Source organism: Nelumbo lutea, chromosome 3, assembly GCF_056320005.1.
Source record: "Nelumbo lutea isolate HS-2025 chromosome 3, American lotus-T2T, whole genome shotgun sequence".
NCBI lineage: Eukaryota > Viridiplantae > Streptophyta > Magnoliopsida > Proteales > Nelumbonaceae > Nelumbo > Nelumbo lutea.
In genome coordinates, this window is record NC_142686.1 from 75,585,880 (window position 1) to 75,730,058 (window position 144,179).

The window sequence follows — 144,179 nt, forward strand, 5'->3', positions numbered from 1 at the left end:
AGTTGGCCCTAGACGAGGTGCTGCTAGCCACCCTGAGTTGTGGACGAGGTTGCCAAGTCAGCAGAGGTAGGTTGCTAGGTTGGTGGCAGTAGGTCGCCGGGTTGGCAGAGGTAGGTTGCCAATTTGGCGGAGGCAGGTTGCTAAGTCCGCGGAGGTAGGTTGCTAGGTCGGTGAAGGCAGGTCACTAGGTTGGCGGCGGAGGCAAGTTGCCATGTCAGTGGCGGAAAGTCGCCAGATCGGCGGCGGTAAGTCACTAACTGGGACCATCATTTTGGCTAAGGCAAGTCATCACCTAGGTGGTTTTGGGGTGTCATCCAACTGTTCTGAGATGCCATGTGTCATGATGTCTGTGGAGGGCCAAATCTTCCCTCATCAATTGCCCCTCACTCCCGAGCCGAGGTTAGCTTGGCGAAGGGATTAGCTTGTTGTAGGTTTTTTGGCTTAGAGTGACTAGTTTGATGAGCTCATAAGCATCGGCCCAGGTGATTAAAGTGATTATAATTTCAGCTATCAAAATGATGCCGAGCTAGATAGATGGGGGTCAACTTGCATAGGTCGGCCTACCTGTTACTAACACATTTCGAGGTTGGCTTAGGGGGCCTTGATGTTGAAAGCAATTTGGCTTCCCCTTGTGATACATGTGTCGTTGTTGGCATATTAATAGCAAGTCAGTGCCATGGCTGCAATACGTCAGTCCTTTGAGGTGTTGGTCGTCTACTTCTACGATAAGCCACAGGGAGCTCAACCTACGGGGGCAGCTCTATTAACTACATGTTGCTAAATCGCACAGGAACCTTGAAAGGCTTGACCCACAAGGGCGACTAAAGTTCATTAGTCACTGACTCCCACGGGAGTTGCGAAGGGCTCGACCTGTAGGGGCAACCTCGCGAACAGGGCTGACGAGGCTCATCCAGGCTTAATTACTTGTGTTGCAAGTTAGCTTGTTCAGGTTGCCAAAGTGAGTCTTCGAATTTTTGACAGTCCAATTTGCTCTCAGCACCTTAGCCTACAAATACTTTGTCACCTTGGTAGGGCTGACCTACGAGGGCCACTCTACAACTTGTTGGCCATCAACTCCCATGTAAAGCATGGAGGGCTCGACCTGTGAGGCAGCCTCACAGTTTGTTGGCTATCAATTCCCATGGGAACCACAGAGGGCTCAACCTGTGGAGTTGGCCTTACAGTTAGGGAAATTTTGTCCGGGCAAGACTGCGAGAACTTGTCTGGGCTAATCATTTTGATTCTACACCTTAGGGGGTTCCTTTGGTCCAAGCATTGTTGTTGCTGCTTGAGGATGCCATTATTTGAGGCTCAGAGAACGGGTGAGAACTTAGTTTTTGTGTAGTGGTTCCCATAGACGGTTCCAATTGATGATGTGCATTTTGGCAGCTCTCGGCTGGTAGGTGACTTGGATGCCTAGCTAAACAGTTCCTAGCTGGAATGTGGCTCATACGCCTAAGGAAACAGTTTCTAATTGGAATGTGGCATATATGCCTAGATGAATAATGATGAGTTGTATAGTTTACTGGGGTGACCTACAAGGAAACAATGTCAATGTGTTCTGGTTGCTTTACTCGGGATGGGAACTCCAATGCTTAAGTTAGCGAGCTGGAGATTTTTGAGAGAGCTAAAAGCAAGAAAAATAGAGAGTTACGAGAGTTAAATTGCACATACCTTATGAGGTTGGAGGTAAGGCCCTTATATAGGCATTGTTTGGTGTGGGCCTTACGCATCGGGTCCAAGACCTCCAGGTAGACGTGGCTAACTGGTCTGAAGTCCTGGGAGGTAGTTATGCACGTAGACTAGTCTTTGCGCCTTATTCGGTTTCCTCTAGAACATTCGATGTGGGAACCAACTTCCGAGAGACCCAGGGTGACGAGATGCATGTAGAATTGGTCGGCAAGCACGTCTCGCAGATCGCCACCTGGACCTCAATTAGGTTGGCAAGCCCTCGAGGGAGGTCGCTCCTTACGACGAGGTCACTTTGGCTAGTACTGACTAGGTACCACAGGTCGGCCATGGACGAGGTGTTGCTAACCATCCTGAGTTATAGACGAGGTCGCCAAGTCGGCGGAGGTAGGTCGCCAAGTTGGCGGTGGAGGCAGGTTGCCAGGTCAGCGGTGACAGTTCGCCAAGTCGGTGGAGGTAGGTCGCCAACTGGGACTCCATCATTTTGGCTAAGGCAAGTCATTGCCTAGGTGGTGTCGGGGTGTCATCTAACTGTTCTAAGATGTTGTGTGTCATGATGTTGGTGGAGGGCCAAATCTGCCTTCATCAATAACAAAAACATTGGGAGTACAAATGACTTGTACTAAGTGTGAAGTTGGTTCCATTGAGTTAAAAATGAATAACAAATGCTAGACAAAGAAAAACATGAATGAGAAGGTATTAGGCAATTGTCATTCATGATGGGCTCAATCCAAGTGAGAGGTATTAGATAGTGTATGCATTTAACTCAAATAATATTAATGTATTCTAACATTTATTAAAATAAATTCATTATTATTTCATGTGTGTTTTGGTATATTTATATAAAAAGTAATATTTCAAATTACATTTTTTGCCTTTACAATTAGAGAGAGACCAAATTCTAGAATAGGAATATTCGATATATTTGTTAAAAAATATAGGTAGACGTTGATACTTGGATCACATGTCTAGGTGATATGTTTTTTTGCGGAATGTGGACTATTCTAACAACCTTATGAAGATATTGAGTAGGTCCAAAATATCGCAATGTATTAGTGTATATTTGACCGACATATGTCAATTTTTACGGTCACCAACATGCTAAATAACAAGAATTAGTTGTTTTTAATTATTTTAAGCACCCTCTTGATAAATTATCAGCATATTGAGAGTTTCATACTTGGATCACCGGCTTTCTGTTAAGCCCAAATTTGGTGAAAACCCAGATAAGCCCAAATTTATTGTTATTTAGATGAAAACCGGCTTTCTATTGAAGCTTCTGCGACTGGTTGGAAAGGTTTCCTTGTGGTGGCTTAGTGGTTTTGTGTGAAATGTATTTGATGATGTGTGATCTGGTTGCTCCCTCGTGTCTAATGACTGGGCTCGAACAAGGTCCCGATCTAGCAGTGTCGATCTGCACGGACGAGCTAATGTTTGTGTGTCCGAGCTGAAGAAAACTATAAAGAGAGAAGGGTGAGAGTGACCAGGTAGGTTTTACTCAAGGAGAACACTCCTGTGCTTAAGTTAGTATGGGAATCTCGTGAGAATGTGTGAGAGAGCTTAAGTATATTAGTTCACATACCTTTTCTAGGTGGATTCAGAGTCCTTTTATAGTTTATCTGGGGTTCATGTGCCTTGGGCAACGTCTCTTAGCCTTTGGCGGAGCTGTTTCCGCAATATAAGGCGTGTTAATGTGTTAGTTACTAGATTCGTGTGGTTACAAGTTGCTCACTTAACTTGTGACGCACAGTTCGGCGAGCCATTCCCATGGTCGCTATATTGGCGCCCTTGAGGGTGGGCACGCATAACGGTTTAGGCGAGCTTGCTTTGTCGGCTCTTGATCGTTCGCCCCAGCTCGGCTACCCTCTTAGTTGGTTTGTTTGAGGTGCTCCAGGCTGACCTGCTGAGCTGGTCTTCTAACGTAGCGTTGTGTTGTCGATAACGTCCACGTATCGTCATTTGTATGGGAGGACCAAAATGCCCCTCATTAGTATTTGTGCTTTTTTTTGGGATGTTAACCAAACAAAGCTTCTATCTTTTTATGGTGTCTGGAGGGCCCACCTCACCTTACAACCACGAGGCCAAAAGCCCCTGTGCGAAGGACCCTCCAAACGGTAACTTAACTTTGCCCAAAGCAAACCGGTGAAAGAAGTTCAACCAAAGCTTCAGCCCACCCATATGGGCCGAAACCATCCCGTGAGAGGACCCATGAGATCTGTTATTCGCAAAAGAGGGCGGCCATGGGTGTTTGTTAAATTGAGGGGTTGTTTTGGTAAATAAATTTATGTTTCCATAAAAGCATAGTAGTTGCTCGATTTTGTTTGGCTTTGGACTCCAAAGGACCAAGCCGGGTAATGGAGTTCTGTCTAGATCTCTATTAACAGCGGCTTCGAGTCGACCTTGTTTGATAATGCATGCGAACCAGAAGTTACAGAACAACCGTCGTTCCTTCTCTCTTAATGATCGAAAACGATTTTGCATTTTTGCTTTGTAGCTCTACGGAATAGATCTGAACGAGAAAGGAAGAAGTTTGAGAAACAAGAATGCTTCGATTGAGAGCTTTCCGTCCGTCAAGCGACAAAATCGTGAAGATTCAGCTACACCCGACGCACCCGTGGCTCGTTACTGCAGACGCGTCGGATCATGTCTCTGTCTGGAATTGGGAGCATCGACAGGTTTTGTTTCTGCCAATTTCCCTAATTATTCCCTGCTTGCTTCGCAATTTTCACTGGATCTGAGTTTTTGGATTTGTTATCCTAGGTGATCTATGAGTTAAAAGCCGGTGGCATCGATGAGAGGCGTTTGGTTGGAGCGAAGCTGGAGAAGCTCGCCGAGGGAGAATCAGGTAATGCGTCCCTCTTCCTCTCTCTCTCTCTCTCTCTCTCTCTCTCTCTCTCTCTCTCTCTCTCCCTCAAGTACGCGCAAATGTTAGAGGGCTGGATTTGTTGGTATGATATCATGATCAGCTGATTCTTTTCGAGTTACATTCACGGGGCTTGTTTTATGGGGATCGTATAAGGCCGTCTATTAATTAACCAATTATAGGTCCATATTCTTCAAATTCAGAATGTAACCATGGAATATTCTGAAGTTTAGTTGTCTTGATGCTGACTGCAGGTTCTAGTTTTCAGATTTGGGTATCTTATTAAATGTCTTTATGTTGTCAACCAGTTTAAGAAATTAATTGACTCTTTTTCTCTGACGCCAGTTAATTAATCGACTCTTTAGAGTATTGTAATATTTATCAAAAAAAAAAAAAAAACAAAGAGTATTAAAATATTTTGGTTATTCTGACGTTTGTATTATCAGTAAGTCTCTCTCTCTCTCTCTCTCTCTCTCCACATAAACGATGCTTATAATGAATAATGTAAGACTATTACATGCCCAAGATTGGTCAACTAATATACATGATCAAGAGAGAAAATTATCCAAAAAAAAAGCAAGAGAGAAAAAGGACTGTTGGCCTAGCAAGAAGAGAAAAACATGCTGAAAATGTTAAAAACTTTTGAATAGACATAACTTAAAAGTTAAAACTATAAAAAACAGTGAAATAAAAGAACATCTTGATCAAGATGCAATGAGACATAAAACTGAAAAAAAGTTGAAAAAAAGCTAGTAGTGAACTTGACAGACCAGAAAAGGATTAAAACCAAAAAGATACTGATGATTAGCAAAGAAAAAATCACCATCATCATCATCGGTGATTTAAAAGGTGCGCCTAGGTGCACAGGTGAGGCACATTTTAGGGTATGTGCCTCGCCCAGGTCCTAGGCTAAGTCCTTTCAAAAGGTACATGCTTGGTGCGACTAGGCGTGCGTCTGATGCGCCTTGCTTCTCAGCCCAGGCATGTGCCTTTTCAAAACTTTGCACTTTTTGCTTTTTTTTTGAACCTAGCAGCTGGGCCGGGGTCTCCGCCCTTGGACCCCTGACCACTCCGCTTCGGTTTGCTTGCTCATTGAAGCTCTAAGAACCCCTCTATTTGCTAATGCTGTTCATTCATTCATCCTAATAAAATATCTTCTTAAAAGGCAATTAAAATTATAAAATCATTATTTTTTATGTGAGAAATAAGAACTTAAGACCCTAACATGGACTTGTTCGGGCTTGTCCAAGGGGCGTGGTACAAAGGTGACTCATAAAATCAAGAATGCAATATGTTTTACATCACATTAGCTACTTGAAGTAATGCAATTAAGGAAAAGAGAGGTTGTGGGTTTTACATGCTTGAAAATGCTTTATAAGTTTGATTTTATTTTTAAATTTTCATTTGAATATGCTTTACAATTATGTTTATGTATTTTAATTTTAGATAATAGATTTTTTTAAACATTTATTTTAAAACTTAAGTTTATATTTTTATTAATATTATGTTTAAATTTTTTTTGAATTTTTAGCATTTTTTTTTGTATTTTTGCGCTTTGCTTCAAAAAGGCGCACACCTTGCTTTGCGCCTCAGGCACAAATTGGCCCTTGCGCTTTTAAAACACTGATCATCATCCAAGCCTTATCCCAACCATATGGGGTCAGTACATGAATCATGTTTTACCAATCTGTTTTGTTTAATGCCAATTAACAAAGAAAAAATCATCATCATCATCATCATCCAAGCCTTATCCCAACTATATGGGGTACATGAATCCTGTTTTGGCAGTTTGTTCTGTTAAATGCCAATTAGCAAAGAAAAAAGCATGAAAAGGAAAACAATAAAATGATGAAGCATTAAAGTATACAATTAGTTACGCTAATGCTGTATGTTGTCGAGTCTGAACCTAAGACAAATAACATGAATAAGGACAGTGTTTTTGAAAGAAAACAAGTGAGATGCATCTTAAAGCATGTGCCTTGTTTGAATCCAACTATCCAAGTTCAAAAGGTACATCATAGTTTTCAAGGCATTACCTAGGTTATTAGGCGCCTTTGACTAGGTGCCTTGCCTCAATGCCTTGACTTATAGCAACAAGGTGCCTGTCTAGGCAACTAGGCACCTGCCTAAGTGACTAAAGTGACAAGGCAGGTGCCTTGTTAAAATATTATTCATATTGCTACATCTTGATATGTCTTTTCATATATTCTATTATATGCTATATATCATTTATACTTTGTTTAAAAGTTTTACCATTGAAGTTTAAGAGATCCAACTTCCAAGGCTTTTGAGAAGAGAAAAAAGAAAGAATAGAAGTATAAAGAGTTTTTTTTTTTTTCTCCCGTCTCTTACATTAAATAAAGAATAGAAGTATAAAGTATATCATTTATACTTACAAGCTTTTTTTTGTTGCTAATTTGTTATAAAATTTCTTTATTAAATACTTATTATATTTGAGAATGTTAAAATTAATGCCTTAAGATATGATGATTTGCCATATTTCCAGAGGAAATTTAATATTTTTAATAAAGGTATTTTTTTTAACTTTTGTAATTACTAATTAATATAAATGATAGTTGGTATATACTATATAAAACTAGTGAATTAACCAATTTTTTTTTATTTTACAAAATTCTTGTCATCTAGGCGGCTAGGTACCTTATTGGCATATAAAACTATAATGGAAGGTGCCTTGCCTTAGGCACCTAGGTGTATGATTGGCACTGTCCAGGATCGGGTTCAAAGTATTTTCAAAGTACTTGAGCCTTGACAAGTGATATATAACTTGGGCAGGGGAGGGAAACTTTGTGAGGTGTGACCAAGGTTGTATAATTTGAGTGAAAAGAACATAACAATTTCTCAATGCTTTGTGGTGAGGCAGGGTGTGGTGGTGTAGGGGTTATTGGTTTTGACTTTTGAGGTGGGTCAGGAGGGTGAGCATGAGGAGATTGGAAGGAGGAGGGGTAACAGATAAGGGTGGGGAGTTTGAATGTGGAAATAAGAAAGACCAAGAGAGGGTGGTACAGGAGGAGGGCCGGGGGGGAGCAGCCTCAACGGTGAAGGGGTGATAAAGGGGGACTGACCAGAGATGAAAGTAAAGAGGCAAATATTTATAGCAGAAGAAGGAAGTAAGAACTTAGAAGTGAAGAGGCGAATATTTTACATTTATAACAGAGTTTGAATGTGGAAATAAGAACTTAGAAGACCAAGAGTGGGCGGTACAGGGGTGGGAGAGGGGGGGGGGGAAGCAGCCTCAACGGTGATAAAGGAACTAGAAGGTAAGGTCATAGAGTGGAACTGACCAGAGATGAAAGTGAAGAGGCAAATATTTATAACAGAAGAAGGAAGTATAGAACTAAACCTATTGAATTTGGTGGGGATAAGGAGGAAGCTTCGGGGGAAGGGGAAGAAGGTTGAGTGGTGATAATAGATGAAACACACGAAATTCAGATTTCAGAAAGAGATTGATTTAGAAGAAGTGGTAAACAATTAGGTGAAAGTAAGAAAGATCCTGGGACTGTTTTTCTAGGGAGGTGACGAGTTTGCAAAGAAGGCATTTAGAGAGTTGGAGGAGAGGGAAAGGAAACAGGATATTTTTCTCAAGGAGCCAGTAGATTTTAAGTTAGAAGCAGAGGAGTTTCAAGAAATAACAAAAATCATTTGGAGTGATGGGAGCTGTAATAGAAGAAAGTAGTGAAGAGATGGAATTTAAAATTTTTGAGAGGAATATGGTTTTGGAATTGGAAATGATCAACGCTAGTACTAAAGAGGCAGAGGTTTTGAAGAGGTTTCCTAATGCAGTAAGATGTTTCAGAAGGCACAAAAAATTGAGTTACACAAGTATTTAAAGTTTTCACTAGGCTAAGGGAGGTTTATTTGGGATTGGGCCTATCAAAGGCCAAGAAATCCAAAAATGTTGTGAAGAGAAGTTAGAGGTTATTGTATCTTGTGGTGGTTCTTTTGGCTATAAGATTATTGGGTTGTTTGGATGGTTGTAGTTTTTGTTTTGCACTTGATATTCGGACTTGGTTGTAAGGTGGGACTGGTTTATTCTTGGGTTGTTTCTTCTCTCGGGTGACTTCTGATCACCTTTCTTGTACTTTTTTTCTTTTAAAAAAAATTATTTTATTATCAAAGAAATGTTGCTGCCCAAACTACAAGAGGTAGAGATTAGCTTGGAGAGGCCAGGTGCAAGGTGGTGGAAGGAATGTAAAAATGGTAGATTTTCGGTGAAATCATTTTATAATGTTTTGGCAAGGAATCAAGTTGAAAGATACTGTGAAGGGCATGGGTAATCCTATTCCTCCAAGGGTGGAAGCTTTCGCTTGGTTGGTGGCCGTGGACGGTATTCTTACTCAAAATCATCTGAAAAGAAAGGAGTTTCAAATTGCTAGTAGATATATGTTTTGTGAATCAGCTGGGAGGAGGATGTTCTTCATTTTTTTTTGTTGCGGCTTCACAAAACTTATTTGGGGTTTCTTTTTCCGGCTTGCCAGCATGGAGAACTGGGATCCACAATTCCCTAGTGACATCTTTGCTAGTTGGCCTGTTCTACATGGAAACAGAAAAGCAAAATTTTTTTTGGTGTTTATCCCTTTTGCTGTATCTTGGTGGAGATATGGAAAGAAAGAATAGAAGGATCTTTGAAGGAAAACAAAAAACAAAGGGAAGGTTTGTTCAAGGGTATATTTCAAGCTGCTGGAATGGGTTTTGATCTTACCAGAATTTAGAGAAGTAAATAAAGAGTCATTTGTTGCAGGTGTTTGGTCTTTGTTGGAGTTGGAATGTGTTAGGGGAAGTGGGTAAAATTAATGTAATTTATGTTTGTTTATTGTGTATTTCTATTGTGGGTGATTGCTTATCACCTTTCTTAGATGTAATCTTTATCATTGTTTTCAGCTGATGTAACAGAAGAAGAGAGGAGAAGAAGAAGGGAAGAGAAGAAGAAGAGGGAGACAAAAAACAGGGCTGGTGGTGCCAGCCTTTATATTTATACTAGGGCGACCATACAACTTAAAAGGAGAAAAAGACAAAAGTTCCCTTGTGGCACACATCTAATATTACATCACTCCCCCTCAAGTTGGGGCATAGATGTCAATCATCTCCGACTTGTCTAGATCATAATGCCGCAAGGAATTCAATCCCATGGTACAAACATCTACAAATTGTTCTTCTGAGCTGATGTAAGGGGTGCAAACTTCTTCTCAAGCTTCTCCCTGATAAAATGCTTGTCAACTTCAATATGTTTGGTTCTATGATGGAGAAATGGATATGCAGCAAATCTGATAGCTGCTTTGTTATCACAATAGAGTGACATAGGATCTTTATATTGAGAACCCAATTCACCTAAAAGGTTCTTGCTCCACAGTAGCTCTGCAAGTCAATGTGACATGGCCCTATATTTTACCTTTTCACTGGACCGGGCAACCATACTTTGTTTCTTACTCCTCAAAGTAACAAGATTCCTCCTACAAAGGTGCATTAACCACTGGTTTGGCCCCAAGACCAAACCATGCAAGGCAAGGTTGGCTGAGGTGAACTTCTGGGTTGGCCCCAAGATTAAATGGTCACAAAAGGAGTTGATAATAACCTCCTTGGGATCACAACTGGGGGGCAATCCTGGAACTCATGCGAGGCAAGGTTGGCTAAGGTGAACTTCTTCTGGGTTGGCTTCTTGTTATGTTCTTGTGCTGATTTCTTGCTGAGTTTTTGTGCCCTTTTTGGTTTCCCATGCAATTCCCAACATGTTTCACGGGTGTCTGGATTTTTTGGTAGTGGGTACTCTACAATTTATCCTAATCATCGACCTTTTTCTGACTTTCCCCCTTTCTTGCTGAATTGGTGTTACCTTTCACAGCTAAAGCCATGGTCTCCCCCATGGGAGGATTCATAGCAGACCTCCTACATTCCTCAGATTGAACTAAAGCATACACCTCTATGTACCCGGATGGGCTCATACATGGAGTTAAGGTCAAGTAGGAAAGCAAACACTTGTTGCTGGGAGACCAACTATTTATAGGCCTTGGCATCTTTCTCACTCTCCCATTCAATGGTTGGTAGTAATCCAATTCCTTCCAGATTGATGTGAGGCAGAATAGTAAGCTGATAAACTCCTCTCATCCTGCTTACATGTTGAAGACTGTTTGCAATTGATAGATCCTTGCATAATGTCTCTGTTCTGAATATGTTTCCTTGGCTTGATCCCGAACTTCCTTTGCTGTCTCAGCCCACATGAAATTTTGCTTGATAGATGGCAGCTGTTAGAGTTAGCCGAATAAGGGTAGATTAATCAACTCACCTTGGTTAAGTTATGAGCTTATGTGGCAGTCTTATTAGAGGTTCTCTGTTCCATAATTAAGTAGGGTCAGTTTAGTCCTTGTACATTTAATTAGAGCCTAATCACTATTAAGAGGTCGACTGATAGGGTTTAGCTATCAGGTTCGACAGTTCTTTCATCTTCTTCTTCTTCTCCTTCTCTTTCTTCTTCTCCTTACTGGTTCGGACTACTGTAGCAACAGTAGAAACAGCAGCATTGAGGTCAAAAGCCACAGCATAATCATGCAATTTTCTTGATCCCACTTATCATAATCAGCAGTTCGAGCCTTAGGTTCCTTTGCTTTTCCATTTATATAACCAGCCTTACCCGTCTGTAGTGTACAGCTGCATCTCCTTGGACCAAACTAAATAATTTTTGCCATCCAAAGGGGTAATGGTCATCGGAGAGTTTAAGGTCTCATGACCGCCATTCATCCCACCTTGATTGGAGGTGGTTCCTGAAGTTGCAGAATCTTCGGAGTTCATGGGAATTCTATGTAGGCAGCACACACAGACTTACACAGTCCTTACTCTATTTGAGTTAACACAAAAAATACTGCTAAAACAGAGCACAGTCCTTGCTGTCACATACATTCACAGATCTGATAAACCCCTTTTTAAGGCAACAAGTACCACAAAAACATTTATAAAGTAAGCTTCTGCGCTCTGTCAGTCGAACTAGGTCACTTATGACCTACACAGGTTCCTTGTACATGAAGATTTCTGGGCCTTCATACCCACAAAGAGGGATTAACTCCCTTTATACCATTTGGTCAAGCAAGAAAGCCCAACCTGTTCTTGTTCTCGACACCTTGAACCAAATAAAAAAGAGGTTTGGCTTCTGTCCCTGTTCAGGCTGTGGGTTTCTGAGGCTTCCAACTCAGGTTTAAATAAGAAACACAAGAAAAAAGTCCACCGACCTCTCAAGGAACTTCAATCCATCATCCACTGATTCCTAGGAGCTGTATTACTCAGTTGCAGTCCAGAAACAGGAGCAGAAATACAATCAAACAGTCCTCAGATAGAGATCGCACTTGTCTCTTTCATTCACAGTCTAGAGAACCAAGGAAGGGCTTCAAATAGGAGGAGGGGATTTACAGAGCACTGTCCTGCTCTGATACCATGTTTTCAGCCGATGTAACAGATGAAGAAGAGAGGAGAAGAAGAAGAGAGAAGAGAGGAAGAAGAGATAAAGAAGTTGAGAGAGACAAAAAAACAGGGCTGGCAGCGCCAGCCTTTATATCTATACTAGGGCGACCGTACAACTTAAAAGGAAAAAAAGACAAAAGTACCATTCCGGAAAACATCTAATATTACATCAATCATTTTCATTTTAATAAATTTTATTTTTTATTTACTACCAAAAATAAGTTTTGCACTCAATTGCCTAACTCTACATCTGCTGATGGATAGGGTAAAAAAACAGGAATAGATTCTTTGAATTTTATGATGGCAAGACTAAAGAAAATAGCACGATTCAAATGGCATAGGCAATTCACTCCTAAATACTACAAAGAAAGACAAACAATTGGATCTGCTTTAGAGAGGAATATAGCATCACAGAAGTAGTAATATCAGGTTAATGTGGACAAGCGAATGAGATGAGTTTTTTAGCACTTCACTTTGTTTGAATGTAAGCTGCAATTTATGGTTGCCTTTTTGTACCATGGTGATGGCTGTTGTATCCAATCAAGGGGTCATATATGCTCTAATCCTCCCGTTACATACCCCCCCCCCCCCCCTTTTTCTTTTAGTTCTTTTGTGACTGCAAAATCATACTTAAAAACATGAAGTTATATTGAGTGTTGAAAGGACATCTCTGTTTCTATATGCTCCCTTTATTTTATGCGTAAACTCAAGTCTGAAGAGTTGTAGATTTTACTAAATTAAAACAATTGAAAACAAGGAGTATTATTATTAATCTCAAAACTTGGATACAAAATTGGGCACTGGGCATATGTGTTGAATATATGAGCATAAGGTATTGATAAAAAAGAAAAGATCAAAACAAAAATATATGTGCATAAGGTTCTTCCTTGTGGATAAAGTAGGATAGTGGGACCATTAAAAAGTCTATTTGCTTTTACATTTATTTTTAGTGCTTGAGAAGTTGGATGTGGATTTTACTAAATTAAAACAATTGAAAACAAGGAGTATTATTATTAATCTCAAAACTTGGATATGTGTTGAATATATGAGCATAAGGTATTGATAAAAAAGAAAAGATCAAAACAAAAATATATGTGCATAAGGTTCTTCCTTGTGGATAAAGTAGGATAGTGGGACCATTAAAAAGTCTATTTGCTTTTACATTTATTTTTAGTGCTTGAGAAGTTGGATGTGGACAGCTGTAACTAAAGGTATTTTAGGAAGAGAGTAAGGTCTATTTGATAGTAATTGGGAAATGATAAAACTAGACCTGTTAATTGTTCCTAATGAAGTGTACTATACACACTTGTTATCATGACCCTTTTGGACATGTGTGTATGCCATTTTAATCATGTTGCTTTCTTGAACCAAGATCATGATTATCTTGGTTAACACTGTATTTCACTATTGATGTTTTTTTTCTTTCAATGCATGCAGAGTCTAAAGCAAAACCAACGGAAGCCATGCGGGGTGGGAGGTAATGGATCAGGCTCCAACAATGTTCACTTCTGGCTTTCTTCTGCTGAACCTTAACTCACTGTGCTTGGAACATGGGTCCTTAAAGTGTTAAGCAGGTTAATTTTTATGATGACGATGTGCGATTTTGGCAACTTTGGCGTAACCGCTCTGCTGCTGCTGAGGCACCATCTCCAGTGAGCCAGCATACCTCAGCTTTTAGCTCTCCTGCCCCATCCACAAAGGGAAGACATTTTCTTGTCATTTGCTGTGAAAATAAAGCCATATTCTTGGATTTGGTCACAATGCGAGGACGTGATGTTCCAAAGCAAGACCTCGATAATAAGTCTCTCCTCTGGCAAGTTCAAACTTTATTTGATACTTTATTTGTTGAATATTTATGCTTGACTGCAGCTAGAATGTTAAATCGAAATTTATGAAATTTTTATCTGGCTCAATGCAGAAAATATTTATAACCATTTATCCAAGTAGGATAGAAACATGTGGATGCTGACATGCTGCATAATTAAGTTATACACCAAATTATTAGTATCTAACCATCAAGATATACAAAGGAATATAGTGCTGGCCAGTTAGCTTTCAGCTCTTTTTTAATGCTGTATTTTCAACATTAAAATTTATTTTAGAAGCATAGTTTTCAAGGCGCCAAGGCGAGGCTAGGTGACAGGGGGCGCCTTGTCGCCTAGTTGCCTAGGCGATGGATTTTTTATGTAGAAAACATAGATCCTAGGGTAGTTCCCTAGGTATCATAACCATATTTCCTTAAGAATTATTCATAATTTTCATAAGAAAAGTATAGAGTTCATGTTAAAGTAAAGAAAATCAACATATTCATGGGAAGAAAAAGAAGGAAAAGAAAATTCAAAAAATATAGGGGCTGAACCCTTATTTTTGTTATAGGAAAAGAAGAAAAGAAAATGTGTAGTAGTAGTAGTGGTGGTGGTGGTGGTAGTAGAAAATGTGTTGATTAGACAAAATTTTAAGTTCTTCCTTACTTATTGGTTCAGGTTTTAATGTCTTTGGGGGTTCAATACAGCATTTAGTAATGTTTATATTGATTAAACCGTAACAAATAAGAAAATAATAAAAAGAAATTAGTATATAAACACACAAAATGAATATTTTAGTTTAATAGTGCCTATTTTATAATTATAGTGTTTAAAAATAAAGAATAAAAAAGTATTTTATAATACATAGTACAAAACTGTTTGGCGATTAGGCAAGGCGAGCCTCATAGGGCGCCTTGTCGCCTAGGCGTCACCTTGACAACTATGTCCTGAAGATTGCTCTAGCAGATTTGTTTTTATTTCTTTGGGCTGGAGTAGGTAGGTTTAGCCTGCTTTATAGGCCACTGAAGAATGCATTATTCCACCATAGAATAAGAGTATTAGAGAATAAGAGATTTAATGAGCCATGAGCTGGAGAAATCTGCCTTAAGAAGACATATTGGGTTTATTTCTTTAAGTTTCTTATTGTCACTTATGCTGATCTCATTATCCATGTTTCATCTACTAATATCTTGGGAGAAGTAATGTGGCAGTCAAACATAAAATCACTTTAAATGGATTTTGGTAGTGTTTAAAAGTTTATGACTGAATGAGGTCAGTTACCAGTTTGATTAAATATAGCAAGTAAGTGGCCCTTGATCGTTCTACTTGAGTAATTCTTGTGGTTGCAAAAATTTACATACTTGTAATAGAGGGGAAAGAATGGTATGATAAAAGGCTTCAAGTTTTTTATCCCTTTTCCCTGTGGCAGGAGAGGGCCTTGTTTGCAGATTCAAGATGATTCCATTTACTTCTGCAGAACAACTTGTTTGAACTTTTCTCACTTTCAATGTGTTGTACTATGTTATGAAGCAGTTGAAGTTATGAAGATTTTATTTCTCCACAAGTGAATTCTTTGCAATTACTAGGGCCAAGTTTCGGAGTGCTTAAAGGTAAGTGCTTATTTGGGTCAGGACTACACTATTAAGCACTTATTGGCGTTTGGGAAATAAGCCCAAAATAAGTGCTCATTTTTTAAGCCCAAATTTCTAGTTTTTTTTTTGAAGTGATTAAACAATAAGCACTTGTTCCATTTTTTTCTACCAAAACTGTGCCCAATCAATATAATTCTATTAACGCCCTTCAAATGTAAAACCTAGGGTTTGGCCCATCAACTGTTCAGGCCTAACACCACTCATTAACAATTTCCAAGACAACCTCAGGTTCTCCAGTTCCTCCTCTCTAGGGGACATCCCAGGCAATCGCAATCCCTCTGGCGATACCAGCGCCTCTGCAATTGCCGCTTCCATGGGAATTAACCTCCTTATGTGGTGACACCTGACCTTCTCAACCTCTTAAAGTTACTGTATTGCATGTTGTCCTCAATGCTTCCCACTTCATCCATTTCCTTCAAAAACATCAGCAAAAAGTGTCCCAATTGCGAAACTTCAACAAAAAGCTCCCCAATGCTTCCCACGTTGCACAGTATCCTCACTCCTCAATTTGAGAATTCAGTGTTGGACTTCAGGAAGGAGATGAATGGCTTGGGTAAAGGAGGAGATTGTGCATTGTCTGCTTTGACTCGGAAAATAGTTGCAGCCTGAGCTATCTGACCAGATATTTGGATTGTGCATTGCTGCTGTAATGGTTTCTGCTTCCCACATCTGCTGCGTCTTTGTTGTGAGTTCAATGGTGGAGCCAGGCACAACGATGATGACTGTAACGATTTCTGCTGTCTCTCCTCTTTTTCGCCATTAATGAGCCCGGCCTCCCTTTTTTCTCCATCCTCCGCAATGGCTTCTGCTGCATCTCTCCTATTTTTTGCTGGGTTGAAGCTGTTGGTATCAGTAAGCTCAGAATTGCTCTCTTTCACAACTTCATTGTAGTCTTCGTATTTTGCAACCCATGGTATATTTTGAAATTTGAAAGAAACTGAAGGACAAATGAGTCACAAGTGCTTATTGGAGAAAAAGAACACCAAACGCCCAATATGAAACAAGTGATTATTTTTTAAAAGGGCAGGTGATAAGTACATGAGGAAGGGTGTCACCACTTTCCTTGAAAGGATAAACACATGAGGAGAGAGGCACTTATTTGGCCTTCTTTTTTGTAGCAAGTCACAGGTGTTAATCTTCCCAAGGAGCACTTCCCAACACAAGTTTTGTACTTTAGGAGGGATAGGTTTGCACTAGATTTCTTCTATTAGGAAATTTTCTCCCAAAGGTTCTTACAAGACAAGAAGGTTAGAATAGGAAGCACAGGAGAAAAGGCCATCAGGTGAGGGGAACCAAATTCTTTCATCTGGAGAGTTAGGGTCCAAAAAAAACAGTTTCCATCTTTGACAGTAAGAGAACAAGGTAGTCACACTCATTATCTCTCAGACCCCTCCTAAAACCTCCCATTTTAGACCAAGTTCTGAGGGTAAACCAAATTTTGAGACAGATTCGACCTGTTAGAATGTTAGAGTGATATTCGGCTGATAAGAGTTCTTATTAGCCCATTCTTATGTTTAACTTATCTTGTAACTGGGCTTGTGTTAATGGGCCTAATCCTGTTTAATGATTTAAGTCATCTGGGTGTCCCATCACTAATCAGGGGCATCCCAGTAATTTCTTGTACCTTGTACTATATTCATCTATAAATAAAGGACTGGTCGACTGGATAGTACAGTTCGACATTCTCTTCAGTTCTGTGGTTCTCTTCTCTTCCTTGCTACTTCGAGTATAGCTCTTCAGATTACATGGTATCAGAGCATTAGCTCCTTCCTGGTTTCAGCAGGCGCACTCTTTTCTCTTGCTATCTTTTCATCTTCTCTCTTCCTTTTCTGGGTTGCTGCAGTGAAGACCTAGGAGTGTAAGAGAGTAAAGCAAGTTCGAACCTAGGGTTTCTCTTGGTTGTAGGACTCAAGGGAAGTAAGACCCAGAAGTAGATGTCGTACTAGATTATCTCTAGCAAATAGTAGCTATTGGGCTACTAAGAGAGGTCTGTATAGGACAGACCTAGTTGAGGACTGATTTTAGCAGTCCTAGCACTAGCCGAAAGGGGGAGAGCTTCCTCTACAATTGCAGCTTCGTGCTCCAGCAAGACTTGCGTAGAACAAGTGGTAAAGACTTAGCCTTCTCTACAGTTGCAGCTTCGTGCCCCAGCAAGACTTGGGCAGGACTGTGGTAACTTCAGTTACAGATTCTCTTCAGGTCGGTTATCAGTCCTACTTTGTGAATTTCAGTTACTGCACTGCACAGTTACTTCAGGTTGCAGAACAAGCCCTAACTGAAGTAACTTCAATTACTAGCACTGTGAACTGGTTCAGTTACTTCGACCAGTCCTAAATAGCACTGCACAGTACCCGAACTGTGAACACTTCTACCAGCACTGTGAACACTGTGACCACTTCGGCCAGTCCTAAACAGAACCACCTACAGCACTGTGAACAACTCTTGGACTGAAGTCAGGATGTCCTTACTATCCGGTGAAGTTTCCTCTAGAGATAACAGACCTGTTACAAGGTCCTCAAACCTGGAAAACCCTAATCTGCACAGCTTGCAGATTACAAGTGTGCTGCTAGATGAGTATAACTTCAGAGAGTGGTCTATCTCAGCAATGCTGTTCATTACCTCTCGTGAGCTCACAGGCTATTTGGATGGAAACAAGAAACAACCATAAATTGGCAGTCCTGAATACACTGTGTGGCGCAAGGAGAATGCCACAGTCATGTCTTGGTTGCTGGCCTCTATGACTCCTAGGGTGGCCAGAACTGTTCATCACTTCCCCACAGCTGCTAAAATTTGGGAGAAAGTATCTAAGACATATGGCCAGAAAAAGAACAATGCTAGAATCTACAGGCTGAACCAAGACATTGCAGCCCTAAGACAAGGAGACATGTCCGTGGCAACCTACTTTGCAACACTGGAAGGCCTCTGGGAAGAGTTTGACCACCATTTGATTTTGGATTGGGAAAATGCTAATGATAAGGGGAGGCATGATAAGCAGATTGAGGAGGGCAGAGCCTTCAAGTTTCTGGTGGGTCTTGACCCTGTATATGAAGGTATAAGGTCACAGATTCTAGGGAGAGATGAATTACCTGAGCTTCACTATGTCTACTACCTGGTGAGGAATGAAGAAGGAGAAAGGAGATGCAAGTTGACTCCCAGACACAGTCAACAAAACTACCTGGAGAACATTCAGCCTTAGTCTCCACTAAGGGGAATAGATTTTCAGACAAGAAGTCCCTCAAGTGTACACATTGTGGTGGTGGGAAACACAAAAAGGAGAAATGTTGGGTCCTGTACCCTCATCTGAAGCCAGCTGCTTTGAGAAAGGACAAAAGGCAACATAAGGGCCACACAGCAAGTGGGAATCTTGCCACCAACAACAGTAGTGACAACTCATAGAGTATTCAGACAGTGTCATCTTCCACCGCAAGGCAGGCTGCCGACTCCTCTGGACCAAGTACTTTGGGCTTCACAGCTAGTGAGGTAGAGGTTCTCAGTCGGGCATTAGCCCGTCTGAAGAACAATTATTTAGCTTCCACCTCTCTTGCCAAATCAGGTACAACCTCTGCATTTAGTGCATCTAGTTCCATTAATTCTACCTCTTGGGTGATTGATTCCGGAGCCACTGACCATATGACACATATGTCCTCCTTATTCTCCACATATCATTTGTTGTCTGGCCAGGATAAGATGAGAGTAGCTGATGGGTCCCTCTCCACCATCTCTGGAAAGGGGGTGGTTGACTTAAGCAAGGATCTCTCTCTTAAATCAGTCCTACATGTTCCTAGTCTTACCTCAAATCTGTTGTCTGTTTCAAAGCTTACAAAAAACTTGAACTGCAGTATAACTTTCTTTCCTTCTCATTGTGTCTTCCAGGACAGATTGACGAGGAGAACGATTGGGAGTGGTCACGAGTATGGGGGCCTCTACTATTTTGATGAAGATGTCAGCTCAGCCTTGCAAGCTTCTACTACTAGTCCGGAAAGTGTGGAGTCAATAGCTAGGCTGCACTTGTGGCATGCTAGGCTAGGTCATTTGTCCTTTTCTTCCTTAGCAATGTTGTTTCCCGAATTATGTAAGGGCATTCCGAGTCAGAGTTTAATTTGTGATGTGTGTCAAATGTCAAAACAATGTAGATCAATGTATCCAATTTCTAGTAATGAAATTCAAGCCCCTTTTGATTTGGTTCATTCTGATGTTTGGGGTCCTTCACCCATTGTTTCCATTGATGGCTTCCGTTACTTTATCAGTTTTATTGACCATTATTCTCGGTGCACTTGGATTTATCTGTTGAAAGGACGTGAAGAAGTTCCCCGGATAATTATGATGTTTTGCAAGATGGTTGAAACACAATTTGATAAAAAGATCAAGCAATTCCGTTCAGACAATGCAGCTGAATACTTTGAAAGATCCCTGAACTCATTCATGGAAGATGCAGGCATGTTACATCAATCATCATGTGGTTACACCCCTCAGCAAAATGGGGTTGCTGAGCGCAAGAACAGGCATCTATTGGAGACAGCTCGAGCCCTTCTTTTCCAGCACAATGTGCCCAAGCAATATTGGTCTCAAGCTGTTCTCACTGCATCATACCTGATAAATCAGATGCCATCTAAGGTACTGGGTATGAAGACCCCTTTCTCAGTTTTGTGTCCCACTCTTCTAGAATTTCCTCTTCCCTCGCGGGTTTTTGGTTGTACATGCTTCATACATGTGAAAGATCCAAAGAAGACCAAGCTGGATCCTAAGGCTACTAGGGATGTAGTCTTTTTTGAGTCTCAACCCTATTTCCAGTCTTCTTAGAATCCTCTTCAGGGGGAGAGTAGTGGGTTGGAAGAGGATTCTCATTCTCCCTTCTTTTTTGTTCCCATTTCATCACCTTCCACTACTACTAGCTGTAACATTCCGGGTCAACCTAGTGAGACTTCCACTGTGCCAATTGCTTCTCTAGATTCGGCTGATGCTTCTGAAGGTTCCAGTAAACAAGAGAAAGAGATACTTACATACAGTAGAAGGAAGAAGGCCCCTCAACCTCATGATTGCAACCAGTTGAACTCAGATCAATCTGTCTCTGCAATCCAAGGTAATTCTGATTCACTCAATTCAAATTTGGATCTTCCTATTGCTCTCCGTAAGCCTGTTCGTTCTTGTACCACTCGGCATCCCATAGCCGATTATGTTTCTTACTCACACTTATCCCCTGCCTATCATTCCTTTGTGTCTGTTCTTTCCTCTGTATGTGTCCCTTCCAGGTATTCAGAGGCGACATTTGATCCAAGGTGGAAAGAAGCCATGAATGAGGAGATGAAAGCCCTAATGAAAGCAAGGACATGGGAATTGGTGGACCTGCCAGAAGGGAAAGGCACTGTTGGGTGCAAGTGGGTATTCACAGTAAAGCACAGGGAAGATGGGTCAATTGAGAGGTACAAGGCCAGACTTGTGGCAAAGGGATTTACACAAAAGGAAGGAATTGACTACAAGGAAACCTTTGCCCCAGTAGCAAAGCTCAACACAATCAGGGTTCTACTGTCACTAGCAGCAAAATTCTCTTGAGAACTTCATCAGCTGGATGTGAAGATTGCCTTCCTAAATGGTGATCTTCATGAAGAGGTATTCATGGAACCCCCACCTGGATATGATGTTGGAAAGAAAGTATGTAAACTAAGGAAAGCATTATATGGTTTGAAGCAATCTCCCCGGGCATGGTTTGAGAGACTTTGTTTGGCCATGAAGAAAGTAGGGTACACTCAGAGCAGTGCAGATCATACATTGTTTACAAGGAGACAGGATGACAAACTTACAACACTCATTGTGTATGTGGATGATATGGTGATTACTGGAAATGATGTGAAAGAGATGAAGAGGTTGAAGGAGTTCTTAGCTTCAGAATTTGAGATCAAAGACCTGAGAAATCTGAGATACTTTTTTGGAATTGAAGTTGCTAGATCAAGAGAAGGAATCTACATATGTCAAAGAAAGTATGTGCTAGATCTCCTAGAGGAAACAAACATGATGGGGTGCAGGCCAGCATACACTCCAATAGAACCAAGCCATGGATTACAAGAATCAATGGGTGAGGAATACTGTGATAAAGAAAGGTACCAAAAGTTGGTAGGAAAACTGATATACTTATCCCTTACTCGGCCAGACATTGCCTATGTAGTGCATTTTGTCAGTCAATTCATGCACTCACTAAAGACCCCTCATATGAGAGCAGTGGAAAGAATCCTCAGATACTTGAAGACTTGCCCAGGGAAAGGAATTCTATTCAGAAAAAACAACAGACTTGAAATTGAAGCCTACACTGATGCTGATTGGGCTGGGTCCGTTGGAGACAGAAAATCAACCTCAGGTTACTGTACATTCTTGGGAGGAAACCTAGTCACATGGCGTAGTAAGAAGCAGAATGTTGTGGCTAGATCAAGTGCAGAAGCAGAATACCGGGCTATGGCACACGGGGTTGCTGAACTCTTATGGCTCAGGACTCTCCTTAATGATCTTGGTATCAAGACTGAGGGTCCTCTCAAGCTGTATTGTGATAATAAAGCTGCTATCAACATTGCCAACAATCCTGTGCAGCATGACAGGACAAAACATATTGAAATTGATCGACACTTTGTCAGAGAGAGAATTATTTCAGGAGAACTTTGTGTGCCTTATACTCCATCAGAGATGCAGATTGCAGATGTATTAACTAAAGGGTTGGCATCAACGAAGTTCAGGGACATACTTGGCAAGCTAAACATGATTGATATTCATGCTTAGCTTGAGGGGGAGTGTTAGAATGTTAGAGTGATGTTCGGCTGATAAGAGTTCTTATTAGCCCATTCTTATGTTTAACTTATCTTGTAACTGGGCTTGTGTTAATGGGCCTAATCCTGTTTAATGATTTAAGTCATCTGGGTGTCCCATCACTAATCAGGGGCATCCCAGTAATTTCTTGTACCTTGTACTATATTCATCTATAAATAAAGGACTGGTCGACTGGATAGTACAGTTCGACATTCTCTTCAGTTCTGTGGTTCTCTTCTCTTCCTTGCTACTTCGAGTATAGCTCTTCAGATTACACGACCTTGTACTTGAATAAAGAGAAGAGTAAGGGAAATTGTAGTTTAAGTGGGAGATCCCCAATCCAAAGATCTTCCTAGAATAAAACTCTTTCCCCATTGCCCACATCAAATTGAGTGAGGTTGAGAAAAGATGGTAATACCTCTATTATTGCTTTCCAAGGAGATTTTAAACAAGCATGAGGTGCCAACTTTGCATCCAAGCCATTTTTTTGCTATACCGTGAATGCTTCTAATGACCTTGTGCCACAATCCATCTCTTTCTAGAGGAAGTCTCCAAAGCCGTTTTTCTAGTAGAGCAATATTTCTCTTTGTCAGATTCCCAATACCAAGTCCTCCCAATTCTTTAGGTTTGCATACCTGTTCTCATTTGATGAGATGATCTCTTTTTTCATTACCTAGTTCCTACAAGAAATCTCTCATAATTTTTTCACAAGTCTTTGCAATCTTCACCATTACTCTAAAGGTGGAAAGGAAGAAGGTAGACAAGTTGGCTAAGGGGGATTTAATCAGAGTAATTCTTCCTCCCATGGAAATGTAACTCTTCTTGCATAAATCTCACTTTTTGTGACCTTTCTACTACCGTGTAGTGAGAATGGGCCTTAGTGTCTCTATTTCTTTTAAGTTATGTTTTAAGTTTATTTTCTTTTAGTTATGGGGCTTAGTTATGGGCCTCTTTTTTTGTTTTTATTTTTACTTTAGTGTTGGGTGCCCCATTAAGGGCATCTAGGGAATTGTACTCAATTTATAATTAAGAGAACAAAAGACATCTTGGGGAGTAGAGAGAAAGGATCAAACTCTTCCCTTCTCTCTTCCCTTCTCTTCTTCCATAAACCTATGCTGAAACCATTCTTTCTTCTTCCTTGCAGGTCAGTTTCACAACTTGGTACAAAGCAGGTGCTCATTTTCAACATCATTCTCCTTTCTTAGCCCATACATAGTGTGTATGGAGAACTGGTCGGCTGATTAATCAATAGCTTATGTAGTAGCCCAATTAGGAGGGTTTTTTGGAGATTTTCATCCTTTTTTGAATCCCAAGCCAGGTTCTTAGAGATTTTTCCCAAAAACCCTAGATAACTAGAGAAAACTTGTTACAAGTCCTAGAGACTCTTTGAAGTTGGCGCTTGGGGATCAAATTGGGAACTCTTTGGTTAAGGGCGGCTTGGGTTGGATTGAGTTCTGGAACCTCTGGTAAGAGTAGTTGAAGTTTCTCTCCTTTCATCTTGTTGGGTCCTATAAAATCCTAGTTTTGGGTGGTTGAAGAATTGTTCTTTGCTTAGAATAGCAAATCTAGCTTAGTAAAACCCTAATTTGATTTTCGTTTGCATCTGTTCACTCAATGGGGCAAACTAAAGGAGAAACCAAATATCCCACCGATTTTGGGTTTTAACATGGGGGGCCAATGGAGACTTTGTTACCAATTATTTAGCTTGGCCTTAGTCAATTAAAATACATGTGTGTAGTAGATGGGGTTACATTTTATGATAAATAATATCACGTTTCATTAAGATCAAGAGGAAGATACAATCCCTTGGATAGGCATGAGATGCCGCCTCTCCAACACAAGAAACCCAAAAGCAAAATTATAAAAACTATAACAAGGAGTACATGAGTGTTACTACAAGATTACAGTTTAGCCTAGAGCAGTGTTTCCCTATTTGTCCCTTGTTTTGCCAAAGTAATAGTGAGTGCGTTTGCTGATCTTCCCATCCACTGTACTATAACAGACATGTTTCTTGTCAGTCATTTATACTTCTTTAGCTCATTCTTGTAAATTGATGCAACCTGCTCTGAATTATTTAACCACCCCACTACCATCTTAGAGTCCCTCAATCAACACCTACTCCACACCCAATTCTTTTGTGAGGAATCCTTGTATGGCGACTAACAATTCTGCCCTAACAGAATTTCCAACTCCCAAAGGGTCAGAGTAGAGAAGGATAACCTCTCCAGCCTCATTTCTTAAAACCCAACAAGATGTAATTTTTCTTCCACACCGCTAACCTCTTAAACTTCTTTATGACTGGAGTCCAGGACCTACTCTCCCTAGGGTTTGCCCCTAAAGGAAGCCCTAAGTAGGACATAGGCCAAGAGGAAGTAGAACATTCAAGGCAATGTGCAATAGCCTCAATCTCCTCATTCTCCAAATTAATCCCTACTATGCAGCTCTTTTCTAAGTTGATTTTCAAATTGGAAATTTCTTCAAAGGCCTTGATCAACTCCTTTAAGTTTCCCACCTTCTCACTAAAGCGTCCATCACAAAATATCATTAAGTCATCTGCAAACTGAAGATGGGTAACTGAAACTTGGTTTCTAACTATTCTCCAACCCCTTATGACCTCTTCCCTATCAGCCCTAGTGATAATTCAACTAAAAGCATCAGCTACCAAGGTAAAAAGAAAAGATGAAAGGGGATCCCCTTGCCTAATGCACCTACAACTGGGAAGAAGTCCCTAACCACTCCATTTACTAGGTAAAAAGAAAAGATGAAAGGTGACAGTTACTGACACAACCCATCATCCAACTGCACCACCTTTCCCTGAACCCACAATTACTTATCACCTCCAGTAGAAACTGCCAATCCACTAGATCATAGGCTCTCTAGGTCTAGCTTACAAACAAAACCTCTTTTCCTAGATCTCTTCATCTCCTCCACACACTCATTTGCAATCAAGATCTGATCAATTATGTGACATCCTCAAATGAAGGCCCCTTGGGCTTGATTGATGATGGAAGGGAGGGCTTCTTTAATCCTTAAAGAAAGGACCTTGGCCATTATCTTATAGATACTTGTCACCAAACTAATTGGCTTAAAGTCCTTAGGATGGATAGGGACTTCATTTAGGGGCCTACCTATGAAAGAGGGTTACATTATCGGGAGCAAGAAGAAATCAGCGGAGAATGATCCTAACTATGAAAGGTGGATGCAAGAAAACTAAACAATAGTGGATTGGTTAATGAATTCTATGCAACCACATATTAGTTAGCACTATCTGTGGATGAAAATTGCAAAGGAACTGTGTGATAGTATCATGGAGACCTATTCCCAAAAGCTGAATGTTGCCTAGGCCTACAAATTGAAGAATGATGTGAATAATCTAAGATAGGGGGAGAAGCCCTTAGCCATCTACTTCTCCATTCTGAAACCTCCATGTGCTTGGTTTGACATGTTTAGGGCTGCTCTTGTTCAGTTCGTTTACATTTCTTGCCGTTTATGTGGATGATATTGTTGTTATTGGAGGTTCCTCAATTCTGAATTTGAGATTAAAGACTTAGGGGAGTTGCGGTATTTTCTTGGTGATAAGGTTGCTAAGTCCAAAGAAGGTATCTTTGTTTCTCAGCGGAAGTATGTACTGGATCTTCTTATCGAGACTTGAAAACTTGGTGCTAAACTACCTCCACCCCTATTGACATGAATCATAAACTCATAGCTAATGATGGAGAAGTTTTAGCTAACAGGGGAGTGTTTCAGAGATTATTGGGGAAACTTCTTTATCTATGTATGACTCGTCCAAACATTTCATATGTTGTGAGTGTAATCAACCGGTTCATGCATGCTCCCAATGACACACATATAGCTGTTGCAGAAAGGGTACTGTTCCATCTTAAAGGAACTCCCGGGAAGGGTATTCTATTTGCTAAACATGGCCACATGAAGGTAGAAGTATATGCAGATGCTGATTGGGTGGGTAGTGTTGATGATAGGAGGTCCACATCAGCCTATTGTGCTATGGTAGTCAGTGGTTGCTAGATCTTTAGTTAAGGCCAGAGTATAGGTCTATGGCCCATGGGGTTTTTGAGTTGTTATGGCTTAGATCTCTCCTTGATGAGATGGGTGTCTCATGTGACAAGCCATTTATGTTATATTGTGATAACTAGGCTGCTATTGGCATTGCTCACCCGGTTCAGCATGATAAAACTAAGCACATTGAGGTAGATAGACGCTTTATACGGGAGAGAGTGGCTTTAGGAGAGGTGCCTTCGTTTTATTACATCAAAAGAGCAGCTAGTAGATTTTCTTACTAAGGGAGTTCCGAAACAAAGCTTCAACATTATGTAAGAAAGTTGGGCATGATTGACATCTATGCTCAACTTGAGGGGCAGTGTAGTGAGAATGGGCTGAATGGGCCTTAGTGTCTCTATTTCTTTTGAGTTCATGTTCTTTAAGTTATGGGCCTTAGTTATGGACCTCATTTGTTTTGTTTTTATTTTTTCTTTAGTGCTGGCCGCCCCATTAAGGGCATCCCGGGAATAAAAGACATCTTGGGGGGTAGAGAGAAAGGATCAAACTCTTCTTTTCTCTTTTTCCTTCTCTTCTTCTTCCACAAACCTCTATTGAAACCTTTCTTTCTTCTTCCTTTTCTTTTCTTTTTCTATATTTTCTGAATTATTGCAGGTGTGTTTCACAACTTACCAGTTTCCAAAAACTCAGACCTTGGGTTACCCCCCAAAGGCATACCAAGATACTCTAGGGGCCAACTCCTAACCTTACAACCTAGTATTTCTGCCACCACCTGAATATCTTCTTCTCCCACATTAATTCTTGTCACAAACTCTTCTCTCAATTCACTTTAACATTGATACCCTTTGAAAACCATCAACTAGATGTTTTAAGTTCCTCGCACTAGATTCATTGCAGTCCTCACAAAAGATGATTATATCGTTTGCAAATTGTAAGTGGGTGACAACAACCTCATACCAACTCTCCAACCTCTAAGCAAATTATTTAGATCAACCTCATCCCATCGGATGACTTTTTGAACCAAGCAGAAAATAGATTTTAGGTCCTTTGCTGTCTGTCTAATCTCTCTCATGTGGTTCCTATACTGCTATAATCCTTTACAATTTTATATCATCCAGCCTACCACTATCTTAGAATGACCTTATTGTTCTTCTCTAAAAATCCTTAGTAATTGCATTTCTTTGTCTTTCTTATTGTGACTTAAGGGCTCTGCCCTTTCATTTTTTCTTTCCTCTGTGATTAAAACATCTGCACGTTATTTTATTTGTCACTAGAATAGGAGCTTTTCTCATTCATATTTTCTCTTTCTTATACAATCCCATCAAGTCATTAAGGAGGTCAAAATCTACTTAATGAGTTAATGACTTATTCACTACAAAGACAAAACATAAGAAACAAGTACTTGTTTCTTTTTTAATTAATGAACTCTGTTTTTTTGCAGTGATTAAAAAGGCACACCTAGGTGCACAGGTGAGATGCATTTTAGGGTATGTGCCTCACTTAGGTCCCAAGAGCAACATTATTAAAAGGCGCATGCCTGGTGTGCTTTGCGCTTCAGCCCAGGCATGCGTCTTTTGAAAAGACACTTAAAGTTATAAAACCTTTTTTATAGGGATTAAGAATTTAAGATGCTGATATGGACTTATTTGGGCTTGCCTTGAGGGGCTTGGTACAAGGCGGCTTGTAGAATCAGGAATGCATAATGTTTAGCATCACATTAGCTATTTGAAGTAATGCAATTGGGAAAAAAAATAATGAGATTAAGAGTTTACATGCTCGAGTATGTTTTATATGATATGTTTTACATGTTATGTTTATGTATTTTAATTTGAGATAATAGATTTTTAAAGCATTTATTTTAAAATTAAAATTTATATTTTTAATTAATAATGTGTTTAATATTTTTACTATTTTGCATTTTTTTGATTTTTTTTTGCATTTTTGCACCTTTCTTCAAAAAGGCATGTGCCTCGCCTTGAGCCTCGGGCACAAAATGGCCCTTGCGCTTCTAAAAACTGGTTTTTCTGTTGCCAGTCAAGCAAAAAGAAAGACAAAGCAATAAGTCCTTCAGTTCAGCCAACTCAGCTGTTATCAAGCTGCCTGTTATTGTTAGTTTCTTTTATGTTATATAATTTCTGATGTTTTCTAGCTGCTATGCCAACTAAGGGAACTGACTAAATTCATAAGAGAATAGGTAAACAAACTAAAAGCACACAGTTTTTATATGAAAAATATATCACCTAGGTGACTCCCGGGTTGCCCAGGCACTCTTCTGTTGCTCAGCCTCGACCTAGCACAGAGTATCTTAACAACTATGACTACTTGTGAAGTGATGCTAGATTGATGCTGAAATTTAATCATAAAGTTCCCTTTGTATTTATCATACTCCTTTTCTTGAAAGAATTTCTTCTGCCATTCATAAGAAGAAAGGAATAATTAAATGACTCCACCTAGTTTTCTGAGTATTGTGGATTTATAGGATTTTAAATCCCTGATATCTTTGTTAGTTTATAGCAATGCCTAACTGATTCAAAATCTCTTTTCGCTTTTTCAGTATGGAGTTCCTCTCTACCAATCCCTGATATCTTTGTTAGTTTATAGCAATGCCTAACTGATTCAAAATCTCTTTTCGCTTTTTCAGTATGGAGTTCCTCTCTAGATCAGCAGGTGGTGATGGCCCTCTTGTTGCTTTTGGTGGATCAGATGGTGTAATTAGAGTTCTTTCAATGATAACATGGAAGGTTTGGAGGGGTTCCATGTTGGTTTTGAGCTGTCATTTTCTTTACCATTTTTAAGTTAACATGTGCTGAAATTTGTTTTTACAGCTTGTTAGAAGGTACATGGGAGGTCATAAGGGATCTATATCTTGCTTGATGACATTCATGGCTTCTTCTGGCGAGGTAGTTTTTTAGAATTTTATTAAATCAAATTACACAATGAAAAAGATGGGAAGTTCTCCTATTTTATTAGTCCATGTATTTATTGGTTTCTTTTTCTGTTTGTTGGTTACAAACTGAAACGTGCATTAAATTGAGTGGTTACTGGAGTTGATATTTTATACATACATAATGAGAGAGTTTTTTCTTCTTTCGATTCCGCTTCTAATTATTAATGAAATTCTTGTTTCTGTAAAAATAAGATTTTGACATGAATGGTATAGTTTTATAGTTTACTGATAAGAAGAAAATGAACGAATGTAGTTTGATTTATGGTAAACATGTATAGATGATTGGTGACTTGATGGATGGATGTGCACATTTATTGATTGTGTCATATGAACTTTCTTTCTTTTTTTTTTTTTGATAAAATTATGTATATGAACTTTGATAACAGATGTTGGTGTAGCACAACTTTATTGCATACTTGTAGACTTGTAACAATGGGAAGGTCCTGACAAGCACAAATGTTCTGGTATTAGACCTGTTGAGGAAGGAGAAAGGAAAGGAGTGAAAGAAAGACTAATAGAAATAAACAGATCCAATGAGAAAAAAAGATTAACCAATCTCTCCCAGTTGGTTGCTTTGTGTAGATCACATAAACTACAGAATGTTCTGCCCTTATTGAGTATGGGACAGAACCTAAAAATAATAATAGAAAACTAAAAATTACATTACTATCCTTATACTCATCTGTCTAACACTCCCTTCAAGCTGGTGAGTATATCATGTTATCCTAACTTGTTACAGATGTATTTTACTCTCACCTGGTTCGAACACCTTTGCCAAGTTGGTTAATCTGTACTACCAAGAATTTAGGCACAAACCGGTCCTCAACCTGGAAAGAACTCATTGCTACATAAAAAATTCTTCCTTTGCTGTTGTATCATCACATCAAGAGTCAATTGTTGGTACATTAACATTCTAAGATTTCTCAAATTAGCATGGTACTCCTCAGTGCTCAGGTCACCTTGCTGTAATGTAAAATACTCCTGGAATATTTGATATACCTTGTAATGTTGTCTTGACCTGAATATAAATCTCCTTGGCTCTATCAAGGAACATGAAATTGACATATTTTTTGGTTCCATGCTGTTCCACAATCATGCCACGCTTTGAGCATTCTCCTGCACTTAATCACTTTAACCACTTAACCTAGCTATGGGTTTATGATCCTTAAAATAGATTCTCTTAGCTGTTAAAAACGCCTCTACAGACCTTTCCTAAGGGGCATAGTTTTCACTATTCTGCTTTATAGATGTAATCTACACTGGAAAATAGCCCTGAGATATAAGCAGATTTGGTTTGAATCTATCACTTCCACTTCTTCAGGATGCCTTTGCTTCCTTCTTTAACACACTACACACATTAGCCTCCTAACAGCCAGGCTTGATCACAACTACCCAACCAACATACTTCACCACAACCAGTATGCCTTACCACAGTGCTGGACAGATTGTATAAGGAGAAGCAACTTCACAAATCAGCAGCTTACTTGAACACCTCACTTGTTATATGTCATACTCACCATCCAAAAAACATTAATCTGAGAAACAGCACCCCTGTTTGCATAGAATTACCATTTAGCACCAACAACTGATCACCATAGACAGCACACCACTGTTACAAATGGTGACTTGACCAATGTTAGATAAGAAAGGGGCACTCGTGGATCTGATGTGAGTGCAGACTCTAAAATGGCTTTGATGCCATGTTTTCATATTAGACCTGCTGAGAAAGGAGAAGAGAAGGAAGCAGAGAATCTTCAAAAAAAAAAAAAAGAGAAGAGAAAGAAAGAAGAATAGAAAGAAGCTGGTCTGATGGGAAAAAGATTAACTGATCTCTTCCAGTTGGCTGCCTTATATAGATAACTCAAACTCAATTACATTTACTGTTCTTCCCTTATTAATTAGGGACAGAATCTAAACATAATAATAGAAAACTAAAAGTATATGACTACTCTTATATTCATGCCGTCTAAGTTGTAAGTTCTAACAGCACATTTCAGTTGGAAGGGTTTGTTGGTTAGGTGGTGTTAATTCAATCCTTAATATTTCAAGTTTTTTTGTAAACATGTTTGGCAATAGAATCAACCAAGTATATGATGAACTGATATGAGCCAATTTCATATGTTAGAAACAATGTTTTAAAATGCGGAGGCGTGACTTGAGTTATTCCACTACCTAGAGGTGTGAATCGTAGTTCAGAACGTATGAGGCGTAAGCCTCCCGAACACAAGGAGGCGTAAACCTCCTTAAGAGGAGGGGGGATGAGGAGGAAGAAGAGGAAGGAGGATCTCATTTTTCTTTATCATTAATAAAAATCTTTTATATTAAGAAGAATGAAGATGCATAGCACTAGTTGCATTTTTTCCTTTTTTTCTTTCTTTTTTCGTCTTTTCACATGAGGCGCATGAGGCATACGCCTCTAGCATGCTTCATGAAAAAAGTGTATGAGGCATACACCTCTTGCACCTGAGGTATATGCCTTATAGGTGTCAGCGCCTCTGGCATATGCCTCAGGGCGTTTTGGGGGCGCCTCGCTGGAGGTGCGCTTCCATACGCCTCTAAACATTGGTTAGAAATAAACCAAGACTTTTTGTGGGAACCAAGAGAGGAGAAGAGGGACCATAGGATAGGTTGGGAGGTGGTAACTAGGTGTAAGAAGCTAGGTGGTCTTGGGATTGGGAATATCAGGAAGAGAAATATGGCTTTATTGGGGAAGTGGCTATGGAGGTTTCCATTGGAAAAAGGAAAAATTGTGGACAAAGATAGTGGCTAGCATTCATGGGTTAGAGGACAATGGTTAGGATCTTGGAATTCTGGCAAGGACTATAGGTTCTTCTCCATGGAAAGCCATCCATGATCTTCTTCCAGTATTCTCCCCTTGGATTAAGTATGGTTTGAATTCAGGTAACCTTATAAAAGTTTTGGGAGCAAAGTTGGGTGGGGGATTCCCCCTTGATGGACCAGTTTCCCTCTTTGTATGCCCTGTTTGATCTGAAGAATGAACCGATCTCTTCTTTCCTTGTGCCTTCAGACTCATCTTTTGGGTTTGGGTGGAACTTGGGCCTGAGAAGGGTCATTAGGGACACAAATCACAGATGTACTTTGAATTTGTTAACCATTCTTGAAAATGTATTCTTGGATCCCACTAAGGAAGACATCAAAATTTGGACCTCGTCCTCCTCTAGTACCTTCTCTTGTGCCTCTTTCTTTGAAACCTTATGTCAGCCTCCTACTTCTAGTGGTCTGTCATTCCATGTTAAAGATGTTTGGAGCACGCCCATTCCCCTCCTCGGGTTGGTAGTTTTTGTTGGGAGACATTCCTGGAAAGAATTAACACAAGTGGCCTGCTTCAAAGAAAGAGACCCAATACTTGTTTATCCCTACATAAGTGTAATCTCTGCAAAGTTGATGGGGACCGCCTACTGATTTCTTGCCTGTTTGCTAGAACTATTTGAGAGTGGGTATTTTCCCTTTTTGGGTGTAGTTGGATCCCCCCACCCCCACCCCTTGAATGCACAAAGCCTATTCGCTCCTTCTTACTTTAGCTGGCCAATGTGCCAATGTAAAGAGGGAGGTTTATGTGGAGATGTATTAGGGCAGCAGTTTGTTGGTCTTTATGGGAAGAAAAAAATTCACATATTTTCTCAGAAAAGGAGAGAATCATTGAGAGTTTAATAGAATTTATACACTTAAGGGTGGTACATTGGCTGAAATCCCTGGACCTATTCACAGGTTTCTCCATGGATGACTTGTTGAGAAATTGGAAAGAGATAGCAAACTCTACCCAGGCCTAAAGGGTTTCTAGTCCCTCTTGGACCTTTCCCCCTTCTGGTTTCATAAAACTGAATTTTGATGGCAGAAGCTTAAGGAACCCAGGGCTATCTGGTATAGGGGTGTGTGTGTTCAGGAACGAGGAAGGGCTTATTCTAGTCATGTTCTCAGGCCCTATCGGGGACGGAGATTCTCTTAGGGCTGAGATGTTTGTGGGTCTGGAAGGTGCCCAAAGAGCAAGAGAGTTGAACATTAGAAGGTTGGTTCGTTAAGGTGACTCGGAGGTGGTGGTGAGATGGATAAAGGAAGACTACAGAAATGAAAGGAAAAGATTTAAATGGCTGACTAGGGACATTGAGGTGAAATACAGTTGGGTAAAGAGAACTGCTAACTCACTGGCCAATGGGTTAGCCAAGCAAGGGGTGAATTGGGGTTATTTGTTTTGGGCTCATTTCTAATATTGTTTCCTTTGTAATTTGCTGGTGGGGGAGTTAAGACAGTTTACCTCCCCCCCTTGTAATTAAAGTTTCATAGTCCTAATAAAATTTACTGTTATTGATAAAAACAAAAGACAAAATGAAAATGAAGGGAAAGGTTGATAGAGAGAGTTTATGCATTCTACTTGATATAAGTTTGGCCAGGGGAGGTCTTTGTAGGAGTTAGGTATATAGTGGAAAACTCTCTTAGGATGGATCTTTTGAGATTTTGTATTTTTTTTCGCTATATTGATATGCCACAACTTTTCTTGCCATATGATGTTGAAAGGTTTTGTAATGACCCTTTCCTTGTGGGGTTTTTTATGTTGTGGCATAGAGCTGTTGGTGGCAACAATACAAAGATCTTTTTGGGAACATAGTCCTATTTGTGGTCTGTCAAGGTGTTTTGCTAGAGAGAAACTGAAGGATCCTTGAAGAAGAAAACAAGGGTTCTATCTCCTGTGTCTCTGGCATACTGATAAAAAAAGAGAATAAAAAGGCAGAAGGCAATGTGCTTAAGTTCTGAGTTAAACTAACTAAGGTCTGAGGTTTGGATTCTGGTAACACAGAATTTGAGGATATTGGTAAATCATCCCTTGGAGGAGAATTCTGATTTAGTTTGGAGCTAATGGGTTTGTATTAAGTTTTTTTTAATATGTTTTTTAATCTTCGTGCCAGTCTCCATATAAGAGACACCTCCTGGTGTTCGGAGGAGGTGGGTTATCTACCTTATTTTCTTGTAAATTGTTTTTTCCTCTAATATATTGTTTGCTTTACTATAAAATGGACCTTCTAAAAGGTGCTTTGATGATTGTATTTTGTACTTCTTTCTTTTTTTCTCCTATTCTTTTAACAGTAAGAACAACTTTTGAGGTTATAGGTGAAGCATTGGGAGATATGGTTGGAATTTGGGGGGCAATTCTGTTGGTTTTAGATCTGGAATTCAGAGGCTCTTCAAATTGTGGTGGGAGTTGAAGAGTAACTGCAATAAAGGGATACCTTTCTGTAGTTGGATCAGTGGTTAGAGGTGATCATTGATGGTGAGAACTCTGGGGAGAAGAATAGTGATGAGCATTTCAAAGATAAAGGATCTAATGACTACTGTTATGGGCGATAGGATTCCCTGCAAGCAAAAACTCTGCACGCACTCTGCAAGCATGGGAATGCATCTGCACATTGGGAATGTCTCCCCATGAATTCAATATACATGTACAGCAGATGTTCCCAATGTGCACAGCTGGATGCTATGTGTGCAGAGTTTTTGCTTTCAGGAGATATGGACTCCTTTTTTTATTTTGATCAATAACAAGAACTTTCATTAACCAATTAGAAAAAATAAGTACAAAGAGGGGGAGATAAACTATCTTAACTCCCCAAGCAGAGGTTAGAGCCCCTCAAAAGAAGAGAAAACAGAATTACAATTGAGCCCAGAACAAAGATTCCCTCGTCACCCCTTGCTTGGCTAACTCATCAGCAGATGAGTTAGCAGTTCTCTTCACCCAACTGCACTTTACTTCCATGTCCTTAGCCAGCCACTTGAAAATTTTCTTTTCATTGCTGTATCTCCACAGCCCAGTCTTATCTTCTTTCAGCCACCCTACTACCACCTCCAAATCACCTTCAAATTCAAGCCTCCGTACATTCATTTCTTTAGCTCTTTGGACTCCTTCCAGTGCTGTAAGAATCTCAGCTCCGAGGGAATCACCTACACCAATTGGGCCTGAGAACATGGCTATGATAATCCCTTTCTCATCCCTCATCACTTCTCCAATGCCAGATTGCCCTGGGTTCCTTCTACTACTGCCAGCAAAGTTCAGCTTTATAAACCCAGTGGGGGGAGGGATCCAGGAAGGACTTAGACCCGTTCTAACCTGGGCAGAGCTAGCAATCTCTTCCACTTTCTCAGCAAGTCATCCAAAAAGGGGATTCCACATAATCCTAACTCTTTTCAAATGCCACCTGAAGAAGGAGGAAGAAAAACTTTGCACATTCAATTGGGGATTCCACCTACACCCAAAAAGGGTATAAAACCCATTCCAAATAGTTTTAGCAAAATGACAAGTAACTAAAAGGTGATAACCAGTCTCCCCATCAGCATTGCAGAGAATGCACCAATGTGGAGATAAGCAAGTCTTTGGTCTCTTTCTTTGAAGTAGATCACTAGTGGGGATAAACAAGTCTTGGGAGTTTCCCAAAAACTCCCAACCCTAGGAGGAGTTTCACTATTGCCTGGGTTCTTGTTGCACTCAAGGTTCAAAATTTCGATATGATATGTCCCATATTGGGTATATTGTATCGTATCTTTTGCTCAATGATACACCTATTTCAAGGTATTTTTAGAAACTCCTTTGTTATTGATTAAATATCACAAAAATGACTGTCTTGTAAAATTTTGAAAAAAAAATAAAAAAGAAGTACAAGGTATCAAAGATAAACCCCTTCCGGCATATCGGGGTGTATCAATATTTTGAACCTTGGTTGTACTCTATTGGCTTGTTTGTGTTTCTGCAATAAATTTACCCTTTATTATTAAAATACAGAGCTTTACTGACATTAGAGAAGTCTGAAGATGAATCCCATGATGATAATGAGTATCTGGGAAGTGAGGTGGAGAAAAGGTACTTGGTTGATAGATGTCGCAGGGTGAATGATCCTTAATAGGAGGGTCTGGGTCCCTTCAAAACTATTTGTGGTGCAACTCTTGGATAGGAGACACAAAGGGTACCTTTTATCTTTTGGTTTAGGATCCAAATGCTTTATATTCCGTTTTGGGAAAAGGAGAAGTAGTAGTTCAACTGCCAGGAGTCTGAAATCAGGAAAAGAGAGAAATTCTTGGTGGAGACAACCAGGAGTTTGAAGGTAGTAACTATTTTAATAATAAAGGAATTTTTTATTAAATAAAAAGAAGATAGAAAGGTAGGTGATAAGGAATCACTGAGGGAGAGAAAAAAGAATTAAACCATTCCTCCCCTAACCAAAATTCCCTATTATACTAATGACATGACAAACATAGAGCTCAATGTCAATAACATCAGATCATAACAACCATCTACCTAATTAACATGCCAATTGCCACATCTAAGGGTCCGTTTGGCTCATAGTCGGAATCGGAATGGTCTATTCCCATAGTCTGTTTGGTTCAGACAGGAATTGGAATCAGCTGGAATGGGATTTCATTCCCAAGGGAGGGGGAGGGAATGGCCACCGAACCAAACAGTTGGAATCGGAATGGCCCACCTATTCCTGTGAACCAAATGAGCCGTAACTTCTTTTGTTTCTCAAAAGAATTTTCTTAGAACTCATCAGTATTCAATCATGTCTCTAGTACAGAAGCCCCACCAACATTTACTTTCCTGTGTAAACTTAAGCTTAAACTCCCCTTCTTACCTTCTATGACACATTCCACAGTCCCACCTTCTACTTCCATACCCCATTAGTTGTTGCATATCTCCTTTTCTTCCCTCTGTCCTCCCACCCTCATCCCCACCTCAGAATGACCCACCTCTGCTATAACCTGATAGCCTTCTAATCCCATCATGGCTTCCCTTTGTATATTATACTTCTCTAACTCTCTCTTTTCCCTCCCTCCATTTCTTCACAATTAGAAATTGCCCTGTTTTTCCTCAATTATTTCCTTCCTCTTTCCCTAAAGTTTCTCAAAAACTCTTTTTGCAGCTGCTTCTCCCCCTATGTAAAATACACCCAATGCCTTTCCTATTTCACCTCTCTATCAATTACCTTTCTGAATCTCATCTTTTTGTTCACTTTAAGAACCACATCTATATGTATCTTTTGATCGTTGTCCCTATCTATTGTGTCTATTTTCTTTTACCTTTAATCTCCCTTGTTCCATTATTTTTTGGTAGGTAGCTTCAAATTTTATTAATTATATTACAACCCAATCTTCCTTACCTACTGTCTATCTATGCTCCTTTCCTTGCTATGGGATATGTTAAAGCGAACATGCTTTTGTGTTATTGGATCAAGTAAATTTAGGTTTGAACCATTGTGAAGGAACAATGATTGTGAGACAAAAGACATCTCTTGACAGTGTAGCCGGCCAGAGATAAGTGGAAGAGGAGAGAAGAGAAGAGAAGAAGAAGAGAAGAGAAGAGAGGAGAGAAGAGAGAAGGTTTGCAATATAACAGTACTGGCGGCGCCAGTGTTTATTTTACTATATATAGGGTGACAAAAATAACAAGGGAAAAGACCCTTGTGCCCTTGAGTACAATAACAGACATAACAGAAATAAAAAAACGAAATAGAAAAACACTTTAATTAGCCAAACAGGCCCTAACATCTGCAACTAAGTTATTTTAACATTATTCCAACACTCCCCCTCAAGTTGGAGCATAGATGCCAATCATGCCCAACTTGTCACACAAATCTTTGTGCCGCACATGATGAAGACCTTTGGTGAAGATATCTGCAAGTTGCTCTTCCGAGCTGACATATGGTGTGCACACTTCTCCACTTTCAAGTTTCTCTTTGATAAAATGCTTGTCCACTTCAATGTGTTTCGTCTTATCATGCAGAGCTGGATTAGCAGCAATATTGATGGCAGCTTTATTGTCACAGTAGAGTGACGTAGTATTGCTTACTGCGAAACCCAGTTCACCTAACAGATTTCTTATCCACATGATTTCTGCAACCCCATGAGCCATCGCTCTATACTCTGCTTCAGCATTGGATCTAGCCACCACACTTAGTTTTTTGCTTCTCCATGTGACAAGGTTTCCTCCTACAAAGGCACAATAACCACTGGTAGACTTTTGATCATTGACTACTCCTGCCCAATCTGCATCAGTATATACTTCCACTTTTAAGTGACTGTGTTTCTGGAACAACAAACCAGTTCCAGGAAACTTCTTGAGATATCTCAAGATTCTCTATGCAGCCTCAAAGTGAGTTGTCCTCGGGCTGTGCATGAATTGACTAAGGACACCCACCGCATAGGCAATATCAGGCCCAGTCATAGACAAATACAGAAGTCTCCCCACGAGTCTTTGGAACATCTTTACATCTTTCAAAAACTCTCCCTTACTGTCTCTCAGATGGTGATTAGGTTCAATAGGTGAATCAGATGGTTTTACCCCCAACTTGTCTGTATCTTCTAGTAGATCTAGTACATACTTCCGTTGGGAAATAAAGATGCCCTTGTGAGAGCGGGCAACTTCAATTCCAAGAAAGTATCGTAAGGGGCCTAGATCCTTCACCTCAAATTTAGTGGCTAAGAATTTTTTGTCTCTGGATTTCAGCCTCCCAATCTCCTGTGATCACTAAGTCATCCACATACACAATAAGAGTTGCAATTTTACCTTCACCTCTTTTTACAAACAAGGTATGGTCTGACTAGCATTGTTTGAATCCCATCTATTGGATTACTAAATGGAACTTACTAAACCAAGCCCGAGGTGATTGTTTCAACCCATATAGGGACTTTTTTAACCTGCACACCTTTTGTTCATTGCCTTGGGCACAGAACCCTAGGGGTTGGGTCATGTACACCTCCTCTTCCAAGTCACCATTCAAGAAGGCATTCTTGATGTCCAATTGGTGAAGATCCCAGTCAAGATTTTCTGCCAAGGAAAGGAGAATCCGGATAGAGTTCATCTTCACTACTGGAGCAAAAGTCTCTGCATAGTCCACTCCATATACCTGTGTAAAGCCTCTTGCTACCAATCTAGCTTTGTACCTTTCAACAGTTCCACTGTGAACACCCCACTGTTTCCTTCCCCTCAGGAAGATGGGGACACCCACTTGCACCCCACTGGTTCCTTCCCCTCAGGAACCAACTCCCACGTACCATTTTTGTGTAAGGCATCAATTTTTTCCTGCATTTCATCTGTGCATTCAGGTTTTGACAAGGCTTCTACCACGGTCTTAGGGATGGGGACACTATCCACAGAGGAGAGAAAGGCACGGTACGAAGGTGAAACATGCTCATAGGACACAAAGTTAGAGATAAGATGATTAGTGGTACAAGATCTAACACCCTTTCTCTTAGCAATAGGAATATTAAGATCATTGGGGACAGGTGAATCAACATTTAAAGGAGCAATGGGAGCAAGTGTACCTGGCTGATGAGACGGATCTGCCTCGGGTAAATCCGATGATGTTGGTTGCATAGTGTCCGGGTCCATGGCTTTTGAACTCTGTTGGCTCTTATAGCGACGATGAAAAACCGGGAATGGAGGAGGATCGGGTAAAGGAGGTAGTTGAATCTGAGTCGTCGCCTGTTTCTCCTCAACCCTACTCTCCCCCTGAGGAGAAACCGAGAAGAACAGTTGACTCTCAAAGAATGAGGCATCAATGGAAACATAGTACTTGCGGGCAATGGGATCATAGAAACGATACCCCTTTTGAGATGAAGGGTAACCAAGAAAAACACAAGGAATAGCTCGAGGGTCAAGTTTACCACGAGTAGGTGACAGGTTGTGGACAAAACAACGACACCCAAAAACACGCATCGGAATGGTGGACAGCGGGGCTGTAGGGAACAAGAGCTGATGTGGGGTTTTATACTCTAGTTGCCGAGAGGGCATGCGATTGATGATATATGTCGCACACAATACTGCATCCATCCAGAACTATTTTGGCACATTCATATGAATCAGCAAGCCACGAGCAACTTCGAGAAGGTGACGGTTTTTTCTTTCAGCCACACCATTTTGTTGGGGAGTCCTGGCACAAGAGCTTTGTTGAAGTGACCCACTCGAAGCAAAGAACTTCATGAGATCACTATGGAAATATTCCTTTGCATTGTCCGACTGGAAAATATGAATTTCCGTTTGGAACTGAGTGAGTACCATGCGTTGAAATTCTTTCACAATCTGTGGCACTTCATCTCGAGATCGCATAGGGTAAACCCAAGTGTATCGAGAATAATCATTAATCAAAGTAACAAAATACTTATAGCTAGCCGTAGTAGGTAGAGTAACAGGGCCCCAAACATCAGAATAAACAATATGAAATGGAAATTTAAATCTTTTATTTCTTAAAGGGAAAGAACTTCTACAATGCTTACTCAACTGACAAGTTTGACACTGTAACTGACTCACTGACAAGGACTCAAACAACTTTGGGAACATAACTTTTAACGACTCAAAAGAAAGATGACCTAAACGACTATGCCATAAATAGGCTTGACTCTCACTCGACGAACTTGTGGACTCAGTTGCCACTAGACCAACATTATTCTCTAGTATGTAGAGACCATCCACCATGCTTTCTCTACCAATCGTCTTTCCCGAGGTCAAATCCTGAAACACACACGAAGATAGAAAAAAGGTGACTGAGCAGTTCAAAGAGTGAGTAATACTACTAATGGACAACAAATTAATAGGTAATTTCAGAACATGCAGGACATTAGGAAGAGTAAGGCCAAGTGGGAGAGATATGGTGCCTCGGCTAGCTATGGTAGAAAAAGAACCATCAGCCAATCTTACCTTATCTCTCCCAGAGAGAAGGTTATATGTCTGAAACAAATTTGACTTACCAGTCATGTGATTTGAGGCTCCGGAGTCAATAATCCAGGGTGAATCAGTAGTATGAGATGACACATGGAAGGCTGTGGCATTACCTGATGTAGACGCAAATGAGGTAGAAGGAGTAGGTCCAGAATCCACCTGGCGGAGAGTTCTACCATACAATTCCAAATGTTCACAGAAGGAGTTGATAATATCTTCCTTAGGGTTAGAACTGGGATGTCTCTCCTGAGTTACGGAAGGACTAGTCTCTGTCGATGCCATATTAGCTGAGTTATACCTTTTTTGATTCTGTTGGCCTGGTTTCTTGCCCTGATCTGGTGCTGACTTCTTACCCAAATCTTGTGCCCATTTAGGTTTTCCATGGAGATCCTAGCATGTATCTTTAGTGTGTCGTGTCTTCTGGCAGTGAGTGCACCAAAGCTTGCTTTTATCTTCTGATTTTTTCTAAGTGTCACCCCTTATAAAGCCACCTCCGACATTTGTATATGAATTTCCCCCGACCCCTAGGGCAACTGACTCCCCTTCTACACCATTCATCACACTTTTTCTGCTTTCTTCTGACTGCACCAAGGCATACACCTCCTGGACTGATGGCAAGTCTTTACTACCCAAGATCTGTACCCTGATGGACTCATATGACGAATTCAGCCCTAGGAGGAAGGCAAACACGCGTTGCTGTGATACAAGTGACTTATAGGCCTTTGCATCTTCATCACACTTCCAATTCACATTTTGATAGTGATCAAGTTCTTTCCATATTGATGTCAAATCAGAATAGTGCATCGAGAGACTCCTCTCCCCCGGCTTGCAAGTAGAAGATTCAGCTTGTAGTTGATATATCTTGGCATAGTGTCTCTGTTTTGAATAAGTGGACTTCGCTTGTTCCCATATCTCACAAGCAGTTTCAACCCACATAAAAGTCTTCCTTACTCGTGGCAACATTGAAACCAAGAGCCAAGACATCACCATACTGTTCTCTTGGTTCCACCTATCATGCTCAACACTTCCATACTTCGGTTCCTTTACTCTCCCATTGATGTATCCTATTTGCCCCCTAGTAGTGATGTAGAGTTTTAGCCCCTAGACCACTCAAGGTAATTCAGACCATCAAAGGGAATGACAGCCATGGGAAAGCTCATGTCCATTCTCCCACTCACTCCATTGTTGCTCCCTGAGATCTCTGAAGTAGCAGAATTCTCAGTCGACATGGTCAAGCAGTTAATCAGTCCCAAACACCGGACTTAGGACCCTTCCTTACTCCACAAAACAATGCTCCACTCAGTTCACACTGACACACTCGGGTTTACCAACCAGATTGAGCACAAACAGTACCAAGTTCCGGACAAAAACTGAGGTAATATTCGACAGATTTCAGACCTGTATAGTTTTATCAGTCCCCACCTACCAGAATTCCAGAATGTCTAACAACCACTAATCAGTAGGAGAGATCCTTCTTACTTATAGTCAACTCAAACCATTGAGAAGACAGGTCAGCATTGACCTAAAGTTGTCTTAACACATGAACAGGATCACACGATCTAAGAAAACTAGGGTTACACAGGTTCGACAACATTCAATCGCCCCAGATTCATAGGGTTTTCACTCGGCACAGGACCAAGGAGAGTAAAGAAGAGAAAAATTAGGGAGAACTGTACTAGTTGTAGCTATTCTGTAGTCCAGAATCAGATTTCTTTTCTGCTAGTCTGTTCGATCTATTCTTTGGGTTGATCGATCTTCTCTTGACAGTAGGGTTGATCGATCTGCTCTCTTTTAATCAGCATTCCTGCTCTAATACCATCTTGACAGTGTAGCCGGCCAGAGATAAGTGGAAGAGGAGAGAAGAGAAGAAGAGAAGAGAAGAGAGGAGAGAAGAGAGAAGGTTTGCATTGTAACAGTACTGGTGGTGCCAATGTTTATTTTACTATATATAGGGCGACAGAAATAACAAGGGAAAAGACCCTTGTGCCCCTGAGTACAATAACAGACAAAACAAAAATAAAAAAACGAAATAAAAAAACATTTTAATTAGCCAAACAGGCCCTAACATCTGCAACTAAGTTATTTTAACATTCCAACAACATCCAAGTAGATGGTGAGAGGATGATGTGGATGTGTGGTGGTGGATCCCTTGGCCAACCAATCCTCAATGCTCTTGACCAATTTGCAGGTTAGAGAAGGAAGATCCTGTAAAGATTCAGTTTGTTGAGTTTGTGGCTTTGGAGATTTGAGGGGTTGGGGATATTAGGGTCAGTTTTTGCTTAGTTTTTGTGTGGATCAAGATAGGCTGAAAGATAATCTTTATGAAGAAGATAAATAGATTGTTATGCAAGTTAGGCAATGGGAGGGAAAGGAATAGATTGGGCCAAAAAAAGGAAAAAAATGCAGCTGATGATTTGAACAAGGCTGTTGTTTTCTCAAAGCTGACCAAACGTGATTTGGGCTCAGGATAGGTGATTTTGGAGAGTCTTAGGACGGGAGAGAGGAGAGGAATGAATCCCTATTAGGTTGGGGACATGGTGAATACTTGAGATAGCTTAGCTTATGAATACTTGAGTAACTACGATGTATCTCTTGGCAATAAATCCGATTGAAATATGAGGAAGTAGAGAAGAGAAGGGAAGAAGAGAGAAGAGAAGAAGAAAGAAAGGAAGAAGAAAAGGTTTGGAGCAATGGAACAGTACTGGCGGTGCTAGCTTCTATTATATTATATAGGGCAGCAGAAAAAAGAATGGAAAAGACTCTTGTGCCCCTGCTATAAGTGAGTACGATAACAAAAAGTAAAATAATGCTTTAACTAGCCAAACAGACCCTAATACAAATAACTAAATTATTTCAACACTCCCCCTCAAGTTGGAGCATAGATGTCAATCATGCCCAACTTGTCACACAAATCATTGTGCCACACATGATGATGACCTTTGGTGAAGATATCTGCAAGTTGTTCTTCTGAGCTAACATATGTAGTACACACTTCTCCATTTACAAGTTTCTCTCTAATAGAATGCTTGTTCACTTCAATGTGTTTCGTCCTATCATGCAGGACTGGATTAGCAGCAATATTGATGGCAGCTTTATTGCCACAATAGAGTGACTTAGGGTTGCTCACTACAAAACCCAGTTAACCTAACATATTTCTTATCCACATTATTGAAAGAATGGTAGGATCCATCTAATGGACGCCATAAAGGTTGCGGAATGGGTGGGCGAATTTCAAAAAAAATTTCCTACCTTCTCCCAACTGGGAATCATATTCCCTAAGTTTAGAATACAATATTCAAGGATCCTACTTGAACTATAATCAAACCAGATCTGTACCAAAAGATAAATGGGAGGAATATACCTGATCCGGAGAAGCAGTATCTCCCAAAGTTGGTGTTCACGCCCAAAGAATGCTCCAAGATCCGTTCCTGCTGATGATGACACAGCTGTGAATGGAACAGAACCAGCAGGGTGCGTCCTACACACTGGATCCTTCACAAGAATCCTCTGGAAGTACTAAACACTGAATCTTTTTCAGTCTTTCTTGCAAGACTGATGTCAAGAACAGATTTCTTGACTTTCTTTTTCTGCAAAGATCTAATCTTGCAATGGCAGATGGCGGCGGCAGGAGGAGATCTCCAAAACCGAAAAAAGGCTGAACTGCTTTTTTTTCTTTTTCTGGAGAGTATGAGATCTGATCTCAATTCGCAGGAGATATCCTATCTTGCGATTTTTTCTTGGTTCGAAATCTCCTCCTTTCTTCTTGATTAAGAAACCTCCTTATTAGGAGTTATCCCAATCCAAATCAGTATTTGGATAGGGGATAATCTTAATCCTTTCTGCAGATAGAGTTAGCTTACTCCTGATCTTATCAGGAGGTTACCAGATTCAAATCTAATTTGAATTTGGTCTTTAAGAGTGGATAAGGCTAAAGGCCCAATCCTTTTACTAACTTTAATCTCAAATTCGCCCCATGGATGGTTGATCATATCAGCCCACCTCGAAATGAGCTTTTGGCCCATTAAGTGTTCAGTGTCTAATTACTTTCCAATCTGCTGCCCAGTTGGGCTTCTTTGTATGGCGTGGGACCCAAGCATTGATCTACACACCAGCCACATGGGTTCGGCCCAACCTCTAAAACAAGGCCCAGCCGAATTCACTGAAAAACTCAATGAACCCCTTGAGTCCATCATATGGACCCTATGGGCCCAACACTTACATTAAGTGGTCCCTGGGCCAAGCCATCTTATAAAAACCCAGGGACTGTGGGCAGATGCAAGATTAGCCCATCAGGTATTATCCTCAATGGTCTTACACTTAACCTCTCAGCCCTTAATGATCAAGCACTGCCCGACAAGAGAGGACCTCTCCCTCGGCTGCAAGGAACAGTGCTGCACTCTCCTCTCACATGGATCCCGGGAATTAAAACCGTTTGCAAACAATTTGAAACCGCACACACACATATATATATATATATATTAATTTTGCAAAACAAAATTCCAACGATTGAAATCAACTGCCGGCAGTTTGGTTTCCATCAGAGAGAGTGCATTCCCGATCATTACCCTTTGTCCGACAAAGTGGCTGATTTTGTCACTATGATCACCCACTCAGATGAATTCTCAAACTGCCCCAACATACCCAGGTTTTGATCCCCGCTAAGGATCTCACTGAATGGCATATCAAAGGCAGCCTGATCCAACACCTAGTGAAATGTCATAATCGAGTCTAGGGGTCAGGTGTAACTTTCCAGTTTTGCCCATCTATCTCCAAGGTCCAGGGCAATACTGGAAATCTGGTCCGGTTCAAGGATTCAAGTAATCCCATACTGCATGTGCCTCGGGTCTTACCCTGGTGGCTGAGACAGGCCATCCCAACACTTGGTGGCACACCAGTATCAGCCTTGGAAGGATAAATCTCCCCAGACTTATCCAACGGCTGTGAACATTTAAAACTAACATGAGTCTCTATAAATGTCCAGTTTTAGGGTTTTACACAGAATTAAACCAAACAACATGAATCAAACATGCACTTTATTTATTTCCACTAAATAACAAAAGTACATCAAATCAGATTGAAGCTAAGGGCATACAAAACTGTCTAACAATTATTTCAACAACCCCATGAGACATCGCTCTATGTTCTACTTCAACACTAGATCTAGCCACCACATTTTGTTTTTTACTTCTCCATGTGACTAGGTTTCCTCCTACAAAGGCACAATACCCACTGGTAGACTTTCGGTCATCAACTTCTCCTGCCCAATCAACATCTGTATATATTTCCACCTTTAAGTGTCCATGTTTCTGGTACAACAAACCAGCTCCGAGAAACTTCTTGATGTACCTAAGGATCCTTTCTGCAGCTTCAAAGTGAGTTGTCTTAGGATTGTGCATGAACCGACTAAGGACACCCACTGCATAAGCAATATCAGGCCTGGTCATAGACAAATATAAGAGTCTCCCTACGAGTCTTTGGAACTTCTTCACATCTTTCAAAAACTCTCCTTGATTGTAGGAAACAAAAGCTGATGTGGGGCCTTATACTCTAGTAACCGAGATGGCATATGGTTGATGATGTATGTAGCACATAAAACTGCATCCATCCAAAAACGTTTTGGCACATTCATATGAATTAATAAGCCAAGAGCTACTTCGAGAAGGTGACGGTTCTTTTGTTCAGCAATACCGTTTTGTTGGAGTGTCCTAGCACAAGAATTTCTTTGAAGTGACCCACTCGAAGCATAAAACTCCGTGAGATCACTATGGAAGTATTCCTTCGCATTGTCCGACTGAAAGATATGGATTTCAACTTGGAACTGAGTGAACACCATGCATTGAAAGTCTTTCACAATTTTTGGCACTTCATCTCTAGATTGCATAGGATAAACCCAAGTGTATCTAGAGTAATCATCAATCAAGGTAATGAAGTACTTATATGCTGCCTCAGTAGGTAGAGTAACAGGGCCCCAAACATCAGAATAAACAATATGAAATGGAAATTCAGATCTTTTATTTCACAAAGGAAAAGAACTTTTACAATGTTTACTCAATTGACATGTCTGACACTGTAACTGACTCACTGACAAGGACTCAAACAACTTTGGGAACATAACTTTTAATGACTCAAAAGAAAGATAACCAAGACGATTGTGCCATAAATAGGCTTGACTCTCACTGGACAAACTCATGGACTTTGTAGCCACAAGACCATCTTTATTCTCCAACACGTAGAGACCATCCACCATGCTTCCTCTACCAATTGTCTTCCCGAGGCCAAATCCTGAAACACACATGAAGGCAGAAAGAAAGTGATTAAACAGTTCAAGGAGTGAGTTATACTACTGATGGACAACAAATTTATAGGTAATTTCGGAACATGCAGTACATTAGAATGGGTAAGGCCGAGTGGGAGAGGAATGGTACCGTGGCTAGCTATGGTAGAGAAAGAACCATCAGCTAGTCTCACCTTATCTCCAGAGAGAAGGTTATATGTTTGAAATAAATTTGACTTACCGATCATGTGGTTCGAGGCTCCGGAGTCAATAACCCAAGGAGAACCAATGGTATGAGATGACACATGGGCAGTGGCAACGTTACCTGATGTAAATGCGAAAGAGGTAGAGGGAGTAGGACCAGAATCCATCTGGCGGAGAGTCCTACCATACAATTCCAAATGGTCACGAAAGGAGTTGATAATGTCTTCCTTAGCTGAGTTATACTTTTTTTGATTCCGCTGACTTGGTTTCTTGCCCTGATCAGCTGTTGATTTCTTACCCAAATCTTGTGCCCATTTAGGTTTTCCATGGAGATCCCAACATGTATCTCTGGTGTGTCTTGTCTTCTGGCAGTGAGTGCACCAAAGTTTACTCTTGTCATCTGTTCTCTTCTGAGAGTCACCTTTCTTAAAAGCACATCCGACATTTTTATTTGAATTTCCTCGGACAGCTAGGGCAACTGATTCCCCCTCTACACAATTCATCACACTTCTACTCTCTTCTGATTGCACTAAGGTCTACACCTCCTGAATTGATGGCAAGTCTTTACTACCCAAGATCTGCACCCTGATGGACTCATATGAAGGATTCATCCTTAGGAGGAAGGCAAAGACCCGTTGCTGAGATACAAGTGACTTATACGCCTTTGCATCTTCATCACACTTCCAATTCACACTCTGGTAGTGATCAAGTTCTTTCCATATCGATGTCGAATCAGAATAGTACATTGAGAGGCTCCTCTCCCCCGGCTTGCAAGTAGAGGATTTAGCTTGTAGTTGGTATATCTTGGCATAGTGTCTCTGCCCTGAATAGGTGGACTTTGCTTGTTCCCATATCTCACAAGCAGTTTCAGCCCACATAAAAGTCTTCCTTACCTGTGGCAGCATAGAAACCAAGAACCATGACATCACCATACTATTCTCTTGGTTCCACCTATCATATTCAGCACTTCGTTCTTCGGTTCCTTCACTCTCCCATTGATGTATCCTATTCCCCCCTAGCAGTGATGTAGAGTTTTATTCCCTAGACCATTCAAGGTAGTTTAGACCATCAAAGGGAATAACAACCATGGGGAAATTCATATCCATTCCCCCACTCACTCCATTGTGGCTCCCTGTAATCTCTGAAGTAGCAGAATTCTCAGACGACATTGTAAACACAAAGTTTTTTTGATCTAAACTCTCTACTTAGGATCCCTCCTTATATCAACAAAAGCTCCACACACAACAATTCAATTTTGGACTTAATCTGAGCACAAAAAACAGCACCACTTTCCAAAGAAGAACTATGACGAGACTGATTTTCAGATCTGCATGAAGAACAGTCCCAACCTACTGGTTTTCTAGTAAGTTCCACCACAACATTAATCAATAAGAGAGATCCTAACACACATGAAATCAGACTAACGAGCAGAGAAAACAGGTCATCTGTGACCTACAGTCACCTTTTTACAGGTACAGGATCACATGATCCAACAAATAAAAGAGGTATAACCCTCACAAAAGTCTGCCGACATTCAGTGGTTTGGATTCATTTGTTCTCCACTTGGTACACGACCAAGGAAAGAAATAAAAGAGGAAAGAAAACTTTAGGGTTGTACCAATTGCAGATCTGATTTGATCAGTCCAGACTCAATCCTCTGTTCTGCCCAGATTAACAAACTTGAAGAGAAAACTTGGTCGCCCAGATTCGATAGCCTTGCTCTAATACCATCTTGGCAATAAATCCGATTGAAATATGAGGAAGTAGAGAAGAGATGGGAAGATGAGAGAAGAGAATAAGAAAAGAAGAAAAAAGGTTTGGAGCAATGGAATAGTACTGGCGGCGCCAGCTTCTATTGTATTGTATAGGGCGACAGAAATAAGAAGGAAAAAGACTCTTGTGTCCCTGTTCTAAGTGAGTACAATAATAGAAAATAAAAAAAAAGGCTTTAACTAGCCAAGCAGACCCTAACACAAATAACTAAATTATTTCAACAACATCTATGGATATTATTGACCATGTTCATTCTTCTTGTCAAGACATTTTCATACTTGTCCTCAGCTCTTCCTTTTCATAGTTTTTCTTTTCTGTTTTAATCATTTGGTATCTCCTTTGTTAGACAAACTACTTTATATAAACTTGGTTACACTTCAATGAGAAGGATCAGATGAAAAACATAAAGATAATGGAACTTTGTTACTGTTCTTAACATATTTTGTTTGGAGATGGAGATTTCTTGTGCAATTTTGTTCCTTAATAGGCTGTTCCCTTGCTTCGATTGTTGTCTTTTTTTTCTCTTGGTTGTCCTCGGTGGGCTCCCTCTCTGTGGGTACCATTGTGTTTCTAATAAAATCTATTTATTAAACATAACTAACTCTTTCTCTTCTTGGATGATTCGTTTTGTTCTTGTTTGGACTAAACTGGTTTTGTTGGTTACAATGTTTTAAAAGCGCAAGGTGCAAAAAAGGCGCAGGGGTCAATTTGTGCCTGAGGCGCAAGGCGAGGCGCACGCCTTTTTGAAGCAAGGTGCAAAAATACAAAAAAAAAGCCAAAAAAATTCAAAAAAAAATATTAAACATAATATTACTAAAAAATATAAAGTTAAAATTTAAAATAATGTTTTAAAAAAACTATTATCTAAAATTAAAATACATAAACATAAGATGTAAAGCATATTCAAATGAGAATTTAAAAATAAAATCAAACATATAAAACATTTTCAAGCATGTAAAACCTCTGATATCTTTTTCACTCAATTGCAGTACTTCACATAGCTAATGTAATGTAAAACATATTGCATTCTTGATTCTATGAGCTGCCTTTGTGCCATGCCCAATTTGCTAATGTTGTTCATTCATTCATCCTAATAAAATGTCTTCTTTAAAAGCAATTAAAACTATAAAATCATTATTTTTTGTGTGAAAACTAAGAATTTAAGACCTAATGTGGACTTGTTTGGGCTTGCCTCGAGGGGCGTGGCACGGAGGTCCGGGGGCAGCGGCCCCGGCCCAGCCGTTATGTTCAAAAAAGAAAAAAGCAAAAAAGCTCCAAATTTTCAAAAGGGGCACGCCTGCGCTGAGGCACAAGGCGCATCAGGGGCACCAGGCATGCACCTTTTGAAAGGGCTGCACCTAGGACCTAGGCGAGGCACATACCTTGAAATGCGCCTTGTTTGTGTGCCTAGGCGCGCCTTTTAAATCACTGGTTGGTTATTCATGATGGAATTAATTCATGTCCTCTCCTATGCTTTAAGTTCTTGTTGGATTGATTTTTATATTGAAGCTTACCCTTTTTGGCATTCAACTGCAATTTTAGGCGCTTCTGGTGTCTGGTGGTAGTGATGGTCTGCTTATACTATGGAGTGCTGATCATGGTCAAGATTCATGGGAACTTGTTCCAAAGTTGAGTTTGAAGGTAGTTATTCTTCTTTCACATCCTACTAATAGATATGGTACAACTGCTTAAGGTTTCTATTTTTCAATGTATCTTGTGAGAACTATGTTTTATTCTTCAGTGGTCATTAGGATTTTGTCATTTGCTCAAGTTCTCTTCATCATGGTAACAAGAAAATTTTAAAAGTTACCAATCAGGCAGTTCATTATTTTTAATATTTCATATTTAATCTTTTATTTTATTTTTCTCTTTTTGCTTGAACTCATGCCTTATGATTAAAGTGGACGCTTTATTCATTCCAATCTTGTTAGGGAGCAATCTTCAAATGCAGTTGTTGATTCAGATTCCCTGGTTTGGTAATATTTTGTCATCTTACTTGTCTTCTTGGTGATGCTTCAAGGCACATGATGGTGGGGTTGTGGCTGTTGAGCTTTCTAGGGTGATGGGAGGTGCACCGCAATTGATAACCATTGGTTCAGATAAGACATTAGCCATCTGGGATACTATCTCTTTTAAGGTATCACACTGCCTGCCCAAAATTTTGCTCTTATTTTGTTTGAATAGCATTTATTATTATTGGAAGGGTTAGTGATGCTTTGACATTTTCCTTACATGCTATATTCAGGAATTGAGGCGTATTAAACCTGTTCCGAAACTGGCTTGCCATAGTGTGGCATCTTGGTGCCACCCTCGAGCTCCTAATCTTGACATCTTAACTTGTGTTAAGGATTCTCATATTTGGTATGTATTTATCTATTTTTACCCATGACAGTAGATTTTATGTACCTGATTAGTGTATCATCTCTCAAAAGTAAGGCACTTCATTTTTAAGAAATGCCATTTCTTCTTGATTGATTTTGAGATCATCTCTTGCCTTGATATTTGGCAGGGCAATTGAACATCCAACTTATTCAGCTCTTACGAGGCCATTGTGTGAACTTTCTTCGCTTGTTCCTCCACTAGTACTTGCACCAAACAAGAAACTTAGGGTATGCCTTTTGTTTTTCTTTATTGGGATCCTTACTAATTACTGATCATGCAAGTTATTTAGTTTGTTGCTTTATCCACTGTTTTTATGTTTCTGTGTTAGGTTTACTGCATGGTTGCACATCCTTTACAACCACACCTTGTTGCTACTGGAACCAATATTGGTGTTATTCTCAGTGAGTTTGATGCAAGATCTCTTCCAGCTGTTGCTCCTTTACCAACACCACCAGGCAGCAGAGAACACTCTGCTGTATATGTTGTTGAAAGAGAATTGAAGTTACTAAGCTTTCAGTTATCTAACACAGCAAATCCATCTCTTGGAAGTACAAGTACCTTATCTGAAACAGGAAGGTCCAGGGCAGAGTCATTGGAACCATTGCATGTGAAGCAGATTAAGAAGCACATTAGCACACCTGTTCCACATGATTCGTATTCTGTTCTTTCTGTGAGCAGTTCGGGAAAGTAAGTTGTGATTGCAAAATGTAAATTCTCATTGTTGATAGTGCACCATTTTTGATAGTTAAATGCAACTTTGTTAATTTATGTTAAATAAGTTACAAGGGAGACTGGACAAATGATGCATTTTACTGACAAGAGGATCTGAAAATGAAAAAGAGATATGCATAAAATGAAAAAAAGTACAAAAAGGTTGTTGTCGAAACTAGAGTCACCCCACCATAGGTTGGTCCAAAACTTTATTCTATCCCCATTTCCCACTTTGTATCTAATGAAAGAGATGAAAAAGTTATAAGTGGAGAGGATACCTTCCAAGGGTTGGTGTCTTTGACCCTGTTCAAGTGAAAATTGCTATCCCAACCATTGGCGTGCTTCCTGTACTTGTGATAACAGTGGTTGAAAGAGCACTTTGTTCCAGTGGGAATCTCCAACGCCATTTAGTAAGGACTGTATTTCTTTCTTTTAGGTGACCAATTCCCAGACCACCACCCTCCTTGGGTTTGCACACCTGAGTCCAGCTCACAAGGTGAGCTCGCTTTTCCCCACCCCTATCTCAAAGAAATTTTGCTGAAGCTTTTCAAGCTGATTAATGATTTTGGTGAGCATGCAAAAATTAGAAAGAAAATAAATAGGCTGATTAACCAAAGAAGATTTAATAAGAGCAAGTCTCTCCCCTTTGGAAAGGTAGTTCCTTTTCAATGTGAAAAGTTTCTTCTTACATTTTTCCAGTACTGGGTCCCAGAAACTTTGACTCTTTGGATTTCCTCCAAGAGGCATCCCCATGTAAGAGATGGGAAGATTCTCCACTTTGCACCCCAAAGTCTCCTTAAAACTGTTCAGAGAAAGATCATCTGCTATACTCAAACCTACCATGCTACTCTGTGAAAAGTAACTCGAAGTCCAGAGACCCATTCAAAACAGGTTATGACCCTTTTCAGATTTGATATATTGGCCTCATTAGCCATAATGTCATCAGCAAATTGAAGGTGTGAAATCTGAATAGCTAGCTTCTCCACCAACTTCAAAACCTCTCACCCGATGTGGACGCGTATTGGGAGCAGCAGCAGCAATGATCCGGTGTTCTCATCCTATCCAATTTGGCAGCAACAGTCATCCATTCAGCAGATTAGATTAGACTATCTTGTTATTCTTATCTTATTAAGTTAGTAGATTAAATTATCTTATCTTATTAGATTAGGATTAAGAGAGACTTATCTTATTAGATTAGGATTAAGAGAGATTATCTTATCTTATTAGATTAGGATTAAGAGAGATTATCTTATCTTATTAGATTAGGATTAAGAGAGACTTATCTTATCTTATTAGATTAGGATTAAGAGAGATTATCTTATCTTATTAGATTAGGATTAAGAGAGACTTGTCTTATCTTGTCAGTCTTATCTTATCAAGATAGAGTTGGAGGTCTCCCTATTCAGCAAGGAGTCTCCCTAAGAGCAGGACTCTTGTAATCTCCTATTTAAGGAGCTACTATTATTGAATAAAGGCATCCAAGAATTTCAGTCAAGAGAAGAGTTGAGGAGAGTTAGGGTGATCTCTTGGACAAATCACCCCTTAGGTCGCCACGATAGGGTCTACACGCAAAGGGAGGGGCAAGGGGAAGCTAGAGGTTCTCCCCGTGGACCGACCCGTGACGAGATCCTACGCCCGGGCCCATAACATCACCAGACCCAAAGAGTTAGCCTTCTTCACAAGTTGTCTGGAAATTTCAGTAACCCAAAAAGTTAGCCTCAACCCACTGTATCCATCTTCTACCAAATCCCATCAGCTTCATAATCTTCAACAAACACTCCCAATCAACTTCATCATAAGCCTTCTCCAAAGCAAGCTTGGCAATCACACCTGGCTTTCCATCAAGTCTTCTCTCTTCTACGCATTCAGTTTCTATTAGAATGCCGTCAACAATTTGCTGCCCCTTTACGAAAGCAAATTGATTTGGAGAAATGATCTCTCCTAAGACCTTCTTCAATCTCCCTGCCAGGAACTTTGCTATAATCTTATACATCTCCAGCCAAGCTGATTGGTCTGAACCCTTTCACCTCTAGAATGCCCTCTTTCTTGGGAATTAGGCAGATAGAATTAGAGTTATTTACCTTGTTTACGATGGCCGAAGTTGTCCAGGCGATGCCTAGGCGACAAGGTGCCCTTGGAGGCTCGCCTCGCCCAGTCCCCAAGCAGCTTTATATACTGTGATAAAATACTTTTATTTTGTTTTTTTTTTGAGATTATAATTGTACAATAGACATCATTAAACAAAAATATTTATTTTTTGTGTTTATAAACTAATTTCTTTTATTATTTTCGTATTTATTAGGGTTTAATCAACACAAGCATTGCTACCTGCTGTATTGAATCCTCAAAGACTTCAAAATCTGAACCAATAAGTAAGGGAAGAACTTAAAATTTTGTCTAATCAACACATTTCTTCTTCTTTTCCTATAACAAAAATAGTGGTTCAGCCCCTATATTTTTTGAATTTTCTTTTCTTTCTTCTTTTCTTCTATAAATATGTTGATTTTCTAGACTTGGGTATGAAGCTTATAATTTTCTTATGAAGATTGTGGATAGTTATCAAGGAAAGATGGTTATGGAACCTAGGGAACAGGGAACCACCCTAGGATATGTGTTTTTTACTTAAAAAAATCCATTGCCTAAGCGACAAGGTGTCCCCCTGTCACCTAGCCTCACCTTGGTGCCTTGAAAACTAAGTTGAAAACCTCCAAAAGATCCAAACTGATGATACTCCAGCAAGTCTGATAGAAAATAATGAACCATCGGGTCCTGGGGCTGTCTCCATCCATGCAAAAACTGCTTCTTTCACTTCAAGTTCCTCAAACTCTCTTTTGAGCCAAATTCTATTCTCCTCTGAGAGCTTAAAACCTTCCCAAGAGCTTAGGAAGGGTTTCCTACTTTCTTCCTTGGAGTAGAGGTTCTAGAAAAAGCTTAGAAATGCTTCAGAAAATTTCCTCAGGACCCTCCACCTCTCTTTGCCCAACTTTTATTTTAGAGATAAAATTTCTTTTCTGCCTTCCAGAAGCATAGATGTGAAAGAATTTAGAGTTGTTATCCCTGATGCCACCAGGGATAACCTGTTATTTAAGTTGATCTTGAGTTAACATCTCTGATGTCACCAGCCAAGTGCAATTCTCCACACTTGGTGGTATGTGGTTTTCCGATATTCTGTTTCAAGAGAAAGAATTTACCTTTAGGGTCCTCAGTCCATCTACTCTTTCTTGCATTATTGAGATGAATCAATTCACCCTTGGAATTTGTTAAAATCAACCATGGTGAGATTCCTAGGAACTTTTTGGAGTTAGGGAATGCTTACCATCCAGAATTGAAGCTTTCTTTTATAGCATTCAACTAAGAGGTTTGAGCAAAAAGGGAAAGGTCATATGGGAAATCATACATTGGTATTTTTTGGAGCATTTGGAAGGTGAAAAATGCATGTATCCCTTTGAAAATAGTCTGCAGAGCTTAGGCAATTGGCTGTTGGTTCATCATGCTTCTGAAGGAATACATTATAACTCTCTCTCTCTCCATCTATCTCTGAGTATGATAGCCTTCTCGTGAATTGTAATTCTTGTCATATACTAGTAGTTTTGTAGTTTCCCATTGTATGTTGCCTTGGCTAACATGGGTCCTGGCCTAGTATTACAATTTTTTCTCTATATGATTATCAAATTCTACACTACCTGTTTCAATAAAAAAAGAAAAGAGAGAAGGGTTGATTGTTTCTAATTTTTGGTCCTTATTGTGGTAATTTGGTTGCAGGTACCTTGCAATTGTGTGGCCTGATATTCCTTATTTTTCTGTATACAAGGTTAGTGATTGGTCAGTTGTTGATTCAGGGTCTGGAAGGCTTTTTGCTTGGGATGCATGCCGTGATAGATTTTCTTTGGTAGAATCTGCTTTACCTCCTAGAATGCCAGTAATGCCTAAAGGTGGTTCATCAAAGAAAGCGAAAGAAGCTGCTGCTGCTGCAGCACAAGCAGCAGCAGCTGTTGCTAGTGCAGCTTCTGCCGCTACTGTTCAAGTGAGAATCTTGTTGGATGATGGAACATCAAATATTTTAACAAGGTCTATAGATGGCCGCAGTGAACCGGTATGAATTCTTTAAATGAGTTGAAAATCATGTTTTCATATAACTTCATTTATTCCTTCTGGTACAACTTCTATATTATGAATTTGTATGACAATCTATATGTTTTCATATAACTAAGAATTATACATGGGATCTGGTTCTGCCTTTATCCAATGCATCTCCTATTGGTTGTAAAATTATCTCTGTGAAGGCAAAATTGTATGCAAGTGTTGATCAGTATAAAGCTTCTCTAGTAGCTCAAAGTTATAAACAAGAATATGGGGTAGACTATGACGAGGAATTTTCTTCCATGGATAAATGATTACAGTTTATGTTATGATTTGTAATGGATCATATTTCAGAGGCTGAGATGCATGTCAAAAACAGGGCTAGTAATTGGTTTGTAAAATTAAAAGGTCCTGTGGACTTAAACAAGCTCTAAGAGCATGATTTGAATGGTGCAATTACCAGTGTGGGATTTCGTAGAACACTTATGATTTTTCCTTGTTCACTTGTCATGTCTCTTGTGGATTAATGTGTCTTCTAGTATATATAGATGGCATTTTGATTACTAGAGATGATGCAGATAGTATTAGAAATTTACAATAGTTGTTAAACAACACCTTTAATATTATCAAACATTTGGGGCCTCTGACATGCTTTTTTGGGTTGGAGGTCCAACCTTCCCATGGATATGTTGTTAACCAGAGGAAGTAATGAAGTATGCCTTGGAGTTGATCAAGGTAGCTCATTTAAGAAATGCTAAGCATGTGGCTAGCCCTATGCAACTTAAAAGTAAATAAAATTGAGGATGTTGGTGCTTTTCTTCTTATTCCTACTAATGTTTTAAAAGGTGTGGGAGGTGTACACCTCAAACACCTTTTGCATGATGCGTACCAGAGGCATACATCCCAAAGTTGTCAAGGCACCTAGGTGAGCTCATGTGACCACAAGGTGCCTAGGCATCTAGGCGTCTAGCTGATGCCTACGCGATGGAATCTGAAAGTATAAAATCTAAAGATCCCTACCCCTCCTAAGCTACTTTATTAGTTTTTTGTACTAGCCAACATACCTGTATACTAATTAGCAACAAAATCATTTAAATAAGTAACATTTAAATATATTAATTTCAATATTTAATAACCTGTTTCATGCCAACAAAAAAGGGGGAATGCAGCTAAAAAGAGAGAAAAATAAGAGGATGGAGCCCCTCTTTTGTTCCCAAAAAACATTTCTTAAAAAAAGTAAAAAAATGTAGTTGTAAATCACACCTGCAATAATCTGAATTAAAAGAAAAGAAACAGGAGAAAAGGAGGTTGAAGAGGGAGAAGTGATGGAGGAAGATGGAAGAAAAGGAAGAAGAAGAGAGAGTAGTTCCAAACCTCTTTTCAGCCTCCAATTATCTCTTTTATTCTTTCATTGTAAAAAATAAGGACAATTACATGAGTGCCCTTAGGGCGTCCATCACTATAGACAACGATAAAAACAATAAAAAAAGAGAAAATAGGCCCATAAGTAAGGCCCACTACCTACTAACACAAGTCATAAACATAACTTAAAGAAAAACAAACAAACTAAGGCCCATTCGGCTCATTATCTCTACACTCCCCCTCAATCTGAGCATAGATATCAATCATTGCCTTGGGGACACCCTTTGTTAGAACGTCTGCTAACTACTGCTTTGAAGCAATAAAAGGAAGGCAAACTTCTTTGGAACTACCCTTTCTCCTATAAAATATCTATAAACTTCGATATGTTTTGTCCTATCACGTTGAACTGGGTTGTGAGCTATGGTGATCGTAGCTTGATTATCATAGTAAAGCATTAAGGGCTTATCATGTGTAATACCCATCTCCTCTAGAAGTGACCTGATCCATAACAACTCTGAAACTCCATGTGCCATTGCCCTGTATTCTGCCCTGGCCAAAGACTTGGCTACTACTAACTATTTCCTACTCTTCTAGGAGACAATGTTCCCTGCAACTAAGGCACAGTAACCCGGTGTAGATTTCCTATCATCAATACTACTAGTCCAATTGCCTTCTGTGTAAGCCTTTAGCTTCATGTGTCCATGCCTAGAGAAAATGATACCCTTTCCTGGAGTTCCCTTAAAGTAACATAGAACTTGTTCTACAACAGCCATATGTGTGTCTATAGGAGCATGCATAAATTGACTGATCACATTAACAACATATTATATATCTGATCATGTCATGCTACTTCCCCAAAAGCTTTTAAAACGCTCCCCTATCTGCCAAAAACTCACCATCATCAACTAAGAGTTTATGATTAGCATCAATAGGTGTAAAAACAGGTTCGACACCAAGTTTCCCAGTCTCCGTGACAAGAACACATACTTTCGTGGGGAGATGAAGATGCCATCTTTAGTCCTAGCAAGTTTGATTCCCAGGAAATATCTCAATTCCCCTAAATCCTTAATTTCAAATTTTGAGTTAAGGAATGTTTTGAGTGCCTGAACTTCCTCTGTATCAATCCTTGTAACGATAATATCATCAACATAAACAATGAGGAAGGTAACATGAGTGCCTCTCTTTTTCACAAACAAGCCATGGTCAGACTGTGTCTATGTATAGCCAAACTCAATAAGTGCAGCTATGAATCTATCAAACCAAGCTCATGGGGATTGGTTGAGGCCATAAAGAGATTTCTTATACTTGCATACCTTGCCCTGCATTTCTTTACCATACATACCTAGTGGAAGTGACATATAAACCTCTTCAGTCAAGTTTCCATTTAAGAAAACATTCTTTACATCAAATTGATATAAGGGCCAACCATAACTCACTACCAAGGATAACAAAACTCTCACTATGGTTATTTTTGCAACTAGTGAGAAAGTCTCCATATATATATATATTGAAAATGAAGTCTACATATAATCAACTCCATTTACTTGAGTATAATCCTTGGTTACTACCCGAGCCTTATACCTCTCAATGGTGCCATCAACATGATACTTGATAGTGAACACCCATTTACATCCCACTGGTTTCTTCCCATGAGGCAAATCCACAATATCCCAGGTATGATTTTTATGAAGTGCTTCTATTTCAGTTCTCATAGCCTCCCTCCATTTTGGCCTAGACAAGGCCTCTGTAACTGACTTGGGTATAGACTGAGAAGAAATGAAGGCTAAGAAAGAATAATAAGATGGGGATAAGAGGCTGCAAAACAAGTGTTTGGAAATACAATGTGTTGTACATTTCCTCTTACCTTTTCTCATAGCAATAGGTAGGTCCAAGTCTGGAAAAGGGAGGTTCTAGAATAGGCAATGAAGGACTTATCCTCTCTTCAGGGGTTGACAGTGTCTGAGGTTCAATTGTGGATGAGGGAACAACTTGATCATGTTGTAGCCATTGTCTCTGGTACCACCTCTGAACAATAGGATGAGTAATGAAAACTTGAGGACTAGTAGGAGGAGTAGGAATGGTATAACTAGGAAATGAAGGCTCTACCACTAGAACAGAATGAACCATTGGCGACTGAACTTCATGATCAACGGGAGTCAAAGGAAGTGGTGAAGAAAAACGGAATGCTCCCCCTCAGAAGAATGACCATTAAATGGAATTGGCTCTACAAAGGTAACATCTATGGAGACAAAGCAAGTTCCACTAATAGGATCAAAATAGCAATAGCCTTTTTGTGTGGAGGCATACCCTAAGAAAATGCACTTTTGGGCCTTGGGTTCAAACTTATGTCTCTGAGAGTTAGGGACATGAACATAACCCGTGCACCCAAAGACACACAAGGGAATAGGAAACAATTCACTCTCAGGAAAAAAGGACACCAAAGGGAGATTTGAACCACAAGACTCGAGAAGGCCTACGGTTAATAAGGTAGGTAATTATCATCACTACATCACCACAAAATCTCACTGGAACATAGGGTGCAAAAAGGATGCTCTTGGCTACTTCAACAACATGATGAATAACCCCAAACTTCTCAAAGTATGAAACCAGATCCTTCTCAAAAGATTCCTTTGAATTATCTGATAGGAATATTTTGATGCGAGTATCAAATTGGGTAAGCACAAATTTATGAAACTATTTTACAAGTTTGGGTACTTCAGCATGGGAACGCATAAGATAAAACCAGATGTAATGAGACAAATCATCAGTAAACAGGATAAAATTTTATAACCACCTATGCAAGGTAAATGCCCCCACACATCAAAGCAAACATTATGAAAAGGAACTATAGATCTTTTATTACTTGTAGAATAAGAGTTTCTACACTGCTTTGACAACTCATATGACTCACAATGTAGACTTGACAACTTAATTTCTTTAAACAAAGCTGGAAACAAAAGACTCAACGAGAAAAAAAGAAGTATGACCTAAACGATAATGACATAACATAACATGACTAAACAACTCCGAAACATTTGAACCAAAAGTTGCTCTTGGAGGCGATACTTGGCTTTGTCCAGGCATGTGTAGTAGGTATATCCCATTCGCCTCATGGCCACTCTCAATCACCTTCTAAGAGTCCATGTCTTGAAAAACATAGTAAGAAGGGAAAAAGGTCACACTACACTTCAAAGATTCTGTTAAATTACGAATTAAAAGCAAATCAACGTTTAATTTAGGAACACAAAGGGCTAAGGATAAGGTGAGGGTGTTTGAAGCTTTGATGTTTCCCTTGCCAGATATAGGAGCAAGAGAGCCATCAACAAGGGTGATCTTATCTTGGCCAGATAAAAGCTAGTAAGTAGAAAATAAATGAGACACACTAGTCATATGGTTAGAGGCACCAAAATCAACCATCCAAGGAGTAGAAATCTGCTGAATTAAAAAAATATGAAAGAAAGTAGTTTCTTGAAGGGAGAAGAAGAGAAGAAGAGAAGAAGAGAAGAAGAGAAGTTGAAAGAAAAGAGAGCAATAATCTGGCCGCCCCCTTCACTTATTTTTTTTGATCAATAACACTTTCATTAATTCATCAGTAGAAAAATTACAAGCCGCCCCCTTCACTTATTATTTATACTAAAATAATAGAACAATACAAAGACAACTATGCCCTTATAGGGCGACAAAACATAAAACAACATATATAACACTAAAAAAACATAATAAAATTTGGACTCAGATAACTACTGTGGTCCCCACCTCCCATCTAATAACTAACATAAAACATCTACTAAAAAAAACATCATAAAACTAATTAATCTTCAACACTCCCCCTCAAGTTGGGAGTAAATGTCACACACTCCCAACTTGCGTAGATCTTGTTCAAGCTTGTTCCTTGCTACCCCTTTAGTGAGAACATCAGTCAGCTGCAACTCTGAAGAGACATAAGGCAAACATACTTCTCCGGTTGTTACCCTTTCTCTTATAAAGTGTCTATCAACTTCAATGTGTTTTGTCCTATCATGCTGAATCGGATTGTGGGCAATATTGATTGCAGCCTGATTGTCACAATATAAGATCATAGGTTCCTCTGCTTTCACCCCAATCTCACTCAAAAGAGATCTAACCCAAAGAGGTTTTGAGACACCATGAGCCGTGGATCTATACTCAGCCTCTACACTTGACCTTGCCCCAACCGCTTGCTTCTTACTCTTCCAGGAGATCAAGTTTCCACCTACAAAAGGTACACACTCCTGATGTAGACCTCCTGTCATCTAAGCATCCTGCCCAGTTTGCATGCGTATAGGATTCTAGCTTCAGATTCTCATGATTTAAGAAAATAATGCCTCTGCCAGGGTGCATTTTTAGATATGCAAGTATTCTCTCAATAGCTTCCTAGTGTTGAACCCGAGGTGCATGCATGTACTAACTCACAACACCGACAACATAAGAAATATCTGGTCGTGTCATACATAAATACAACACTCGGCCCACCATTCTTTGATATCTCCCCACATCCTTTACCAATTCACCATCCACACCATTAATTCTGTGATTTGGATCAATAGGAGTGTCTGTTGGTTTGGTCCCCAACTTCCCAGTGTCTCGCAGTAGGTCAAGTACATACTTTCTTTGTGAAATGAAGATCCCATGCTTGGATCTTACAACTTCAGTCCCTAAGAAGTATTTGAGCTCACCAAGATCTTTGATCTCAAATTCTTTCTACAATGATATTTTGAGATCATCAATCTCCTCCAGATAATTTCTTGTCACCACTATATCATCTACATACACAATCAGAATTTACACCAAAGCATCTCTCCTCTTCGCAAAGAGGGTGTGGTCAGACTGTGTCTATGTGTATCCTAAACGGATGAGTGCCCCTCTAAACTTGTTAAACCAAGCCCTAGGTGATTGTTTCAGTCCATACAGAGATTTTTTGAGTCTGCACACCTTTCCTTTACCAACATTTTCATAAAAGCTTGCTGGAATGTCCATATATACCTCCTCCTGTAAGTCACCATTTGAGGAAATCATTTTTGACATCAAGTTGGAACAAGGGCCATGAATAGGTGGCTGCTAGAGATAAAGGAATACGAACTGAAGTCATCTTAGCTACTGGTGCAAAGGTTTCCAGATAATCAACACCATAGGTCTGAGTATACCCTTTTGCTACCAACCTTGCCTTGTACCTCTCTATCTTGCCATCGGCCTTATACTTCACTGTGAATACCCATCAACATCCGACTGTCTCTCTGTCTGGGGGGAGATCAACTATTTCCCAAGTTTGGTTTTTGACCAAAGCATCCATCTCATCTTGCATGGCTGTTTTCCACTCAGGTTTGGAGAGAGCCTCAGTAACATTCCTGGGTATAGACGCAGAATTCAAGGAAGAAAGAAAAGCATGGTAGGAGGGTGATAAGGCACTATAGGAAAGAAGGTGTGAAATGCAGTGGGTTGTACACTTTCTCTTCCCCTTACGAAATGCAATGGGAAGATCAAGGTCAGTGGGATCAGCTGCAACAATGGTGTTAGGGACAGAAACATTATCATTAGAGTGGTGTGAGTCAAGGATGTGAGTCAAGGATGTGTGGAGTCAACCATCATCTGTCGGCACTGATATTGTTGTGAGGTTGCCCGTAGTGGCTCAGGTAATGAAACTGTGGGTGCAGGTGTTGGCTGAACCGATGCTGGCTGAACTGATGGTGCAAGTGGTGGCTGAACTGATGTAGATGCTGGCTGAACTGAAGGAGGTACCACAGAAACAGGAAGAGGAACAGATTGTGAGTTCTCCTCCCCAAAACTCTCTCCCCGAGGAGAACCACTCGAGAAGAAGAATGTGGATTCAAAAAATGTAACATCCATAGTGACAAATCTGCTCATCAACACTGGGTCATAACAGAAATACCCCTTTTGGTTGAGAAGAGTCACACTTATAAGAGTCCATCTTATATGATGATGAAAGTGGTTCCCAAACATGAGTTGTGTGGAATGCTAACTAGGATGGATGCTAGATGAGTATCCTAGTTGTTTATATTCCCTCCTCATGGGACTGAAGAGGGACAGGTACACCATGGGTTGAACCCCTTGAGAGGAGGGGCAAGACAGTAATTTCCTCTCTAGTCTCATAATGGTCTTGTTTCGAAAGGAAGAGAAGAGGGAAATGTATGGGATTCTTATGGTATTCTCTTGGATTCAAAATAAAGTAAGGTTTTCTTGGAGAAGTGGGCTAACTGTGAAGGCTCATACCACAGTACATATCTGCTATCAAGGATCTCCAAGGATTGTTTCCAAGAGATTGTGCTTCCTTTCGAGGTGAGAAGTATTTGATTTTCTTTGTCGAGTGTAGTCCACCTTTATTGGTGAGAAGCTTGGATTATAACCAAGAGGGTTTCTTCTCTTGATTCTTTGTTTCCTCTAGCTGCTTCTGGAAAGGTGTTTTGCATACCCCTTATCATCATTATAGTGGATGTGGATTTTTTGGACTTTAGCTCTGTGGTTTTTCTTCTTCAAATTAGAGAGGTTTTCCACATTAAAATTGTGGTGTGTGCTTGTTCCTTATTTTGCTGCAGTTTATTTTTTGGCTTGAATACTGTTTATTATTGTTGTTGTATTGCCTTTTTCATGCCCGGTTTGAGCTAGAAGGGAGAAAGAATGATTTTTGTGCAACCCTGAAAATTGCCTAGAAATACTTCATATTGATGCAAAATAGAGTATTTCGGAGGCAGAATACATCGTTTCAAGCACAAATCAGAGTAACAATGCCCCAAGCAGAGAACTTGAGCATTATGGTCCATTTTGTTCTTTTCCATATCAGTGTTTTCGCCCCAACCACCTCATTTTTTTTCTCTGTGTTTTATTTTCTATAACCAAATCTCTCTATGTTGTTACCACCTCAATTGGTAAACATATTTAAGTGAACTTTCACTTTATCCAAGATCAATATTGTGCGGTTTTATTGGAATTCAGATTATATGAACACTTTAGCTGTGTAGCAGGCTGTGGAACCAATGATAACGCTCCGCACCAGTGATAACATATGTGGAGTCCACACTGAGAGGTTGAATAGTTGTTGGGCCCATGTATTTATGACTGGTGTGGAGTGTTATTATTGGTTCCACAGCCTGCTGAACAGCTAAAGTGTTCATCTAATCCTATCTTGTTTTATTGCTCTTTCTCACATGGCAAATGACTATTGAATTGTTGACATATTTATCAAGGCTACAGCCAAATCATATTATGATTTTCTTATTGACAAACTACTTCTGTCACCATTATCAATTTTAGGGGGAATATGAAGACAATGGCTGGGAACAGACTTTTTGTATTTTATTTTAATCTGTCTAATTTATTTATTTTTTCTTAGCTCCCTGTATAGGGTCTATTTTGTAATTTGCATTGATAAAAGAGTTCCTTGTAAATGTTTGATTAAATTGGACTTACCCGAATTTTTGTTCTAACTTTTTCTGCTCTTCATGCCTTGTGCTTGTGATTATCTGAAATTGGATTTCAAGGAAATAATATCCTTGTTGGTTTGATCAATAAAGGATTGATAGTCAGAACAATTTGAGGGCATAATTTGCTACCAATATGGTGGAACACATTGCATCAATAATATGATTACTTCAGAATTGAAAGATGTTTACAAGCATTGTACTTTGGTCTGGTCCATGTAATTTCCTAGTGCTTGTGACTATACTTTAGCGAGTTTTAGCCATACTCTGATTTTCTTTTTTGTGAATTTATTTCTTCTAGGTGATTGGTTTGCATGGTGGTGCACTGCTTGGTGTTTCATATCGAACGTCACGGAGGATAAGCCCTGGGGCTGCAACAACTATTTCAACAATTCAATCAATGCCATTATCTGGGTTTGGCAATTCTGGCCTTTCTTCTTTTACTGCAGCTGATGATGCATTTGCTTCGAACAGATCTGTTGTGGAAGCAGCACCTCAAAACTTTCAACTGTATAGGTGCTGGAAGATAACTGCTTTTCCTTTTAAATTCTTGTTATTTACTACTATTTTCTTTGAAGGTTTATGTTTTCAGGTTTAAGAATCAGAGTGCTTTTGTTTTGTTGATGTTGCTATGAATGCTTCCACTTTTTATTTATGCTGTGTTTGGTTGCAATGCAAATAAATTTGCACTGATGTAAAATTATGACAATGCAAATGATTTTATGCCCCCACTCGCTTTTTGGTAAATTATTTACCCATGTTCTTTTATTTCCCATGCAAACAAGACAATGACCATTTTAGTCATAAAATCCATTATTACATGGGGTATTTTTGTCCCATTCAAGTGTTGGCAACTTTCCTCTAAGGTGGGAAAGTTATTTACCCACCTAAGGTAAGTGATGCCCAGGAAAATAAACTTTCCCTGGTCCCCACATAAATCTGAAAAAAGAACATGGGATTTTTGGTCAATGGGAATCAAAATCCCATTGACCAGCTTTCCCCCCTCTCAAAATCCAGAAAAAGAACGCCCCCTTAGTGTAAATTCTGACCTATTTTTGTATCAAATTTTAGTTTATTTTATTTGATTGCAGTACTAATGAAGTAAATTAAGACATGAAGCAGAATAAAATAATACCCAAAACAAAATTAACTGAGAATTTTCCATTTTTTTTTTCATTCGCACTCCCATGCATTTGTACTAGTGCAAATTAAATTACACTGCAATCAAACACAGCCTTAGTTTCATTTAATATTTTACCATGCTTAAGTTTGCATCCTGTATGCTATGGTATTACCACATACTGTATCTTGTGTCCTTTTTGTTGTGCATGTCTTTTGTTCTATCTTGTTAATTTATTTTAATCAGTGTTTTAAAAGGTGTGGGAGGCATATGCCTGGAGGTGCACCTCCAAGCGAGGTACCCCCAGAATGCCCTGAGGTGTATGCCTTATATGCCTTTCGAATGAGGTGTGCTAGAGGTGTATGCCTCATGAACCTCATGCACACGTCATACAGAAAAAAAAAGGAAGAAGGAAGGGAAAGGAATAGAAAGTGAAGGGAGGGAAAATGAAAGAAAAATATAGAAGAAAAAAAGAGAAAAGGAAGAAAAGGGAAGGGAAGGAAAGAAATTGAAAAAATAAAGAGAGATGAGATCCTCCTTCCTCCTCATCCCCCCCCCCCCCCTCTTCTTAAGGAGGCTTGTGCCTCTTGCATTCTGAACCACGCCCTACGCCTCCAAGTAGCGGAATGCCTCGCATCACACCTCCATGTTTTAAAACATTTTTTTTTTTGGGAAAGGTAAGGTAATTTATTAAAATAAGAACCAGTACAAAGGAGCCTAGGCCATTAGAGGCTGCCTAGAGCCACCACAAATTACAGATACTACCAGTTCTGAGATCTAAACAACAGACTCAAATTCTGATTTTTAAACAACTCCACGTTTTAAAACATTGATTTTAATTGCTTGTTGTGATAATGGATATCTTCTATGAATTTATCTTTGGGTATCTGTTTCTGATTAATTTGTCACAATTTTGCAGCTGGGAAACTTTTCAACCTGTAAGTGGGCTTCTTTCACAGCCAGAATGGACTGCATGGGACCAAACTGTTGAGTATTGTGCTTTTGCGTACCACCAGTACATTGTCATCTCTTCCTTGCGCCCTCAATATAGATATCTAGGGGATGTTGCCATTTCATATGCTACTGGTGGTGTTTGGCACCGGAGACAACTATTTGTGGCTACACCAACAACCATTGAGTAAGACAGTTATTCTTCTTCTGTGTACTTTTACTTTCCAGGCTGGAATCATGTTTTTTGATCACTTATTTTTCTCTATACATGGTTGATGTTTAAGGAATTCATTTTTTTCTCTGGGATGTAGTAGGAATATTCATATTGGTTTTGAGGAACCAAGAGAAAATGGTAAAGGGATTGAAGGTAGGGGGATTGGAATGATAAGAAGTGAGGCAACTAGGACGGGTTGTACAGAATAGATGTAAATATGTAATTGATGATATTAGAACAAATTACCGAATGGAGGAAAGGCACAAATTGTACCTTGTGAAAAGGGGTTAGGGCTGAGATAACAATAATCTTTTGTGAGGAGAATGCTTTTTAGTGTCCTTGGCATTGTTATCCTGAGATTGGATTATAAGGATCAATGTGAATGAAGATAATTTAGATGATTCTATTTTGGTAAGTCTGGTAAAGATTAGATTTTGATAGATATGGAACCTGACATTGCTAGAAGTTCTTTTCTGTTTAACTTACGGTTTTCTCTAGTGATTGTAATTAAGGATGGTTTGGTTTATTGTTTGGAATTGTAACTGTATGAGCTTTGTGGTTGACGTTTAAGTGTTTTGTAAACTCTCCTCTTTTGAATTTGTAGAGGAGATGGGCCAAATGGCCCGTAGACTGTCATTTCATGTTATGTTATGTTTCTCTTTGTTATGGGCCTATACTATGTAATGTTCTGTTTTTTGTATTTTTTTGCCCACTCAAGGGTCTCTTTGTAATTTATCAAAGATTAACACCTTAATAAAATGTTTAGAGTGTTAGAGTGAGGTTAAGTTCGAAACTCTCACTCTCTAACACTCATTGCCGCTAGCTCTCTCTCTTCCCTTCCTCTCTTGTTTGTTTAGTTTCTGTTTTGCATCTAATCTCAAACAATTCCATACATCAAGTGAACTGTTTTCAACTTGGTATCAGAGCGGGTCATTGCTTGGCGTGTCCCTCATGTGGTTCTAGTTCATCCAACTGCATGAGGAGGTTCTAGGGCTGAATGTTTATAGTCATTCGCCGGTTCTTGGAGGTCATTGGAGTGTGCCCAAGTTTCTATACACTTGGAGAAGTGTTCGGTGACCAGGAAGAATCAGAGAGCAAGTTTTCTAACTTGATTTGAAATCAGAAAAAGGGGATTTTGAAGCTAGCTTAGAGAGCAAAGTGTTTGGCTTGGTTTGAAGTTCAAACCAGAGATACTGTAAGTTGTTTTCTCAGTTCTTTGCTGAGTTATTTTGTTATTTGGGAGGACTGTTAAAGCATTCAAAGCACACCTCCATTCGGCCCATTGTTGCTGGACTGATTCTACTCAGAAATTTCTGGGTTATTCTGGAAGTGTGGTTTGGCTGTTATTGGACTTCCAAAACTGTTGAAAACTGATCTAAACTAAGTGGTACAAGCCTCTACTTTAGTTCAGCTACTTCTTGGACCTAGACGGAGTGTTCTTGAAGTGATTTCTGCTGGGTTAACAGTGAAGTGTTGACTGTTGCATACATAGTGTTTGTAAAAAGTCCTCTTAGGTACTGTGGACTGTATTTTTTGTTCTCCTTGGGAAATTATTGTTGGGAACCAAGGATACATATTGTTTGGAGGCTGGTTGGTTGTTCCTTGAAGGCTGAATTAGGGTTTCTTCTCCTTGAAAGTGTTGCCACTGAACTTGGTTCTCACGGTTGTCAGATCTGAACTGAGTTTGTGTGTTGCTATGCTTGCTATTGTTTCAACCCAATCTGAGTTCTTTGAAATCATGTCACTTTTGGAAGGCTTGCTGAAACCCTAATTGAAGTTGTTACATAATGGACTTCTCAGAAATTGAGAACAAGAGCACTGCTGAATATGGACATAATTTGGGAACTACAATTGATTCCTTGTTGGCTGTAACTACAGTTAAATTGGATGGAACCAATTATTTGGCCTGGTCACAATCCGTAAAAATTCATATTTTCAGTAGAGGAAAGTGGGGGTTCATCTCCAGTTGCAAGAAAGCTTCCCCAGAGGAGGATCCCTCTTATGAGAAATGGGTGCAGGAGAATTACACAGTGATTGGGTGGCTTGTGAACTCAATGCAGCCATAGATTAGCCAACATTATCTGTGGATGAACTCGGTTAAAGAAATCTGGGATAGTGTTGCAGAAACTTACTCACAGAAGTTGAATGTTGCTAGAGCCTACAAACTGAGAAATGATGTGAAGAATCTAAGGCAGGGGGAGAAGTCGCTTGCAACATACTTCTCAACTCTTGACAGGGCTGAACTCTGAATATGACATTACAAAGCAAAGCATCTTGTCCAAGGAAGATGTTTCATTGTCACAAGTATATGCTTTGGCCAGCAGTGAAGAAAGTAGGAGGCAAGTGCAGGTTCAAGGAGTCAGTATCAATGATCATTTTGCAAATATGGGAATTAAACCCAAAGGGGTTACAGGAGCTCACAGTGGCACAGGAAAGAAGGAGGTGGTGTGTGAATATTGTAAGAAGCTGAAACATACAAAGGACAAGTGTTGGAAATTGCATCCCAATCTTTTTCCTATCAGATTCCAGAAGAAGAATGATAGTAGAAAGACAGGAAGTGCACATGCAGCCACAAGTACATATACAAATGTTGAGTCTACTAGTGCACAGTTGGCAGCCATGAAAGCTGAATATGCGAAGTTTGGAAAGATGATCAGCCAGCTTGAAGGTGTAACTTCATCATCCAACCCTTCTAGAAGTCCAACCACCACCGCATTTGCTCACTCAGGTATAAGGGCTTCTGCTAACCATGCATCCACCTTAGGTAATATCAAAACCCCATGGATCATAGACTCAGGTGCTTCTGATCACATGACCAACCTTTCCACTTTGTTTGTTTCATATGATTTACTTCATGGTCGTGACAAAATCACCTTAGTTGATGGTTCTCTTGCCCCTATTTCTGGCAAGGGAACTGTCAAGGCTACAGACTCCTTACTCTTATCTTCCACTCTTCATGTACCTAAATTAAATACCAACTTATTATCTGTAAGTAGCTTGACCAAGTCATTTAATTGTTGTGTAACATTTTTCCCTTCTCACTGTGTGTTTTAGGACCTGAAGTCTTAGAATTGATTGGGAGTGGCCATGAAGCAAATGGAATATACTTGCTCGACACCCCTGGCCAATGCTTTGATCATCCCAAGAATGTTGCTTTTGGTTCTACTTTTCCAGAGTCTGCCAACCAAATTATGTTGAGTCATTGTCGGTTGGATCATTTACCTTTTTCTGCTTTAAGTCATTTGTTTCCCAAACTGTTTAAGGGAGTTAGTGTGTCCAGTCTCAATTGTGAGTCCTGTTAGTTGTCAAAGCATTGTAGAAAAAATTATCCTGTGAGCAATAAAAGATCCTCTTTTCCATTTCATATTGTGCACTCTGATGTGTGGGGGTCTTACCACTTATCCTCTATGGGGGTTACAGATATTTTATCCTGTTTATTGATGACTTTTCTAGTTTCACGTGGATATATTTAATGAAAACCTGGGATGAAGTCCCAAGACTTGTGAGGCAATTTCATGAGCTTATTTTAACTCAATTTGATACCAGAATTAAGGTTTTCAGATCTGACAATGCAAAAGAGTATTTTGAGAAGAGTTTATCCTTGTATCTCTCTGATATGGGGGTTATTCATCAAAGCTCTTGTGTTAGAACCCCTGAACAAAATGGAGTTGCTGAGAGGAAAAATAGACATATTGTTGAAGTTGCAAGGAGCCTTTTGTTTGCCTCACATGTTCCCACAAGATTATGGGTGATGCTGTACTTACTGCTACCTATCTCATAAACCGTATGCCATCTAGGGTTTTAGGGTTTAAATCCCCCTTCTGTCTTCTTCATCCAGACAAGGATCTCTTCCCAATTCCTCTTTGTGTGTTTGGCTGTACCTGCTATGTTCACATTCCAAGTGTGTAGAGACATAAGTTTGAACCGAAAGCCCACAAATGTATCTTCCTTGGTTACTCCCCCAGACAAAAGGGTTATTGTTGTTTTGATCCAAAGACTGGCACCCGACATGTTTCTATGGATGTTACCTTTGATGAACTTTCTCCTTTTTATGGTTCATCTCGGGAAGAACAATGTCCATAGGGGGAGAGTCTGTCACAAGTTTTTGCTCTTCCTCTTCCTGTCCCAGTTGATCCTCTTGACAAACCTGTATCCTCACCAAATGAATCAATGGATGATCAATCACTTCATACCTCTTGTCCTAGTGCCCCTATTTCTTTACCTCCTCGTCCTACCCATAATCCCAAAGTGTATCAAAGGCAGAGATCCAGGAATGAGCAAGTAGTTTCCCTTACAACAGATGAGGCTCATACATTCCCAATCACAGATGAGATAACAGGTACTGCTTCAGCTCCTTTGGAATCATCCTTCCCAGATCTTGATGTCCCCATTGCTGTTAGGAAAGGGAAGCGGAAGCGTACTGCACACTGCATTTCCAAACACCTTTCTTATGACTTGCTTTCTCCTTCATACTTTGCCTACCTCTCTTCTGTTGCTTCTAACCCCATTCCTAGGTCTATCTCAGAAGCTCTTGGGATTCTAGAATGAAGAGATACCATGAAGACTGAAATGGATGCTCTACATGCAAATGATACTTGGGAGGTGGTGGATTTGCCTGAAGGGAAGGATCCAGTTGGGTGCAAGTGGGTCTTTACCATTAAATACAGGGCTGATGGAACTATTGAGAGGTACAAGGCCAGACTTGTTGCAAAAGGCTACACACAGACATATGGGATTGACTATGTGGAGACTTTTGCCCTTGTTTCCAAGATGACATTTATGAAGGTTCTTTTATCTCTGGCAGTTAACTTTGATTGGCCTCTCTATTAGTTAGATGTAAAGAATGCATTTCTGAATGGGGACTTACATGAGGAGGTCTACATGTTTCTTCTTCTAGGAATGTATGGGAAAGATATGCAAGGAAAGGTATGTAAATTGAAGAAATCACTTTATGGTCTCAAACAATCTCCTAGAGCCTGGTTTGAGAGATTTAGAGCTGCACTTGTTAAATTCCGCTATGTTCAGACACAGTAAGATCATACTCTGTTTGTAAAGAAAAGTGGATCTCTGGCAGTGTATCTCATTGTGTATGTTGATGACATTATAGTGACTGGTGATGATGCCTCAGGCATTCTGGCTCTTAAGTCTTTCCTCCATATAGAATTTGAGATTAAGGATCTGGGGGAGTTGAGATACTTCCTTGGCATAGAAGTTGCCAGATCCAAGGATGGGATTCTTATTTCTCAAAGGAAATATGCTCTTGATTTGTTGTTTGAAACTGGAAAACTGGGTGCAAGACCAGCTGCAACTCCCATTGATATGAGTTATAAACTTTCAGCTACGGATGGAACTTTGTTGGAAGACAAAGGGGTCTTTCAGAGATTTCTTGGGAAGCTTCTGTATCTGTGCATGACTAGGCTAGATATTGCGTATGCTGTTAGTTGCATTAGCTAATTCATGCATGCTCCTAGAGATACTCATATGGCAGCAGCAGAACGGATTTTGTGCTATCTGAAAGGCTCTCCAGGAAAAGGAATTCTATTTACCAAGCATGGTCATCTGAAACTTGAAGCCTATACTGATGCTGATTGGGTTGGAAATATTGATGATAGAAGATCTACTTTAGGGTATTGCAGTCTGGTGGCTGGAAATGTTGTCTCTTGGAAGAGTAAGAAATAATCTGTTGTGGTCCGATCCTCCGCAGAAGCAGAGTATAGAGCCATGGCACATGGAGTCTCGGAATTGTTGTGGCTAAGGTCCTTAATGGAAGAACTTGGGATTGATCATGACAAACCCATGATGTTGTACTGTGATAATCAGGCTGCCATCAACATTGCTCACAACCCGGTACAACATGATCGAACCAAACATATTGAGGTTGATCGACACTTTATTCGAGAAAGAGTCTCCTCCGGTGAAGTGTGCTTTCCATTCATTACTTCTGAAGGACAATTGGCAGATTTTCTCACCAAGGGCATTTCCAAGGCAAGGCTTCAACATGATACTGGCAAGCTGTGCATGATTAACATCTATGCTCAGCTTGGGGGGGAGTGTAGAGGAGATGGGCCGAATGGCCCATAGACTGTCATTTCATGTTATGTTATGTTTCTCTTTGTTATGGGTCTTATTCTGGGCCCATACTCTGTCATGTTTTGTTTTTTGTATTTTTCTGCCCACTCAAGGGTCTCTCTGTAATTTATCAAAGATTAACACCTTAATAAAATGTTTAGAGTGTTAGAGTGAGGTTAAGTTCGAAACTCTCACTCTCTAACACTCATTGCCGCCAGCTCTCTCTCTTCCCTTCCTCTCTTGTTTGTTTAGTTTCTGTTTTGCATCTAATCTCAAACAGTTCCATACATCAAGTGAACTGTTTTCAACTGAATTCTGTTCACATTCTCTTTTCCTTTTAGAAAGCTTATTGAAATTTAATTGTAAAATAGTTCACTTACTAATTTTTGGTTCTTCTTTGTCACTGTCTCTATAGTTATTCTTCTTCTTTTTTTCCTGAGTTATTTGCAATACATAAGTGCTTGACTTGCCTGTTTCTATGTCAGCCCTCGGCTGATGTAATACATGTTAAGAAAGTTGAACAGTTGGGTTGTACAAAAGTTTGAAATGAGAGAAACTTTTTATAAAAAAAAAAGCGATGGGAATTTTGTGTTGGGACAACTAAAAAATATAATTAGGCTAATTGCCTAATTGGGGTTGGAAGACTAGTGTTGGTCTGTACTGCAACAAAGTATTATAGTCTAATGCTCAGCTTATGCAGAAAATAATGTCGGATTTCAAAAAGAGACAAGAAAATTGGTGAAGCTAAGAAAATAATGAAACTGTTCAAATTCAAATTCAAAAAGAGAAAAAAAAAGCCATCTGCGTGAAGCTTTGATCACTCTCTCTCTCTCTCTCTCCCTCTCTCTCTCTCTATATATATATTAACAATCCATTCCTTCAAATGTTTTAAAATCATATGGAAAATTGGTGATCTTTTGCTTTGGTGGGACTCACAGAATCTCAGCTTTATATGTTACTATGTATGTACACTAAAACTGTTGTGAAACTTAGGTGTGTCTTTGTGGATGCTGGAGTTGCACCTATTGATATAGAAACAAAAAAGAGAAAAGAAGAGATGAAAATCAAAGAGGCACAAGCAAGATCTGTTGCTGAGCATGGAGAATTAGCACTCATCACAGTTGATGGTCCACAAGTTGTCACACAAGAAAGGATTTCATTAAGGCCTCCGATGCTGCAGGTAGTATGGTCTGAGGTTCTATTCATTCTAAATTGTTGAAAGTTTTTTTTTCTATCTCATTCTACTTTCCCTTTATTTCCTTTTTTGGATAAATGACAATTTTTGCAAAAGAGAGGGAACTAAAACGTTTGTGGGACTCGGAGAAGCCCCACCTTGTGCTTTGGATTGGTTGTGTTATTCCACTATGCTAGTTCTCTTGAGCATGTGTTCTGCCTTTCCACATTCTTTCAGTGTCACTTAAAATCTTTTTGCAGCAGTGGAGATTTTTGTAATCATAAAATTCATTATAAATTTATAACGAGTACAAAGGACCTGTAGTGTAAAGTAAAATGATTATTTGAAGATGCTTCTTTAGATCTTTATACATTTTCATTCTGATTCAATGCAATCAATTTAACTCATTCCTTTGCATTAGATTTTCTTGGATGATCAGTTTCAAGATATAAAGTAGAGGTTGATTTCAACTAAAGAAAGGTTTTCTCCCTTTCAGGTAGTGCGGTTAGCATCCTTTCAGAATGCTCCTTCTGTGCCACCATTTTTATCATTACCAAAACAATCTAAAGTAGATTCAGAGGATACCATACTGTCAAAAGAGATGGAAGAAAGAAAAACTAATGAGATAGCTGTTGGTGGTGGAGGGGTATCAGTTGCAGTAACACGTTTTCCTGCAGAACAGAAACGGCCAGTAGGACCTCTTGTTGTGGTGGGTGTTAGAGATTCAGTACTTTGGCTCATTGACAGGTACTTTCCAAGTTCCAAAGATATGTAATGCCAAGATTCCTTGCTTGTTAAGGCACAGATTCCTTTTCTTCCAAAATCTATCTACTTATAGTTATCTTGTGGTTTAGCAATTCAGTGAACACTTATGTGTCTCTACTAGTATTATAAGCATGTAGTGTACTGGAAAATGTTTTTTTTTTTCTCCCCAAAACAAAAGCTTTTAGGTTCTCTGTCTTCTGGTTAAGTTGCTTTTGTTGACCATGTTAAATATGTATTCTTATCTCTTGCAACTTCCAGGAGGTAATGGTCAACATACTTGGAGGAGGGGGGGGGGGGGGGAGGATTTACCAAAGAGGTAAATCATCATCATCTAAACCTTGTCCCAACTATATGGGGTTTGCTACATGAATCCTGTTTTGCCAATCCATTCTGTTCAATGTCATATCAATTGTCAAATTATGGGCGCTTAAATTATTTCTCACTACTTCCATCCAAGTCCTTTTCATCCTGCCCTGGCTCTTCTAGCTAAGGAACTTGTAAAAGATTAGTGCCTCCAATGGGTGCTGTAGATGGTCTTCTATGCACGTGACTAAACCACCTCAGTCTACTTTTATTTTAACACCACCAATTGGAGCTACTCCTAAATTCCTTCCTATGACTTCATTTTTAACCCTACTGTTTCTAGTTTTACCAATCATCCGTCTAAGCATATGCAATTTTGTCATACTCATTTTTTGGACATGCTGTTTCTTAATTTCCCAACACTGCTTCTGGCCTTTCAAGTGTTTTATAGAACTTTCCTTTTAGCCAGAGGGTTATTTGTCATGCAAAATTTCAGATGCACCCCTCCATTTTTCCCATCCTGCTCTATGGTAACATCTTCAATCTCCCCTTTGTTATGAATTTTATAACCTAGAGACACATTGAGTTTTCTCTTGGTCTCCAATCCTAAGAGGTAAAGAAGCAAAGTTTAATACAAATGATTACTCCACATTGGCAGAGGATCAGAAAAGTTGCAAAGACCCTATGGTGCTAACAGTGCATGGTAGTACAAGCAGTACAATGATCAACTATTCCAAAAATATACTTTCCCTTGTAACATGATGTTTTATGTTCCATGGGCCATATTCAGCAGATGACTTAGTAGAAGCCTCCTCTACATTGACCCTGAATATCTAAGCTTTAATGGACATATTCTCCAATTTAGAAAGACGGACCATGATGTTGCTTCCATAAGGATCATAACTTCTAAACACAGTCTTCCTGCTGGACAAGAGTTATCTCCCTGCATTTTATTGCCCGCTGTCTATGCATCAACGAGTTCACTGTGATCTGCCATACTCTACACAGTGTCAATAAGGTCTACAAGGATAGAGTAATGTGTTGGAAATTACTGTAGAAAATCATGGAATTCTGCTCCTTACATGCCAACACCTTTGCGTGATGTGTTGATCTCCTTTTAAGAGGCAAGGAAGCGAGAAGAAAATCCTTATATAGTCCAAAGATGTCATTTGGAAGTTGCCACCAGGACCCAAAGAAGGGTACAATATTTCCATTGGTCTTCTTAAACTCTGAATCTCTCACTGATGCAGGCACAAAAGCGGAGAAAGAATCCTTGGAAAAAGGAAACTAAGATTCTTCATATTCCTGAAACAATGGAAAATTTGTACTTCTGGGGTCATTTGAAATTTGGTTTTTTATTTTTTGAAAGAATTACATGTCAATATTTTGGTATTTTAGTTTGTTAGTGTCATAGGAATTACATGTCAATATTTAGAAACTTTTCTTTTTTAGTAAAAGTCTATGTTATTATTTATGGTAACTTTAAGATTAACCAATTATAGTAATTCCTACAAATATGTAAAATGTGTTTTACTATTTTAGTAACTTCTGGGGTCTTAAGTTAGTTGTAGTAGGATCAGAAACTGTGATCAGAATTATTTTAGGTAGGGGTGCAACTTGAGTAGGGTTAAGTTTGGAATTTTTAAATTTTCAATGAGCCCGAGCCCAAGCCAGATGTAACTAAATTCTTTTAATTGAGCTACCTAAATTGCACTCCTTATTTTAGGAGCTAAAGTCTTTATTTAAGTGTCCTTATGGATTACTTATTGGGTTGCCTCAGTTTTAAAGTAGTTATAATTTGTTTTGTACTAGTTCCCTAGTTGAAATTAGAGTCAATAAAGGGAGTTTTGAGGCCTCATGCTTAGTCTATAAGCAGTCATTGTAATTGGAATTTTAGAATTGATTTAATGGAATAATAGTTTATATTTGATGTTACCTGCATGTAATACTGTGATATTTTTCTCTTCTAAAAGTATGTTGCCCCTTAGATATAAAAAAAAAGTATGTTGCCTCTTTTCTATTCAAATTTGAATCTCCCCACTCACCAATAATCTAGATCTTTAATTCTCCTTTTTGATACCACATCTACCCCAGTAGGACTCTCCTTCCCATCCTACATCACTCCCATTCCCAATCTAAAAATTACAACCAAACTTATATCCATGATCCCTTTTAGCAGGCCAACCTCATATGGTATTTTAAATTGACAAGAATCAAATCCCATATTACATGTTCCATATTTTTCAGCCGAAACTTCCTCCACATTGACTCTTGTTCCAATGCAAGTCTCAATAGCCATTTTCCTAGTAAAGTATGGTTCAATTGCATTATGTTTGAGAACTCAAAGCTTTTGCCCTTTTTTACATGGCAGTTGCCATTTTCCATGTGAAGTTTCTTTTCTCTCCACGTACTCTGCAGAAAAGGTCACTCTAAGGTTCCAAGTCCAAGGAGCAATTTGCATTGGGGAAGAGCTCCTCCAGTGTAATATCAGGATTCCTTGTGATGCTTGTTTTATAGGTACCTAATTAAGGTTATGTATGGCATCCCAGCTACTCTGTAGGGTTAATGAAAGAAAAAAGGCTCCAAATCTTAGGGTGATAGTATCTGTTACTATCAGGACATATCAACCATATAAAAACATCCTGAAGATAACGAATATGAAAGGGAAAGCAAAAGAATAAAAGAAAAAGAAGAAAATGAATGGGAAGAGAAGAGGAGAGAAATCTGTAATCTAACTTAAAGTTCAACAAATCTGTAATCTAAGAACTATTATAAAACAAAGTGAAGAGACCATAATACCCCTAGTAAGTCAACTACTCTTAACACTCCCCATCAAGCTGGAACATGACTATCATACATACCCAGCTTCTTACAAAGATGTACCACTCTTAACTCGTTCAAGTTCTTAGTAAACAGTTCTGCCTGTTGACCATCTGACTGCACAAAACTGTAGAAATAGTATTTTCCAACGGCTTCTCTCGAACAAAATGATCAAGTTCTATATGTTTCAACCTCTCATGAAAACTGGGTTGGAAGCAATGTGAACAGCTGAGTATCACAATATAACTTTTGTGCCATTGCCCTATACTCTGCTTCTACACTACTTGCCACCACCCTTTGCTTCTTACTTTTCTAAGTCATTAAATTGCCACCAAAAAATGTACAGTATTTAGTAGTGGACCTTATATTACCTATAGAACTAGCCCAATTCACATCAATATAGCCTTCAATCTCCAAATGACCATTCAGCTTATATAACAGACCACAATCAGGTGCTCCTTTTAGACTTCTAACTATTCCAATTATAGCTTCCCAATGAAGAATCTGAGGACTCTACATAAACTGAATTATTACACTTACAACAAATGAAATATCAGGTTTTGTGATAGATATTAGGATCTATGAAGTTTCAACAAGCAGAACACCCAATTTCTTAGTTGCTTCAAGAATATCTAGCACATACTTCCTCTAACATAGGTTGATTCCACGATGTGACCATACCACTTTCCCAAGAAATAGCAAGTGTGCCTAGGTCTTGGTTCGCAATGCTGCTATAAATTTTTTAAGTCTTTCTATTTCCATAGAGCAAGTTCCAATAATCACAATTGTAGGTACATAGTGGTCGCTCAAACCATTAGAGCACAGAAGGTGTCATATTAATACCACATGGATGCCTGCGATGAATCCATAACCCATCGCACGTTTGCGATGAGTTCATAACCCATCGCACGTTTGCGATGAGTTCATAACCCATCGCACATCTGCAATGAACTCATACCCGAAACAGGTTGCGATGAGCTTTGGCCTATGCGGATCTGCGATGAATCTTAGACACGCGAACTTGCGATGAGCTTTAGACACACGCAGATCCGTGATGAACTTTTAGCAAGTGTGGAATTACTGTAGATAGGGAATAAATATCAGAAACACGTGCGCCTTTAAATTATGTGCATGACGAGATGCCCCGTGGGCCTAGTAGAGGCGAGCAATGTAAATAATGACGTCACCCATGCCATGTCGGTTTTAAGAGTCACAAAAGGAAGAAGCATACGTGGATTATGAGAATCCTTAAGAGAAAGGAAACCCTGTCTTTGAGGGATCTCGTCAGACACATGGCAAAACCCCAATGATGCCCCATTAGTAGTCAACATAAAGAGAAGATCACCTTTCCTAATAGGAAAGATCTCCTTTAGATCCCTCTCCTTATAACCCTGGGGTCCTCTCTATATAAAGGGGAATAACTCTCCCCAGGGGGGACAAACAATACAATATAACTTTGACCTAGGGTTTCTCACAAGGAGATTCTCCCTTCTCCCCTCTCTTCTTCTCTCTTCCCTGCGACCTCTTTCCCATTGCCTTCTCCGGACCTTCGGAGACTTGACCAACCTCCATAGCCTTACCATGGCACAAACAACGATATCATTAGTATTAATTACCAATATCATCTTACCAGCCATTGTATCACAACTAAACACAGAATGATCAACTTTTCAATGCTTTAGTCTGAACTATTTCACAACTTAACTAAACCTACGAAGCTAGGCCCTAAGGGATTGCTTCCGCCTATAAATCGCCTTCCTCAACTTACACACCTTATAACTCCTCCCCCTGAGCAACATACTCAAGAAGTTGCTCCATATGTACTTCTTCCTACAAGTTGCCAAGAAAAAAAAGGCATTTTAACATCTAGTTGGAACTAGTGTTTTAAAAGGTGTGAGAGGCGTATGCCTGGAAGCGCACCTCCAGGCGAAGCTCTCCCAAAACGCTTTGAGGCATATGCCAGAGGCACTGACAGCTCTGAGGTGAGGCATACGCCTCATGTGCCTCATGCACATCTTATATAAAAAGACAAAATAAAAAGGAAAGGAAAGGAAAAGAAAAGAAATGGAAGGGAAAGGAAAAGAAAGAGAAGAAAAAAAGAGAAAAAGGAAAGAAAAGAAAAGGAATGGGAAGGGAAGAAAAGACAAGGAGAAAGAAAGTGGTTTACCCCCCTTTCAACTAATGTTATGTGTCTTTGTTCTTCTTAATATAAAGGATTTTTAGTAAAAATAAAGAAAAAATGACATCCCCCCTTCCTCTTCATCCTCCTCCCCTTCCTCCTAACCTCCATCCTCTTAAGGAGGCTTACACTTCCTTGTGTTCGGGAGGTTTATGCCTCTTGCATTCTGAACTACGCCTCACACCTCTAGGTAGTGGAACACCTCGCGTCTCACCTCCGCGTTTTAAAACATTGTCTGGAACAATGGCCAGTGGTGCACTGGTGCAATCTTAGCCACTTGGAAATGTCTCTGAATAGTCTGCACCATAGGTTTGGGTGTAGCCTTTACAACAAGTCACTTTTAGCTAGTCTACATTGCTATCTGGTAAGTAGTTCACAGTATAAACAAAACAACAACCAACAGCATTTTTTTTCCAAGAGGAAGAAAAGTTATACTTCACAGTATAATCCATAGTTTGTTTCCAACCAATAAGTCGAATAGCTTCTTGAATAGAATTAGGAAAAGAAAATGAGGAAAGCAAAGAAATGAATTGTTGATAAGTAGGTGGCAAATGGTTATAACAAAGGATAATGTACAAGGGATCAGTGGTACAAGAATATTTACCTTTTTTTGAGGGCAATGGGTAAATCAAACTATAAGGAGTTAATTTAGGAACTAATGGATGTAGAGCTAATTTAGGACTTAATGCATGACTCTCAACTCTGAAACACACTCCAAGGAGGAGATGGCTCAGAGTAGGCACCGAAGACTTCAGTTTCTGTAGCGTGGGATGACCAAGATGGTAATGCCACTGGAATGGAGTAAGAGATGACTAGAATTAGGGGTGCAATATGGGTGAGTTGGGTTGGATTGAAGATCAACCCAGGCCCAAACCTAAAGGTTCAAACCTCAATCTTAGGCTTGACCTTGCCAAACATAAGGTTAAGCACTTAAGCTTGAGTTATAAACCTAGGCCCAACCCGAACTTAACCCAACACAAATCAGGCTGAGCTTAATCAAGCTTGGTCAGGTTTGTAAGAACTTATGAATATATTTTTGTATAACCATCTTTTATTGGGATTTGTGGCCCAATTTAGGAGTAAAATTGATTGAAAACATGTACAAGTTTCATTTATAAATGTGTATACACCTATGTACAATGTACATGGGTATATATAATTAGAAAAGAAAAAAGCATTTCTATATAAATACACCAATACTGGTGAGAAGGGAGATTAAGCATTTCTCTGTATGCATGTCAGTAAGTATTTGTTAAGGTGGGCTTGGGTTAGTTTGGGACTAGGTTAGATTGATCCGGGCTCGTGCTACCCAAGGCCTCAATCCAAGCCTAACTTAAGTTTAGGTGAAGCCCAAGTTTTTTCTAGCTTACGCCCAGCCCACAACCCGAAAACTCAAGCCCAACCCATGCAAACACGAGTTGGGTCAGGCTCAGGTTGGGCCTACCCAAGTTTGAAAAACATAATATGAAAAAAGGAATGTAACAGAATGATTAAGAGATTTAGAAAATTTACTACCGGACATTAAATTTAACAGAAACTTAGGAACATAAAGAACAGAAGAGAAAGGCAATGGTAATGGTAAGTGAAGAGGAACATCACCAAAACTGATTGTAAGAGCATAGATATGCATAAGGCCATAAACCCAGTCCAACCAACCCCAAGCCAAAGTAGAACCAGCTCAGTCAAACTCAGGTCATGAAACAACAATTCAAGACAAGTCACCAGTATAGCATGCCGGCTAGTGGTTGATAGTCTTGGTTACTTTCCTCTCTCGCTCCACCAACTCACTTCATCACTAGAAAAATCATTTGGACTATGTTAGGCCTGATCCCTCTTAGGAGGGTATGTAGTGTAGCCCCTCTCAAGGTCTAGCCATTCCCTTCTTCCCCCTACTGACTCCTCTCTCTCCACCAGCTTTCCACCATTCCTCAAACATTCGGAATTCAGACCAATTCCGTCACCTACACCAAGAAAAGGAGTAATAGTACCATTAGCAAGGGTAACAGACTGAGAGGGAGAAGAATGAAACAAGGAAGTAAACACATGTATGACCCAATCATATGATCAAATGCTCCAGAATCAATGACCTAGGTTGGTGAATGAGATGACAGGGAATCTACACAAGCCATACCCAAAGTAGCAAGTGTGGTGGTAGTATGATTTTGGTTAGAAAACTAGAGGAATTTGTCATCTTCACATGAGATACCATCTCCTTCCAAGTAGCACTTGCTGATGTCACTAAATCCATCTATGGATTAGAACTATCCCCATGATCATCACTTGCTACTGCATGATCTTCCCAGCTAGGAAGTGGGTGAAGGTCATAATAGTAGTTAATTTATGACTATCCTTCCTACAATAAGTACACTTTTTTATTCCATAGCCACCTTTTCCATTACCTCCTGTTTGTTCACGTCCACCACCACGTCCATCGAGTCCTCTTTGATTATTCAGGCCAGTCCTGCCATCACTTGTATTCCCACGTCCAACTCCTCTAGTACCACCATGACCCCCCCTTCTCACCACTACTAATGCTAATCTTTCATGTCCAGTAATTGTCTCTGTAGGACCAAGAGACACCTTACAATCCGAGCAAAGACCTCCTCTAATGAGAGAAGTTTGGCACTACCCAATATCTGAGCATGAACAGGCTCAAACTCTGGCCTAAGCCCTGAAAGAAAATGTGCTATGTCAAACTGCCCCATCTACTGCTACTAAATTTTGATATCTGAACTAAGAGGTTGATAGGTATCAAGTTCATTGCTACTAGTTGTCGGTTTTGCATTCAAGTATTTTAACTTATTTTGCCTTAAGAAAGATCACCACTGATTTAGCACATGGTATATAATTATCACCATTCGGCTTAATAGATGTCATTTCTAATCCAAAGATTTCAAATTGAACCCTTTCTGTATGAAAAAGCACCATGTTTACGATCAAACATGAAAGAATCCACTGTAAATACTCCTTTGAATCCTAGTACATAAACTTCAGTATTTCACTGATCAAAAAATAAATACTTGAGTATTTTAAATAAGAAGAAATTAATACTTACAGCTTTGATTTGATTAAGTGAAGGGTTGAGTATAATCAAGTTTAGGCATCTTTCTATAATGAATGCAAATTGTGCCATTTGCAGTGGTCACTTTGAAATTCTAAATGGAATCATTAGTTCGAATGTTTGAATATCTTTTACATGACCAGTTTCTTTGATCATCCCATTCTGTCCTGATTATGTCGAATGGAGTTCCCTCAATTTCAATACTGCTTACGACTTTCATTCCATCATCCTAAGTTGTTAAAGGAATAATCTGTTACAACTTGCAACATCTAAGACTCTAATGCTGAAAAAACAAGCTGCAAGTTATGTGGTGCTTGTTTTTTTTTTTCCCAATTGAAAACCGACTTATTTGGATCTGTATTAAAGAACCCTTGCAGTTCTTTTTTTCCCCTTTTCTGTTTAGATTTATTGATAAATTCTCTCTGATCTTGTTATCAAACACCAAAAAGCTGTTACAACTATGACAAAGCCTGATTCTCATAGGCTTCTGCATCTTTAGAATAAGTTCATAAATTCTTGGATTTTCTGCTTCAGGTACATGTGTGCCCATGCTTTGTCTCTTAACCATCCCGGTATTCGTTGCCGCTGTCTTGCTGCCTATGGAGATGCAGTTAGTGCAGTGAAATGGTATGCTGCTTCTTGATCAATTTTAATTAATTTTTGGGATTGATTTTGGCATATTCCAATTTTGGTAAAGGGGTAACATCATCGGTAATGAGACATTGGAAATGCAGAAGCACCCTCATGCTTTAACTTCATTAGAATAGATGGTTTCTTTGCCTTTTCACTAGGGATGTGCTGGACTTATCAAAGTGGGCTGTGCCCATATTAGTCCCCTACATTTATTTCTGCATTGTTTTTACTAAATACACTTTATTATGCAGGGCAAGTAGGCTTGGTAGAGAGCACCATGATGATTTAGCACAATTCATGCTTGGGATGGGCTATGCTACAGAAGCACTTCACTTGCCTGGAATATCTAAGAGGTCTATAATCCAAATTGGTGTTCCTCAGTGTGCTTAACGATCCTGAATTCCATGATATAAGAATTTCTTTTCCATGTCATTCAATACTAGGCTGGATCAATCTTAATGTTTGGGTTTCTCATGCTGTATTACTAAATAACCTTTTGTTCATGGAAATTTCTCAGGTTGGAGTTTGATCTTGCCATGCAGAGCAATGATTTGAAAAGAGCTCTTCAGTGCCTCTTGACAATGAGCAATAGCAGAGATATTGGGCAAGAAACAACAGGGCTAGATGTAACTAACATTCTGAGTTTAACAGCTAAACAGGAAAACTTGGTGGATTCTGTCCAGGGAATAGTAAAATTTGCAAAGCAGTTTTTGGATCTTATTGATGCTGCAGATGCTACGGCACAAGCTGACATTGCTCGTGAGGCTCTTAAGAGATTAGCTGCTGCTGGTTCTGTCAAAGGTGCTCTACAAGGTCAGGAGTTAAGGGGACTATCTCTACGACTTGCAAATCATGGAGAGTTGACCCGGTTAACTGTATGTAGCCATTACTTATTCTTCACTTATGTTTCATTCCCTGTTTAGTTATATCGCCTAGCTGCATGAAAGCTTGTTATTTTCTGGCTTTTTAAGTGACTATTTCTTATGCATTTATCCCATGGTAATGTTATTAATGAATATGTGCTCATGCTTGAGTGTGCAAAGGGGGTCTGTTGCAGTGTTTTAAAAGGTGTCCCTCAGGCCTCAGCTCATTCACATGCCTTTTTCAAATATTCCCTTTTTTTGGTAGATTCTTATGTGTTTTACACCTTAATGGTTTGTCAACTTCTATATTACATTTTCTTGCTATTTATACACCAATAATGACCTATTAACTTTTAAAATAAGCAAAAACAAAATCCTTTTAAATAACTGAAGCCTTAGTTTTTGCAAATAGGATCTTGAATACCACAAATTCTACTAAAGCAGCAACAAGAATAATACAAATATTTGGTCACTAGTCCTAAAATAGAATGGACTACAACTAAAGTCACAAAATCAACCCTTTATATCATCATCCAAGCCTTATCTCAACTATATGGGGTTGGCTACATCACCAATCCATTCTGTTTAGTGTCATATCCATTGTTAAATTATTGGCACTTAACTCATTTCTCACTACTACCCATGACTTTTTTGGTCTACCCCTTGACCTTGTAGCCCTAGCCCCTTCAACTTGTAGCAAATCACTTCTTCATATGGGTGTTGTTGATGACCTTCTTTACACATGACCAAATCATCTTAGTCTATTTTCTCTCATTTTATCACCTATTGGAGTTACTCTAAATTCTCACGAATCAATGTTGTCAAAATCTTACAATTTGCGATACGATTCACAAAATCTTGTGATTTTTATTTGAATCCTATGATTTGATTCATAAATCCTACAATTAATACAATTCTTGCAATTCACTGTGATTCGAATCAATTCAATATGAATTAGTTCTCTACTTTGTTTTTTTTTTTTTGTTTATATTTAGCTTCGTCAAGGGAGACTTGCTTTACATTATTTAAGACCATATATTGAGCTTGTAAGGCATTTGTCCATAAATTTAATTTTTTATTTGATCCTTTGTTAGTTTCATCAATTAAAATGATGTCATTAGCAAATGTTCTAATATAACCTATAAAAGTCTGGTTGTTGCACCATCATACATATCCTTAATTAGGTCTGTGTACCTACTTTGAACTCCTTTGTTTTCCAAGACCCATTATGTTATCTCTTTAGGAACTCTATCATATGCTTTCTCTGGGTCAATGAAAACCATTTGGAGATCTCTCTCTGAACTTTTCTATCAATCTTCTCAAAAAAAAAAAAAAAAAATAGTTTCCATGGTTGATTTCCTAGCATAGTAAACCGAAATTGGTTCTCTGATGTACCTATTTCATCCTGTGCTTTGTTCTCATTTCTCAACTATTCTCTTTCAAAGTTTCATAGTGTGGCTCACAAGCTTAATCGCTGGATAGTTATTACAATTTTGTAGATCACCTTTGTTCTTAAATATAGGCACCATTAACACTCTTTCTCCAATCATTAAGCATCTTCTTTTCTTTCATTATCTCATTGAAAAGCTTAGTTATCCATAATAACTTTTGCTTCTCTCATACCTTTCCATAGTTGTCAAGGTGACGCCTAGGCAACAAGGCGCCCTTGGAGTCTCTCGCCTAATCACCAAGCAGTTTTCTATAGCGTATTATAACAAACTTTATATTTTAAACGTCTTCATTCTACCACCAAAGTTTCTTTATCACTTTTCCATTTCCCTTTAGGCTTAGTTTGGTTGTTTGGGAAGAGTGCAAGTACAAATATGTTCAATGCAAACCTTGTATACCATATCTCTAAACATTGTATTTGCACTATACATATTTATATTTGTACTCTTCCCACTTAGCCTTAGATTCTACTAAGAAGACATCATTTGCTACTTTTTATATGCAATTTTCTATTTAAAGTCATATATCATTTGTCTTTCCATCTAAATTCCATTTGTCCTACCATCAACTTCTCTCTAAATTGAGCTTGTTTCTCTCTTTTTATGTTTTCCCACTTAGTTCTTGGACACCTATTTTCTTCAGTGTCTCTCTCCCACGCCCTAATGCACACATCTATTAATACTATTCTTTGTTGTGTGGTTAAGTTCTCCCTTGGAATATTTTTTTTTCTTTTTGATGAATATTTTCCCCTAGAATAATTTTGCAATCCTTACAAAGTATTCGTTTTGTTTTCCTAATAAGGGAAAAATTATTTTTATATTTGAGCCACTTTTAAATATTATCAAGTGTTTGTCCTTCTTATGGAAAATTTTGTCTAAAATTTCCATATCATAAGTTACTACATATTCTAAGATTGTATCTCTTGTTTCATTCCTCTACCCACCCAAATCCTCCATGCACCATATCATATCATGTATTTCTTTCCTCACATGTCTATTTAAGTTTCCTCTTATAAAAATATTCTCTTTATTTGGATTTTCTTGGACTAATCCTTTTTAAGTTTTCCCAAAGTTGTCTTTTAATGTTTTTTTCTAAACCCACTTGAGGTGCATAAGCACTAATTATGTTAAAGATTTCTTCACCTAAAACAAGTCTGATTAAAATCATTCTATCTCCAATTCTTTTAGCATTTACAGTTTCATTTTTTAGATCCTTATCTATTATTATTGCTACTCCATTTCTATTTTTGACGTTTCCCATGTACCATAATTTGTAGCCATCAATTTCTTTAGCTTTTTTACCCTTCATTTAGTTTCTTGTAAGCATGCAATATTAACCTTTCTCCTCTTCATAATGTCTTTCAATTGCAGTCTTTCGTATTAATGTTCCTACAACCCAAATAACTAAACGAAGTTGTGTATCTTGGACTAGCTTCTTTACATGTCCCTATCTAGAAGGATGTGGGAACCTTTGCCTATTTAACATCACAATTAGGTGTTGTTGTGACGGGTCACTTAAGGAACCATCTTAGTAAACCCTTGCCTATGTGACACTACACTTAGGTTTGGGTGAAGTGCATCATTTTCAGAGAATGCCCTAGCATGAGCATGAAAAGGCAAATAATGCCCCATGTTCATGAGAATTTTGCAAAAGTTTTAGTGGCAGCTGCCAACCTAACAATCTCACACTGGCAAAGTTACAAAATCTTCCCCTTTATATATACAACCTAAAAATTTAGGTTGTTTTTTGGTATTTTCCCAAAACTGCCAAATTGACTCAACTGGGCTTGCCTCTAGGGCTTTCACGGATGGGGAGAGCTAATCTCCTAACGCAAGATGTTTAGCGTCACATAGGGGTGGAAACAAATTGAGCTTTCACGGATGGGGAGAGCTAATCTCCTAATGCAAGATGTTTAGCGTCACATAGGGGTGGAAACAAATTGAGCTTTTCATGATCTATTGAGCCTAACAAAGCTCAGCTCATGAGGTTCACAAGCCTAATCGAGCTTATATATATTAATAAGTAATTTTTTATATGTACAATAATAAATGTTATATATAATTTTTTTTACATGTATGATAACAAATAATTTTTATAATCCTTGAATATTTGTATGTAAAATAAAACATTTCTTATATGTATAATATTTATTTTTAGGGATAAGTGGACTGCAATCCACCTCAGAAATCTGAATTGCAGCCCCTTCCTAGACTACTAGTAGCCCCCCCATAAACCGCATCCTGCCCGTGAATTTGGCATCAATCCACGGGCAGGATTCAGTCCACCCCTAGAAATCTTAGCTCCACCCTAGGGGTGGACTGAACTATAAAAACCCCATATTTTTATTGGAAGTTTGGCTCACATTCAAGCTCAATCCGAGCCGAGCTTGAACCGAAATCGAGCTCGAACTCAAGCTTGAGCGCCTCATGGATTTTTGGCGAGCCAAGCTCAAATAGCCAGATATTCGGCTCGGCTTGGCTCAAATCCACCCCTAGCATCACACTAGCTACTTGAAGTAATGCAACTAGGATTGAAAGTTTCACATGCTTGAATTTTTTAGTGCTTGAAACACTTTGGCATCCACATATATGTGCTCTTACTTCTATGTTTTCACTTTGATTATGTTCTATAAATGTTGTGCATACATTTATCATACCTTGAACCAATAGGCTTTTTTATCAGTAGACAATAGACTTTTTACACATTTAATTTCTTTTAAAATTCAGGTTTTCATTTTTTATGTAATAGTGTTTATTTATTTTTAGAAAATTTTCAATAATTTGTGTCTCGCTTCAAAAAGGTGAATCTTCATCTTGCATCTTGTGCCTGAGGCTCTAGAAGGCCCTTGCGCTTTTCTCATGCCTTGTGCTTTTAAAACACTGGTTAGTTGGCCATATCGTGTAGTAAGCTTCCTTAAATTTCTGTGTCAACATGTTTTGAGGGACAAATAGAGATTCTTCTGACCACCCTTGATTAGTGGAATAAATTTCAGGTTGAAAGGCCTTGCCATCTGTCCAAAATAAGCCCTTCTTTATGGTCCTTTTGAAAATAAAAAATTGAAGATAACCAATACAACTTTATCAAAATTCCAATACTATGTCGGAATAGAGCTGATGTGGCTGATCTAGATGGCACTCTGCCTTACAGGCATTCTGAATTGGCAACAAGAATCTGCTACATAGTAGAAATAGGTGGTTTATCTAGTAACAGATTGTTAAAGAATTTTTTGTGGGTTTCAACCTGGGGATCCTCATGACATGGCTAAAATGACTAAAGTTATATCTGTTAACAATAAAATTCTTTTTACCAGAGAGAGAGAGAATTTCTGAAATTTTATCATGAATAAACTTGTCTTCCCAACATTCCAGTCCTAAAATGCTGTCAAACCTGTTGGAATAATTAGTTGTTCTGTTGCTAATTATTAATTTTCTGCTTTGCCTTGTTACTTTTTTATGTCTTTCAGGGGTTGGTGAATAATCTTATCTCAGCTGGACAAGGACGTGAAGCAGCATTTTCAGCTGCAGTTTTGGGAGACAATGCTTTAATGGAGAAGGCATGGCAGGACACTGGAATGCTGGCAGAGGCTGTTCTTCATGCACATGTATAATTAGTGTCATTGTTTATGCAAATTGATTACAATATATGGTTCAGTAATTTTGATTTATCTCTACACTCTTGGATGCTTTCAGGCTCATGGGCGACCAACATTGAAGAACCTGGTCCAGTCCTGGAATAAGATGTTACAGAAAGAGCTTGAGCCTGTCCCATCAACAAAAACTGATGCTACGGCTGCTTTTCTTTCTTCACTGGAGGAACCCAAGCTTACAAGTTTGGCCGAAGCAGGGAAGAAGGCACCAATTGAGATTCTACCTCCAGGGATGTTGTCTCTATCCAATCCCATCAGTCTTCCAAAGAAGCCAGCTCCTGCCACCCAAGGCTCCCAGCAGCAGCCAGGCAAGCCAATGCTACTAGAAGCACCTCCTCTGGCTGCTCCCCCAGTGAGTGCTCCAGTTTCATTGGCAGTAAGTGATCCAGTTGAACCACCGAGTGCTACACCTCCATCTTCATTGAGCGATCCAATTGCCCCACCTGAAAGTACTTCAGAACCAGTTGCAAGTACACCTGCATCAAGTACTACAATAGCAGCAAGCACACCACCCCTAGCATCCAACGGTGCTGAAATGGGTGATACCCAGTGGACGAATGTTCCAACTCCATTGGAAGGGGCTGATCCACTTGCTTGACAAGAGTTTCAAACCCTGCCAATTGAAGCCGGTGCATATGGTAAACACACTAGGCCATTGGAAGTCTCATTCTGATGGCATTAAGTTGTCAATCCCTTTGTACCGCGTCCAGGTTCGGCCTTGCCTCTGTAGCTTCATTGATGAAAGTTACTTTCTTTTTCTTTTCTATTTTCGGGGAGGGGGGGGGGGGTATTGAGGTTCGGTTGTCTGAGTTGTGATTATTTGCTTTGTTACATTTTTGAATTTAACTCCATTAGAGAAAAAAGTTTGTGTAGTATATTCCCCAACCCCTAGAGTAGGCTCCCTTGTCACATGATTTCCAATGGCATCTATAGAGTAGGTCATTTATGGGTTGTATTATATAATGAAAGCAACGAGTTGTGTATCATATATGGTAATGGAAACGTTTTCGGTTCTTTGCACAGGTGCAAATTTTCTTTGGCTAAAAGCTTGTAGCTCTATTTTGGTAGTTTCACTTGTAATTTTTCCTTGAGATTGTTGTGTTAAGACTTGCGAAAGATTTTCTTGCAACTAAATTAAATGGCAAGTTGGCAACAGGTATATAAAACGTTATCCCACCATTCCATTAAATTAGTAAGTAAGGTCGAACAGCCCAGAATCCTCTACAAAGGAGCTTATTCATTTTGTGAGGAAAATCTTTACCTAGTGAGGAATACAGTCGAGTCGATTGAAGAGATGAAATATTCGTCATATGGATGGCCGAAACCTGTAGGTAGGTTGGGCAAAATTTAAAAAAAATTTCTCCCATGTGAGAATCATATTTCCTATTTTAGAAACTACATTTTTAAGGATTAATCTTGAACTCTAAATCAGATCAAATCTGAAACCAAAAGGTAGGAGAGGGAAATACATAATACAGAGTAGTAACTCTCAATAAAGGTATTCACGCCCAAGGAGATCACCAAAGAGTGCTCCCACTGAATATGATGCAGCGTAGGGTGGAATAGAATCAGTAGGATGGTTCTTTAGCAACAACTTGATTCTTCACCAAGAATCTGATAGAGGGCGAGTGAGTATGACTTCAGATCAATTTTTTTTTTCAAAAAATTGATACCAAGAACCTTTCTTGATCGCTCATACAGATGGAGATCGAACTAGCAATGGCAGTAGCAATAGGAGAAGGCAAGAGCAGAAAATGGCGTCAGTCCAGCTATAACAGTCTCTTGTATCAGTAATCTGATTGGGTGAATTGAAGTTCACCCTCCTTTATTTATAACCTTAAAAAGAGGTTCTCATAATCCCATTAGGAATTTTCTAATTCAAATCTTGTATTTGGATTTGGACTCTTTGAGTGGATAGGGATAATTTTTTATCCTATCCGTTGATCTAAATCCTAGAACCACCCCTCTTTAATTAATCATATTAAACTAGTTTGAATTGGGCTTTAGGCCCATTAAGTCCATGTGTTTACTTATTCTCCAAACTGCTGCTCAGTTGGGTATCTTTGTATGGCATGAGACCCAAATATTGATCTACACATCAGTCACATGGGTTCAACCCAATCTCTGTTACAAGGCCTGATCGAATTCATTATAGGAGACAGTGAACCCCTGAGTCCATCACCATGTGCTCTTAATGGGCCCAATATTTATACTAAATAGTCCATGGGTCAAGCCACCTTATAAAAACCCAAGGACTGTGGGTAAATGCAAGATTAGCCCATCAAGTATAACCCTCAATGGTCTTACAGTTAACCTCTCAGCCCATAGTGATCAAACATTGTCCGATAAGAGAAGACCTCTCCCTTAGTTATAAGGAACAATGCTTCACTCTCTACTCACATTGATCCCGAAAATTAAAACCTTTTGCAAATATTTTGAAACCATAATATATGTATATATATATGTATATCTCTATATAAATATATTTTGCAAAACAAATTTCAACGGTTGAAATCGATTGCTGGCAGTTTTGGTTTCCATCAAAGAGAGTGCATCCCTGATCATTCACTTTGTTCGACAAAGGGACTGATCCTGTCACTATGAGCACCCACTCAGATGAATTCTCGGACTGTCCTAACATACATAGGTTTTGACCCCCTCTAAGAATCTCACTGATTGGCATATCAAAGACAACCAAATCCGACACCTAGTGCAGTATCATAATCGAGTCTAGGAATCAGGTGTAATATTCCAGTTTTGTCCATCTATCTCCAAGGTCCAAGGCAATACTAGAATTCTGGTCTGGTTTAAGGTTTGAAGAAAATTTACACTACATGTACCTCAGGTCTCACCCTGACAGCTGAGACAAGCCACCCCAACCAACTTAGTGGCACATCAGTGTTAGTCTTGGTAAGATAAATCTCCCCAGATCTATCCAACGACTGTGAAGATTATAAACTAACACGAGTCTCATATATGTCCAATTTAAGGGTATTACACAGAAACACACCACAATAACATGAATCAAATATGTACTTTATTCATTTACAATAAATGTCATAATGTACATCATTCTGATTGAAGCTAAGGGCATATATTGTCTAACATCAACAATCGTTTTTTAAACATCTCCTGATTCTCCTTCAAACTATTTAGACGTGCCTTGTGATTTGTGGGTTGTGACATTCACTGTTGGTGCAGCAGTGCTTAAGTAGACTCCAGGTCCAAGCTAATTCTTGAGTGCATAGGCATTCTCCTTCAAGCTATTTAGACGTGCCTTGTGATTTGTGGGTTGTGACATTCACTGTTGGTGCAAAGGAACTGAATTGTAAAGGACTCCAGTCCAAGCTAGTTCTTGAGTGCGTAGGCATCTCGTCTATCTTAGGGTGTATTAAAATTTTAAAATAACCAATCGATCATGCATGAAGAATTTCTGCAATGGCAAATCCCAAGTCGTGAGTTTCAAAGTTTCACATTACAGCTGACTTTAGGGGTTGGTTTAAAAATAAAACCATGTTCTTGGTTACTTGCGTGTTTTTTTTTTTTTTTGATTTCCAAACTGAAACCGGAACACGTGTGTTTTTTTGGTTTAAAGAACTTGTATTCAACTCTGTTCAATAAATCATATAATTTGTGTTTCAAAAGACATTATTTTGGTTGTTTCATAAACGTGTTTTTTTGAAACAAAACCAATTTGTTTTTTCTTTGAAAAGCAAAAACATTGTTCAAGAGCATGTTTTTTTTTTTTTTTTTTTTTGCTGATGTGACAGTTTAAAAAATTAATGAAAAAAAACATTTATGTTGTTGAACACCCCTTTTTTTGTCCCAAATCTTGATTCATGGGCTATTGTTAAGAACAGTGTTGGCAGAATCATTTTTGCCTGAGTTTTGGTTTAGCAGCTTAACCATCTGAGTCGGACAGGTCAGTCTATAATACATCAGCACATTATACATACATACGTGTATACATATATGCATATGGCTTATATTAGGTCTAATTTATATTTTTATATCAGTTTTATAATTTTTTTATATAAAAAATATAAAATTTGAAACTTGAGGCAAAAAGGGGTTTTTCAGAAAAAATAGCAAGACCTAGAAACACAGCTCAAAAAGTCGCCCATAATGATTGAAACAAAAAAGAAAAAAAAAATATCACCCTAATTAGACAATCAGGCACACAGTTATAAGCCTCCACAGGTTTGAACACATTTTAATGTATAACCTGTGACCCGTCAACCGGGTTGAATGATCAATGGTTCAACCGCCTGGGTTGAACGGTTTTGATCATATCAATGAATTTTGGGCAATTTCCAGGTTTTAGAAAAATCGGACCCAGTAAACATTCAAACAGTTCAACCATGCGGTCAATACTGGGCTGAAAGCATTGGTTAAGAATACCCCGTTTCTAAGGGATAATTAGAGAATTGTATGATGGGTCCGACCATGATACAACGTAAGTGTTTGTATATAAGGCCAGATTTGACCTCACAATTGAAAAAAAAAAAATCAAATCAAATCTTTAAACTGTTCCATCCATGATTGAAACCACACGGGCAATTTCCTTTACTATCAACGGATGAATTCAATTGTATAAAACCGTTTATGAGGCAATGCGACAATAAATTCCATTGTGTAGCCTCATGAAAGCTCTCTTCGAAATGAGACAATAAATTCAACCTCAATACTAATGTATGCGTAGAACTCCATCTGCCAGAAATGGATGACCTTGTCCCCATGGTTGAATCATCTATCGTAAATACAAGTTTGTGTTGGCTTATGTGTAAATGGGTATAACACAAGAAGTCTCAGATGAAGAGCAAATGTGCAAATGGGTTGGCTTATGTGCAAATGGGTAGAACTCCATCCGACCAAAATGCATTTTTCTATAAACCACATGCACAGATCTAAAAATGGAATTAGAACAACATTAACAAATGAAATAGCTAAGATGAAGAGAAACGACTAGAACAATGGCCCAATCAAGTTTCTACATGTCAAGTGCCTTCACCCCTAAATATGCGGAACTTTTAATTCCATATTTATGAAAAGATAGCATAATGAACATTTATTTTTCTCTATATGATAAATTTTATTTTCTATACAAAAAAAGTGTTAAGGTACTTTTGGAGTAAACAACCATGGATCCATACCCTTGAACATTTTCCACTCAGTTTAGGGGTGCTTTTGGAATAAACAACCATGGGCCCATTCCCTTAAACATTTTTCACTCAGTTTAGGTGATCATGTTACTATTTTCATATAGCAATACAATTAGTTCTTAATGAAAGGTTGATTAAAGTAAATAGGTTGCAAACTATAAGGGGTGTTTTAATAAAATGCAAACTATAGGGTAGGTTTAAGTAAAACTATGAAACTATAGGGGGTATTCTAGTAAATGGCCCTAATAATAATTATTAAGATACGAAAAATATATAGGAAATGAGAAAATATAGGAAAAAGGAATAAAGAAGGTAGGAAAAAATGTATAGAAACCCTTAGTTGTTTCTGTGAACAAAAACTCAGAAACAAAGAGTAAATGATTGGCAAGATTGAGGGTTTCATTTTTATTCTTTGAATGAAAACTTAGACAAAAGGAGTGAATGATAAAAGGTCAATATCTTTCTTTTTTTCCTATGAACAAAAACTCAGAAATTGAAAGACAAACTCATAAATAGAGGGTAACGATCAACAAGATTGAGGGTTTCATTTTCTTTTTCTTTGAATCAAAACCTAGAGAAGAAGAAACCCCTTCGTCCTTAATTTTTCACCCTTCTATTATTTCTTAGTTTTTGTCCAAAGAAAAAAAAAAGAAGACAAAAACCCCTTTCATCCTTAATCGCTCACCCTATTGTTCTCTTTGTTTTGTCCAAAGACAAAAAATTAAAGTTTCACTACCTTTCTCAATTTTTGTCCATAGAAGAGGAACAATGAAACCCCCAATATCTTTTCATCTAGCCTATGTAAGCCGATGGATTCTTACAAATTGAATCTGTCAATATTCACTCCTTGAAATCTGAGTTCTTGTTTAGAAAATAAAAAGAATGAAAGAAATATAAGAGAAGAGAAGAATAAGAAGAGGAAGTCAATGGATTCTTACAAACTGAACTTGTCAATATTCACTCCTTGAAATCTGAGTTCTTGTTTGAAAAAAAATAATGAAAGAAATACAAGAGAAAAAAAGAATAAGAAGGAAGAAGGCTTTTTCTAATGATAAATATAGAAGACATATGACATGCTTTTTTCTTCAAGGTCTTGCTCATTTTGTTCATTTGTATATGGCTTCAACTAGTGATCATTCACTGTCTCATCTTGTTCATTTGTATCTACACTTTTTTGTACATAATATCCAGTTGGGTGAGATTCTTGGATTATGTATGGTCTGATCCAGTTAGGTGCAAATTTTCCAACGGATTCACCCTGTTTGATGTGGAGTGTTGTTTTTAGTACCTTGTCACCCTCTTTGAATTTTCTAGGCTTTACTAGCTTGTTGAAGTTAGAAGCCATGATTTATTTGTATTTGATTTGTTTCAGCAATGACTTCTCTCTTTCTTCTTCTATGCATTCTAATTTGTCGCTAAGCAATTGATCCATCTCCTCTGTTCAAAAGTGTTTTCCCATTACGTAGGCTACTCAAGTAGACACTATTTGTATCTCTGTCGGTAGAACTTCTTAGCCATATACCAAGGAGTAGGGTGTTTCCTGAGTGCTTTTTCTTATTGTTGTGTGATAAGCCCACAGTGTTTCAAACAACTTCTCTGCCCAGTCCTTCTGGCTTTCTGCTACCATCTTGCTCAGCATCTTCAACAAGGTCTTATTGGCTGCCTCTGCTAGGCCATTCCCTTATGGGTAATAGGTTGTAGATGTGCCTAGTCTTGCCCCATACTGTCCCAACAGGTCCCAAACCTCCTGATTCTTTATGGATAAACCATTGTTTGTCAAAATCCTCATGGGAACCTCAAATTGGTGGACTATGTGCTGCCTTAGGAAGTTTGTAATGTTTTCTGCGCAAATTCTTCTTAGGGGTATGACCTCGGCCCACTTTGTGAAATAATCCATGGCAAGCAGTATCCCCCAGAAGGTGGGTGTATTTTACTTATCAGATCTATCCCCATGTGTGAAAATGCTACGGTGCGATGATTGGGTGGAGGTCATTAGCTAGTCGGTGTATCCTTTCAACATGTACTTGGCATTTGTAGCACCTTTGTACATGCTTTTGGGTATTTTCCAACATTGTAGGCTAGTAGAAGCCTAAGTGCAGGATATGGTTATGTAAGGCTACTTGTCCCAAGTGTGGGGCTGGTTCAGAGCTGTGGGCTGCACCTAATGCTTCTTTTATTTCCTCACCGGCTAGGCATTGTAGAGGTTTCCCAGTGTAAGACTTCCTGTACAACACTCCGTCGTGTGGGTAGAACCTTTTGGCCTATAGAGAAGGTGGGCCAAATGGCCCATAGACTGTTTATCCTTCTTTATTTTTTATGTTCTTTGTTGTAATGGGCCTTAATCTGAGCTTTATTCTTTCTTGTGTTATGCTTTTTAATTTTATGCCCAACTAGGGGCATCTCTATAAATTATTAAAGTTTAACTTAATGAAGTGGAATTAGGGGTGTAAGAGAGAATGTTATGTTTGAAAGTCTCTCTCTGAGAACCCTAGTTACCGCCACCTTCTTCTTCTTCTTCTTCTTCTTCTTCTTCTTCTTCTCTTTTCTTGAAACCTGATTTTTGCTACTTTCTTTTGTTTTTTTGCAATTTTTTTAAATTGTCCTTTATTTTCAAAATGTTGTTTTCCTTCATGGTATCAGAGCAGGTTTGACTTTTCCCTCTTTTCATCTCTTTTTTTCCCATACACAGTATGTATGGAGAATTAAATCATATTAATAGTTAAAGAAACCTATTTCAGCCCATTTGTTAGTAGTTTCTAGAGAGAAGGGGATTGGTTTTATCATCCTCCTGACAGATTCAAGTGTGTTGCCCGAAACCCTAATTTTCCGAAGAACTCTAATTATGGGCCCCACAGGGAGTTTGACCTGGGCCCTTAGTGACTGAAGGTCTTCTCATCCTTCATCTTGAAGATTGAATCAAGTGGATTGGAGTTCTGTGGAGTCTACAAGGAACGTCTGAGATTTCTCTATTTCTCCTAGATTTCAGGTGTGAAGCAGGTAGCTGGTATGGCTACATAGGGGTTAGATCACAACACAGTTTTTGTTCCATCTTCATTTGTTGTTATTCGAAGTTGTTAGAAGTTATTTTCAAAGTATTTAAGAAGATGAACCCTCTAGAAGTTGAAAACAAGCATGTTGCTGACTCCGGACAGGTTCTAGGAGCCTTTGTAGACTCTCTACTAGCTATGACCACAATCAAGCTGGATGGAACAAATTATTTGGCTTGGTCACAATTAGTAAATATTCCTATCTGCAATAGAGGCAAATGGGATTTTATCTCCGGGAGCAAGAAAGCTCCTTTGGAAGATGATTCATCATACGAAAAATGGATGCAAGAAAATTATACAGTTATTGGATGGCTTGTGAACTCAATGCAACCATAGATTAGTCATCACTATTTGTGGATGAATTCAACAAAGAAAATTTGGGATAGTGTTACTGAAACCTATTCCCATAAATTAAATGGGCTTACAAGCTGAGAAGTGATGTGAAGAATTTGAGAGAGGGGGAGAAACCATTAGTTGTGTATTTCTTAATATTGAAGTCTTGATAGCAAGAAATTGATTTGATAGAAGCTATAGCCTGGGACACCACTTATGATGTTGAAACCTACAGGAAACTTGTTGAGAGAAACATGGTGTTTGAGATTTTGATAGGGATGAATCCAGATTATGACATCACAAAGCAAAGCAAAATATTTTATCCAAGGATAGTGTTTCACTATCTCAAGCCTATGCGTTGGTAAGTAGTGAAGAAAGCAGAAGATTTGTTTAGGTCCAAGGGGTTGGTCTAAATGATCACTTTGCTAATATGGGAGTGAAACCCAAGGGAGTTGCAGGGACTCCAAGTAGCTCAGGGAATAAAGAAATTATTTGTGAATACTGTAAGAAGCCAAAACACACTAAAGACAAGTGTTGGAAATTGCACCATGAGTTTCTTCCTCTTCGGTTTCAAAAGAAGTCTGATAATATGAAGGCAGGGAGTGTCAATATTGCTACTGGTCCAAATAGTGACAAATACCAAATTGAAGAGATGACTGCTAGTGAGCAGTTAGCAGCTATGAAGGCAGAATATGAGAAGTTTGAGAGGATGATCAGTCACCTAGAGGGTGTGGCTTCTTCTTCCAACCCTCTATGAAATTCTGAAGAGATAGGATATCCATCCACATGGATGCCCAAAGAATGCAGAATAAGGGGGCGAATTTCAAAAATTTCTCCCATCTTTGCAGGGAATCGAATTCTCTATTTTAGAAAAACATATTTTTCAAGGATCAATCTTGAACCATTAACCAAACCAAATCTGAACCAAAAGGAGTAAGAGGGAGGATGTACTTGATACGGAGAAACAGTATCTCCCAATGGAGGTGTTCACGCCCAAGGAAGGATCCAAAATCTACTCCCACTGAAGATGGCGCAGTGTGGGATGAAACTGAATTAGCAATGTTCTTCCAAAAGAACTTGACCCTTTGCAAGAATCAACAGGATGGCTTGTAAATACAACTCCAATCAATATTTTCCCCAAAAGATTGGTATCAAGATCAAATCTTGATTACTCCTGTAGAGAGTAGGAGATCGAACTACTGGAGGCGGCGGCTGCAGGAAGGAGGCGGAAAGAGAGTATTTGCAGGGTGCAAAATTCTCTCTTCTTGTGATTTCAACTCTGAAGACAAGAATGTGTTGGTTGCATGTCAAAAGGCTGCCGCCCCCTCCTCCTTTTATAGACTTAAAGGGATCAGCTCCTAATCCCATTAGGAGTTACTGATCCAAATCATATTTGGATTAGAAATTCCTTTAAGTGATAAGGGATAACCCTTATCTTATCTGTAGATCAGATCAGCCATCTCCTAATCTAATTAGGAGGCTTCCAAATCTAAATCTCATTTAGATCTTGGACTCTAAGTGGATAGGGTCTGGGCCCAATCCTATCAGCTGTTCCATCTCAGAATTCGCCCCTTTTTAATTAACTGATCAAATCAGCCCAGTTCGAAATGGGCTTAAGGCCCATTTAAGGTTATGTATTCACTTAGCCTTCCAAACTGTTGCCTAGTTGGGCTTCCTTGTATGGTGTGGGACCCAAACATTGATCTACACATCAGCCACATGGGTTTGACCCAGCCTTTGTTACAAGGCCTGGTCAAATACACTGTTATGGACAATGCACCCCTTGAAATCCATCTCATGGGCTCTATGGACCCAACACTTACCCTAAGTGGTCCCTGGGCCAAACCACCTTGTAACACCCAGGGACTGTGGGCAGATGCAAGATTAACCCATTAGGTATTATCCTCAATGGTCTTACACTTAACCTCTCAGCCCATAATGATCACACACTGCCCGACAAGAGAGGACCTCTCCCTCGGCTGCAAGGAAATGTGTTGCACTCTCTGCTTATATGAACCCTAGGAATTAAAACCTTTTGCAAATCATTTCGAAACCATAATGTATATACTTTTATATCTCATATAAAATATATTTTGCAAAACAAATCTCAACGATTGAAAATCGGCTGCCGGCAGTCTTGGTTTCCATCAGTGAGAGTGCATCCCCGACCATTACCTTTGTCCGACAAAGGGGTTGATCCTGTTACTATGATCACCCACTCAGATGAATTCTCAGACTGTCCCAACATACCCAGGTTTTGACTCCCGCTAAGGAACTCACTAAATGGTATATCAAAGACAACCCAATCCGACACGTAGTACAGTATCATAATCGAGTCTAGGGATCGGGTGTAACTTTCCAGTTTTGCCCATCAATCTCCAAGGTCCAGGGCAATACTAGAAATCTGGTCTAGTTCATAGATTCAATTAATCTTACATTGTATGTGCCTAGGGTCTCACCCTGGCAGCTGAGACAGGCCACCCCAACCGACTTGGTGGCACCACAGTGTCAGCCTTGTCAAGGTAGGTCTCCCCAGACTGACCCACTGGTTGTGAACATTATAAACAAACACGAATCTCGTTAAGTGTCCAGTTTAAGGGTTTTACACAAAATCATACCAAGGGAACATGAATCAAATGTGCACTTTTATTCATTTACAATAAACTCATAAAGTACATCATCTTGATTGAAGCTAAGGTTATACAAAAATGTCTAACAAATTCAACATCTTCTTCATTTTCTCATTCAAGTACACGAACTTCTGCCAATCATGCAACAATTTCAAGTAATCGTAGGATCCCTTGGATTATTGATTCTAGTGCTTCTAATCATATGACCAACATTTCCACTTCGTTTTTTTCTTATGATTTACTTCCTAGCCATGACAAAATCACCCTAGCCGATGGCTCTCTTGTCCCTATTTACGGCAAGGGAACCATTAAGGCTACAGATTCCTTGGTACTTCCTTATGCTCTTCATGTACCCAAGCTAAATACAAATTTGTTATCTATAAGTAGCATAACTAAGTCATTGAACTGTTATGTAAACTTCTTTCCTTCCTACTATGTTTTTTAGGATCCAAAGTCTCATAAAGTGTTTTGGAGTGGCCATGAGGCAAATGGAATATATCTGCTGGACACTCCTAGATAAAGCCATGAACAACCTAGAAAATTTGTTTTTGGGTCTACATCTACAGAGTTGTGAATTGAGTCATGTTATGTCATTTTTGTTTGGGTTGTCTTTCTTTTTTTTTGCATTAAGTCATTTATTCTAGAACTGTTTAAGGGAATTAGTCTGTCTAGTCTTCATTGTGAGTCGTGTGAATTGTCAAAATATTGTAGAAATAGTTATCCTCTGAGTAATAAAAGGTCTTCTTCTCCTTTTCATATTGTGCACTCTGATCTTCTTATCCTTTTCATTGATGACTTTTCTCGGTTCACTTGGATATTTTTGATGAAGTGCCGTGATGAAGTTCCTAGACTTGTGAAGCAATTCCATGAATTTGTCCTAACTAAGTTCGATACTAGAATTAAAATTTTTAGATCCAATAATGCAAAAGAATATTTTGAGAAAAACCTAACTGCTATCTCACTGATTTGGGGGTTATTCACCAAAGCTCCTATGTTAGGACCCCAAAACAGAATGGAGTTGCTGAAAGAAAAAAAATAGGCATATTGTTGAAGTTGCAAGAAGTACTCTATTTGCCTCACATGTCCCTACAAAATTTTGGGGTGATGTTGTTATCACTGCAACCTACCTAATTCGTATGCCATCTAGGTTTTTGGGGTTAAAGTCTCCCTTCAGTCTTTTTCATTCAGGAAAGGATCTTTTCCATATTCCTCTATGTGTCTTTGGATACACTTGTTATGTTCATATCCCAAGTGTCCAGAGACATAAATTTGAACCAAAAGTCTACAAGTGTATCATCCTTGGTTATTCCCCCACACAAAAGGGTCATTGTTGTTTTGATCCGAAGACTTGCACTCGGTATGTTTCAATGGATGTTACCTTTGATGAGCTCTCTTCCTTTATGATTCTTCTCAAGAGAGACATTGTCCAAAGGGGGAGAATTTGTCACAATTGTTTGCTCTTCCCCTTTCTGTCCCAATTGAGTCTTCTATTGAGACTCTTCCTCCTTCAAATGAGTTAAGGGAGGATCAGTCATTTCACTCTCATTCCAGTGTTCCTATCCATCATCCTTTACCTCTTCATCCTCTTTATAATCCTAGGTTGTACCAACGGTAGAGAACCAGAAATGAGCATATTGCTTCCCCTATAGCACATGAGCCTCCTGCACTTCCAGTCACAAAAGAGACAATAGGTTCTGATACAACCCCTTCAGAGTCATCCTTTCTAGACCTTGATATCACTATTGCTATTAGGAAAGGAAAAAGGAAGTGTATTGCACGTTGCATTTCCAAACACCCTTCTTATGGTTTGCTCACTCCTTCATATTTTGCCTACCTTTCTTTTGTTGCTTCTAACCTAATTCACAGGTTTGTGTCATAAGCTCTTACTATTCCAGAATGGAGGGATGCTATGAGAACAGAAATTGATGCTCTGCACAAGAAATTGATGTTCTTACTAAAATAAACGTGTTGGTTACGTGTCCTAACATTCATGGGACCACATACATCAGTATATATAAGGTCAAGCATGCTTATACATCTTTTAGGCTTATTGTTAAATGGCCATTTCGTCATCTTTACCCTGAAGGAAATGTTCACAGGTTGGAAGATCTTCTACAGTTAGAAAATCCAAAGGACCATCATTTACCAACCGCGTGATATGATCTATATTAATATGGCAAAGTCGATAATGCCACAGACACGTGGGATTAACTGTATCACGGGTTCTTTTCTTGGGGATTTCATCCGACGTAGTTTCAGTTATGTTAGTTTCCAAAGAATGATGGAGAACATAGAGACCATTCTCAAATTCTCTGTATGCGAGGAATTTTTTATTTCTTTTGATAGTACTCGTATTACTAAAGAAAATAGAATATCCATCTGCACAGTTTTGAAACAGAAATTAGATTTCTTCTCAAATTCTGTACATAAAGACAATCTTTTAGTACAATAATTCATTCTTTGAAAATTAACTCTACAGTTCCTATAGCTGTAGCTGCAACACTTGCAGAGGTCCCAAGTAAAGAGTCACTTCTCCATCACTTAGTCTTCTGCTTATCCTGAACCCCTACAGTGAGTTACATGCATGAGTCGAAGCCCCAGAGTCAATATACCAAGAAGCAGAAGTTACCAACAAATTGGTTTCTATGACACAGGATTCGAAATTACCTTGTCTCTTGGATTCCAGGTACTGAGGATAGTTTCTCTTCCAGTGGCCGTCCTGCTTGCAGAAGTGACAAGCATCTGATGCTTTATCCTTCCTCTGCCTCTTTGGACTTAGTAGCTTTCTTCTGAGGCTTTTTCTTAGCCTTCCTCTTCTTCTTGACCGATTTGCCTTTTCAACAAGCATGGAAATGGGCTCATCTTTCTTAATTAGTTCCTCGGCCCTCTGCAACATATTGTTGAGTTCCTGGATGCTAACATTTAGCTCGTTCATGTTATAGTTCATGATGAACTGATTGAAGAAAGGAGGCAAATAATTTAGGATGGTGTCCACCTTTGTGACATGGTCAATCCTGGATCCAAGAGCCTCAAATTCATTGGTATAATCCATCATCGTAAGACAATGGTCATGAACCTGTTGGTTCTTGGACATCTGTGTGATCATTAACTGCTTTAAGACCTTCTGCCGAGTTGAACGATTATGCTCATCGTACATCGTCCTTAGACTGTCTAGGATATCCTTGGACAATTTGATTTGATCGAACTGTCGTTGTATCAGATTGTCTAAGGATGCTATGATGTAGCAGTGGGCTAAGGAATTTTTCTCTTCCCATTCCTGGTAGTCCCTCCTACGGGTCTCAGAAACCCTATCACCAAGATGCTTCGGGGCAGGATTTTTAGCTACTTTATTAAGTTTTCTAATGTCAGGACTAGCATAAGATTACGTTACTAGTCAACATAGTTTTGGCCTTTTAATTTGTTGTCATCCAACAATTTTGCGAATTGTCCGTTTTCCATTTCTGATAAAAAGTAAATATTAGTCCACAACATTATTTGATTCATGTTATCTACATAGATATGACTGTTAATCTATGTTCCATTTCCATTTGTTCATCTCTAAGATTTCCCTCCTATCTCAGTGATGGAGACTACAAATTATGTCTCTGAAAATGTGGGAAATCACATAGGGTGCATGGAGCCAACTGTTTCAATTGCATAACCCCACCACCTTTCTGTGAAGGATCATATCCACTCATCTTATGAGCTTTCACTTTGGCCTCTGTTAGACAAGGTTCATTGCCATTTTAGGTTAAACATTTCTATCCAGTGAGCCATCATATTCGTGAACGCCAAGGTACCATGAGAGAGTCTTCCATTTTAGGATAGGCCCCTCCTACATTGGTCTATGATGCCCCTATCATCTTAAGAAACATTCTAACAGATCTAATAGCAAATGGATAGCCCAATTTTATGGTGCGTTTCCTCATTATTGAAGGACCCATCCTCATGCTAATGATGGAAGGCCTTTAGAGAGTTCATCATATGAATCTCCCTATCACATGCAATCATATTTCAAAGGGAACAAAAAATACGCCCTACTTTAATTTAGGTCAAACCAAAGTGGCTCCCACTGACTTTCATAAAGCCAAATTTAGGTGGGCCCTAAATGGCTAGGGTTCCGCACGGCTCCTCTTGGAGAGGTGTGGGGCCCACCATGAAGGGAGATCATCCAATGATCTTAAGGGACACCATGGCAATGATGTGCATTGGCGAGTTGTCAAAGCCCCCAAAATTAATGATAGTCCCACAATAAAATTTTTGCAGTAAAAGTGGTACTAGGTCGAATCCCATAGGGAGCTAAACAATAATCTCTCAGCCGAATGAATAATATAATTGAGTGGGAAAATTAAATAACTAAAATTTCTAAAAGAACAAGAAAACAATAGCAATATCAAACAAGAGAAATCAATCGAATTCTAATTCAAGGGTTCGGGTTAATCAATTGGTCATCGATCATAGGTAGACTTCGACAGTCTTGCAATTCAAGCATTTAACCTTAGATTTATTAGGATAGCCATAATAAACCTTGTGTTTTCCTAATTCAGTTTACCAAACCTAGCATTCGATCAAAACTTATCACTAATCAACTGGGTACGATAGTTTTCCATATCAATTAGTGATAGCATTAAGCTTTGTGAAAATAGTTAAACCAAAATAACAATAATTGAGATAGCTTCAATTATCGAATCTTATTCCATCGATTCCCTTTAGGTTAAAACATGTCAATACATTGGTCAGAGGCTATCACGAACAATTGACCCAGAAAGATATTAACTTAATTGCTACTTTGTACCACTATTCGTGACAATTACGGATCACCGAACCATGGATAGCAGTAGGAAAATCAATATTAATTAATTTATTAGACTAATTAACATTAACATCCAATGAGAATATGCACAAAAACCAATGAATACTTGAATCAAAAAGCAAAAACTTGAATTAAATTCAGAATCTCACGATGACACAATCGAACCTCCCCACTTGAACTAGAAAAGAAAAGCTTAGTTGCTCATGAATTTTGATCCCTCCATGCTCTGCTTCTCAATAGGCCGAATTGCTTTTCTTGGTAGCTTGAGTTGCTTGATGATTTCTTAGATGCTTGAGTGATGCCTAGAGCTGGTCCACCCCTCTCTTTGTATAGCTGAGGGAGAGGGTTGTTTTCCAACCTCTTCTAGGAGATTAACTAGATAGCTCTGATCTGTTTTGAACTAATCCTATCCTATCTCTTATCTAATGATCTAGTCTCAATCTTCTTATCTCTCTAGGATTACATTCAAAACTTTAGATCTGATAAAACTCTCTCAGGAGATTACATTCGAAATTGGGACTCTTGGCTCTTGAATTCGAATTGGGCTGCTTTAAAAACTTGGGCTGCTACAAGGCTCTTCTACGAGTGGGCCTGGCTGCGAACTTGCTCCGACTTCGTGACCGGTTTCGTATTTGATGCGGACCGAGTCTGTCAAAACCTAAAACATAAAAGTTGTGGGTCTTTCCTTCATCTTTCTGTTGCCTCTTGAATTGTCCAATTCAGATCCGGAATTGAGAGTTATGCCCAGATCACTGACTGTTGCCGAAACTGTGCAAAATCATCCGAATTGCCATGTTTTCTTCCAATTGCCTTCTTTGTTGCCCTGAATCGAAATACAAGAGTAATGAGTCCATTTAAGTGCTAAATAAATGTAAAAGAGTGAATATTAGGGGATAAAAATAGGGTAATTTTTAGTCTCATCAAATCCCCCCACACTTAAACTTTGTCCGTCCTCGGGCAAGGCAAAACTCAAGCGAAACAAAAGAAACTAATTCCCTACTGATTTTTAATCTCTTTTTCTCAACATAAAGCCTGATCCATTGCATGCTTCAGTCCAGACTTGGTAACCTTCCCCTTCCATCTCTTTCTCCCCTTTTTCTCATCTAAGAGTGATCGCAAATCACCATTCCTCATGGTCCCAAGTTAAATCGATAATCAAGTAAACAAGCCTTCCACCGGCTGAACCTTCTTGGACTGAACAAGTACCCATTGCTTTAACAAACCAATTCAACCAGATTCAATTATCTTTCTTTGTTTTTTAGGTCAAAACAAGGTGTGTTATTGTCATAAGCTTGCTATGTATCACATTTCCACCACTTGGTATGAATTCTAAGGGTCTGAAGGTGAGAATGGGGTTGGGGTTCTAGGGTGAGTGCATTTTTTGCTCCATCTCACATTAGTCACGAATTTATTTTATTTTATTTTATTTTATTTTTTTGCACAGAACGAACCACAAGGCATCACCATCTGATCTGTGAACTCATCGATTGTGGTCTCAACATGCCTAACACAACAAGTTCTACATTAATCAACCATGTTTGACAGATATTTATGTGAAAATCAATCAGGCCCTTATGGGACAATTTATATGCATCTTGCCTATTGATCGATTAAAATAATGAGGTACCATATGCAGCCAAAAAAAAATTCAGTTAGTCATGCTTGCATCCTATCCTATCTATTCAGCCTAAGCACATGATTCCTGATAAGTCGAAATCATTCAAGGATAAGTTTCTAAGGATCAGAAATTTCAAAAGGCAAGGTCAAGAAGTGATGATTGAAGCATGCTAGGGTTATCCCAAATTCCACCAGATTTCCCTAATCCCTCCACACTTAAGTTATACATTATCCCCAATGTATGTGGTTATGCATATAGTAGAAGGATTTGGGGGAACTTCCCTGTGCACCTTGTTGGGTTCCTTCAGATATAAAATCAACTGCTAAACACAAAAATCAAAACCAAACAAAATAACAAAATTAACTAAACACAATGGGTTGCCTCCCATAAGCGCAATTGTTTATCGTCGTTATGCTCGACATCTTCCTTTGCTTCTTTAACTCGATGAATAACGAGGAAGGTCCAATGAGATGTCTACCATAGAGGAGACATTTGCATCCTCATGGAACAACTTCAATCGATGCCCATTCACCCTGAAAACTTTGCCTGTATTGAGACTTTTGATCTCTACTGCACCATAAGGAGACACATTAGTAACAACAAATGGACCCATCCACCTGGAACGCAACTTACCTGACATGAGTTGGAGTCAAGAATTGTACAATAAAACCTTTTGTCCAATTATAAATTGTTTTCTTAAAATTAAATTATCATGGAATAATTTGGTCTTCTCTTTGTAGATTCTTGAATTCTCATATGCTTCTAACCGCTATTAGACAGTTTTGTATACCCTTAGCTTCAATCAAAATGATGTACTTTATGAGTCTATTGTAAATGAAAAAAAGTGCATATTTGATTCATGTTCCCTTGGTATGTTTTTGTGTAAAACCGTTAAACTGGACACTTAATGAGACTCGTGTTAGTTTAGAATGTTCATAGCTAGTGGGTCGGTCTGGGGGGACCTATCCTGACAAGGCTGACACTGTGGTGCCACCAAGTCGGTTGGGGTGGCTTGTCTCAGCTACCAGGGTGAGACCCTAGGCACACACAGTGTGGGATTAATTGAATCTTTGAACTGGACCCAATTTCCAGTATTGCCCTAGACCATGGAGAAAGATGGGCAAAACTGGAAAGTTACACCCGACCCCTAGATTCGATTATGATACTGCACTAGGTGTCGGATTGGGTTGTCTTTGATGTACCAATCAGTGAGATCCTTAGCGGGGGTCAAAACCTGGGTATGTTGGGACAGTCTGAGAATTCATCTGAGTGGGTGATCATAGTGACAGGATCAGCCCCTTTGTCGGACAAAGGTAATGATCGGGGGATGCACTCTCACTAATGGAAACCAAGACTATTGGCAGCCGATTTCAATCGTTGAGATTTGTTTTGCAAAATATATTTTATATGAGATATAAAAGTATATATATTATGGTTTTGAAATGTTTGCAAAAGGTTTTAATTCCCGGGATCCATACTTGAGAGAGTGCAACACTGTTCCTTGCAGCCGAGGGAGAGGTCCTCTCTTGTCGGGCAGTGTATGATCATTATGGGCTGAGAGGTTAAGTGTAAGACCATTGAGGATAATACCTGATGGGCTAATCTTGCATCTGCCCACAGTCCCTGGGTGTTACAAGGTGGCTTGGCCCAGGGACCACTTAGGGTAAGTGTTGGGCCCATAGAGCCCATCTGATGGGTTTCAGGGGTGCACTGTCCATAACAGTGTATTCGGCCAGGCCTTGTAACATAGGCTGGGCTGAACCCATGTGGCTGATGTGTAGATCAATGTTTGGGTCCCATGCCATACAATGAAGCACAACTGGGCAATAGTTTGGAAGGCTTAATGAATACATAACCATAAATGAGCCTTAAGCCCATTTTGAACTGGGCTAATTTGATTAGTCTTTAAGGGGCGAATTCTGAGATAAGATCAGCTGAAAGGATTGGACCCACACCCTATCCACTCAGAGAGTCCAAGATCTAAATGAGATTTAGATTAGGAAACTTCATAATTAGATTAGGAGCTGGTTGATCTAATCTGCAGATAAGATAAAGATTATCCCTTATCTTAAAGGGACTTCTAATCCATATATGATTTGGGTTAGCAACTCCTAATGGGATTAGGAGTTGATCCCTTTAAGTCTATAAAAGGAAGAGGGGGCGGCAGCCTTTAGACACAACATCCAACAGACACAAGTCTAGTCTTCAGAGCTGAGATCACAGAGGAGAGAATTCTGCACCCTGCAAATTCTCTCTAGCCGCCTCCTTCCTGCAGCCGCCGCCTATAGCAGTTCGATCTCCATTGCTTGGGAGAAATCAAGATTGGTAGGAGTTGTATTCACAAGCCATCCAGGTGATTCTTAGGAAGAATCAAGTTCTTAGGAAGGACACTGTTGATTCTGCTCCACCCTGCACCGCGCCATCTTCAGTGAGAGCAGTTTTTGGTTTCTACCTTGGGCGTGAACACCTCCATTGAGAGATATTATTTCTCTGTACCAGGTATTATCTCTCTCTCCTCCTTTTGGTTCAGATCTGGTTCAGTTTATGGTTCAAGAATGATCCTTAAAAATATGATTTTCTAAATAGGGAATTTGATTCCCAGTTAAAGGGAGAGAAAATTTTTTAAATTCGCCCCCTTTATTCCGCAATCTTGGGCGTCCATGTGATGGATTTCCTATCCCTTCAACCACAACTCTTCCAATTCTTGCAATTGGAGCATTTTGCCTTGCCAGCTTCTTCCATGTTCATATTGCAGCATTTGATTGCCCAATAGGCCTTATGTTCAATTTCGACTGGCAAGTTGCAAGATTTTCCAAAAATCAACCTGTAAGGGAACATCCCTATTGGTGTTTTATATGATGTTCAATATGCCCAGATTGCATCATCTAGACGTAGGCTCCAGTCCTTTCTTCCTGGATTCACCGTCTTCTCTAAAATGGACTGACCTCTCTATTGGAAATTTCAACTTGGTCGTTTGTCTGGGGGTGATAAGTAGTGGCGATTCGGTGATGCACCCCATACTTTTTTCAGTAAGACTTCGATGGCTCTATTGCAGAAGTGGGTCCCTTGATCACTTATGATGGCTCGAGGAATGCCAAACCTACTGAAGATGTTAGATTTGATAAATCCTACAACACACTTAGAATCATCAGTCCTGGTGGCCTTTGCTTCCACCCATTTTGAGACATAGTCAACTACCAAAAGTATGTAGACAAAACCACAAGAGAGAGGAAAGGGTCCCATAAAATCAATACCCCAAACATCAAAGATTTCGCAAAGGAGAATGGGGGTTTGGTGCATCTCATTCCTGTGAGATAATGCACCTATTTGCTGACATCTTTCACAATTTTTACAAAACAAGTATGTATTTCTAAATAAGGTTGCCCAATACAACCTACTATCTAAAACCTTTCGAGCAGTTCTCTTTGGCCCAAAATGACCACCACAAACATAATTATGAAAAAAACTTAAAATTGACATATGCTCATTCTTAGAGACACACCTCCTAATCACTTGATCAGTACATAATTTTCATAGATAGGGTTCGTCCCATACATAATATTTTGCCTCATACCTGATTTTAATCTTCATGGATTTGCTAAGGTAATTAGGCAAAATTCTGGTAACCAAGTAGTTCACAATATTAGCATACCAAGGGACCATACCTTTTATGTGAAATAATTGCTCATCAGGAAACAACTCAAATATGGGTGAGGAGTCATCATCTTTCACCAACCTACTTAGATGATCCGCCACCGAGTTTTTAGCTCCCCTTCGATCCTTAATCTCTAAATCAAACTCTTGGAGCAAGAGTATCCACCTTATCAGCCTCGGTTTTGATTCCTTCTTTGCTAGAAGGTATTTCAAAGCTACATGATAAGAAAATACAATTACTTTAGAGCCAAGCAAATATGATCGAAATTTATCTAAAGAAAACACAATTGCTAATAGCTCCTTTTCAGTAGTTGTGTAGTTGCACTGTGCAACATTCAATGTTTTTGAAGCATAGTAGATGATGTGGCTCCTCCCATCAACTCGTTGACCTAAAACAGCCCCTAATGCATAGTTGCTTGCATCGCTCATGATCTCAAAGGGCAAGTTCCAATCAGATGGTTGAATAATGGGTGCAATTGTTAATAGTTTCTTGAGCTTGTCAAATGCTTCCTTGCACTCATCACCGAAATCGAAAGGCACATCCTTCTAAAGCAAGTTGGACAATGGCAGGGCAATTTTTGAAAAGTCTCTAAAGAACCTGTGATAGAAACCTACATGTCCAAGAAAGGAACAAACTTCTCTAACATTTGTAGGGTAAGGTAAGCTCACAATTAAATCAATCTTGGCCTTCCTTTACCATAAAGTGGCATTTTTCATAATTCAAAACAAGATTTGTCTCTACACATTGATTCAGAATTTTTCTTAAATTATTTAAGCAATCATCAAATGAATCACCATAAACAGTAAAATCGTCCATGAACACTTCAATGCACTTCTCAATAAAATCAGAAAATATACTTATCATGCATCTTTGAAAAGTGCATGGAGCATTACACAGACCGAAAGGCATCCGTCTGTAAGCAAAGGTACCGAATGGGCAAGTGAAAGTTGTTTTCTCTTGGTCATCCTGGGCAATAACTATCTAATAATATCCTAAGAATCCATCGAGAAAACAAAAGAAGGCCTTACCTGCTAATCTTTCTTACATCTGATCGATGAAGGGTAAGGGAAAGTGGTCATTTCGAGTGGCCAAATTAAGTTTTCGAAAATCAATTACCATACGCCAGCCACTTTGTACCCTCATTGGGATTAGTTCACTATTTTGATTTTTTACCATGGTTATCCCAATTTTCTTGGGTACAACATGTATAGGACTTACCCATTTACTATCCAAAATTGGGTAGATTATCACTTCATCTAACAATTTAAGTACTTCTTTCATCACTACTTTTTTCATTACCGGGGTGAGTTTTCTTTGTGGTTCTCTAACTAGTTTGGCGCCATCTTCCAAAAGGATCCTATGCGTGCAAATCGAGGGGCTGATCCCCTTTATGTTGGCTAAGGTCCAACCAATCGCCGCCTTATGTTCCTTTAGGACTTTGATGAGCCACTCCCCTTATTCTTCGGTCAACCCTTTCGTAGTGATCACTGGTAGTGTCTCTTTTTTGCCCAAGTATGCATAATTAAGTTGATCAGGTAAGGTCTTTAGTTCCAACTCCAAAGCCTGCAAAACAAAAGGCAACAATTTTTTGTGATAAAATGATGATGGAAGATCATAATTGATTACCTTTTGTTCCGGCATCAGTTCCGGAGTGTCATAGGGTGTATCAAACTCCTCCCTGTCCAATTGTGCACTGAATTCAAGTTATTCATCCATGTCCTCCTCTCCAAAAACTTCCTGCACAATCGAATCAATGGTATCAATAGAGCAAATCGAATGGCACTCACTTGGATATTTCATAGTTTCAAATATATTAAATTTAACAATCTCTCCATCGAACTCAATGGAGAGGGCACCCTCATCCACATCTATTTTGGTCTTGGCCGTTTTCATGAATGGCATGTGATGAGACCAAAAAGAACCCTATTTTGATCCCCTAATATTTACTCTTTTACATTTATTTAGAATTTAAATGGACTTATTGATCTTGTATTTCGATTAAGGGCAATAAAGAAGGCAATCGGAAGAAAACAGGGCAAATCGGGTGATTTTGCATAGTTTCGGCGACAGTTAGTAATCTGGGCATAACTCTCAATTCCGAACTCCAAATTAGAAAATTCAATAACCATTAGAAAGATGAAAGGAAGGCTCACAAATTTTATGTTTTGGGTTTTTTCAGATTCGGTCCTCATCGAGGGCCCGAAGTCGGAGCAAATTAGCAGCCGGGCCCATTTCACAGCTGAAACCCAAGTCACAGAAGAACATGGAAGCAGCTCAAGTTATCAAAGAAGCCCAACTCGAATGCGAGAGCCTAGAGTCCTAATTCGAATGTAACCTCCATTGAGGGAGAGAGTCTTATTAGATCTAAATTCTGAATGTAATCCTATAAAGATAAGAAGGATGGGGATTAGATAAGATATAGGATATGATTAGTTCAAAGAAGACCAGGACTCCCTTAAGATAAGATGATCTCCTAGAAGGAGTTGGAAAACAACCCTCTCCTTTGGCTATATAAAGAGGGGGGCAGACCAGCTCTAGCACCACTCACTCCAAGATCCAAGAGATCACCAAGCAACTCAAGAAACTCAAGAGAGCAGTTCGGCCATGGAGAAGCAGAGCATGGAGGTTTCGCAGATCATGAGCAGCTAAGCTTCTTTTATGGTTCAAGGGGGGAGGTTCGATTGTGCCATTGTGAGGTTCTGTAGTTAATTTATTTTCTTGCTTTTTAATTCAAGTATTCATTGGTTCTTGTGCACATTTTCATTAGATGTTAATGTTAATTAGTCTGACAAATTGAATTAATGTTGATTTTCCTACTGCTATCCATGATTTCGGTGATTGTCACGAATAATGGTACAAGTAGCAATTAAGTTAATATCTTTTTGGGTCAATTGTTTGTGATAGCCTTTGACCAATGTATTGACATGGTTTAACCTAAAAGGAATCGATGAAACAAGATTCAATAATTGTAGCTATCTTAATTTTTGTTATTTTGGTTTAACTGTTTTCACAAAGCTTAATGCTATCATTAATTAATATGGAGCACTATCGTACCTAGTTGATTAAAGATAAGTGTTGATCGAATGTTGGGTTTGGACAACTGATTTAGGAAAACACAAGCTTTATTATAGCTATCCTAATAAATCTAAGGTTAAATGCTTGAATCGCAAAAATGCTGAAATTTACCTAGGATCGATGGTTAATCGATTCAACCCAAACCCTTGAACCAGAATTCGGTAAGAGTGATTTTCTCTTGTTTGTTTAGTTGTTTTCTTATTCTTTTTATTTTAGTTATTAAATTTTCCCACTCAATTATAGTATCCATTCAGCTAAGAGATTATTGTTTAGCTCCCTGTGGGATTCGACCTAGTACCACTTTTACTACAAATATTTTATTGTGGGACTAGCACTAATTTTGAGGGCTTCGACAACCCATCAACCTGCCTAATAGAAGTGGGGCTGAACTTGTGACTGTGTCCTCCATCTTCAGGATGTAAAAATCAGCTGGAAAATTTAAATCATTAACCTGCACCAACACATCCTCAACAATCTTTTCCAGGTAAGCATTAGAATGATCAGCTAGCTGAATGCCAACCCTAGTTTCCTTTAAGGGACCTAATCTCAAAGCACAGTAAGTTGAGTATGGCATGACGTTGATGGATGCACCTAAATCTAGCATGGAATGCTCGATTCGCTTATTGCCAATCACACAAGGTAAAGTGAATATACCTGGATCAGCACATTTTTCCGGCAAGGTCCTCTTGATGACAGTTGAAAAGTTTTCTCCAACTCTTACCTTCTCATCGATTCGCAGCCTCTTCTCATTAGTGCACAATTCTTTTAGAAACTTTTCATACTTTGGGATCTGTTTTATAGCATCTAACAATGGGATATTGATTTCCACCTTCCTGAAGGTTTCTAAGACTTCCTACTCATATTCCTCGGATTTTTCCAACCTACTAGAAAAATGTGGTACAATGGTGTTAGTAATCTTAGGGAGAGGGGGGTCGGGTATTACCTTAATGGGGCCTTCATTTGAATCTTGTCTCTCCTCTTCCTTATCTCCTTTATCTTCCTTCGTTGGTAAGGTAGGTTGGGGCTGCAACTCCTTCCCGCTTCTCAGCACCATTGCACTTGCATTTTCCTTGGGGTTAACTACCGTCTATGATGGTAATTTCCCAGAATTCTGCACCTCCAACTTGCTAATGGAAGTAGTAGGTTGGATGATTTGGTTCCCCAAGTTTTAGATGCTAGCTCTTGTTTCCTGTTGAAATTGCTAAGTGTTAGTAGTTAGAACCTTAACGATTTCATCTAATGACATACCTGAACTTGAGGGTTGGCCTTGCATTGTGATAGGTGCTGAAATTGGGGCCTGTCTATTGAAAACTTGGGGCTGATATCTCTATGGTCCTCATTGGTTTCCGTAGCTCAGATTTGGATGATCCCTCCACCCTAGATTGTAGTAATTGGAGTAAGGGTCATACTTGCGTTGAGGTTGGCCCGAAAATCCTCCTACGGCACTAACTTGCTGCATCGATCCATCCTGTAGTGATGGACACATATCCGTAGGATGCCCAGGGATCGAACAGACACCACATACCCAAGTTGTTTGCAATTGCCCTGTAGCCAAGTGTCTTAGCAAAGCAGTTAAATCTAAAATTTGATTTTCTAAATTAACATGACTTACCTCATTAACATATGTAGTAGTGCCATCTTTTCTTGCTCCAAACTGTTGTGAATTTTCGGCCATGTTGGAAATTAATTCCCTGGCCGCTTCGGGTGTTTTATTTACCAAGGCTCCTCCACTAGCTGCATCTACCATACTTCTATTCATAGGTTGGAGTCCTTCATAGAAGTATTGGATCAAGAGCTATTCGGGTATTTGGTGGTGTGGACAGCTAGCAACAGGTTGTTTAAATCTTTCCCAATATTCGTATAGTGTCTCACCACCAAACTGCCAAATTGCACAAATTTCTTTCTTAATGTTTGCAGCTCAGGATGCAGGAAAATATTTATCTAAAAATATTCTATTCATCTCATCCCATGTACGTATCAAACTGGGAGGAAGAATATATAACCAATCCTTTGCTTTATCTCGTAAAGTAAATGGAAAAGCTATTAATTTTACCTGGTCCTCGGTCATACCCTATGGTTTCATGCTTGAACAGACAACATGGAACTCCTTGAGATGTTTATGAGGGTCCTCACCTGGAAAGCCATGAAAAATAGGAAGTAATTGAATCAAACCAGATTTTAGTTCAAAGGCTACCTCGAGAGTGGGATATATTATGCACAGGGGCTGTTGGTTCATGATTGGTGCAGCCAATTCCCTTAGTGTTCTCTCTCTATCAGCCATCCTTTCTTCCTCTTCGAAAATGGGTTGATCACAAGTTGGTAGGTTGAATTCAGAATTCACCCATTTAGGTGAACGGTCATTCCTTTGCTTTGCTTCCTTAAACGACGGGTAGTCTTCTCAATTTCGGGGTTGTACTGTAGTTCACCTCGTTGAGAAGCATGAGTCATAAAACAAAGAAGGTTAACACAAATACAAAGTAACAAGTTAAGAAATTAAAGTAGCTCCACGGCAATGGCGCCAAAATTTTGGCGGCTTGTCAAAGCCCTCAAAATTAAGGCTAGTCCCACAATAAAATTTTTGCAATAAAAGTGGTACTAGGTCGAATCCCATAGGGAGCTAAACAATAATCTCTTAGCCGAATGAATAATATAATTGAGTGGGAAAATTAAATAACTAAAATTTCTAAAAGAACAAGAAAACAATAGCAATATCAAACAAGAGAAATCAATCGAATTCTAATTCAAGGGTTCGGGTTAGTCAATTGGTCATCGATCATAGGTAGACTTCGACAGTCTTGCAATTCAAGCATTTAACCTTAGATTTATTAGGATAGCCATAATAAACCTTGTGTTTTCCTAATTCAGTTTACCAAACCTAGCATTCGATCAAAACTTATCACTAATCAACTGGGTACGATAGTTTTCCATATCAATTAGTGATAGCATTAAGCTTTGTGAAAATAGTTAAACCAAAATAACAATAATTGAGATAGCTTCAATTATTGAATCTTGTTCCATCGATTCCCTTTAGGTTAAAACATGTCAATACATTGGTCAAAGGCTATCACGAACAATTGACCCAGAAAGATATTAACCTAATTGCTACTTTGTACCACTATTTGTGACAATTACGGATCACCGAACCATGGATAGCAGTAGGAAGATCAATATTAATTAATTTGTTAGACTAATTAACATTAACATCCAATGAGAATATGCACAAGAACCAATGAATACTTGAATTAAAAATCAAAAACTTGAATTAAATATAGAACCTCACGATGATACAATCGAAATAAAAAAACGAAATAGACATAACATAAATAAAAAAACGAAATAGAAAAACAATTTAATTAGCCAAACAGGCCCTAACATCTGCAACTAAGTTATTTTAACATTATTCCAACACTCCCCCTCAAGTTGGAGCATAGATGCCAATCATGCCCAACTTGTCACACAAATCTTTGTGCCGCACATGATGAAGACCTTTGGTGAAGATATCTGCAAGTTGCTCTTCCGAGCTGACATATGGTGTGCACACTTCTCCACTTTCAAGTTTCTCTTTGATAAAATGCTTGTCCACTTCAATGTGTTTCGTCTTATCATGCAGAACTGGATTAGCAGCAATATTGATGGCAGCTTTATTGTCACAGTAGAGTGACGTAGTATTGCTTACTGCGAAACCCAGTTCACCTAACAGATTTCTTATCCACATGATTTCTGCAACCCCATGAGCCATCGCTCTATACTCTGCTTCAGCATTGGATCTAGCCACCACACTTAGTTTTTTGCTTCTCCATGTGACTAAGGACACCCACCGCATAGGCAATATCAGGCCCAGTCATAGACAAATACAGAAGTCTCCCCACGAGTCTTTGGAACATCTTTACATCTTTCAAAAACTCTCCCTTACTGTCTCTCAGATGGTGATTAGGTTCAATAGGTGAATCAGATGATTTTACCCACAACTTGTCTGTATCTTCTAGTAGATCTAGTACATACTTCCGTTGGGAAATAAAGATGCCCTTGTGAGAGCGGGCAACTTCAATTCCAAGAAAGTATCATAAGGGGCCTAGATCCTTCACCTCAAATTTAGTGGCTAAGAATTTTTTGTCTCTGGATTTCAGCCTCCCAATCTCCTGTGATCACTATGTCATCCACATACACAATAAGAGTTGCAATTTTACCTTCACCTCTTTTTACAAACAAGGTATGATCTGACTAGCATTGTTTGAATCCCATCTATTGGATTGCTAAATGGAACTTACTAAACCAAGCCCGAGGTGATTGTTTCAACCCATATAGGGACTTTTTTAACCTGCACACCTTTTGTTCATTGCCTTGGGCACAGAACCCTAGGGGTTGGGTCATGTACACCTCCTCTTCCAAGTCACCATTCAAGAAGGCATTCTTGATGTCCAATTGGTGAAGATCCCAGTCAAGATTTTCTGCCAAGGAAAGGAGAATCCGGATAGAGTTCATCTTCACTACTGGAGCAAAAGTCTCTGCATAGTCCACTCCATATACCTGTGTAAAGCCTCTTGCTACCAATCTAGCTTTGTACCTTTCAACAATTCCACTGTGAACACCCCACTGTTTCCTTCCCCTCAGGAAGATGGGGACACCCACTTGCACCCCACTGGTTCCTTCCCCTCAGGAACCAACTCCCACGTACCATTTTTGTGTAAGGCATCAATTTTTTCGTGCATTTCATCTGTGCATTCAGGTTTTGACAAAGCTTCTACCACGGTCTTAGGGATGGGGACACTATCCACAGAGGAGAGAAAGGCACAGTACGAAGGTGAAACATGCTCATAGGACACAAAGTTAGAGATAAGATGATTAGTGGTACAAGATCTAACACCCTTTCTCTTAGCAATAGGAATATTAAGATCATTGGGGACAGGTGAATCAACATTTAAAGGAGCAATGGGAGCAAGTGTACCTGGCTGATGAGACGGATCTGCCTCGGGTAAATCCGATGATGTTGGTTGCATAGTGTCCGGGTCCATGGCTTTTGAACTCTGCTGGCTCTTATAGCGACGATGAAAAACCGGGAATGGAGGAGGATCGGGTAAAGGAGGTAGTTGAATCTGAGTCGTCGCCTGTTTCTCCTCAACCCTACTCTCCCCCTGAGGAGAAACCGAGAAGAACAGTTGACTCTCAAAGAATGAGGCATCAATGGAAACATAGTACTTGCGGGCAATGGGATCATAGAAACGATACCCCTTTTGAGATGAAGGGTAACCAAGAAAAACACAAGGAATAGCTCGAGGGTCAAGTTTACCACGAGTAGGTGACAGGTTGTGGACAAAACAACGACACCCAAAAACACGCATCGGAATGGTGGACAGCGGGGCTGTAGGGAACAAGAGCTGATGTGGGGTTTTATACTCTAGTTGCCGAGAGGGCATGCGATTGATGATATATGTCGCACACAATACTGCATCCATCCAGAACTATTTTGGCACATTCATATGAATCAGCAAGCCACGAGCAACTTCGAGAAGGTGACGGTTTTTTCTTTCAGCCACACCATTTTGTTGGGGAGTCCTGGCACAAGAGCTTTGCTGAAGTGACCCACTCGAAGCAAAGAACTTCGTGAGATCACTATGGAAATATTCCTTTGCATTGTCCGACTGGAAAATATGAATTTCCGTTTGGAACTGAGTGAGTACCATGCGTTGAAATTCTTTCACAATCTGTGGCACTTCATCTCGAGATCGCATAGGGTAAACCCAAGTGTATCGAGAATAATCATTAATCAAAGTAACAAAATACTTATAGCTAGCCGTAGTAGGTAGAGTAACAGGGCCCCAAACATCAGAATAAACAATATGAAATGGAAATTTAAATCTTTTATTTCTTAAAGGGAAAGAACTTCTACAATGCTTACTCAACTGACAAGTTTGACACTGTAACTGACTCACTGACAAGGACTCAAACAACTTTGGGAACATAACTTTTAACGACTCAAAAGAAAGATGACCTAAACGACTATGCCATAAATAGGCTTGACTCTCACTCGACGAACTTGTGGATTCAGTTGCCACTAGACCAACATTATTCTCTAGTATGTAGAGACCATCCACCATGCTTTCTCTACCAATCGTCTTTCCTGAGGTCAAATCCTGAAACACACACGAAGATAGAAAAAAGGTGACTGAGCAGTTCAAAGAGTGAGTAATACTACTAATGGACAACAAATATATAGGTAATGAATTTTGATCTTAGTTGGTCATGAATTTTGATCCCTCCATGCTCTACTTCTTAGTAGGCCGAATTGCTCTTGGTAGCTTGAGTTGCTTGATGATTTCTTGGATGCTTGAGTGATGCCTAGAGCTGGTCCGCCCCCCTCTTTATATAGCTGAGGGAGAGGGCTGTTTTCCAACTCCTTCTAGGAGATTAACCTTAGCTAGATAGCCCTGATATGTTTTGAACTAATCCTATCCTATCTCTTATCTAATGATCTAGTCCCAATCTTCTTATCTCTCTAGGATTACATTCAAAACTTTAGATCTGATAAAACTCTCTCTCAGGAGATTACATTCGAAATTGGGACTCTTGGCTCTTGAATTCAAATTGGGCTTCTTTAAAAACTTGGGCTGCTACAAGGCTCTTCTACGAGTTGGACTTCAGCTGTGAAATGGGCCTGACTATGAACTTGCTCTGACTTCGGGCCCAGTTTTGTATTTGATGAGGACCAATATGTCAAAACCCAACATAAAAGTTGTGGGCCTTTCTTTCATCTTTCTGATGCCTCTTGAATTGCCCAATTCGGAGTCCGGAGTTGAGAGTTATTCCCAGATTACTGACTGTTGCCGAAACTGTGCAAAATCATCTAAATTGCCCTGTTTTCTTCTGTTTGCCTTCTTTGTTGACCTGAATCAAAATACAAGAGTAATGAGTCCATTTAAGTGCTAAATAAATGTAAAAGAGTGAATATTAGGGGATAAAAATAGGGTACTTTTTAGTCTCATTATGCATTCAGCCATATTGTGCGCAAGAGCCACTATCGTATAAGCATGGGCCAAGTACTTAGCCCATGAGCGTTGCACATCACACATCCATACATCACATGCAAGAACAAAATTGATCCAATCAATTAATATATGTACAACCCATTATTAAAGCCCATAATAATCCATAATATTATTGATTAATATTATCTAGGTATATAGGCTGAATTGCAAAGAGCAGTTCGACCCATATAGCTTTTATTCAGTTAATGGGCTAAAGCGGTTTTAACACAGTAAAACTGGGTTTTGCAAGTGTGGTCCAAATTACATCTTGTAATTAACCATCAACCCCTAGACCCAAGAATGAAAAATTAGGGCTGAGAACAGCCCCCAACGAACCACAAATTTGGTCCAACCAGTTTTGTCCAATCTTGTTCGAATGGGTCTAGGGTTTGATTTTTAATTCAAGATTTAATTCAAGTTTATGATCTGAAATTAAATTACTAATAAAAGACACTCAAGAATCAGTACAGGGGCTGTTCATAGATCTACTATCCTGCAAAACAGATGTTAGTTCGTAGTTTACAGTTTCTCAAATTGCAAATCGCAGATAGCCGAACCCTAATCTGCGAAACTCCTTCCTTCTAGGCAACCAGCTTTGAATTTGAATGGAATAAAATAGAAAACCCTAATTTTGATAATATTACATCAAATCAAATTCTTATACATTCATTCTAAAAATAAAAAATAATAATAATTACAGACAATAATGTAAAAGAATTGCAAAACGCCGATTTCTTGCGCCAATCAAGATTACGATCTCCACTGTACGAACAACCCATAAATCAAGATAAATATAAATAACAATTGTAAATATATAACATATTTAAAATGATTTAATTTCATATCAATCGCCCTTAATCTGGGAACCGATTTCTCAGAAAAACAATAATCTAAACAAATCGGGTAGAACGCCTTCTACCCATTTGCGCAGTTTCAGATTTGGCCTATTTCGGTTCAAAATTTGAATTGGCTTTGATACCACTGAAGGGATGAGAGATCCATCATATGGATGGCCGAACCCTGCAGGTAGGTTGGGAAAATTTTCAAAAAAATTCTCTCTCCCATGTGGGAATCACATTCCCTATTTTAGAAAACTGCTTTTTTAAGGATCAATCTTGAGCTTAAACTGGACCAGATCTAAAACCATAAGGTAGGAGAGGGAAATACTTGATACAGAGTAATAGTAATTCCCAACAAAGGTGTTCACGCCCAAGCAGATTACCAAAGACTTCTCCCACTAAAGATGGCACAGCGTAGGGTGGAGCAGAATCAGTAGGGTGGCTCTTAAGCAAGAACCTGATTCTTCACCAAGAATCTAATGGAGGGTGAGTCAGCACGACTTCATATCACCTTTTTTGCCAAAAGGTGACATCAAGAACCCTTCTTGATCGCTCCTACAGGTGGAGATCAAACTAGCAATGGCGGCAATAGCAAGAGAAGGCAAGAGCAAAAGATGGCATCAATCCAACTGTATGTTGTATTCTCTCTTGAATCAGTAAGACTGAAGGATAATTTGGGGTTCCCCCTCCTCCACTATTTATATCCTTAAAGATAGGTTCTCCTAATCCCAATGGTTGAAATTGGTTGCCGGCAGCTTTGGTTTCCATCAAAGAGAGTGCATCTCTGATCATTCACTTTGTCCGACAAAGGGGCTGATCCGGTCACTATGATCACCCATTCAGATGAATTCTTGAACTATCCCAACATACCTAGGTTTTGACCCCCTCTAAGGATCTCATTGATTGGCATATCTAAGATAGCCCAATCTGGCACCTAGTGCAGTATCATAATCGAGTCTGGGGTCAGGTGTAACATTCCAGTTTTGCTCATCTATCTCCATGGTCCAGGGCAATACTGAAATTCAGGTCCGATTCAGGGTTTCAAGAAAACCCACACTGCATGTACCTCAGGTCTCACCCTGGTAGCTGATACAATCCATCCCATCCAACTTGACGGCACATCAGTGTCAGCTTTGATAGAATAAATCTCCCGAGATCTATCCAACAGCTGTGAAGATTCTAAACTAACACGAGTCTCATATGTGTCCAATTTAAGGGTATTACACAAAAACACACCATATACATTAAATGTCATAATGTACATCATTCTGATTGGAGCTAAGGGCATACACTGTCTAACAGCTCCCATTTGCACTTAGGTCCAATTGGGTACAAGCTGGAGTCCCGGACTTTCCACGTGTTTCTCAAACACTTTCTGTATCAATGGCTTAGTCAATGGGTCCGCCACATTCTCCACTGATGCTATCTTTTAACATCAATCTCCCATAGATCCAGTATTGTCACACAATAGTGGAGTGAGTGATGTGTTGAATTCCAAATTCCAGAATTAACACATTCATTCATAAGGCAACCTCACTTATGGCAATGCGTTCGACTTGGGTTGTGGACTGTTATTCTTACTACTTAGGACCACTGTTTGCTACTTTTCCAACAAACACAAGATCCTATCATGAAAACGTATCCAAATGTAGACTTTCTATCATCTGGATCTGATTGGAAGTCGGCATCAGTATACCCCTGGATCTGTAGTGAACTACCATCGAATACTAGACAAAACTCTTTTGTCCTTTGGAGGTACTTGAGTATTCTTTTCATAGCAGTCAAATGCTCCTGCCCTAGGTTTGATTGGAATCAACTTACTACACTCACTACTTGAGTGATGTCAGGACGAGTGCACAACATGGCTTACATGATGCACCCTACGGCTGAGGCATAGGGAACGTCCTTCATGCCCTCAATCTCTTCGGGAGTCTTAGGAGACATTCTCTTGGAGAGAGTGACTCCATGCCTGAAAGGAACATTTCCTTTCTTGGAGTTCTCCATGCTGTATCTCTTGACTATCTTGTCAATATAATCAGATTGAGATAATCCTATTATTCTCTTCAATCTATCTCTATAGAGCCGAAGACCGAGTATGTAGGAGGCTTCTCCAAGATCTTTCATGGAGAATTACTGCGAAAGCCATACTTTCACCATAGTTAACATTCCTACATCATTCCTAATGAGTAGAATATCATCTACATACAGAACCAGGAACGTAACCTTATCTCTACTAGATTTCCTGTAAACACAGGGTTCATCCGGATTTTGCTCAAAGTCAAACTTTTTGACAGTAGAGTCAAAACGGATGTTCCAATTCCTAGAAACTTGCTTAAGTCCATATTTGGATCGATTTAATTTACATACCATGTGTTCCTGATCCGCAGCTATGAAACCTTGCGGTTGCTGCATATAGATATCTTCACTAAGATCTCTATTTAGGAATGCAGTTTTGACATCCATTTTCCAAATCTCGTAATCATGGTACGTTGCTATAGCTAGCAAGATCCTAATGGATTTAAGCATGGCCACCAGCGAAAATGTTTCCTCATAATCGAGTCCCTTTTTCTGAGTGTACCATTTCGCCATAAGACGAGCCTTGTAGGTCTCAACCTTACCATCGGGACCCTTCTTCCTCTTGTAGATCCATTTGCAACCAATTGCTTTTACCCTAGGGGGCGGATCTATTAGAGTCCAAACTCCATTGGTCTCCATTGAGTCCATCTCAGCTCTCATGACATCTACCCACTTCAAAGAATCTATGTCCAACATAACTTTTGTATAAGTCATGGGATCCTCCTCCCTTGTGGTGGCTTCCACCAAGTAACTATCCTAGTCATAGCCAAAATGAACTGGAGGCATGGAAACCCAGGTAGATCTTCTAGGTTGGTCATTACCTGAAGCTTGTGGGACATCTCCCACTACCCCTGAGCTCTCCTCATCAAGAACAACTTCTTGACGATGATTGTTCAAGATGTAATCATTCTCAAAGAAATTGGCATTTCGACTACAGAACACCTTCTGTTCTCCTGGGTCGTAGAATAGGTAACCTATAGAGCCTTTGGGGTAGCCTATGAATAGGCAATGGCTGGTCTTGGATTCCAATTTGTTTGCACTTGTTCTTTTAACATGTACTAGACAACTCCAAATCTTCAAATGTTTCACACTTGGTTTCTTATCAGTCCAAAGCTCATAGGGAGTCTTCAAAACTGATTTGGTTGGAACCCGGTTCAACACGTATATTGCAGTCTCCAATACGTAATCCCAAAAGGATGTGGGTAACTCTGAGTGTACGAGAAGTGATCGGACCATATCCAATAAAGTCTGATTCCTCCTCTCTGATACACCGTTTAGTTGTGGTGTAGCAGGTGGAGCTAACTGTGATACTATCCCATTGACCTTCAAGTAGTCCCTGAATTCGTCAGAGATATACTCGCCTCCTTGATCTGATCGAAGGGTCTTAATTTCTCTCCCTATCTGTTTCTCGACCTCTTGTCTGAACTTTTCAAAGGATTCAGACTTGTGTCTCATTAGGTACACGTAACCATATCGAGAGTAATCATCGGTGAATGTTATAAAATAAATGTGTTGGCTACGTGTCCTAACACTCATGAGACCACATACATCAGTATGTATAAGGTCAAGCATGCTTATACATCTTTCAGGCTTACCGTTAAATGGGCATTTCGTCATCTTACCCCTAAGGCAAGGTTCACAGGTTGGAAGATTTTCTACAGTTAGAAAATCCAAAGGACCATCCTTTACCAACCTCGTGATAGGATCTATGTTAATATGGCCAAATCGGTAATGCCACAGACATGTGGGATTAACTGTATCACGAGTTCTTTTCTTGGGGATAGCATCTGACGTAGGTTTGGTTATGTTAGTTTCCAGAGAAGGATGGAGAACATAGAGACCATTCTCAAGTTCTCCGTATTTGAGGAATTTTTTATTTCTTTTGATAGTAATCGCATTACTAAAGAAAACAGAATATCCATTCGCACACAGTTTTGAAACAAAAATTAGATTTCTTCTCAAATTCTGTACATAAAGACAATCTTTTAGTACAATAATTCCTTCTCTAAAAATTAACCCTATAGTTCCTATAGTTGTAGCTACAACACTTGTAGAGGTCCCCAAGTAAAGAGTCACTTCTCCGTCACTCAGTCTTCTGCTTATCCTGAACCCCTGCAGTGAGTTGCACGCATGAGTCGAAGCCCCAAAGTCAATACAACAGGAAATAGAAGTTACCAACAAATTGGTTTCTATGGCACAGAATTCGAAATTACCTTGTCTCTTGGATTCCAGATACTGAGGATAGTTCCTCTTCCAGTGGTCGGCCTCCTTGCAGAAGTGACAAGCATCTTATGCTTTGTCCTTCCTCTGCCTCTTGGACTTAGTATCTTTCTTCTGAGGCTTTTTCTTTGCCTTCCTCTTCTTCTTCCCCGATTTGCCAACTTCAACAAGCATGGCAATGGGCTCATCCTTCTTAATCAGTTCATCGGCTCTCTACAGCATATTGTTGAGTTCCTGGATGCTAACATTTAGCTTGTTCATGTTATAGTTCTTGTGTTATGTTTTTTAATTTTCTACCCAACTAGGGGCCTCTCTGTAAATTATTAAAGTTTAACTTAATGAAATGAAATTAGGGGCTTAAGAGAGAAGGTTATGTTCGAAAATCTCTCTCTCTGAACGCTAGTTGTCGCCACCTTCTTCTTCTTCTTCTTCTTCTTCTTCTTCTTCTTCTTCTTGAAACCTGATTTCTACTATTTTCATTTGATTTTCTACAACTTTTTGAACAGTCCTTTCATTTCAAAATGTTGTTTTTCTTCTTGGCCTTTGCTAAGAGTTTTCCTTTCATGACTAGGTTGGCAGGTGTGGTGTTGTTCTCAATGTATTCTATATACATGGTTCTCCAATCTGCTTCACCCACTATTAGGCATTCACTTTTGTCTTCTTCTAGGATGCACTTCTCGTAGTCATTCTGAATCTTGGTCGCATCTATATTCATTTATGGCCAAAAGTACCCCAATCTTTGCAGTCTTCTATATAGTGTAGTGGTTACATTTCCATAGTGAGTTTTGTGGGTTTCGTTCAAGACTACTTCTGCCTCTTTGGAACTTAAGCATCTTGCCCTAACTCCAGATGCCAATCTATGGTATAGTACTCCGCTCACTAGTTGGAACCTTAACAATATCTTACCATCTTGCATCGCCTCTGTTGGGCTATTTAGCTTATATATCACATTATATCTCCAATCCTCCATTGTTATGTCATCCTTATTTTCTACTCAGTGTCCCAATCTTTCTATTGATCGTTCACAATGCATCTGAATCGTAATGTTGATTGGATTTTTACTTGGTTGTATTTTGGATCCCAATGTGGCTAATGTATCAGTGTATCTATTTTTGGCTCTGTTTTGGTGCTCATAGGTTACTTCCAGGTCCCTGATTAACCTTTGGATCAGTGTCCTATATGGCAAGATTATCAATTCATTAACTATGGTGATGTCATCCATTTGGCCAATTACCAATTTGGAGTCTCTTATTACTTTACTTTCTTTGCTCTGGAGTCCCTGGCTACTGTCAAGCCCGATGCTAATGCTTCATACTCAGCTATATTTTGTGAATAGGGGAATTGCAACTTTGAAGAGTAGGTTGAGGTGTCTCCGGAAAGCAAAGTCGGTGTGACTCCGACTTCGGCTGAGGTGCTGGTACTACTACTGTCAAAGGTTAGGGTCCACCCTCCATCTTCTATTACTACGATGATGGGTAGCTCTCCGAGTACTTCTTTAGAGATGGGGAAACTGTCATTGGTGGGAAAGGTAGCAAGGATGTCTGCAACCGCTTGGCACTTAATCACCTTTGGTTGGGTGTACTCGATGCTATACTCATTCAACTGCATCATCCACTTTACCAATCTTCATGAGAGTGGAGGTCTGTCTATGAAGTATTTGATGGGATTGCTCCATATGTAGTACTTAATCGCCTTTGCTCCATGTGGGAGTAATTATTCTTAGCTAGTTTTAGAGTTCTACTAGCATAGTATATCGGGCACTCAACGCCCTCATCATTGTAACAGGCATCCTATGGCCTCTAAGTTCGATGTGATATACACCTTGAAATTTTGACCACTCTTAGGTGGTGACATGGTTGGGGCTTTGGCCAAAGTCTACTTTAGCTGGTTGAAGGCATCTTGATGTTCTGTTAACCATTTATACTCTAGACTTCTTGCTTGATTTCAGCAGCGACATCGTTGCGTGTGCTAGGATGAGAACAAACCTTCTAAGGTAGGAGATCCTTCCTAGGAAGGTCTTTAGTTGAGACTTAATATTTGGAGGGGGTACTCTGTAGCCTAGAAACTTTCCGGATTGATCTCCAAATGAACATTTTAATGGGTTGAGTCTCAGGTTGAATGCTTTGCATCTGTCAAAAACTTTTCTAAGCACCTCAAAATGATCTTCCTTTTTTCTTTGCCTTGACCACTATGTCGTCCACATAGCATTCTATCTACTTGTGCATCATATCATGAAATATGCTCGTCATCTCTCTTTGGTATATGGCTCTGACATTTTTCAGGCCGAAGGGCATCATCTTGTAGTAGAAATTCCCAATTGGTGTTCTGAATGCCATGTGTGGTACATCTACAGGGTCTATAAAGATCTGGTTGTATCCACTGTAGGCATTTAAGAAGGAGAATAGTTGGTTTTCTACCATAGAGTCTATTAGGATATCCATATTTGGCAAAGAGAACTCATCATTGGGGCAGGCTTTGTTCAAGTCTTTAAAGTCGGTGTAGCACCTAGGGTAGGGGTGGGAGAAGTTAGTGTGCTAATTTTTGTTATGATAACCAGAACTAGTGTACTAGAGATTGGATACTAATCTGAGTTATCCATTCTTCTTTTTGACTGGAACCATGTTGGCTAAGCACTGTGGATGTGTGATGGGCTTGATGAAACCAACTTTCAGAAGTCATTCGACCTTCTCCTTGATTTTTAGAGTTATTTCTGTTTTGAAGATCCTATGTGGTTGTTTCACTGGTTTGAATTTCAGATCTATCCACAATGAGTGTTTGACAAGGGCCAAGTCCAATCCTGGCATTTGGTGATATGACCAAGCGAAGACATCTTCGAACTCTGTGAAAGAAAACACTGATAAACTTTGTTTTAATAGAAGCCTAGTGTTTGTGACGAGGAAAGGTTTCTCCTCATATTCTAGCATGGTCGAGATATATAATGGCCTCTTCTCTGCTTATTTTGTGGCCATGTTTATATCCTCCAACGGCTCCTCCGCAGCATCAATGGAGTCTTGCATGTGTTTGGGAGGTGCGTGGAACTCATCATAGTATTCTACAGTTTCTTTGTTATGTCCCTGTTATTTCGGGGAGATTTTAGTATCTTTTGTTTTTATTGTTAAATGTATGCATCAATTTAGTATGTCGTACATTTGGTTCTGATGGGCTCTATTTTGATTGTTCACAATATTTTTGCTATGAGATCATCGCGATGTCCATTTGTGGAGATGGTATGGCAAAATAGTTCTAGTTGAAACACCATTTAGGATGAGTGCATCTGTTTTCTTAATTATGAAGGCATGCATATACATCTTGGAGAGATCATTATATGTACAATGATCATTCATGTTCATACAATAGATGCACACATAGTAGTCATTCGATTTTAGCAGAAAATGCATGTGTATAGTGGCTGAATTAGCGATGGCAGTATAGCCTACAACAAGTTTTTGATGCGATATATGCATTTACAAACAAATCTTAACCATGCAGTCATACCTCGGGGATGGCTTTCTTGGTGGCTAGCACGTCATTGTCCTCATACTCCTCCACAATAGTATAGTAGCTTCTTTCATCATTGTCGGTAGCTCGAACACATCTTGTTCTCTTCTTCCTTTTCGACATGACAGGGGGTTTAATCATATGCTTCAACAGCTGCACACCTTCTACCTTGGCCACCCTTGTTCAACCCTCATGGGCTAGGTCAGTATAATAGAATGCATTGTAGGTGAGTCTTTGCCTTGTCGAAAGGGACATAAGTCGTTGGAATCCTCACACCACGTCCTTTGTGGTTTGCCTTGATGCACTGATGGTATGTTGATGGGACCAAGGCCAAACCATATATCTACGGATGCCATAACAGAGCGTGATATGCAATTCTTCTTGAGATCACTTGAAACCCATGGGTGATAGTGAACGGCCCTATAGCAACTGGAAACTCAATGGATCCTTCTATGACAGACGTGTTGCCGTTAAAGTCCATGCTATTGGTTCCATGGAGGCCTCTGAGCTTTGTTTTGCGCACGCCCTGATTGGGTCATTCTGAGCGTAGCCGCCTAACACATGCAAGCCCGCTATTGGGAAGGCCACATGCACCCACATCATATACTATGCTTCATCATTTTTGACACTTTCAACAGCTCCAATGACAATGTCTCACCACCCTCCTGTTAGAGAGAGCGATGGTTCTGATGGCGGTGGAGATTTGGGAACTCAAGGTGGCAGTTTAGGCATTTGTAGAGGTGGTTCCTAGTTGACAACACCTTTAGAAAAGAAGATGGAATCAACTAGTGAGTAGAAGTCACAGCAACAACGATGTGGTATTACACTGAAACAGGGGAGGTGAGGTCGATGAGGGAAGAAGAACAAGAAGAAGAGCATGAAGAAAGAGAGAGAGGAGGATAGAAAGAAAGAGGAAAAAGAGAAATGAAACGAAATCAAGTTGCATTGGAGGCTTTTCTGTTGATTAGAAAAGATGAACGGAGAAGTTCTTCCTTCAGTAGGTTTGCACTCATCAAGTTAGGTTTGAGGCTCCTGATCATCGATGCCACCTGTCGTTCCCAAGATCCAGATTGAACATTAGGTAGTGTCTTCTAACAGACCCTCATTTTGAAAATTTCAAGAAGAATGATGGGAAAAATAGTCTTTTTAAGTCTTTAATAATGGACAATGGTAGTAAGGAAGATTTAGTTAATTGTCAAAAACATTAGGGATATTTTAAGACAATACTGAAATAGTAAGGGTATAGTTAGTTAATTTCCTAAACTTTAGGGATAGTTTAAGAAATCTGCCCTTTGAGAAAACTTGCCTTGTTCCGAGCAAGGCAGGGTAGGGGCCCAAATTAAGAGGGAAAATTGTAATCCCTACACTTATAATAAATTTTTATAACTAATTAACTAACAGTAAATTAAATAACAATAAATTACAATATTTTATGATAATTTCCAAAAATTTATTGAAATTGCTATTGATTAGTAGTGATGTGTAGTAAATTAATTATTTACAATAACAATAAATTAATGTAAATTAGTTACAATTTAAGCAAAAATTATTTACTATTAATCAAAGTAAGTGTAATTATAGTAAATTAATGTAATTATGGTAAATTGCATTATTTTTAATTAAAAGTAAACCATTTGTTGTTAATTAATGTAAAACCATGTATGATTGAAGTTAACCAAGTGGTAGTCTAGATCGGTGAGAATAAACTTAATAATAATGGATTGTTAATTTAATATTTATTTATTGAAATAATAATAATGGATTGTTATTTAAATAATTATGGAACAATTTCTGATATATTAAATTCCTAATTTAATTTTCCTATTGTTTAATTATTTAGTTGAACAATAGTAACGGATTATTAATTAAATAGTTTTGGAAAATATTTTTTCATACATTAATTTCTTAAATTTTAATTACTTATTTAAAAAATAATTATGGATTATTAGTTAAAGAGTTTCCCTAAAGTATTTGATAATTTCTAACTATAATTATTGATTTTATAGACATTAGTAAACTATGATAATTAGTAATATCTTTTATCAATAAATTATTATTGTAAAAATTTAATGAAACTTTATTAAATTATAATGATTAATGTAAATTACGCCAAACATTTAAATTTTGCAAATTTATTAATAACCAAAAAGTATTAAATAAATGATTGTTTATTAATTTTTGGTAAATTTTTAAATTATTTACTATTTGTTAAATAATGGATTATTTCTAAAATAATTTTTTTATAATTTTTGGTAGAATATTTTCCAGAAATTTTTAATAATTTTTATAACTAATGGATTATTTAACAATAGATTATTATTTAAGAATATATTATTTAACAATAATGGAAGATTCCATGAATATAGAAACATTGAATTCCCCTTATTCCCCTCTCTTTAATTTGCTTGAAATCATGTCTATAGATATAAATATTGTTGCAGTTGACGAGTTCCCTATTTTTGGCAACTTCTTAAATCAATGGAGCAAAAAAGGGGAGATTGCCATTCTAGGTGGCAACTCCTAGTGCATGAGATTTCTTAAATGAAAGCAAAACAATAGAAATACATATGAGTATATAATTTTTATATATATATTTTTTAAAATAATTAAAATTTATTTATATTTTATATGCCACTTTTAATAAGTTCTTTTACAATACAAAAATAACAATAATTAATTTCAGCTATGGTTGTTCATCAAACTGATGAATTGGCCAACCTAACAAACTCAAACCGAGTTGGTCTATTTTCTAGTATTTCCAGTTAGTTTGGTTCAACAATTTCCCAACCCAACCAAGATGGATCTATTTTTGTTTTGGCCATTTGTAAACTAACCAAAATCGAATGGCCAGACCATAGATGTATATTAATATTTTATATTATAAATATAATCTATGATATAATTTTTATATCATAAATTTATTTTATAATAATGCCACTATAATTTTTTAAGTTCAAATCTTTTCAATCAACCGACCAAACCGAAAATTGTCCCAAACCGATACAACCCAATTTGGTCGGTTTTCACTAATGGTGAGTCAGTTTCAGGTGGCCAACTCCCCAACCTGACTATGTCAATTTGGTTGGCCAAACAACCAACAACTTATCCGACCCAACCCATGAACATTCCTAAATTCAGCTAAATTAATAGTGTAATCTTTAACAAATGACAATAGTTTAATCTCCAATAATTATTAAAAATTTATAGTGAAAATACACAGTTTGTAAAAATATATTGATGATGAAAATACAATAAATACTAACAAATATATTAAATTAGTCAATAAATAGTGTAATCTCAGATAATAGTTTAATCTCTAATAACAATTAATCAATAAATTATAACAAAAATACAATAAGTACAATAAATTAAATTTAAATGTTAAATAACAATAGTTTAATCTCCAATAATTATTAAAAAATTATTGTTTAATAACAAAAAAAATTAGATTTATACATAATTATAGAAAATGTATTTATCCCAAAAAGCAATAAATAATTACCGAAATACAACATATATTAATTTTAGTATACATAAATATATAATAGATAAGTTAAGATTTTAAATTTATTATTAATAATTATTAATTTTTTGAAAGTCATTTTCTTGAACTATTATTTGATATAAGTTAAATCAGTTATTTACAATATTATTTAGTTATACAAATAATATCATTATTTCAATTTTAAGATATTAATTATGTATTGAAATTAATAATCCTTAAATAATATCATTATTTCAACTTTTAAGAAATTTTTGAAATTTAATACATAGTTTCATTATTTTCACTATTTAAAATCTAGCTATGTTAAATATTATATTATTTAAAACATTTAGTTATTAAAGTATTTAAATAATATGTAAAATATTTATAGTTTTCATTATTTGAATTTTATTTATTTGAAAGGAATTACATAATATTAAATATTTTTATATTATTATTTAGCTATTTTTAATATTTTGTTATTTAATATGTTTAGTTATTGAAATATTTTAGTAATATTTTATCTTTTAGTTATTCACTTTATTAAAAATTGAAGTAAAAGTTGTCATATAATATTCTCTAATGGGCCAAATCAATTCAATTCTAAGAATGGCAATGGGTAAGGTTCAAGGCACGGATCTTATACCCTATCCCTAACCCCAATTTCTAAGTAACTACCCATCCTCAACCCCAATGCGGCAATGCCCATTGGAGAGAAGAATGATCCCCTATTCCCAATCCTTGATGTGGAGACAAGTTCCCCATCATGGACCCGAGTCCTCAAATTCTTTTTTATCTTTAGTTAAGAGTTACTTTGGAAAATGATTTAGTTAAAACATGAAAAAAAAAGTTCATTAATCTAAATTAGTTTATCACTTAACTAACATCTATTTGAGATGAAATGAATATACATCTATTTAAGAACATATATACAAATAATATTTTAGAATACTTATTATATGTATATATATATAATTAAAAATATTTCATATATTACAGTCAAGGTTGGGTTGGTGGGGGGACTTCTTTCCCCATCCCTGAATAGGTAATTATTAAATAATTATTAAAATCAACACATTAATTACTAGAAATGCAATAATAACTATAAAGAGGTAGGGATGGCAATTCTCCCCGTAAAACTGGGCCCACCCTAAATGGGATAGATTTTCCCCGATTTTAAATGGAGATGGAAAAAATATTTTTGCCCCAAACCAAGGATGGGGTGGGGACGGGGCTTGCATATAATTCCCCAAACCCAAAGGTAATTTAATAAAATGTTCCTAGATTTAATAATGATTTTTAAAATATCCCTAAGTTTTCTTCAAATTATTAGAATTTTATGATTCCATAATTCCATTTATTTAGTACCCCCATGCTGTCATAATTCAATTTTTTAAATACCCCCAAAGTCTCATAATCCTATATGTAAAATACCCACTGTTGATACTCAAAATGGGCTGAGGACAACTCTATAGCTTCGCTTCGTGGATGAGCTAGAAGATGGGAGAGTCCGAGGGCTATTGAAGTTGAGGACCAACGGAGTCTGAGGTCTGCTGTGGCCGAGGACCTGTGGAGTCTGAGAACTACTAAGGCCGAGGACCAATGGAGTCTGAGGTCTACTATGGCCGAGGACCTGTGGAGTCCAAGAACTGCTGAGGCCGAGGACCAGTGGAGTCCGAGGTCTACTATGGTCGAGGACCTGTGGAGTCTGAGAACTGTTGAGGTTGAGGACCAGTGGAGTCCAAGGTCTGTTGTGGTCGAGGACTTATGGAGTCCAAGAACTAATGAGGATGAGGACCAATGGAATCGGAGGTCTGCTATAGTCGAGGACCTGTGGAGTCTGAGAACTGTTGAGGCCGAGGACCAGTGGAGTCTAAGGTCTGCTGTGGCTGAGGACCTGTGGAGTTTGTCCGGTAGGGAAGGGAACGTCAGAGGCCCTGGGTTGATGCCCAAGGCGGGGACTCCGATGGTCAAGCTAGTACGAGTGTGGCAAAGAGGGTGGACGAAGCCTAAGTAGAGTAGTTTAGACGAGGTTGCCAAGAAGCTAGAGAGCTTGGGGTAATGGTTTTCTAGCCCAGATTCCAGATGATTACCTTGAGGGGGGTTAGCTCCTATTTATAATTGAGACCACCTGGAGGTAGACGGGCACGGATAGTCGAGATGCGATCTAGCTTTGCGAGCGCGGCCATCCGAGGTCACCATGTGTGGTCGCGCCATTGGTCCCGCGTTGCACACTGCCTTCAACTGTGTGTCAGCGTGCTACTGGCTTGCCTAAAGCACCTACATCATTTGCGCCCCACTCTTGAGGTCGCGGTGGAGGTCTTAGCTGAGGACCTCAGCTTTGGCCGAATAGACTATGTCATTCTTGCTGGGAGGCATCGAGTGGCCTTCTATGGCAAGGGCCTCAGCTATGACTGAGTTAGAGAGAGCAGTCTTAGGGTGTGGTGGTGTTGGCCTCGATTTTGGAGATGTTGAGGATAGCCCAACTTGGGAGCATGGAGACGTTGGCTCTAGTTTAGGCTTTGTTGGAGATGTTGAGGACCTCGGATTCAAGGGGCTTCCAATGGCTACTATGTTGATTTCATCTCTTGAGAGGGTTGTGGAGAGCCGAAGAGCATGGAGGTGTTAGCCTCAGTTTCAGGGAGATCGGTACCATATTTTGCACGGGTACGAGGTGCTCATGCCCCCTAGTTGTGTGCTTAGATTAGCTTATGAGTCTATGCATGGGACATGCATTAGCTTCTGGTCGATTGCCACCGTGTGAGGTATAGATAATGAGCGGGAGTTCCATGGTCATGCACAAAATGGATTCTGGCGTCGGGTATTGTTCATGCATGCAATGGGTCTTGGTGTTGAAGGTTTGGGACCATGCCCTAGGTGGGCGCCAGGTCATAACCGTATGCAAGACAAAAGTGGCATTTCTTTGCATTCAGTGCAGAGGGCTGGTCGTTGAGGTGTGGCTACTGAGGTGCAACCACCGAGGTGTGGCAGCCACCCGAGGTGACAATGCCCCAAGCCGAGGAGGTGAGATCTTTAGCGAGGAGGGGTGCCTATCCACTGAGAGGCGGGCAGAGGGGGCCACCGAGGTGTGGCCACCATTTGAAGTGATGATGCCCCAAGCTAAGGAGGTGAGATCTCAGAAAGGCGAGCAGAGGAGGCCACCGAGGTGTGGCCTCCGTCCAAAGTGACGATGCCCCGAGCCAAGGAGGTGAGATCTCATGGCAAGGAGGGGTGTGTGTCCGTCAAGAGGTGGGCAGAGGGGGCTGCCGAGGTGTAGCCACCTCAGTGTGGCCTCCGACTGAGGTGACGATGCCCCAAGCCGAGGAGGTGAGATCTCATGGCAAGTGTGAGCTCCGGAAAGCTCATGGCCGGCTCAAAGAGTTGGAATCGCCACCCATTTTTTTAGAGAAAATGGGCCCTATTTTTATGTTTAGAAAAACGATTTGCCTTGATAGTGACTCCATTCTCCACCAAGGAAAGGCACTGAACCGAAAGGCTTTGAGTTCTAAAGATTGGGAGAGGGGAGGTGTTAGTTACCCCCCCTCTCCAAGCTACTATAGCAGCCCACTACGGGAGTAACTCAGGCTCAAATTTCGATAAAACACCAATTAACGAGATTGCTCAAAGCTCCTGAAACCTAGAAAAAAGTGTTCCCAACTTCGCCTAGAATTTATTTGAAGTGATGTTATCGGGTCTTAGGTACTAGTTTCCCTTAGCCTCTCTACCTTTTATTTCAATATGGAGGAAGTTGGGAATACAAGTTTCCCAGAATTTAAGGATTTTAAGCAATCTAAAACTAAACTAAAGCAGAAAGTTGGGGGTGAGAGGCTTACCTTTCGTGTACGAGCTTGAAATGAACTTTCCAGCAACTAAAATGTCTTGAAATGAAACTTGAGCAAGGCAGGAGCTAGGCTGAGCGTTTCTGGTGTTAAGTTGAAAAGCGTGGGATAAGGCTTGAGCTTGGCTTTAAGGATTTTGAGATTTCAAGCAGAACAAGTGGGTTATAGAAGTTGGGAAACTCTTCTCCCCTTCCTCAAGCTAAAGTTGGGCCTCTATTTATAGAGAAAATGGAGGGAGGTGGGTCTAAAACTCATCCAGCTATAGTGTCCAAGGTTCAGTAGAGTTTTTTTACCGAAATGGGCAATGATTTTGAGAGATAAGGGCCTATAGTTGACTTTACCTTCTTTGTACAACAAATCTTCTTGATTTTAGGTGGTTTCTTATGGGTTTCATGCATTCAATGAGGAATTTTAGGTGATTTTAAGCTTTTTAAGCCTATTAGGCTTGTTTCAATGGTCCAGGAGTTTTAATGGGTCAAGAATGAGTCTGACATTAGCCATCACAATTTTAAGGCTTCAAGTTAGGCCAGATGATGTGGTAATTTAATCTGGTGCGTTAAAATGGTATCTCTCTAGTTTAATAGTTAAACAGATGAATCTGGTCATGAAATTTGGCGTGCTGGGTTTTTTTTCGATCTCTGAACATAGTGGTGAGGTCTGATTGGACAAATAGGGCCGGGAAGATGGAGATCTATGGTTGAAAAGCTTGGGTTAATGAGATTTGCTAAAATAGAATCTCTGTTTGATGAAGGGTTAAATAAGGGGATTTTGGGATGAAGTTTGGTGGGTTGGCAATTTTTAACATCCTAAATCTAATGGAAGTGATGTATATTTCATAAGAGGTGCAGATCGGTTGTTTTAGTTCAGATCATGGTCTTAGCTTATGGTTTTCCACTCAACGACAGGGCCCGAAATGGAATCTTACTTTTTTAATAGTCAAACGGAGGTGTTTGGTTATGAAATCTGATGTACTAGGGTTTTTTGGGTCTCTGAACATAGTGGTAAGGTCTGATTTGTCATCTGAAGTTGTGATGATGGATGGTAAGATCTATTTAATGAGATTTGTTGAAATAAGATATAGGCTTGATGGGGGTCAAACGAGTGTTTTTTGAGCTACAATTTGGTGGGTAGAATTGGATTAAGGGGAGGATTCAATTGGATGGTTCTAATCTGAGAAAGATATGGTTGATCTTGGTAATCATTCACGATCATCAGAATCGGATCTTGATGTCTTTGTAGTTAGTTACCGTAGACTCGTGGTGGAATTCACTAGTTTATTATTTCCTAAAGATCTTGAGTTGATAGATATGTTGGATTTGATTTTGAGGAGTTGGAGTTTGAATGTCACATAGATCGGGGCCGTTAGAAAGGAAGTTGGCATAATGGATGGAGGATCTTTGCAGTTTAGTCATGAAAAGTGATGTGTAACTAAGTTGTAGTTTTCCAAGTCTAGCGGTGATGTCTGACCAAGGTTCTTATTTGTCTTGTGAATTGCATCAAAAAGGGGTATTTCGGGTTTTAGAGAGTGTCAAGTCAATCTGATTGTGTTTCTAAGTTTTCGGGGTCAAAGAGGGGGTACAAAGAGGTAGGGTGAAGGGACTGAGCAAAAATTGGATGGTAACAACTACCCCTATTTGTTAGAGGTAGTAGGCTGCCGAACAACAAAGAAAAAGAAGCACACGGAGATTTTGGTCAGGGCCAAGATTTTGGAGGAGGGGATTTCACTGTTGGAACTTTAGTCAAGGTTGAAGTTGATGTAGGGCAAAACCTTACCTTGGAAGGTGTTGTACCATCCCAAGCCTTCAAAGGGAATTGCAATTGTCAAACAAACATGAGAAAAACACAATGGTGTCATCCCAAAAATAATTAGCCTTGGTCGATGTTTGATCTTTGATTAATGCATGCATATGCGTTGAAAGATTTCATACTTTTTTAGTATGGAATGAAGCTTGTTAAGTTTATTATTATTATTATTATTATTATTATTATTATTATTATTATTATTATTATTATTATTATTATTATTATTATTATTATTGTTATTATTATTAGTATTATTATCATTATTATATTATTATTATTTTTTATGGATTTCAAATTTGTTATTTGTTGGAGACCTATAGGTTTAGTTTGTGTAGGTTTGACCTTTTTCGGTTGTGGCATTTGAATTGATGACTTTATAAAAGCCAAAAAAAAATGATTTGCTTTTTTTTTACAATTTGATTCAAATTCTTGATGGAATTATACTAAGTTAATTTGGAATTTGGTTTTTGATTTGAGTTTTTTACAAGTCTTGATTTTGATTTAAATATTTGATGGATTTTGAATTTTGATGCAGGTTTTGATTTTTGGAATTAGTTATTTGGTTTGAATTTTTGTGGGTTTTATTTATTTGATTTAAATGGACTTTGGCTTTTGATTTAAATTTTATGTTTTTGATTTTGAAAATTGGTTATTTGATGGTTTTTTACTTTTGATTTGAATTTTTATGTGTTTTGATTTTTGAAATTGGTTATTGGATATTTGATAGATTTTGTCTTTTGATTTGAGTTTGGGCATGGATTTTGATTTTTGTCCTAAGTTTTTTATTTTTCAAAATATTTGATGGATTTTGATTTTTGTTTTGGGGTTTTACGGGATTTGATTTTTGAAAATACTTGATGGGTTTTGATTTTTTGAAAGGATTTTGATTTTTGAAATCAGTTATTTGATTTTGATTTTTTTATTTGAGTTTTTATAGGTTTTGATTTTTGAAAATATTTGGTGGAAGTTTAATATGGATTTTGATTTTTGTTTGTGGTTTTATATGGGTTTTTGATTTTTTATGTTTGATGTTGAAATCATTTTAGGAAACCAATTTGAAAACTTGACAAAAGTCCTGTGATTGATATAGCACGTGTTGTCATTCTGAGAAGTAATAAGATCCCTTTAGATAGGAGTTACTTGTGCATTAAAACTTTGATAATTTAAGGGATCAAAACTGTGTGGTGTAAAGTGTACGATGTTAAAGTAAGTCTAGTGTCCCAAGTAACGGTTTAGATTTTATAAGGGTGGTTTGAGGATAAGGTGGTTTAGTCATCACTTATCAAGCTTTCTGTGCTTTTGGACATACTGCCACACATCGGGGGGAAAAGAATTTTGAACTCTAGAATTGATTTTAGGGATGATCGAACTGAAAGTTTTTTCTTTTCTTTGAGTGATTTGCTAAAAGGAATCTCACATGGGATTTTTTTTATTATACTAAGTGAATGCTTTTGATTGACTCCAAGATTTTGCACGAAGGCAAGTCACAAAAGGCGATAGATTTCGATGGTTTTTGAGGGGTAAGAGATTATGCTAGAGAGATTTTGATGACTTTGGATGGGCATTTGATTATGCCCGAAGGCAAAGTGAAAGATATTGATGAATTTGGATGGGTATTTGATTACACCCAAAGGCGAAGGATTTTTTATGAATTTGGATGGGTATTCGACTATGCCTAAAGGCAGGGTCGCAAAAAGCAAAAGATTTTGATAATTTTTTATGGGTATTTAATCGAGCTTCTTGTGCTTTAATACCCTTGCCTCAAGTTTGGAATGTATCATTCCCTTTTTCTTTTCTTTTTTTTGCCCCTGGTTTAGTGTTTCCAGGTCCAACTTCTTTTTTCTTCTTCTTCTTCTTTTTCTCTCAATTAGGGGGCCTATATTTGATTCTGTCATTGTCAACAAAAAAAAGTGTGCCTAAGGTTAACTTTCTAATCTCTCAAATATCGATGACGTCTTATTAGATGGGACAAAACGTAGCTTAGGACATGGTTCAGAATCGAAAGATAGGAGGCTCAAATATTTGTTTGACATAGGTTTTTGATGCTTGAATTAACAAATGGGGCCTTTAGCACTTTTTTTTGCTCTTCTTCTTTTCCTTTTTTTCTCCTTTTTTTTATTCCCTTTGGATGAGAAATGCATTTCATGTCTTTTAATGCCATGAGCCATACATCTTGATCCAGGAGGACTTTTTATTGGAGTGAAGGATGAGGTGGGGTTATGATGAAGTCGGAAACAGATGTTTAGCTTAGCTGCCCCAGTTTTTTTTTCTCTCTTTTTTTTTTCGATATTGCACTTTGTTGCCTTAGTTTTTCCTTTTTTTGACTTGTTGTAAAGGCATTCGAACATTTGACATCTATCTCTTGAGAAAGGGGGTTTAGTTAAAGAAAAGGTTTAGAGGATTGGTTAGTGGATCAAAGATGAGGTGAAATGGTTGATAGATGGCCTCCCTTCATCTCTTAATTGTTCCCAATGAACCTTTATGGGAAAAGTATTACTCTTCGACAATGTTGGGGTCATTTAATAGACTTGTCCCTAGCTCTTTTTTACCCTATTTTTTCATGCTCTTTTCATGTTGTTTCTTTCCTTTGTTTTTTCCTCTATTTTTCTTGCCTTTTGATTTTCCATTTTGTTTCAAGAATCTTTGGGAACTTGTGGGTTTTGTCAAAGAAGGGTTTAGATGAAAGACTCAAACGGGCTTACTATCGTCTGAATGAATGATAAGGGACCGAGGGAAATGATCAACCGAAAATGGCCTCTAGTGCTTTCCTTGATCGATGAGCAGTAGACAGTGGTTTCGAGGCCTTTGTGTCGACTTAGGAGTAGCTATTGTCAATTGACTCTATTGCCCTTATGCCTTCAATGCTTGTACTACCCAGGGTTGCCCCTTCGCCAAAAATTTCCTTTTTTGAATTTTCATTCAACAACTAAGTTTTCTCAAGAACATATCAATGAGACTTATTACAAGATTTCAATCATCACATTTGGATACATTGAAAGGATAAATTGGGCCCAATTGAATTCATTGTTTTGTCGAGAGTAAGCATTAGAACACAAACATAGATTGATAAAAGACAAAAAGCAAGATTCCATTGAGTACATTGAGCTTTAAGGCACAAAGAAAAACAATGTTCAATGCAAATGTGCTTTAGATGGAAGCATGTCCATAAGCTTGAGCACCAAGGTTGTATTGGCCATCATCAATGAGGCGTTGGAAAGCATACTTCAATTGCCAGCATTCATTGGTATCATGTCTGGGTCCTTGATGGAAGGCACAGTAAGCCTTCTGGTTGAAATTCCTTGGATCCGTAGGAGGCTTCCAAGGCAATAAATGAAGGTATCATTTCTTAACCAGCATGGACAAAAGTTGGGAAGGTTGGCAAGGTAGCGGACTAAACTTCTTCACTTCTTTCTTGGATGGTTGGGGCGGTGGTGTAGGATTTGAAACAAAAACTGGTGGTGTTGCCCTATGCGGGAGATTAGCCAATCTACTTTGAAGTTTAATGGGTTCAGTGTTTTTGAAGTTCTTCGCTCTCTTGTTGGATTTTGACTTGACCTCTGGTAGGTGTGGTCATCTTTCCTGTTGGGAGCATTAAACTTCAGATGGAATGCACCATGCATGGAATGAATGCCTAATATGTGTGCATGAAATACAGAGATTATGCAAACAATGCCTAGACTATTTGGGTTGGTACCTTAAGGGTGTTTGGGTGGATAACCTAGGGTTTTAGGTGTATTTGAGGGCCCTAAGGTTTTACGAATTTTATTTGGTTATCTAAGTCGCACCCAAACGCCAATGCCCAGGCTGCCCACGTACTCCTTGTGAGGGATCTAACCAGTCGTAGTTCTCGTAAAGGTTGCAAATTTGATTATATATGTTTGGAGCTTATTAGATCTTGGATGTTGACTTTGAGAAAAGTGCAATTGTTCATTGAGTGCCTTAGTCCTCGAAGTTCTTTGGTAGGGGATTGGGAATTGATTTAGGTGACAAAGGTGTTAGATATCCACTCTCGATCAGTTGAGGAAGTAATTGAGAATGTGAAAGGGAGGGAAGCAAATCGTTTCTTTAATCTTCTTTTGAAGGGATCAGTTAAAGTCTGACGTTTCTGTGTTGAAGAGGAAGGATGATGTACAGTAGCAACTACAGTAAATTCTTTGATCTCGACTAATGGATTTATGGATGCTAGTGAAGGGATGAGAGATCCATCATATGGATAGTCAAACCCTGCAGGTGGGTTGAGCAAAATTTCAAAAATTTCTCTCTCCCATGTGGGAATCACATTCTCTGTTTTAGAAAATTTGTATTTTCAATGATCAATCTTGAACCAAGAACTGAACCAAATCTGAAACCAAGAGGTAGGAGAGGGATACACCTGATATAAAGAAACAGTATCCTCCAATGAAGGCGTTCACGTCCAAAGAAATCTCCAAAGACTGTTCCCACTGAAGATGACACAGTGTAGGGTGGAGCAGAATTAGCATTGTTCTTCCAAAGAACCGAATCCTTTAGCAAGAATTCGATGGAGGCCGTGAGCACGACTTCATATCAGCCTTTCTCCAAAGATTGATATCAATGACTATTCTTGATCGCTCCTACAAAACTGGAGACCGAACTGGCAATAGGCAGCAACTAGAGGAGAACG

The 144,179-nt window shown here is 39.0% G+C and overlaps 1 protein-coding gene across 1 annotated transcript; it reads left to right on the plus strand.

Moving 5' to 3' along the window:
* The first annotated feature begins 3,995 nt into the window (after window positions 1–3,995).
* On the plus strand, window positions 3,996–91,245 carry LOC148865508 (Transducin/WD40 repeat-like superfamily protein). The gene is made up of 21 exons (XM_088977535.1): window positions 3,996–4,364; window positions 4,450–4,534; window positions 13,454–13,493; window positions 13,581–13,829; window positions 28,921–29,020; window positions 29,105–29,179; window positions 50,733–50,831; window positions 51,211–51,327; window positions 51,436–51,551; window positions 51,700–51,799; window positions 51,901–52,259; window positions 56,046–56,376; window positions 65,478–65,692; window positions 67,216–67,434; window positions 74,524–74,710; window positions 75,201–75,451; window positions 84,367–84,459; window positions 84,717–84,818; window positions 84,983–85,340; window positions 90,241–90,378; window positions 90,467–91,245. The coding sequence occupies exons 1-21, from the start codon at window positions 4,233–4,235 to the stop codon at window positions 91,019–91,021; spliced, it is 3,921 nt and encodes a 1,306-aa protein (XP_088833661.1). The 5' UTR covers window positions 3,996–4,232; the 3' UTR covers window positions 91,022–91,245.
* Window positions 91,246–144,179: the final 52,934 nt, after the last annotated feature.

Excerpts from the sequence above, each read along its gene's own strand:
- LOC148865508 (XM_088977535.1), top strand. The coding sequence starts at position 4,233 with ATGCTTCGATTGAGAGCTTTCCGTCCGTCAAGCGACAAAATCGTGAAG. Across the intron at positions 13,494-13,580 it reads GAAGCCATGCGGGGTGGGAG|TGTTAAGCAGGTTAATTTTT; the intron begins GTAATGGATCAG and ends GGGTCCTTAAAG. Across the intron at positions 90,379-90,466 it reads AGGCTGTTCTTCATGCACAT|GCTCATGGGCGACCAACATT; the intron begins GTATAATTAGTG and ends GGATGCTTTCAG.